At 48.1% G+C, this 144,179-nt stretch overlaps 2 protein-coding genes, 1 long non-coding RNA gene and 1 pseudogene across 3 annotated transcripts in view; 1 reads left to right on the top strand and 3 right to left on the bottom strand.

Moving 5' to 3' along the window:
- Positions 1 to 57,858: 57,858 nt before the first annotated feature.
- LOC123371948 (butyrophilin subfamily 1 member A1-like) lies at positions 57,859 to 115,723 on the bottom strand. Its single transcript, XM_045019863.1, has 15 exons — positions 115,658 to 115,723; positions 113,799 to 113,912; positions 113,420 to 113,512; positions 95,494 to 95,706; positions 93,133 to 93,355; positions 89,563 to 89,720; positions 85,990 to 86,337; positions 85,067 to 85,348; positions 83,348 to 83,464; positions 82,166 to 82,198; positions 60,945 to 60,977; positions 60,815 to 60,847; positions 60,017 to 60,037; positions 59,893 to 59,919; positions 57,859 to 58,549 (listed from the first exon to the last, which is right to left on the bottom strand). The coding sequence occupies exons 6-15, from the start codon at positions 89,660 to 89,662 to the stop codon at positions 58,047 to 58,049; spliced, it is 1,497 nt and encodes a 498-aa protein (XP_044875798.1). The 5' UTR covers positions 89,663 to 89,720; positions 93,133 to 93,355; positions 95,494 to 95,706; positions 113,420 to 113,512; positions 113,799 to 113,912; positions 115,658 to 115,723; the 3' UTR covers positions 57,859 to 58,046.
- Positions 115,724 to 116,690: 967 nt separating this feature from the next.
- Positions 116,691 to 128,207, bottom strand: LOC123371958. The gene is made up of 3 exons (XR_006580022.1): positions 127,344 to 128,207; positions 119,074 to 119,355; positions 116,691 to 117,105 (listed from the first exon to the last, which is right to left on the bottom strand). It is a non-coding gene; the product is annotated as an uncharacterized LOC123371958 (long non-coding RNA).
- Positions 128,208 to 128,629: 422 nt separating this feature from the next.
- On the top strand, positions 128,630 to 129,338 carry LOC123371947 (annotated as a pseudogene).
- Positions 129,339 to 143,681: 14,343 nt separating this feature from the next.
- LOC123371188 (deleted in malignant brain tumors 1 protein-like) overlaps positions 143,682 to 144,179 on the bottom strand; it is a 15,140-nt gene continuing 14,642 nt past the window's right edge. The window contains exon 4 of the mRNA XM_045018489.1: positions 143,682 to 143,690. Coding sequence (XP_044874424.1) covers positions 143,682 to 143,690 — 9 coding nt within the window. The remainder of the gene's footprint in view (positions 143,691 to 144,179) is intronic.

Raw genomic sequence — 144,179 nt, 5'->3', positions numbered from 1 at the left:
GCTGCTAGACCCGCTCAGCCCACTGCCGCTCAGGGGTTCCACCCGTCAGCGCCTGCCAGTCAGGATCCCGGCTACCGGACCCGCTCAGCCCGCTGCCAGTCTGGGGTCCCGGCCCTGCCCACATACAGTGGGTACCTACCTTCTCCCTGGTTCTGGCCCATTCTCTTCCTCTCTCTGCACTGAGCTGAGGGTGGGAGTGGACCGAGCACAGGGCTGGGGGTGAAGGGTCTGGCCAGGATCTAGAATGAGGGAGGGGGCTCAGGGTTGGGGCAGGAGGTTTGGGTGTGGGGGCACTTACCTGGGCAGCTCCCATTTGGTGTGAGGGGTGCAGGTGGGAATGCGAGTGGGGGTGCAGGAGCTCCCGTTTGGTGCTCAGGGTGAAGATGGGGATGTGCAGAGTGCATGGGATGGGGGGGGGCTGGAGATGTGGGGGGTGCAAGAGTCAGGGCAGAGGGCTAGGCACATGTGAGGGGGGTGCAGGTGTCAGGGTAGGGGGGCTGGGTATGTGTGGGGGTTCCAGAGTCAGGGCTGGGGTCATGGGGGGGGTGAAGGAGTCAACAGAGGGCTGGGTGGTACAGGGCTCAGGGCAGGGGCCTGGGGGTGTGTGGGGGTGCAGGGCTCAGGGCAGAGGGCTGGGTGTATGTGTGTGTGGGGGGGTCAGGGTTCAGGGCAGAGGGCTGGGTGACTGCCCCCCCAAAACCCCCAACCCCCCTCACTCCTTGTCCTGACTACCCCCTCCTGGGACCCCACCCCCTGTCTAAGCCTCCCTGCCCCTTGTCCCCTGACTGCCCCCCAGGACCCTACCCCCTACCTGTCCTCTGACTGCCCCAACCCTTATCCACACCCCTGCACCCAGACAGAACCCCCTGGACTCCCATGCCCATCTAACCGCTCCCCGCCCCCTGACAGGACCCCCAGAACTCTGGACCCATACAATGACCCCCTGCTCCCTGCTTGCCCAACCCCTCTCCACACCTCAACCTCCTGACAGCTCCCCCAAACTCCCAACCCCCCCAGCTCCTTGTCCCTTGACCATCCCCTCCAGAGACCCCCCCCCCTAACTGCCTCCCCAGGACCCTCCTTGCTTCCTGTCCCCTGACTGCCCTGACCCCTATCCACCCCCCACCCCCTAACATAACCCAGGGACTCCCATGCCCCATCCAACCCCCCCTGCTCCCTGACTGCCCCCTCCAGAGACTCCCGCCCCTAACCACCCCCCCGGGATCCCACCTTGCTCCCTGTCCCGACTGCCCCACCCCTTATCCAACCCAGCCCCCCGGACCCGGACCCCTTACCATAAGGTTCCCCGCTGATCCGGAGCCCCGCTGCCGGGCGCGCACCGCTCTGAGGGGCGGGGCAGGGCTGTGCAAGGCGGTGGGCCTCCGGATGAGCGGGGAGCGTCTTTCCCTCCCCATGGAGCCAAATGCTGCCCCATGGGAGTGCGCAGCCCCAGCCCCCAGAGCACTGTGCGCGGCGGCATGGCTCATGGGGAAGGTGGAGTGGTACCGGTGTGGTGCTCTGCTCTCTCCAGGCTTGGAGCACGGACCCTGCAGCTTGCCGCGTCGGCAGGATTTTTAATGGCACACGGGGGTCCCGGCAGGCCCCAGAGTGCTATTAAAAATTGGCTCGCGTGCCATCTTTGGCACGCGTGCCATAGGTTGCCGACCCCTGTTCTACATGATGCTGGTCCTGCCATGAGTGCAGGGAACTGGACTGGATGACGTCTAAAGGTCCTTTCCAGTTCTATGATTTTATGATCAGTGTCAGGAGCCAAGCTGAGGTCAGTAGTTGGGAATCTGTAATCAAGGGGATTTGCAGTGCAGAGCAGCAAGCAGGGTATAAGGCAGGGGTCTCAGACTCAATTTAGTGCCAGTGCCAGTCCTCAGATCCTCCCAGCGAGCCAATAATGTAATTCATGCTGGCCAGAACCCATCCCCCAAAACTCCACAGTGTGGACTTGAAGAAACACTAGCTGATCCTTGCGTCTTTACACTTTCCTTTTTCAGCCACTTATCCATTGTACTTGTGTACAAAAGTTCTAATAAAAACAACCTAGAGAGACTGCTAACAACCAACAACTAGAAAATGAGAAGATTCACTCAAGTCTCACTGAAGCAAAACAGCACTCCAGAGACAATGACAATGACTGGGGCACCTTAACACTGCTACACGGGCTACAACGTGCTTCTGGCTCGTTTAGCTCACAAACAGCTTTCCTTCCACCATGAGGTCTGTTCCTAGGAGGGTGTCCTGCGAGGGACAAATTAGCTTGTGTTGTCAGAGTGGTACCGGTGTGGTGCTCTGCTCTCTCCAATGTTGATATCACTCGGCTGCGTGCGTGTGTTCCCTCTGTGTGCTGCCCCAGCTCTGCAGATAGCTGACACTGCAGACCCGACGAGAACCCCCAATAACCACAGAGTCCAGTAAGATGCAAAGTCACGTCGACTAGGTTTATTGCGACCTCGGACACAATGGCAGTTCCCTGTAGATTACTTAGTCTACCGGGTGTACTGCGACTAAATGCCTCTTGGCAATGGACTCAGCTCAGTCAGTGGCGGGACTTTCCACTGCCCCCTAGGCTGGTCATAGACACCGCCCCAGGGATGCATTCTTATACACAGATACAAACAAGTTACACATCACACCTGATGTATTGAGGGGCCACCCCTCTACGTAGCAAGGTTCAACCTTTCTACGTATTTAGGTGCCGCCTTCTACCTTGTACATGTTGGTTCGATCAAAACAACTCTATCCATCTTTTTACCCTTTTGCCCCTGTCATTGGGATGGGTCGGCCTGTCCTTTTATTATCTATGGAATGTTTCAGTATAGTATATTCTAGTGCTGTGTTTATACTTTGGTATGCTAGGTGAATATATGTTTATGCAGCATCAGCCCTTTCTTGCCAATTTCTGTGAACTGAGCCGGCCTCCAGCTCACAGCCTCACTTTGCTTTTTAGCTAAGTCTTGTTCATTACTTTAGTTCAGGCCGCAGGCCTCATACTGGGCCTTTATCAGGGCCTGAACTTACTACATTACCCAGCTTTTTGTCTTGTTATGGGGAGGATGTTTACCCATCGTCCCGGAAAAGCATAATGTACAGACTAAAGATAACCCAGTGGGCTAAACACTGTTATGTGGTTAACTTATTTTACTATCTAAACACTCATGCCCCATCTGTCTTTATAGTCTGCACATTCCCTCGTACGACTTTTAGACGGACTTTATTATCCAATTATTTTAGTCCCTTATGTTGGGCCTGGGAATGTTAGGCCCGGGACCATGGATACATGGGGGTCAGTAGCCTCTCTGGTGTTTTATTAAGGGCCTCGTGAGAACATACAAATATAAATGCAAATGTAAAATATAAATGTAAAATATGGAATATACATATTGTGTATATGTATATGAATATGTATATTATATAAAATATATGTAGTATATACTAATCATTACACCTATATATATATATATATATATATATATAGGTATATAGCTTATAAATGATTGTTATTAATTTGTGAATTAGTATGTTTTAACTTTTTATTCCATAACATGGTTGTTTGGGTGTACTACAGCAGTGTTGATTGCCATTTCCATTCCCTTGTTCACTCTCCCTTAGAACATAAGAACATAAAAACATAAGAACGGCCGTACCGGGTCAGACCAAAGGTCCATCTAGCCCAGTATCTGTCTACCGACAGTGGCCAATGCCAGGTGCCCCAGAGGGAGTGAACCTAACAGGCAATGATCAAGTGATCTCTCTCCTGCCATCCATCTCCATCCTCTGATGAACAGAGGCTAGGGACACCATTCCTTACCCAGCCTGGCTAATAGCCATTTATGGACTTAGCCACCATGAATTTATCCAGTCTCCTTTTAAACATTGTTATAGTCCTAGCCTTCACAACCTCCTCAGGTAAGAAGTTCCACAAGTTGACTGTGTGCTGCGTGAAGAAGAACTTCCTTTTATTTGTTTTAAACCTGCTGCCTATTAATTTAATTTGGTGACCCCTAGTTCTTGTATTATGGGAATAAGTAAATAACTTTTCCTTATCCACTTTCTCCACATCACTCATGATTTTATATACCTCTATCATATCCCCCCTTAGTCTTCTCTTTTCCAAGCTGAAGAGTCCTAGCCTTTTTAATCTTTCCTCGTATGGGACCCTCTCTAAACCCCTAATCATTTTAGTTGCCCTTTTCTGAACCTTTTCTAGTGCTAGAATATCTTTTTTGAGGTGAGGAGACCACATCTGTACACAGTATTCAAGATGTGGGCGTACCATGGATTTATATAAGGGCAATAATATATTCTCAGTCTTATTCTCTATCCCCTTTTTAATGATTCCTAACATCCTGTTTGCTTTTTTGACAGCCTCTGCACACTGCGTGGACATCTTCAGAGAACTATCCATGATGACTCCAAGATCTTTTTCCTGGCTCGTTGTAGCTAAATTTGCCCCCATCATGTTCTATGTATAGTTGGGGTTATTTTTTCCAATGTGCATTACTTTACATTTATCCACATTAAATTTCATTTGCCATTTTGTTGCCCAATCACTTAGTTTTGTGAGATCTTTTTGAAGTTCTTCACAGTCTGCTTTGGTCTTAACTATCTTGAGTAGTTTAGTATCATCTGCAAACTTTGCCACCTCACTGTTTACCCCTTTCTCCAGATCATTTATGAATAAATTGAATAGGATTGGACCTAGGATTGACCCTTGGGGAACACCACCAGTTACCCCTCTCCATTCTGAGAATTTACCATTAATTCCTACCCTTTGTTCCCTGTCCTTTAACCAGTTCTCAATCCATGAAAGGACCTTCCCTTTTATTCCATGACAGCTTAATTTACGTAAGAGCCTTTGGTGAGGGACCTTGTCAAAGGCTTTCTGGAAATCTAAGTACACTATGTCCACCAGATCCCCCTTGTCCACATGTTTGTTGACCCCTTCAAAGAACTCTAATAGATTAGTAAGACACGATTTCCCTTTACAGAAACCATGTTGACTATTGCTCAACAGTTTATGTTTTTCTATGTGTCTGACAATTTAATTCTTAACTATTGTTTCGACTAATTTGCCCGGTACCGACATTAGACTTACCGGTCTGTAATTGCCGGGATCACCTCTAGAGCCCTTTTAAAATATTGGCGTTACATTAGCTAACTTCCAGTCATTGGGTACCGAAGCCGATTTAAATGACAGGTTACAAACCTTAGTTAATAGTTCCACAACTTCACATTTGAGTTCTTTCAGAACTCTTGGGTGAATGCCATCTGGTCCCGATGACTTGTTAATGTTGAGTTTATCAATTAATTCCAAAACCTCCTCTAGTGACACTTCAATCTGTGACAGTTCCTCAGATTTGTCACCTACAAAAGCCAGCTCAGGTTTGGGAATCTCCCTAACATCCTCAGCCGTGAAGACTGAAGCAAAGAATCCATTTAGTTTCTCCGCAATGACTTCATCGTCTTTAAGCACTCCTTTTGTATTTTGATCATCAAGGGGGCCCACTGGTTGTTTAGCAGGCTTCCTGCTTCTGACGTACTTAAAAACATTTTGTTATTACCTTTGGAGTTTTTGGCTAGCCGTTCTTCAAACTCCTCTTTGGCTTTTCTTATTACACTCTTGCACTTAAGTTGGCAGTGTTTGTGCTCCTTTCTATTTGCCTCACTAGGATTTGACTTCCACTTTTTAAAGGAAGTCTTTTTATCTCTCACTGCTTCTTTTACATGGTTGTTAATCCACAGTGGCTCTTTTTTAGTTCTTTTACTGTTTTTCTTAATTTGGGGTATACATTGAAGTTGGGCCTCTATTATGGTGTCTTTAAAAAGGGCCCATGCAGCTTGCAGGGATTTCACTTTATTCACTGTACCTTTTAACTTTTGTCTAACTAACCCCCTCATTTTTGTATAGTTCCCCCTTTTGAAATTAAATGCCACAGTGTTGGGCAGTTGAGATGTTCTTCCCACTACAGGGATGTTGAATGCTATTGTATTATGGTCACTATTTCCAAGCGGTCCTTCTATAGTTACCTCTTGGACCAGCTCCTGCGCTCCACTCAGGATTAAATCTAGAGTTGCCTCTCCCCTTGTGGGTTCCCGTACCAGCTGCTCCATGAAGCAGTCATTTAAAGTATCGAGAAATTTTATCTCTGCATTTTGTCCTGAAGTGAAATGTTCCCAGTAAATATGGAGATAATTGAAATCCCCCACTATAATTGGGTTCTTAATTTTGATAGCCTCTCTAATTTCCCTTAGCATTTCATCATCACTATTACTGTCCTGGTCAAGTGGTCGATAATAGATCCCTAATGTTATATTTTTACTAGAGCATGAAATTTCTATCCATAGAGATTCTATGGAACATGTGGATTCGGTTAAGATTTTTACTTCATTTGAATCTACACTTTCTTTCACATATAGTGCCACTCCTCCCCCTGCACGACCTGTTCTGTCCTGCCGATATATTTTGTACCCCGGAATTATTGTGTCCCATTGATTGCTCTCAGTCCACCAGGTTTCTGTGATGCCTATTATATCTATATCCTCCTTTATCACAAGGCATTCTAGTTCACCCATCTTATTATTTAGACTTCTGGCATTTGTGTACAAGCACTTTAATAACTTGTCCTTGTTTATTAGCCTGCCTTTTTCTGACGTGCCAGTTTCTTTTTTATGTGACTGTTTATCATCTGATCCGGCCCTTACATTATCCTCTTCAGTCCTCTGCTCCTGACTATAACCTGGAGATTCTCTATCAGACTCTCCCCTAAGAAAAGTCTGTGTCCGATCCACACGCTCCTCTACGGCAGTCGGCTTTCCCCCATCTCCTAGTTTAAAAACTGCTCTACAACCTTTTTAATGTTTAGTGCCAGCAGTCTGGTTCCACTTTGGTTTAGGTGGAGCCCATCTCTCCTATATAGGCTCCTCCCATCCCAGACGTTTCCCCAGTTCCTAATGAACGTGAACCCCTCCTCTCTACACCATCATCTCATCCACGCATTGAGACTTTGAAGCTCTGCCTGCCTACCTGGCCCTGTGCGTGGAACTGGGAGCATTTCTGAGAATGCCACCATAGAGGTCCTGGATTTCAGTCTCTTCGCTAGCAGCCTAAATTTGGCTTCCAAGACATCTCTCCTATCCTTCCCTATGTCATTGGTATCTACATGTACCACGACCACCGGCTCCTCCCCAGCACTACAGGCAGTCACTTACCCCACAGATGCTGTATTTGCTCCTCCTTCACCTGGAGAACTCCCTTGCGAAACTCCCTGTTCGCAAAGCTCCCCGGTCGCTTGTGCGCGGCTTTATAAAGCCCTGGCCTGAGTGAATGCCCCTCCCACTGATTAAGGCTCAGCCAATTACCAGAGGCTTCGAGCTTTCAAACCTGCCTCCAACTGCCAGTCAGAGCACACGGTCCCTCAAACAACCAAACAAACAAACAGACTGACAAACACAAGCTCAGCTCACAGCAAGTAACCCCCAAACACAAACAAACACACACTGCAGACAGTCACTTACCTCACAGATGCTGTATTTGCTCCTCCTTCACCTGGAGAACTCCCTTGTGAAACTCCCTGTTAGCAGCCCCTGCTCGCTTGTGCGCAGCTTTATAAAGCCCTGGCCTGAGTGAATGCCCCGCCCACTGATTAAGGCTCAGCCAATTACCAGAGGCTTCGAGCTTTCAAACCTGCCTCCAACTGCCAGCCAGAGCACACAGTCCTACAAACAAACACACAGACTGACAAACACAAGCTCAGTTCACAGCAAGTAACCCCCAAACACAAACAAACACACACTACAGACAGTCACTTACCCCACAGATGCTGTATTTGCTCCTTCTTCACCTGGAGAACTCCTTTCCGAAACTCCCTGTTAGCAGCCACTGTTGCAACTTGGCTTTCTTTGTTTGATGGAACCTATAGCAGCACATGCCTATTGACACCACCACCGTTAGGGCCTGGATCCGCATTAGAAATATTTTTTAGAGTGCGAACTACTGGATGTAAAGTCACATCCTCGGGGATTGCCCACCAGGGTGTTTCCACCGCTTGTTGAACCTCATCCACTTCACGCATTTGCTGCTGGATTAAGTGGGCTATTGGTATGAGGGATTCCTTAGTCCTTGTTACTAATTCATGTATATCTAAATGTAAGAATTTTACAGGTAGAAACAAATCCACCAATAAGTTTTGCAAATGTTCATGAATAATGACCGTTTCAGTGACTATCTCTTTCATTATTAGTAGTAGGCTGAGTGTTTTAAAATACTGGGATAGGGATTGTGATAGTATGTCCCACACTGCTATGTATATGAGAAGTAAAACAAAAATTTGGAATAGTGACACTACCACTGAGGCCTTTATATATAAATATATTGTAATTAGTTACTACATGTACTGTCCATTCATGTTATAGGTTATCCTTAAGGCTGGTTGTCACCCTCTGGTCAGCTTTACTGGGCAGGAAACAGAAGTGGGTAGCTTCTCTGTTTCATTGGTTGATGTAGATCCAGTTGTTTCTTATGGATGCTGTCTTCCAGATAACCTACTGAATGGACAGTAACCAATTTATCAAATATTGCTGTGTCAGGATTTAATATTGGTACCCAGACACTGACCAAGATTGTTTTGAATAACATGTGCCTCAGTTAGGATGCAGTGTTACTGACCCAAATTATGACTGGTACTAACAGGCAATTTGTTTACCCAATTTGTAGTTACTATGTAACTTAGTTTCTTTACCAATTTGTTTTTTCCTTGTCTTCATGTTGTTTGCTGCCATTCGTTTGTTGATTTGTACCTGTGTGTTGGTTAAACAATTTAGCAAGATTAAACACATTGTACAGCAATAATACAATACAACAATACAGCAGTACAATAATAATACAGTAGTACAATCATACAATACAGCAATAATATAGCAATACAACGATAATACAGTAGTACAGCAATAATACAATTGTTTTTACAACCAAGTTGAAATTAAATGACAGTTTTCCTGATCCAGCTAGTGATTTTTAGCTGATTGTTAAATTAATTGTCCATATATGGTAGATAGAGGTGTATTTGACCAGTCTCTTATTTATAAAGCACTTCATTTTTCTTTTCTTGATGCTTGGAGGTTTCTTCACTGTATACTGATATGAACTGGTATCTTCAGGGTGTGATATTTTCTGGCATCTTTGGTCTGTGGGATGCAACTTAAACAACTTTTGTTACTTAACAGTAAAGTTTTCTTTTTTTTTTTTTGCTTGTTTGTTTTCAGTAGCCCAAACTTAATACACAGTTTTAACTTAGTTTGCTTACAATGTAATAAGAACAATGTAATAGGGACCGAGCCTTTTATAACATCAGCTATACTTTTGCAGGTGTTGTATAGACATTCATTTTCATTCAGGGTGCATTACTAATATTTAATACTAAATGTAATGCTTAACGGCTAAAATAAATGTTTAAAATCTTCCATGAGAAGGTATATTGCTTTCCCTTGCTGAACACTTTGTTTCAGCAAAAGAGTTAGTAACATAATTTTAACTAGCTTTTTTACAGTTAATTTGCTTGTGATACCAACTTCATTCTTGTTAACTGTTTAGAAGCACAAACCTTAACAACCATTGCTTCCCATTAACATAACATAACATAACGAAAGAAAAGCATATAAAATTAAACCAACTATAAAATTAAACCAAAATAAATTTTAAATACAGATACATGCAAATACTTTGAGGGTATTTGAGGGCATACTTTTATGATGTTTTGTTATGTTTGGGAGCCAAAGGTGGAAACCTGTTGAAAATGTTAAAACCTGTTAAAATTGTTTGGTTAGCTTCATGCATAAATTGTTATTTCAAAACATTTTGATTATGACATTCTTATAACTATATTTATAAGTGCAAACAAGTTTATAAAAAGCCCAAACAAGAAATTGACATTTTGTTAATATTATCTTTACCTTAATGTTGAGGTTTTCCTTTACATTTTTTCTTTGAATAACAAATTAAAAAAAACACTTAAAAAACAAAACTGTGATTGATAAAAGAGAATTCTTTTTGTTTGCAATTGCATTATTTGTTGAGGCAGAAATATATGTACATATATTTGTAACTGAAACCTTTTTGAACTTTGCACAAAAAATTGGTGCTAATAATACTATGATTACACCCCAACCATGATTTTAAAATAGTGTGGTACCACATCTTATATATATTTTTAAAAGGGTATAAAATTGACTTTTGTTGCAACAAAATAAAAATAATTTTAAAAAATAGTTACGTGACACACACAACATAGACACAAGACACACACATGACATACAGGACAAACTTACAATCAAAAACAAATGGCGCCAAAATTCTATTCATAACTATACAAAATAACACAACCAAAAATAAAAAGTAAAAAGGGTTAAACATTTGAATAAACAAGTTATTACCTTATTTAAAACTTGTAGCATAAATTTGATAAAAATATATTAATATTTGCTAAATGTATTGTATTAATTTGGTAACCAGGAATTTTGCATTACTTTATATTTAACATTATTTTAAAACACTGCTATATGGAAATAAAAAAAGCGCATGTTTCAAATATTATTTAGTGGTTAGGATTAGAAGCAGAGAGTGCATTTCTGTTGCTTGGCAACCATATCTTCAAGAAAGTTAGGAATAATTCCAGCTGTTGCATTCCTGAAGGGTTAAAATAATTAATTTACTGGATTTAAAGTTTTTACCTTGTTTTCTTTTTCTTTCTTGTTTTGTTCTGTTTTCAATTGCTTTATTTTTTAGAGGTTTCTGTAAAAACTATAACTTTTAACTTTTAAAACAAAAAGAGAGCCAAAGTGAGGAGAGGCGGAGGGGGGGAAGGGGGGGAAGGAGGGGGGTGAAGAGCAACCTAGGAAGGTAGCGAGACCTGAGCCAAGAGAGATTAACTCCATCAAGGTATTTGAAAGTACAGGCAGCAGCAGCAAGTTTAGCAAACTGAGAAAACATATAAAGGACAAAACTTAACTGGTATGTAAAAATATATGACAAAGAAGGTTCTATTTTCAGATATGAGCGTGGAGTGTGGTTCCGTGGGTCAAAGCAATTGGGAACCTGCACAGTTGGGAATTGCGCCCCTGGTTTTTAACCTGGCTCTGAGAGGAGATTGGGGGTAGTTACCTGCTCTTGTAAAACCTGAATTTGTTCCCCCAGTGTCTGTTGCTTTTGTGTGCATGCCAAATGGATAGTGGAAGTGCCCTTTTTTGCTGCAATTAACTGTTTCTGGGCAGCTCCATGTGTTAATGCATCAATTCTAGGTGTTAACCCGCTTAATTTCAGTTTTTTACTTTGAAATTCTTTTTTATTTACTCCCCTGCGATCGAGTCGCAGCTCCTGTCTCCTAATGTGCTCTGGGAACTGTTCCATTTTTTCCTTCATTTGATTTACCAATTCAGTGAGAGTATTGTTTGCTACTCTTTCCTTCTGTGCACTTACTTGTCCCATTCTGACAGGCACCAGTCTAGGTTCCGGTTTAAGTTTAACTAGAACCCGGCTTTTATCTCATAAGCTGATGGTTGCAATGCAGTGGACCCTGTTTTATCTTTTAATTTTACTAGGGCCACCTTTTTCCATTTCTGTCCCCATTCTTCAGGCAGAGAGTAGCTACCTGAAGCCTGCTGTTTACCACCAATATTTATATTTATAACAGGGGACGGCACATGTATTTTTTGTAGGTTCCTTACAGCTGTTTCCAGTGTTTCACGCTGTTCCTGTACTGGTTGTCTCTGGGCTGCTTGCCACCCTGCAAGGGGGGTGGGAGCATTCCAGGGCAAGGTAGAAGGCGGCACCTAAATACGTAGAAAGGTTGAACCTTGCTACGTAGAGGGGTGGCCCCTCAATACGTCAGGTGTGATGTGTAACTTGTTTGTACCTGTGTATAAGAATGCATCCCTGGGGCGGTGTCTTTGACCAGCCTAGGGGGCAGTGGAAAGTCCCGCCACTGACTGAGCTGAGTCCATTGCCAAGAGGCACTCTCTCGCAGTACACCCGGTAGACTAAGTAATCTACGGGGACCCTGCCAGGGTGTCCGAGGTCGCAATAAACCTAGTCGACGTGACTTTGCATCTTACTGGACTCTGTGGTTATTGGGGGTTCTCGTCGGGTCTGCTGTGTCAGCTATCTGCAGAGCTGAGGCAGCACACAGAGGGAACACGCGCACGCAGCCAAGTGATATCAACAAGGAGAAAGCAGAGCACCACACCGGTACCACTCTGACAACACTGGTGACCCCGACCGCTGATCTGGTGAGTAAGCGAACCTGCCGTGGTAAGAATCGCAATCCAACATGGCAGCAAACCTCAAGCTAGGGAACCCCCTGATCCCCTCCCTTTTGAGCCCCACGGAGTTTGATAACTCCTGGACCCGCCGGATTGCCAGTAAAGGGGGTCCATATGCATTTTAAAAAGAGAGTGGGGAAACATGGACTGGCATATGTAGAGCGACGGTACAGACCGAGGCTCTGAGAAATAGTAATAAAAGTAAAAAAGCAAAACTTTTGCAACTCCTGTCTATGGCAGTGAAATGGCTTAAACAGCATGCTGGCATGCTGGCCAAACAAGTAACAGTAACAAAGAAAGAGTTAAAAGAATCAAAAGAAGCTACACAGTACATGTTGGTTCGATCAAAACAACTCTATCCATCTTTTTACCCTTTTGCCCCTGTCACTGGGATGGGTCGGCCTGTCCTTTTATTATCTATGGAATGTTTCAGTATAGTATATTCTAGTGCTGTGTTTATACTTTGGTATGCTAGGTGAATATATGTTTATGCAGCATCAGCCCTTTCTTGCCAATTTCTGTGAACTGAGCCGGCCTCCAGCTCACAGCCTCACTTTGCTTTTTAGCTAAGTCTTGTTCATTATTTCAGTTCAGGCCTCAGGCCTCATACTGGGCCTTTATCAGGGCCTGCACTTACTACAGCTTGGACCACCTCCCACGTACAGCATGGCCCCTGCTCACTCTGCCCTCATAAAATCTTAGGGTTGGAAGGGGCCTCAGGAGGTATCTAGTCCAACCCCCTGCTCAAAGCAGGACCAACCCAACTAAATCATCCCAGCCAGGGCTTTGTCAAGCCTGACCTTAAAAACTCTCCATAACAACTTCCCCTGTCTGACAAGAACAGGGGTCCGGGCTGCCACCTGCGTGCCTAGGGTTTCAGCTGCCACCCTGCCCACCACAGGGCTCAGGCTACTGGCCCCATGCCGGGGTCTGGTCTGCCGGGTACGCACCCCGTGGGGCTCCTGCTGCTGGACCCCATTGACTGCCCCAGTCAACTGAGCTCCACTGAGCTAGTGCTGCAGGTCCCGCTGACCGCTGGAGCTTGGGCTGCCAGCCCCAACTGCCCGGCCCTGCTCTCCCTGGGGCTCGGGCTGCCAGCCCTGCAACCAGGTCCCACCTGCTGCCTCCAATGCCCGGGGTCCTCTGGCTGCCATTAGTGAAATTTTTCTTGCAAACCCCATGTAACTTTCTGCAAACCCCCAGGGGTTATTGAACCCCAGTTTGGGAACCACTGCCCTAGAGTAATATCTCCTTCCTCAGAACTTCCCAACTCCCTAAAAAGCAGATTAAAAAAAGAAGCTTGGCCTTGATTGGGGGTATATGTATTAGCTAAGGAAAGAAGTTTACCTTTCAAGGACCCCTTAATTAAAGCTCGGAAAAAAAGATTTCATTGGAAGAAACAGATTTCAGCCAAAATGATCAATTTTGTGATAAGAAACATCAACAATCTGTTTTGGAACAAGAATTCATCTTTTCCAGACAAAAGTTGATTTTTCCTAGTAAAATGTTTTCAACAATACTATTTCTCTTTGCAAAAGCATTTTTTAACAAAAAGAACTATGTTTTGATAAGCTTCACCAGCCAAAGGAGGACTGAGTTTAGGACTACTGTTGACACCTGATGAGTGTGGGAACCTTACCTCTCAGATTTCCCAAATCCATTCTGTTTTCTTCTCCTTCCATCCCCACTCCTCTCCCTCAATAAAGTTCTCTTTGTTGTAACCTCTGGACTCAGGGCTTGTCTACACTACCAAGTTTTGTCGATGAAATTAATGTTGACACCAAAAAAATTAACAAAAGCAAAGTCACCAAAGTGTGTCGACATTTGCTCCCTCTAGCCACAAATTGTGTCCACATTTGGGGCACCATCATCGGCAGCATGAGCAATGCACTGTGGGTATTTATCCAACAGTGCCTGGTGACACCATCTGTCGCTAGGTGTTGTGGGAAGGCGGAATGGAGCGCAGTGCATCTTGGGATGTGCAAAATGTCCCATCATGCACTGCTTTGTGTCCCAGCCCGCCAATGGTTTCTGGCTTCCTTTTGCACTGTTTTTCCAACTGTTAGTCTTTGCCGTGCACACCAGCATCTGCAGTGAGAAAGGGTGGATCCTGCAATTCTCTCCTATTTGCTGTTAAGTGTCATGAGGACATCGTGCATGGCAGCACAGTTACTCGCGAAGTTGTTACTGACAGAGGAAGACTCGCAGGCACCCAACATTCTGCGTGTTAGGGACAGCAGCAACATAGTGCTTTTGGCATTCACAGAGCAGCTGCATACGGTAGACTAAAAACGTTAAAATGTATTACTGGCATGCAGAAGCTTAAATTAGAATGAATAAATGAAAACTCGGCATACCGCTTCTGAAAGGTTGCCGACCCCTGTTCTAGATAATACTTAGTCCTGCCTTGAGTGCAGGGGACTGGACTTGATGACCTCTCGAGGTCCCTTCCAGTCCTATGATTCTATGACTGTTCCATATCTTTTTCACACTGAGGGGAGAGTGCACTATTTATGAGCTTACATTGTGCAGTGCAAGGTGGTGCAATTTCAGGTTTATAATCTAGCAGGAGGTGCAAGCCTGGGGAGGTGGGAAATTGGCAGGTATTTGCTGTTTGTACTTGGGGTGGCTTAGGTACTGAATTCAGGTAGCTCAGTTTGGGTGAGTGGTGCCACCTTCTGTTGTGTTGGATGAAAGCAGGGCCTGGTGCATCTGACTGTGTCTCCAACCAGGCAGTGTGAGAAAAAGGTCAGCAGAGATAAGAGATTTGAGGGGCAGAGCTCCCAGATGCACCCCTCGGATGACAACCCATCACAGAAGTGAAACTACTTTTTTCCTTGTTCTGGCCCTGATGGAGGGAGTTCATCTCTTATGTTCTGTGGCACCTTGAAGACTAATAGATGTATTGGAGCATAAGCTTTTGTGGGTGAAAAGCTTATGCTTCAATACATCTGTTAGTCTTCAAGGTGCCACAGGACTCTCTGTTGCTTTTTACAGATCCAGACTAGCAGGGCTACCCCTCTGATGCATGTCTTATGTTGATAAATTGCTTTACACTGTGGCTTCTGAATCTGGAATCCAAACTTTGAGTTGATTTAATCACATGATCACAACATGAAGATACTGTTTGAGACTTCATTTTTAAATGCCTTCAGCAATATCTCTGGATGTGTGTGTTTGATTTCAACTGTGTCATTTCATAGCCTCCAGTCTGTGTAAATAAAGGTGTCTTTACAATCATCCCTACTGATAGACATGGGCAGGTATTAACCTATGCATTTATTTTTTTCCCCAGAGGTATAAAATGTTTTTATTGCCCAGGCTCCAGGTACAGGAGAAGAAATTAACACAGACATAATTTATTAACAAATGATAACACAATGAGATTATCGCTATAAAATAGAGTCTCTTCAGGTTCCATTATCAGTATATGGCCAAGTCTTATTCTTTGCCCTGCTGGTCAGCAAACTTTGGCTCTGTCTGACATATAGGGGAAACATCCACACTCTATGGGTGAAATCCCAGCCCCATGGAAATCAATGAAAAAGCTCCTACTGACTTCAAAGGGGCCAGGTTTTCACCCTAGGTCTCTCCAGAAGAGAAGCCCCACCGCCCACCAAAATTAATTTAAATTGAGAATGTGTAAGCAAAAGTCTCTCTGCTAATTTCAGTGGTCATGAAGGCAACACAGGGAAGGAGCTAATATCTAGCTATCGGGGGTCAAAAAGAAACTTTCCCTGGGGCCAGGTTATCTGCAAGGAGTTCTTGCACCTGCCCCTAAATCAGCTGGTACTGGCCACTGGATGGACCCCTGCTCTGATCCATCTTGCTATTCTTAGGTCCCTGTGACCCTTATCTATTCTTCTAAATTCTTCTGTGTCCCTAATTACTGTAGTTTCTGAGAACTTCCAATGTCCTCACAAAACCTAAACGAGACAGGGAAGCGCTGGTATCTTCATTTTACAGGTGCGGAACTGAGATGCAGAAAGTAAGTGACTTGCTCAGGGTCATAGAGGATGTTAGCGGCAGAGCGGGAATTGAACAGGAGTCTCTCAAAAGATAAAGCTCTAACCACTGGGCAATCTTTTCTCTCGTCAGACTCCTCCTAGTTCTCAGGTTTTGAGAGCTACTTACATTATTTTATATGCAAAACTAATTCAACTTTCAGCAAATGTAAGATAAATTTCTGACACTCAGATGTAGACAGACACTTTCAAAAATATCATTAGGTACAAGAGCCTACTCAGAGATTCTGGCTACTGTGCACAGGAGTTTTAAAAATATAACCCTGATTATCAGTGAAATAGTAAACTATTAAAAACAATTACTTTCTTTCTCAAACTGCACCAAGAGAGCTGGTTCCCTTCCATTCATTAAATCAACAACATAAATCTGAGCAGATGTAAACTAAATTAAGATTCCAGTGCTATAGTTGTGCTGATGTCAACAGATGCCATACTGAGTGTCCCTGTATTAATGAGCCTGTGCAAAGGTGAATCTAAATTCCCAAGGGGTAATCAGAGTATGTTATTTTATGGACTGTATAGCAGGGTGACTCCTGCAGAAAGCCATCACACCTCTGGAATTCTCTTAAAACTACCACTTTCTTTGGAGAACCAGACTGTCTCCAGAAATCTGGTGGCACAGTCCAAATAAATAATCTGACAGTCTTGAAATAAAGTTCAAATAAAAACAAATAACTCTTCCCTCGGGTTTCTGCCTCCCAGCATTCCTGCTGGAGTTACACACTATACCCAGAGACCTGATGGATAAAGTAAAAATTAAGCAACTGGGTTTCCCATCTGCACAAGAGACTGTTAGCAGCTCCAGCTCCTGATCCTTCTGTAGTGTCCTCCATTATGAAGAAGGAAGCTGCTTAATTTGCTCCCTTCTCAGCATGCCTGGCTGTGGACTCATCTAGATCCCAGCGGCCCCTGACAATACATTTGCCAGGTTTCCTTCATCCTTAAAGAAGAGGGTCGCCTTTACCCACTGTAACAGGCGGGTCCAGGGCTCAACCCTCTGAGGGGAGGAGGGGAGCCACACTGGCCCGCTGGTCTCACGGGGGCTCTGTCCTGTCCCTTGAAGGCTAGGTGACAAAGACAGAGTCAGTTGGGGCTCAGGCCTTTTCGGCAAGGCTGAGCTGCAAACAGTACCAATAGTCTAGGAAAGGCCCAGGCCCTCTGGTGCAGGGGCTGGGCGGCAGACAGTCTAGATAAGGTCCAGGCCCTCTGGTGCAGGGACTGGGCGGCAAACAGTACAGGAGCTCAGGCCTCTTGCAGCAGGCTGAGCCAGGAACAGTACAGGGGCTCAGGCCTCTTGTGGCAGGCTGAGCCAGGAACAGTAGAGGGGCTCAGGCCTCTTGTGGCAGGCTGAGCCAGGAACAGTAGAGGGGCTCAGGCCTCTTGTGGCAGGCTGAGCCAGGAACAGTACAGGGGCTCAGGCCTCTTGTGGCAGGCTGAGCCAGGAACAGTAGAGGGGCTCAGGCCTCTTGTGGCAGGCTGAGCCATAGGGTGAGGGGGATAACTGCCACCCGTGAGTGGGGTGGCAGGGGGGACACAGGCCCACCCACTCCACTGTGTCCCGGCCCGGGGCCCTAGGCAGCGGTCGTCACCGCTGCCGGTCAGTGGGGATCCTGACCGCAACACACTGACATGGGCTCAGTCTGGTCAGCAGCCTGACTGAGGTCGGCTGCCCCCGGGCCACTTCCAATATCCCCCTCTGGTCCTACCTGGTCCATGGCGTCTGGTCCCGGGAAGTCCCACTGCATGGGTTCCTCACAACCCGGGCTGGGGGGTAGATCAGGTAGTTCCCCGGGGAAGTCCGGCCAACCGTGCTCCGGGGGTTCCTCGGGGTAACAGCACGGTAGCGGAGCAGCTCCCTCTGGCTCCTCGTCGTAGGTGGCGCGGGGAAGCTCCAGCAGGTCTTCCCAGGAGCGGGGTAAGGTGCTCTCCGGCCAGTCCAGGCAGCTGTCCGGGGCTCCAGCGGTTCCTCCGTCAGGAGCTCCCTCAGACAGGTCTGCTCTCCCCGGTGGCTGGGCACTGACTGGGCTGGAAGGCCCGGCTTTTATCCTTCCGGGTCGCCGTCTGACCCTCTGAGGGGCGGGCTCACCACGCTGTAGCCCCGCCCCTTCCTGTGTCCGGGGCTCAACCCTCTCCGGGGAGGAGGGAAGCCACACCGGCCCGCTACATTCCCCCCCCCTCAAGCCTGGCTCCCATACCTTGGGGCCAGGTCCTTCCATCTCCCCAAGGCGGGACAGGAAGTCGGCATTTGCGTGGTCCTTGCCCGCCCGATGCCGGACGTTAAAGGCATAGGGCTGTAGGGCTAGGTACCACCGCATGATCCGGGGGTTGTTATCCTTCATCCTCATCAACCATTGGAGGGGTGCATGGTCCGTGACGAGAGTGAAGGGGGCACCTAGGAGGAAGAATCGGAGGGCATCACAGGCCCACTTCACAGTGTCGAAGAAAAACTTAGTTCTCGCTTTTTGTTTGGGTGCAGCAAAATTAAATACTTTATTATTTCTCCAGTAATTACCATGGAGGGAGAGAGTGCCATAGGACACAGGGTCCTGGACAGGTCTCTCAACTGGTAAACAATTACATCAAGCCTTTATACCTTATTACAGACAAACTTAGACAATCATGGAGACAGTAAAAAGCAACAAATACATTTTGTTTATACATAAGCTTTTCTGCTATCTTACTAGAAAAAGCAAGACTGCACATTGCAAGGTCGTAATACTTTCACACAGTTCACTCTGTCTTACATTATCTTGCTTCTACAAATCTCACGTCATAAGGGTCACAGTATGGCCTGACTCTTGCTAACTGACTAACATGCATTAAAATCCCCTTCAAATCCTTATTAATTCTTTCCTTGCTTCCACACTCCCCCCTTTTGTACTTCTAGTACAACAAACAATTTCAAATCTCAATGCGCATTAGATTCTACAGCAGATATGTCAACCTGAGGGGTTGCCAAGGGATGTAATGACAATGCATGATTAGCATGATCAGAAAAGGTATTATAACTATAATTATGTTTTTCTTCAAAAACAACAACAATAACATAATCCTAAACTAACCAACAACACGACAAACAATAACAGTCCCAGAGGAATAATACAATGGGGCTGTTGTACAATTTCGATCACAAAGCATAAAACAACATACCTAGTACATAAAGTAAACACTCTATAAGCTGTATGAAAGGTATCCTTTTCAGCTTAAAATATATTCTAAAGCATGTGAATTTGCCCTTGCAATTCAGAGATTCTTTGAACCTTAGGTAACAATGAAAGCAAATTTATGAAACCGATCAGGCACTACCCTAGTCCAATCAAAATATACCTGAAATCTAAGAGCTACTCACAACATTCTATCTGCATGCTATCTGCAGGCCAGTAAATGATAGGATTGCCTGCAGCAGTGGTAAGATTAATATGTACATCTTGTAAAGTGGTGGCATTAACGCACACACAGCTATCATCAGCTCGAAAAAAGTGGGTGTCCTGGCAGGGTAGTTCCTCGATCTCCACCCTCCCAGCAAATAGTGTCATAAACAGTGACAACTTCCCTGGCTTCAGTTCCTGTACACACTGAAGCTGTGGTGGCTCTAAGGGCCAAAATGTCCATAGAGTTCCTAACCCCATCCAAATATCAGCTGTAATCCCAGGAGCACTAACTAAAAATCGATTAGGAGTATCAGGCGGTCTCACTTCCCAGATATCTCGGTGAACCACCCAATCCCACATGCATGCTCCCGATGGACCCAGCAGGATTCGGTATGTGGGAGCCCACACCCACCCTAACCGGTCCATATGCTTAGAAGGAGCACCGTGAACGTCCACACTGCCATCCAGAAAGTGTCCAAGTATGTCTGCATGACCACAGATCAGATGGCACTCCTGATGTGACAGTAAGGGCAGTGGGCCAAGTCTGTTCTAGATCCCACTGCAATGCCTTCCCAGCCTCAGTGATATTCAATACCATCTCTGTCAGTAACTTCTGGGTCATAGAACTAAGGGTGGAAATGACATGTAACTCACCAACTCCAGCCTGGATTTAAGATAGCTGAGTTTCAAGAATAAGGCTAGTAGCCTTTTCTAGTTGGCCCAATTTCTTATCATGTTCTTTGCTTTTAAGATATTGGCCCTAGCCCACAGGGAGCTGCCCAATGTCCTCTCATTCCAGGTTCTCCATTGTGCTAATCCAATGGCAGCCCCTTGTGAGTAATCTGGGTATGTAAAAGTGACGTGAAAACTGGATAAGGGCAATGTCATTTAAAATCCAATCAGGGAGGGCAATACATACTGAAGGATTTATCCAAAACACAGGGCACAGCCTGTAGATTAAACCCCAAAATCCAATTAATACCACATTCCCAATCATGGGTCCCATAAATTTCTTCCTTGCCAGTGTACAATTCTTTGTTTCTTCACCAGGGTCAGTTCTCAATGTCCTTTTAGTCAGGAATTCCTGGACTTTGGCAATGTCAGTGGAGTGAGTGTTCCTTCTTCTTTCCCAAAACAATTGTGGTTTAGCATCCTACAGGGGAGAGGTTTCCAGCACATATCACCCTGTAATGGCTTTGCCTTTCTAGAAAAGTCTAAAGGCACAGTTGGTCTGTCAGTGGACAAGGGAGAGGTTGCCAGTTTGGCACCTTGCCCTTTTTCCTGCTGTCCAGAAGCACAGTGGAACTAGAAGAAAGAATAGGGTAATTCTGTGTAGAATAGGGTAATCATCAGTAGGAAAATTCTCCCGATGCGGAGGGGTCTTTTATTGCAGTGAGAATCCTGGGTCCAAGCAGTCAGTCTGCGGCACTGCACAATGGTGTTGGTAGTCAGCAGCACTTGGAAAGGGCCTTTCCAGCGTGGAGCCAAGGCAGTCCTTCGTTGATGGATCTTTATGTAGACCCAGGCTCCTGGTCCCAACGAGTGGCAAGGTTGCACAGGATCCTTCGGTAGTGCTTCCTTCACCTGTGTATAAAAAGACTTAACACATTGCATTAGTGCCTGACAATACTTAAGCATTATGTTATCCAGCAAATGAATGTCCATCTGAGCTGGGGTTAGTGGGGATGCAGTTGGTAGTCGCATTGGGTGTCTTGTCAAAATTCCATGAGGGCCGAGTCCAGTCTATCGATTGGGAATGGCTCTCATACACATCAGTGCCAAAGGAAGGGCATCTGGCCACTTCAAGTGTGTCTCAGCACAAATCTTGGCCAGTTTATATTTTTGTAAGTCCCGTTCTGGCGTTCCACTGTCCCAACTGTGGGTGGTGAGGGCAGTGAGTTGCACATAATACCCCTTTACAATCTGTCCAGTAAAATGAGTTCCAGGATCACTGTTGATAGTCACAGGGATGCCAAAACGTGGTACAAAATCTGTAAGCAAAGACATCTACTGTCCTGCAGGGAAAAGCTTCAACCCAAGTGGTAAATACATCAACTAAAACTAATACATATTCATAACCACAACATTTAGACATTCAAATAAAATCAATCTGAATATTTACAAAAGGTCCCCAAGGAGGAGAGTGGGCTGGCCGCTGCACACCAAACTCGTGTAACTGCAGCAACCATTCCCCCCCCCCTTCCCTTGGTAGGCAGCCAAGCGGTGTCCTTGACTGGGGCCAGCGCATGTTAGCCATTCTCTGGTTGTTTTTTCCATTTAACCTACAAAGGAAACTTTTACTCTTCAATTATACACCTGTGTCATACCATGAACACATAAACATTACTGTTATACAGTACATTAGTCTTATTATTCAATGTATGCCACATATACCCTTTCACTAAAATAACCTTATTACAGAACTGTGGAAGGACAAGCCAGGACAAGCACACCCACTTTGAGAAGTCCACTTAATATAACTTCTAGTCCAATAGCTATCCACCATCCCCAGCCCTCTGGCTAAAAGTCTGAGGTAGCCAGAAGGATCCCTTGTACAATATGGGGAGTGGGTTAACTTTCCATGTCCTTGCTACCAAAGACTGTCAGTATGATTTTAACAACAATTCGCAATTAAAAAATTTGGCCAATGTAGTTTCTTTCTCTTACTAAAGAAAATGTATTAGACTTTAGTAGATCACATTTTTCTGATGTAACCAAACACTTTGTATTCTAAGTTGAACAAAACAAGTATCTGCATTTCAATCCAACACTTCCGCTTGATTTCAAATCAGACCATCTCATGAAAATATGAAACACAACAATTCTGGCCACTAGACAAAACGACAAGACAGAACATAGAACACACAACATAATTTTTACTGTGCCAGTAAATCAAGGTACGTTGAATGTTGTGCAGCTGGCATTAGTTTTCTTTGATTATCTGAAAGACAAAAACAGAGGTCCACCCCTTCCGGGCAGTTAAATACTTAAAATATACAAATACTCTTGTTGATTCTAGGCAAAACAGAGGAATTACCCCATATTTCTCGTATGTGTTTCTTAGACAGCTCTGGTTTCAGCGGCCTCTACCTTATCAGTTAGTTAATTTGCATTATCACAGATGCTTTCCGGCTTGCTTTTCTATTGTTAACTCCTGCTTTTAAACACTGAAAGAAAACATCACCACTTATAGTGCTTGTAGAGCCTAATAAAATTTTCATTACATAGCACTGTATACAGTCTTCAACTGATTTAACAAAATTGGTCACAGCCATATTATTACAATCCAATAAATTTATTTGCCTGAATTTATTTACAAACATTTCAAAGACACCAAAAACTGTTCTCTTAAAAATCACTTGCTTTTCCCTTCCAACAGCCACTTTACCAATTCAAATCACCATTCCAAATATACTTCTGAGTATTTGAAATTCTCATGCTTATATTCACTTACTCCTTTATTCCACTACACCCTCAAAAGTTTCCAACCTGTTGTCCAATCACTCTGTCTGTTGCCTGCTCGCCTGGGCCCGATCCTTTTTTTTCTTGCTGAGCCGTCCCTTCCATTTTGCACCAATTTGCTCCACTACCAGTTTAGCTAGGATGGTGAGCTTCACAACTAGCCCTCACCCTTCTGGTCTTGTCCCCAAAACATTTCTACTCACAAGACTACCCGAGTCCTCCCTAGTAAGGCTTGCCACCTGGGCAAAAATACATGGCCATTTACTTAACACATAATCCAAACCCCTTTGGGGTCTACCCAGAGACCCACCCATTTGTCTGCTGACACTTAAACAGAAAAGAAAATTACACAGAGAGCAAAGAAAATTACAGTCTAAGCCAGATTTTTCCACTTCTATTACATTGTCCGTTACAGGGGGGCAGGACAGTAAAATCGCAGGACAACCTCAGAGCTTCATCGCACACATGGCTTCCACCCTGAGGAATTACGAACGAGAAGTTCAGTTCCGCTCACACACCTAACGGCCAAATGAACAGAGCAGAAAAACAACAGTAACCGGTCAAACAAACAGAGCCAAAGCTAAATAATGCACCAAAACCAAATAGTGTTTCCTTATTCTATATCAAGTTTTAAAGCTTCATTAAAAATAATAAAACAACAATGGAGAGTGTTGGGAATGCTCCCACATCACTCAGGAAAAACATGAATGCCCCAAGCCTTAAACCACTTTAATACTCACACATGTCTCACTGGGAAGTTAAGCTTTGCAAATATAATTCCAATTCCGCAATCTGTACTGCCTTTGGTTTGCCTGTCTCTATTTTCCACAAGTGCAAAGCAGTTTTCCTTTGCACTTAGCATAGTCCGCACTGATTTTCGACCTTGAACACAAAACAACTTCTCCTATCTCTGGGTGAAGCCGAATTTCAAATTAACCCGTTCCTAGACAAATTGCTCACACCGTGTCAGAGGCTTTTCTTTGGTGATTAAAAGCTCCTCTTAGATATATGATCTTATCTCGATTGAAGGTGCCTTCTAATGGGCATTGGTTAAATGAATTTTTCACGCGTGTACAGATTCCAATCATTTAAATACCTGCAGGTTTTAGGACCATAATGTACGTACATGTAATATGCTGGGGTACCCTTAGGGGGTAAGGTGGAATATTTAGACAGTCCCTTACCCATTTTCCACTCACACAGGAGAGACTCACAAGGAAAGGGGAGGGAAGATGGGTTCACACACTCCTAGACCCTGGTAGCTTCCTCACCGGACTATGCCAGGCTGAGTCAGCCCACCGTGGGTCGGATCTCCTAAAGATCCACTAGTTACCGGGCTAGCCCGGTAACAGCCACTCACACTGGTGTACACACACACACAGCAAGGCCTCTTTTTCTTCCTTTTTCCTTTATTTTAACCTTTTTATCTTTTTTATCTCTTTTTTTTTTATTAACCACGATGCATCTTTACCTGGTCCGGACCAATACCATGAGGCGGTATGACAACCCCTCTTGAGGCGGTAAAAACCCCTCAGCACCGGTGCATTCTAATGCATTACCTATGCATTACCTTATGCATTACCTTATGCATTTACCTTGGCCAACTCAGCAGTTCCCAGTACTGCTATAAACTAACCTTATTGGGGCCTCTCCCCAATACCACTTTGCATCTGATCCTGCTGCACAGTCAATAAGTTCAGATGGCGTGAGCCCAACAGAGAGACAGACGTCCTCAGGGACAGTCCTCCTCCGATACCCCAATAGAGATTTCAAAAGGTCTCATACCTCTCATGTGGCGCCATAGGGTTCGAAGGGGAATGATCCGTAGTAGCCGTCTGTGGGTCCGTGGGCGTTGCCATCCCGGACAAGCCCCCAAATTGTCGAAGAAAAACTTAGTTCTCGCTTTTTGTTTGGGTGCAGCAAAATTAAATACTTTATTATTTCTCCAGTAATTACCATGGAGGGAGAGAGTGCCATAGGACACAGGGTCCTGGACAGGTCTCTCAACTGGTAAACAATTACATCAAGCCTTTATACCTTATTACAGACAAGCTTAGACAATCATGGAGACAGTAAAAAGCAACAAATACATTTTGTTTATACATAAGCTTTTCTGCTATCTTACTAGAAAAAGCAAGACTGCACATCGCAAGGTCGTAATACTTTCACACAGTTCACTCTGTCTTACATTATCTTGCTTCTACAAATCTCACGTCATAAGGGTCACAGTATGGCCTGACTCTTGCTAACTGACTAACATGCATTAAAATCCCCTTCAAATCCTTATTAATTCTTTCCTTGCTTCCACAACAGCTAGGGCTTCTTTCTCGATCACAGAATAGTTTCGCTCGCGGGGGAATAGTTTCCGGCTGAGGTATATTACTGGATGGTCTCCCCCCTCCGCTTCTTGCGACAGGACCGCCCCTACGCCGGTCTCAGACGCGTCTGTCTGGAGGATAAACGGCTTGTCAAAGTCCGGGCTGTACAAGACTGGTTCCTGGCACAGGCGGTCCTTCAGGGTCTGGAAGGCCACCTCGCACTCGGCCGTCCAGCGCACTTGCCAGGGGCTATTTTTCGTGAGGAGCTCAGTTAGGAGCGAAGCAATTGAGGCGAATTGCGGAATAAACCACCGATAGTACCCAGCGAGGCCTAGGAACTGCCGCACTTGGCGTTTCGTCGTGGGTGTAGGACAGTCCGCCAGGGCTTGTACCTTGCCCACCAGGGGCCTTATTCGTCCTCCACCCACTGTGTAGCCAAGGTAGGTGGTCTCCTGCCAAGCGATCCTACATTTCTTCGGGTTGGCGGTCAACCCTGCCTCTCGCAAGGTTCGTAGGACCGCGGCGACCCGATTGAGATGATCTTCCCAGCGGCGGCTGTAGATTACTACGTCATCCAAGTAGGCGGCCGCATACTCCTGGTGGTCCATCAGCCGCTGGAAGGTCGCAGGGGCCCCATGGAGGCCGAACGGCATTCAATTAAATTGATAAAGGCCTGAGGGGGTAGCAAAGGCAGTTTTCTCTTTGGACGCCTCGTCGAGTGGGATCTGCCAATATCCTTTGCTCAGGTCCAGGGTGGTAATAAATTGGGCTTCCCCCAGGCGGCCCAGGAGTTCGTCCACCCTGGGCATCGGATAGGCGTCAAACCGTGATATGGCGTTTACCTGACGGAAGTCTATACAAAACCGGCGGGTACCGTCCGGTTTGGGGACCAGCACCACCGGGCTGCGCCATTCACTGCAGGAAGGCTCGATGACGCCCAAGGCCAACATGGCTCGGACCTCTTCTTCTACCTCCTGCCGCATCCGGTATGGCAACGGCCGGGTGGTTTCCCTGATCGTTTTCCCTGGCTCGGTCAGAATCGTGTGACAGGCCCGGGTTGTATACCCGGGGACGGCCGTGAAGGTTTTTTGGAAAGCCTGCAGGAGACACGTAGCCTGCTTATGCTGCTCTGCCGTGAGCGAGGGGCCTATCGGGGGTTCCTCCACACCCCTCGTCTCGGCCGCGTCCGGGCCCAGTTCTGGCTCAGACGGGCAAGGGTCGATCAGTAGGCCCTCTCGGTCACACCATGGCTTTAGCAGGTTGACGTGGTAGACCTGGAGCTTCTTCCGTCAGTCGGGTTGGCGGATTTCGTACGTCACGGGTCCCACTTGCCGCACCACCTCATAGGGCCCCTGCCAGCGGGCCAACAGCTTCGACTCGCTGGAGGGTAGAAGCAGTAGGACCCGGTCCCCAGGAGCCAACCTCCGAGCCCGTGCCTCCTGGTTATAGTTCCGCTCCTGTTTCGCCTGGGCTGCCCGTAAATTCTCCCGGGCTAACGTCCCGGCCTGAGTTAAGTACTCCCGTAATTGGAGGACGTACTGGAGGAGGCCCTGGGTTGGGGAGGCCGACTCCTCCCATGTTTCCCGCATCAAATCTAGAAGTCCACGGGGCCTCCGCCCATACAACAGTTCAAAGGGGGAGAACTTGGTCGAGGCTTGCGGAACCTCCCGGATGGCCAGCAGCAGGGGCGGTAGGAACTGGTCCCAGTGTCGCAGTTCCCCGGGGGGGAATTTTTTTAGCATGTCCTTAAGGGTGCGGTTAAACCGCTCAACCAACCCGTCGGTCTGCGGGTGGTATACCGACGTATGCAGCTGTTTCACCCCCAGGAGTTTGCAGACCTGTTGGAGCAGCCGGGACGTGAAATTAGTGCCCTGATCCGTTAGGATCTCCCTAGGCAACCCTACTCGGGCAAAAATCTTCATCAGTTCCCCCGCAATGGTCCGGGCGGTGATGCTCCGCAGGGGAACGGCCTCGGGGAAGTGGGAGGCGTAGTCCACAAGGACGAGGACATACTGGAAGCCGGCCGCGCTTCGGGGAAGCGGACCTATCAGGTCCACGGCGACCCGCTCAAAGGGGGTCTCGACGACGGGCATAGGGACTAAGGGGGCCTTGGGTACCCGAGGCGGTGCGGCTAGCTGACACTCGGGACAGGAGGTACAATATTGCTTCACCTCTTGATGGATACCGGGCCAAAAAAACCGCGCCAGGATTCGGGCGAGGGTCTTTTCTCGCCCCAGATGCCCGGCAGCGGGCACATCGTGGGGCAACTGCATCACGGCCCTGCGGTGACAACGGGGTACCAGCAATTGCGTCAAGGGTTCCCGGGTGCGCGGGTCTCGGTCGATGCGGTAGAGCCGATCCCGTCGCAGCTCGAAATGGGGCCACTGCGTGGCCCGATGAGGATCCACTACGGAGCCGTCGATGGCCGCAAGTTGTTCGTAGGCCCGGCTAAGCATCGGGTCCGACTGCTGGTCGCGGCAAAAGTCCGTGTCGAAGCGAGGTTCTGTGGGAGTTGGCCCCGGCGGCCCCTGACCTTCTTGGTCTCCTCCCTCGCTCTCCTCACCAGCCTGCCCCGCCTCGGGCGGAGGTCCCCGGGGTTCGGCAACCAGCCCCGGCGTTGACCGGAGGACCTCTTCGAAGGTGGGCCAATCTCGTCCCAGAATCACGGGATAGGCCAGGCCAGGCGCCAGGCCGACGACTATTCGCCGGGTAATGCCCCCCACCATTAGCCGGGCCCAGGCACTCGGGTAAGGTCGGACATCTCCATGGATGCACTGTAATTGTATCGGCGTCAGACAGGGGTCGGCCGGTGGTCCCAGAGTTTGGCGCACCAGGGTCTGGCCGCACCCTGAGTCGACCAGGGCCTGGGTGGTCTGGTTCTCCACCGTCACCGGGACTGTCAGCTTGGGGGCCTCCGCCCTTTGGGCCCGGCCGGCCCCTACATAAACCTGCCCGAAACTGCAATCCATTTCAGGGCAGTCCCGTTGTACATGTCCTGCTTTCCCACATCTAAAGCAGGGACCGAGCTCAGGGCGTCCACTCCGGGGGAGGCTCATTCGGGTACTTCGGGGGGGACTCCGCCGGACCTTGGGCACTCCCTGGGTGAAGGCTGGGGTAGTCAGCCGGGGAGCTGCTTCCCGGCGTGGAGTCGGGGTTCCCTGTCGGGGTTCGGGCCCATGGCTTGGGCTTCGTGGGTGGGGTATGTTCGACGTCTTCTTCTCGTCCCGGGGTCGTTCGGGCCCCGAGGTAGGTGGCCGGAAGGTGGGCCCGATCGAGGCCTCAGCGGCCAGGAAGCCCTCCATGAGCGTGACGGCGTCCGCTAAGGTCGTCGGTCGGTGGCGGAGTACCCAGGCCCTGCCCTTGGCCGGCAGGGTGTGAACAAACTGCTCCAACACCACCTACTCGGTGACCTCCTCCGCCGTCCTGACGTCCGGCTGCAGCCACCGGCGGCAGGCCTCCTTCAGGGTCTGGGCCACCATCCGAGGACGGGCCCCCGCCGGGTAGGTATGTCGCCTGAATCGCTGACTAAACATCTCTGGGCTAATGTCCAAAGCGTCTAGGACTGCCGCCTTCACGCGGTTGTAGTCCCGGGCTTCTTCGGTCGCCAGCCCCCGGTAGGCTGCTTGGGCCGTCCCGGTCAAATAGGGGGCCAGCAAGGTGGCCCACTGGTCTCTTGCCCACCCCGCCACGAGGGCCACCCGCTCAAAAGTGACCAAGAAGGCCTCTGGGTCGTCATCCGGGCCCATCTTGGTCAGACGCAGGGGGGTCGCCAGACGCGGACCCCCCCCCGTGCCCTCCCCCACAGGCCATTCAGTGGGGCGGGGGGCGGGCCCGAGGAGGTGCTGCAGCTGGGTCCCAAGCTGCTGCACCAGCTGCTGTTGCTGCTCCAGCTGAGCTACCTGCTGCTGTTGCTGCTGCTGGAGCTGGGCCGCGTCTCGCTGCCGCTGCTGTTCCAGCTGGGCGGCATGCTGTTGCTGCTGCTGTAGGAGCTGAGCCGTCTGTTGCCGCTCCTGGCTTTCCACCAGCAGCTGGAACAGCCGGTCTGCCTCCATCGTCCTGGCTAAGAGGGGCGGTCCGCCGCCCTCTCACCGGCCCCTTCTCACAGGGGCAAGGGATCACAGTCCCTAGTCAGGTGCCACTTGTAACAGGTGGGTCCGGGGCTCAACCCTCTGAGGGGAGGAGGGGAGCCACACCGGCCCGCTGGTCTCACGGGGGCTCTGTCCTGTCCCTTGAAGGCTAGGTGACAAAGACAGAGTCAGTTGGGGCTCAGGCCTTTTCGGCAAGGCTGAGCTGCAAACAGTACCAATAGTCTAGGAAAGGCCCAGGCCCTCTGGTGCAGGGACTGGGCGGCAGACAGTCTAGATAAGGCCCAGGCCCTCTGGTGCAGGGGCTGGGCGGCAAACAGTACAGGAGCTCAGGCCTCTTGTGGCAGGCTGAGCCGTAAACAGTACAGGAGCTCAGGCCTCTTGTGGCAGGCTGAGCCAGGAACAGTAGAGGGGCTCAGGCCTCTTGTGGCAGGCTGAGCCAGGAACAGTACAGGAGCTCAGGCCTCTTGTGGCAGGCTGAGCCGTAAACAGTACAGGAGCTCAGGCCTCTTGTGGCAGGCTGAGCCAGGAACAGTAGAGGGGCTCAGGCCTCTTGTGGCAGGCTGAGCCAGGAACAGTCCAGGGGCTCAGGCCTCTTGTGGCAGGCTGAGCCATAGGGTGAGGGGGATAACTGCCACCCATGAGTGGGGTGGCAGGGGGGACACAGGCCCACCCACTCCACTGTGTCCCGGCCCGGGGCCCTAGGCAGCGGTCGTCACCGCTGACGGTCAGTGGGGATCCTGACCGCAACACACTGACATGGGCTCGGTCTGGTCAGCAGCCTGACTGAGGTCGGCTGCCCCCGGGCCACTTCCAATATCCCCCTCTGGTCCTACCTGGTCCACGGCGTCTGGTCCCGGGAAGTCCCACTGCATGGGTTCCTCACAACCCGGGCTGGGGGGTAGATCAGGTAGTTCCCCGGGGAAGTCCGGCCAGTCGTGCTCCGGGGGTTCCTCGGGGTAACAGCACGGTAGCGGGGCAGCTCCCTCTGGCTCCTCGTCGTAGGTGGCGCGGGGAAGCTCTGGCAGGTCTTCCCAGTAGCGGGGTAAGGTGCTCTCCGGCCAGTCCAGGCAGCTGTCCGGGGCTCCAGCGGTTCCTCCGTCAGGAGCTCCCTCAGACAGGTCTGCTCTCCCCGGTGGCTGGGCACTGACTGGGCTGGAAGGCCCGGCTTTTATCCTTCCGGGTCGCCATCTGACCCTCTGAGGGGCGGGCTCACCACGCTGTATCCCCGCCCCTTCCTGTGTCCGGGGCTCAACCCTCTCCGGGGAGGCGGGGAGCCACACCGGCCCACTACACCACTCACACTTGAAGGCTGTAATCCTAGACCTTAGGCAGAGTCAGGAGAATGGGTTGCTGCCAAAACACAAACGTCCATCTTGTAACCTATTCCTCTCTCTGAATGGTTGATTTCTTTGTCCCCAGATCTGTCTTGAGCTTGCAACACCTCAGAAAGGTTAGCATGATGACAGCAACTTCCATCCTTAGTCTCTGAGGGTCAGTACACCCTGTTACAGGCCTCTGTACTGACTTTATTTTTCTCCTCTCAAAAATACATTATTTTATTTCTAATATATCTTCATATGAGTCCTTACGCTGTTGCTTCCAATAATCAATATTCACCTTCTCCAAACATTTTCTATTTCCATTTTATTATTTAGAGATGAAGTGACCAAAACAGAATGCAGCATTTGTGTGCAGCATTTCATAGTAAAGACCTTTCTGTGAAATAGTGATGTACTCTGCTTACATTCTTGCATTAATTTCACGGAGGATTCATCTAGTGAACATTCCTGACTTCTCCACTGATCAATACTCACACTATAGAAATGCCTGTTTTGTCTATGCATCAGGTAAGCCCATCATGCCAGAAGAAGCATTTCTGAAAGAAAGAGGCAAAGATCTTACATCATCACAAGATTATTTGATCTCATCAACTTGTTCTGATACTGATTATGACTCTGAGGGGAGTCACCATGTCCTACATCATCATAACCTGTGTCTCCAGAAGGTAGGAATGGGCTTTCCTTCTTCATCCCATAGACACCTTCTCTCTTTAGTGAGTACAGCCTTCAACATGAAAATACCTACGGAGATGCACACAGTCAATAGATCCATTCTATGGGTAAGCGCAGTCACATAGCAAGGGTGGCATGAATGCTACAGTTTGGATTAGGTAATGTTCCCTCTTGAACTGCTTGAAGGTGAGCCCTTGGGCATCTGTGCTCCTTGGTGCATTAGGAGTACAATTGCCACTGCTGCCACCTTTGAAGTTCCAGAAGCAAGCTGGAGGTGATGGGGAGGGGCTCCCCTGGGCAGGCACTGAGTCACTGACCAAGAGGAAACAGGACTCTAGCACCTCCTGGCCTGGGAGACATCAGAGATGAGCCCCAGAAAGAGGTACTCCCCACCCAGGCTGAACTGCCCCAGCCCCGCCCCCCAGCTGGCCCCTTCCTGGTTGGCTCGTCTTTCTGGGGTCCTCAAGCCTGCCTGCCCCTTCCCTTTCTGTGAGAGGAAAAGTCCATTAAGTCAAATGTAGACAGAGTTGGGTGTCAGGGCCGATGAGGGGTGCGACCATGAGGGTCTATTGCGTTCCTTAATGGGCCATTCAGCCCCATTATTTGACTTGTCCCTTGCCTTCATGTGCTGGCTAAATACCTTGTGGGCATTACTACAAGAGCAAACATAAACACACAGCACAAAGCTGGAAAATGAGGCATTTGTTTTCTTTGTTGTGCTGCTCCACTGTGGGGCTCCCCTGTCATTGGGGGTCCCGCAGAATCATAGAATCATAGAAGAGTAGGGTTGGAAGAGACCCCAGAAGGTCATCTAGTCCAACCCCCTGCTCAAAGCAGGACCAGCGCCAACTAAATCATCCCAGCCAGGACTTTGTCAAGCTGGGCCTTAAAAACCTCTAAGGAAGGAGATTCCACCACCTCCCTAGGTAACCCATTCCAGTTCTTCACCACCCTCCTAGTGAAAAAGTTTTTCCTAATGTCCAACCTAAACCTCCCCCTCCGCAACTTGAGACCATTACTCCTTGTTCTGTCATCTTCTACCACTGAGAACAGTCTAGATCCATCCTCTTTGGAACCCCCTTTCAGGTAGTTGAAAGCAGCTATCAAATCCCTCCTCATTCTTCTCTTCTGGAGGCTAAACAATCTCAGTTCCCTCAGCCTCTCCTCATAAGTCATGTGCTCCAGCCCCCTAATCATTTTTGTTGCCCTCCGCTGGACTCTCTCCAATTTATCCACATCCTTCTTGTAGTGTGGGGCCCAAAACTGGACACAGTACTCCAAATGAGGCCTCACCAGTGCTGAATAGAGGGGAATGATCACGTCCCTCGATCTGCTGGAAATGCCTCTACTTGCCTCTACAACCCAAAATGCCATTAGCCTTCTTGGCAACAAGGGCACACTGTTGACTCATATTCAGCTTTTCGTCCACCGTAACCCCTAGGTCCTTTTCTGCAGAACTGCTGCCCAGCCATTCGGTCCCTAGTCTGTAGCAGTGCATGGGACTCTTCCGTCCTAAGTGCAGTTGAAGGCGGCTATTAAATCCTGCCTCACTCTTCTCTTCTGCAGACTAAACAATCCCAGTAGAATTATATCCCAGTCACTGTTGTAGATTTTTAAGAATCAAGTTTGTGTACTTTTTCAGTTGTCTTAACAAACACTTCTTGTCCTCTTCACTTAAAGATTCAATATAAATGCCTTCATTAGTCAGCTTCTGGACTGAAGTCTTTGCTTCTTTCAGTATATTTTCAATAGATAGCTCTCTGATTGATCCAAATATAGCTTCTGTTGCTGGACAAAGATCTACTACTGTTGTAGCAGATGCCTGGATGACATTGTTTAATGACCCAAGTGGTTTCAACAGTAGACTTACAAGAGAGAGAATGGCAATAGTCTTCTCTGAACGTAAGAGCAAAAGTAATCCACCAGTCTCACTACTTAGATCCATCCCATCTTGGTAGATACTTTCCAAAGTCAGTAATAACAGCTGGAGCAATTTTAAGACAAAAGCCAAGGATTGCTCATGAGAAAGCAAGAGGGTTTTCCCAGGTTGGACTAATTTGAACTTCAGTCCCAGTGTATCTTCTATATTTTCCAAGATATTCAGTCTTTTTGGACACTTGCTGACAAAAGAATATAACAAAGACATTAAATGTATAGCTTTTAAAAAGTCTTTTGAAGAGTCTGCAGCATGTACTAGTGCTAGTTGGAGTGGATGGCCTCTGCAGTTTGTATAGGAGAGATTAGAGTTACACTTTTCTCTGAGAAAAGCTTTTACTCCACCATGTCTTCCAGAGAAGTTTGCAGCTCCATCAAATGCACAAGCAGCCAACTGTTTGGGGTCCAATTGACAAGCATTTAACTCTTCTAAGATGTGGGTTGTCACAGATGCAGCCAATTTGTCTTTTATAACTTGAATATCTGGAAATGCATCTACTGGCCTACCACTGACATCATAAGAACATAAGAACATAAGAATGGCTGTACCGGGTCAGACCAAAGGTCCATCTAGCCCAGTATCCTGCCTACCGACAGTGGCCAATGCCAGGTGCCCCAGAGGGAGTGAACCTAACAGGCAATGATCAAGTGATCTCTCTCCTGCCATCCATTGCCATCCTCTGACAAACAGAGGCTAGGGACACCATTCCTTACCCATCCTGGCTAATAGCCATTTATGGACTTAACCATCATGAATTTATCCAGTTCTCTTTTAAACCCTTTTATAGTCTTAGCCTTCACAACCTCCTCAGGTAAGGAGTTCCACAAGTTGACTGTGCGCTGCGTGAAGAAGAACTTCCTTTTATTTGTTTTAAACCTGCTGCCTATTGATTTCATTTGGTGACCCCTAGTTCTTTTATTGTGGGAATAAGTAAATAGTTTTTCCTTATCCACTTTCTCCACATCACTCGTGATTTTATATATCTCTATCATATCCCCGCTTAGTCTCCTCTTTTCCAAACTGAAAAGTCCTAGCCTCTTTAATCTTTCCTCATATGGGACCCTCTCCAAACCCCTAATCATTTTAGTTGCCCTTTTCTGAACCTTTTCTAGTGCCAGTATATTTTTTTGAGGTTAGGAGACCACATCTGTATGCAGTATTTGAGATGTGGGCGTACCATGGATTTATATAAGGGCAATAATATATTCTCAGTCTTATTCTCTATCCCCTTTTTAATGATTCCTAACATCCTGTTTGCTTTTTTGACAGCCTCTGCACACTGCGTGGACAACTTCAGAGAATTATCCATGATGATGCCAAGATCTTTTTCCTGACTTGTTGTAGCTAAATTAGCCCCCATCATGTTGTATGTATAGTTGGGGTTATTTTTTCCAATGTGCATTACTTTACATTTATCCACATTAAATTTCATTTGCCATTTTGTTGCCCAATCACTTAGTTTTGTGAGATCTTTTTGAAGTTCTTCACAGTCTGCTTTGGTCTTAACTATCTTGAGTAGTTTAGTATCATCTGCAAACTTTGCCACCTCACTGTTTACCCCTTTCTCCAGATCATTTATGAATAAATTGAATAGGATTGGACCTAGGATTGACCCTTGGGGAACACCACCAGTTACCCCTCTCCGTTCTGAGAATTTACCACTAATTCCTACCCTTTGTTCTCTGTCTTTTAACCAGTTCTCAGTCCATGGAAGAACCTTCCCTTTTATCCCATAACAGCTTAATTTACGTAAGAGCCTTTGGTGACGGATCTTGTCAAAGGCTTTCTGGAAATCTAAGTACACTATGTCCACTGGATCCCCCTTGTCCATATGTTTGTGAAGGCAGGGGCCTGGACTTGATGACCTTTCAAGGTCCCTTCCAGTTCTAGGAGATTGGTATATCTCCAATTATTACCTTTATTACCTATTACCCCTTCAAAGAACTCTAATAGATTAGCGAGACATGATTTCCCTTTACAAAAACCATGTTGACTATTGCTCAACAGTATATGTTTTTCTATGTGTCTGACAATTTTATTCTTAACTATTGTTTCAACTAATTTTCCCAGCACTGATGTTAGATTTACCGGTCTGTAATTGCCAGGATCACCTCTAGAGCCCTTTTTAAATATTGGCGTTACATTAGCTAACTTCCAGTCATTGGATACAGAAGCCAATTTAAAGAACAGGTTACAAACCTTAGTTAATAGTTCCGCAACTTCACATTTGAGTTCTTTCAGAACTCTTGGGTGAATTACATCTGGTCCCGGTGACTTGTTAATGTTGAGTTTATCAATTAATTCTAAAACCTCCTCTAGTGACACTTCAATCTGTGACAGTTCCTCAGATTTGTCACCTACAAAAACCAGCTCAGGTTTGGGAATCTCCCTAACATCCTCAGCCGTGAAGACTGAAGCAAAGAATCCTTTTAGTTTCTCCACAATGACTTTATCGTCTTTAAGCGCTCCTTTTGTATCTCAATCATCAAGGGGCCCCACTGGTTGTTTAGCAGGCTTCCTGCTTCTGATGTACTTAAAAAAACATTTTGTTATTACCTTTGGAGTTTTTGGGTTTCTCAAACTCCTCTTTGGCTTTTCTTATTACACTCTTGGACTTAATTTGGCAGTGTTTATGATCCTTTCTATTTGCCTTACTGGGATTTGACTTCCCCTTTTTAAAGGAACTCTTTTTTATCTCTCTCTGCTTCTTTTACATGGCTGTTACGCCACGGTGGCTCTTTTTTAGTTCTTTTACTGTGTTTCTTAATTTGGGGTATACATTGAAGTTGGGACTCCATTATGGTGTCTTTAAAAAGGGCCCATGCAACTTGCAGGGATTTCACTTTAGTCACTGTACCTTTCAACTTCTGTTTAACTAACCCCCTCATTTTTGCATAGATCCCCCTTTTGAAATTAAATGCCACAGTGTTGGGCAGTTGAGATGTTCTTCCCACCACAAGGATGTTGAATGCTATTGTATTATGGTCACTATTTCCAAGCGGTCCTTCTATAGTTACCTCTTGGACAGGCTCCTGTGCTCCACTCAGGATTAAATCTAGAGTTGCCTCTCCCCTTGTGGGTTCCTGTACCAGCTGCTCCATGAAGCAGTCATTTAAAGTATTGAGAAATTTTATCTCTGCATTTCATCTTGAAGTGAAATGTTCCCAGTCCATATGGGGATAATTGAAATCCCCCACTATTATTGGGTTCTTAATTTTGATAGCCTCTCTAATTTCCCTTAGCATTTCATCATCACTATTACTGTCCTGGTCAGGTGGTCGATAATAGATCCCTAATGTTATATTCTTATTAGAGCATGAAATTTCTATCCATAGAGATTCTATGGAACATGTGGATTCGCTTAAGATTTTTATTTCATTTGATTCTACATTTTCTTTCACATATAGTGCCACTCCCCGCCCCACCCCTCGCACGACCTGTTCTGTCCTTCCGATATATTTTGTGCCCCAGAATGACTGCGTCTCATTTCTTGCTCTCAGTCCACCCAAGTTTCTGTGATGCCTGTTATATCAATATCCTCCTTTATCACAAGGCACTCTAGTTCACCCATCTTATTATTTAGACTTCTAGCATTTGTGTAAAAGCACTTTAAAAACTTGTCCCTGTTTATTTGTCTGCCCTTTCTGATGTGTCAGATTCTTTTTTATGTTACTGTTTATCATCTGATCTTGTCCTTACGTTATCCTCTTCCATCCTCTGCTCCTGACTATAACCTGGAGATTCTCTATCATTAGACTCTCCTCTAAGAGAAGTCTGTGTCCGATCCACATGCTCCTCTGCAGCAGTCGGCTTTCCCCCATCTCCTAGATTAAAAACTGCTCTACAACCTTTTTAATGTTTAGTGCCAGCAGTCTGGTTTCACTTTGGTTTAGGTGGAACCCATATCTCCTGTATAAGCTCCTCCATCCCAAAAGTTTCCCCAGTTCCTAATGAATCTAAACCCCTCCTCTCTACACCATGGTCTCATCCACGCATTGAGACTCTGAAGCTCTGCCTGCCTACCTGGCCCTGTGCATGGAACTGGGAGCATTTCTGAGAATGCCACCATAGAGATAACGTACACATGACGTTGATGCTTGATGCTCATTTGCATCGGTGCATTCATCAGCCATGTATGCAAATTTTTTGAATGTGGTGAGAAAGTTCTTCACTTTTTCAACTGTTGAGTCTTTCACTGTTTCACCACATGCTTCTTGCCAGTCAGTTGAGATTCTTGCAGAAAAATAGTGAGCATTTGCTGGTCTTGTTTGGGACCAGTGTTCAACTTCAGGATGAGTAAGTGACAATGCACTTAACATTGGCCTCCCGTCTGTAGTGTGTGGTATCTGTTGCCTAAATAGAAAGTATGATGCCACAGCCATGTTTGTTCTCATGAACTGTGTTGTGTCTCCAGCATTCTTAACAGCCTCATTAACACTCACCAGTGTTGTCCTTGGTCATGGAGACTCAGAGCTCAGAGGTGCTTTCACATGAGTTCACCTCCCAGGTGGGGGGCAAGAAGGCACCCTGCTTGTTCCTCCAGCTGCTCAGTGTTCGCTCTGGCCACTGTAGTTCATCATGACACCGTTCACTCCATCGCTCTGTTGCCAATGGCCCTGCGCCGTCACCATCTGCTGCCACCTGCCACTGTGACCTCTGCAAGTTGGTCTCTTCAGGTTCCAACCAGCTCTCAGTGATTTCAGCTGAGCTCTCAGTGGGGGAACCTCGCTGCTAGTGCAGACTGGGCTGTCTCTTCCACAGAAACACTGTCCCACAGCAGGACTAAGCACTTAGACTTGATTATCAGTGATTGCAGCTGCAATCAAACAAAACAAAAGACTGTCTATGGAGACTAATCAGCTTTGTCTTTAAACAGTGGAGAGGGGCAGGTCAAATAGTACTTGTGACTCAGGCAGACCATCAAGCAAAACACCTGTCCCCTCCCTCTCTCGATGCCCTCCATCAGCACAGCCTAAGTACAGTTCTACTGCCCTTTACTCATACAATAAGAATAGCAACATTTCATTCCCCCCCCCCCACACACACACATTCAGGTGATTGTAACCCAATCCCAGACAACACAGCTCTGTTTGCTGGATACCTAGGTAGATTAGATACAAATAATAATTTGGAATTATTAGGTTGGCCAGCGTCACCGAAATGAATGCACTGACATTGTCATAAAAAACAACAGCTGTATAAAGAAGCTAGTCTATGTTCATACTTTTCGAATCTATTATACTTTTTCAAGTATCAGAGGGGTAGCTATGTTAGTCTGGATCTGTAAAAACAGCAAAGAGTCCTGTGGCACCTTATGGACTAACAGACATATTGGATGCATCCGACGAAGTGGGTATTCACCCACGAAAGCTCATGCTCCAATACGTCAGTTAGTCTACAAGGTGCCACAGGACTCTTTGTTGCTTATACTTTTTCAAATACACATATTTTATCATATGCTTTTAAAGTGTGTATTAATGTTTCAATTTCAATTCAAATTTCCAAACAATCACTAAACTGGCAACTCTGCATGTAACTAGTTCACAAAACTGGGGTGGGGGAAGTGTTGGGGAAATTCAGGGGGGGTGTACGGAAATCCCTGTGGCTGTCATTCCATCTCCAGACTCAGCAGATTCTATGGTTTCTGCACTGATCGAAAAGGTCTCTTCAGACACAGAGATCTGCAGCATCTGTCTCAGCTCTGGTCCCATTAGATTCCCTGCCCCCGTCCTTTCAGTGCCAGGTAGTTACACAGACATTGCAATCAGATGAACAGGCCTTAATAAATCTAGAGACTAAAGTGAATGCAGTGATACAGTCTCACAGGGGCAGGCTCCTTTCTTTATTTTCACGACCCTGTAACTCAGGCTGTGCGGCCACATTTCCTTCAGGAGAGGCTCCATCCTTCCTTCTCCATCCAGAGTCCACTGATCGCTTTGGAGACTCTGGGTATTGGTGGGTAGCGGCCAATCTATTGGGGGTCGATTTATCGCATCTAGTCTAGACATGATAAATGGATCCCCGAACGCTCTCCCGTTGACTCCAGTACTCCACTGCCGCTAGAGGCGCAGGCAGAGTCGATGGAGGAGCGCCAGCAGGCGACTCACCACCGTGAAGACGCCGTGATAAGTCAATCTAAGTACATCGACTTCAGCTACGCTATTCTCATAGGTGAAGTTGCCTAACTTAGATTGATCCCCTCCCACCCAGTGTAGACCAGGGCTCTAAACACAGTATTTGGTATCATCCCTCGCTGCCTTCTTCACACCAACCCCAAAAATCAACAGGGGGAAGGAAAGGACCTTTTGAACTCCTGGGCCAGTGATTATGTGGGGACATAAGAGTTAAGATGCAGCATACCCAGATGGTTAAAGAGGGACAGTCATCCCTGTTCTACACTACACAATTACTTTGGTATAACTACATCATTCAGGGGTGTGAATAATCCACACCCCTGAGTGACATAGATATATTGACTTGAGCACTGGTGTACACAGTGCTATGTTGGGGGTGGGGAGCTTCTGACCCCACCATGCTTGGCATGGATGGAGGAGCGGGGCCTTATTAGCCCATAGCTGTTCCTTAGCCCCTTCTGTCCAATGAGGGGTTTATATACCCTGTCAGACACCCTCTCCCTTCATTTTAGGGTCAGGCTGCTGCTCTGCAGTTCTTGTGCCTCCATCTCTCTCTCTCGCAAAAAAAAAAATCTGCACTCTTATGGTCCTTCTTGGCCCAGTGAAGAATTTCAAAACTATATGGCTGTAATGAGAGGTACCGTGGCATGATATTGGGATTGGTGTCCTTCATGGTGTTCAGCCACTGTAATGGGGCATGATCCATCAGTGCATCTATGACTCATTTCACTGCTAGGGCCTCCTTCTCGATGACTGAGTAAGATGCTTCCTGTGGGAACAACTTCCTACCAAAGTATACTATGGGGTGTTCCTCTCCATCAATACAGCACCTAGACCCACTTCTGAGGCATTTGTCTGAACTGAAAACTTCTTGGTGAAGTCTGTGTGGATGAGCATGGGTTCTTGACTCAACCCTTCTTTTAGCTCCCAGAAGGCTTTCTTGCATGCCACTGACCACGGGATCTTCCTTGGGCTGGCATTCTTTACCAGGTTGGTTAAGGGTTCTGAACTGGTGGCAAAATCCAGGATGAAACTTCAGTGGTACCTGGTGAGGCCAAGGAAGAGGTGCACCTGACATTTGGTAGTATGGACTGTGCATTGCACCAGAGGCTGTGCTTTGTCATTGAGTGACTTTTTTTCCCCCCAACGGCATCACATTACTGACTCATGTTGATGTTATGATCCACCACAACTCCCAGATCCTTCTCAACAGTGCTGCTGCTGAGCCAGTTATCCCTATTCTGTAGTTGTGCCTTTGTTTTTTCTTCCCTAAGTGTAGCACCTTACATTTTTCTTTGCTGAATTTCATTTTGTTGCTTATAGCTCAGTTCTCCAATTTATCAAGATCCCCATGAATTTTAGCTCTATCCTCCAAAATGTTGACAACCCCCACAGTTTAGTGTCATCTGCAAATTCGATCAGTATGCGCTCTATTTATATATCCAAGCCATTAATAAAGATGCAAAACAACACCAAACCCAGAACAGATCCCTGTTGAAACTCACTTGAGATCTCCCTCCAATCTGACATCATTCCATTAATAGTTACTCTTTGTTAGCAATAGTTTAACCAATTTTGTATCCACTTAATGGTAGTTCTGCCAAGCCCACATTTCTGCAGCTTACTTATCAGAATGTCATGTAGGAAAGTAGCAAAAAACTTGCTGAGGTCCAGGTATATTATGTCCACTGCATTCCCCTTATCCACCAACCCAGTTACCCTGTTCAAGAAAGAAATTAAGATGGTTTTGCATGGTTTGTTCTTAATAAATCCATGTTAGCTACTAGTGATTACCCCTTCATCCTCCAGATATTCGCAAAGTGAATGTTTTATACATTACTGTAATGGGGTTCACGCTCTTCTCTCAAGTGCCCCCTGGCCAAGTGTGCCTGCCTGCTCTCTCTCTCTCTCTCTCTCTCTCTCTCTTTCTTACTGCTCTGGGACAGAGCAGTGTTCCAGCGCTTCCTCCTCATACAATGTCATTGCCCTCTTGGGGCTTCCTTGCCTAACTCTCTAGCTGGGCCATTATGCTTCCGTTTTTTCCTCTGGGGTGCCTCAATGTCCAGGCTGTGATGTTTCATTCCATATGTTTTATGGAAACGTGTATGAATGTGACTATGACATAACTGGAATAGGTTTTATGCTAAATATGCCATATAACATATCTTTGCAAAGGTTATGATCTAATTAATATATTCATCCAATTAATATGCATGTATCACTTTTATATCAAGTAATTGGAAGTACTTAACTAACAATGGACTTTGGGAGATGCCAATCCATATAGGCTGAGCTAACATGTAAACAAAGGCATCGGCCTGCAAAAAGCTGAGTCGTTCATGGACATGTGACTGGCCCATGTGGCTACAAACTCCATCTTGCTGCTATGATTTTGGCAGAGAAGAACAAAAGGGTTTCCACCTACAAGACAGAGGACATAAAAGGCCCTGGAAGCCCCTCCATTTTGTCTTCAGCTGGCTCAAGAGGCTGCCAGTCAGGAGAACACCCCGTTTATCACCTGAGATATAAGCTGGAACTAACAAGGACTGTACCAGGGGAAAGGATTGGGCTGTGGCTAGGAAAGAATTCAGTCTCTGAAGTGTGCTTATTGGAACATATTTGCGGGTGAGACATTACCTGTGATCAGATGCTTAATGTATTAGGCTTAGGTCTGGTCTACACTACGAGTCTACACTACACTAGGTCGAATTTAGCAGCGTTAAATCGAATTAACCCTGCACCTGTCCACACAATGAAGCCATTTGCTTCGACATAAAGGGCTCTTAACATTGATTTCTGTACTCCTCCGTGATGAGGGGAGTAGCGCTGAAATTGACATGCAAGTTTGAATTAGGGTTAGTATGGAAGCAATTTGACGGTATTGGCCTCCGGGAGCTATCCCACAGTGCACTGGACAGCAATCTGAACTCAGTTGCACTGGCCAGGTAGACAGGAAAAGCCCTGAGAACTTTTGAATTTCATTTTCTGTTTACCTAGTGTGGAGAGCACAGGTGACCATGAAGTCCGAGAATCAAAAAAGAGCTCCAGCATGGACTGTACAGGAGGTACTGGATCTGATCGCTGTATGGGGAGATAATTCCATGCTAGCAGAACTACATTCCAAAAGACGAAATGCCAAAACATTTGAAAAAATCTCCAAGGCCATGATGGAGAGAGGTCACAATAGGGACTCACTACAGTGCCGCGTGAAAGTTAAGGAGCTCAGACAAGCCTACCAGAAAACCAAAGAAGCAAATGGAAGGTCCAGGGCAGAGCCGCAAACATGCCGCTTCTACCCTGAGCGCCATGCAATTCTAGGGGGGTCCGCTACCACTACTCCACCCCTGACCGTGGATTCCGAGGTGGGGGTAATCTCAGCCATGCCTGAGGAGTTTGCGGATGGGGAAGATGATGATGAGGAGGAGGACGCTGAGCTTGCGGAGAGCACACAGCACTCCGTTCTCCCCAACAGCCAGGATCTTTTTCTCACCCTGACTGAAATAGCCTCCCAACCCTCCTAAGGTGGTATCCTGGACCATGAAGCCGGAGAAGGGACCTCTGGTGTACCTTTGTAAATATAAAACATGGTTTAAAAGCAAGCGTTTTTTAATGATTAATTTGCCCTGACGACTTGGGATGCATTTGCAGCCAGTACAGCTATTGGAAAAGACTGTTAACGTGTCTGGGGAAGAAGCAGAAATCCTCCAGGGACATCTCCATGAAGCTCTCCTGGAGGTACTCCAAAAGCCTTTCCAGAAGGTTTCTGGGCAGTGCAACCTTATGCCATCCTCCATGGTAGGACACTTGACCACGCCATGCTAGTAGCAAGTCATCTGGTATCATTGCATGACAAAGCCTGGCAGCGTATGATCCTGGTGTTTGCTGGCATTCAAGCAACATCCGTTCTTTATCTCGCTGTGTTATCCTCAGGAGAGTGATATCGTTCATGGTAACCTGGTTGAAATATGGGAATTTAATTTAAGGGGCCATTCAGAGGTGGCCATTCCTACTGGGCTGTTTGCCTGTGCCTGAAAAGAAATCCTTCCTTGCAGTTAGCCAAGCGGTGAGGCCGAGGGGAGCCCACTGGCACTGAGCTGTTTGCATTTGGCTAGCAGGGATCTTCCCTGATACCAGCCATGCAGTGTGGGAAGGGGTAAAGCGATCATCCCAGAGAATTGGAGGTGGGGGGTTAGTTTGGTTTCTGCTGCTGCTGCTGCACGTTAACATGAAAACCGCAGCACTCAATGGGCTTTGCTTGGTATGGGAAAGGAGGGCGCTGCTTTTATGAAGGTTGCAGAAGCCGAAAGACAATGGCTTACCATGCCGCATGCAAGCCGAATTCTGTTGCCCGGCCCTGCGTCTGTGATCTCTAACACCAAAGCCGCAGGCACTGAATATTAAGATGCAAAATGCGACTTTGTACTGAAATCACATGTGCTATGTAATGTGAATAGTGTTGTTCACCGTGAAAGAGTATAAGCATTGTTCTGTAAAATTTATCTTTTTAAATATTTCTCTCCCTTTTTTTCCTCCTGCAGCTGCAAATTTTTCAAGCATCCCTCCTCTGTCCCAAAGGCTATCTCAGATAAGGTGGCGAAAAAAATGCACGTGAGATGACATGGTCTCTGAGATCATGCAGTCAACCTGCAATGAAAGAGCTCATTTGAATGAGTGGAAGGACATAGTATCAAAATACAGGAAAGCTGCCAGTGAACGTGAGGCCAGGAGAGATGCACCTGAGGCCAGGAGGGACGAACATGAGGAGAGGTGGCGGGATGCAATGCTGGGGCTGCTGCGTGAGCAAACGGACATGCTCAGGCATCTGGTGGAGATTTAGGAACGGCAGCAGGATCACACAGTGCCGCTGCAGCCCCTGTATACCCTCCCTCCCACCTCCCCAAGTTCCATAGCCTCCTCACCCAGATGCTCAAGAACATGGGAGGGAGGGAGGCTCCGTGCACCCTCTCACTCCACCCCAGTGGACACCCCAAGCAAAAGGCTGTCATTATTTTGAACTTTTGAAGTGGCCTTTTCCTTCCCTCCTCCTCTCCTTCCAGCCCTGCAGGGGCTACCTTGGCAGTTCTCTCCCTATGTTTATAATCAATTAATAAAGAATACATGATTTTTAAACAATAGTGACTTTATTTCCTTTGAAAGCAAGCTGTGATCAAAGGGGGGAGGGTGGGTGGCTTACAGGGAATGAGTCAGTCAAGGGGGCGGGTTTTCATCAAGGAGAAACAAACAGAACTTTCACACTGTAGCCCGGCCAGTCATGAAACTGGTTTTCAAAGCTTCTCTGATGTGCAGGGCTTCCTGCTGTGCTCTTCTAATCGCCCTGGTGTCTGGCTGCATGTAATCAGCGGCCAGGCAATTTGCCTCAGCCTCCCACCCCACCATAAACGTCTCTCCCTTACTCTCACAGAGATTGTGGAGCACACAGCAAGCAGCAATAACGAGTATATTGGTTTGGCTGAGGTCTGAGCGAGTCAGTAATGTGCACCAGCGTCCCTGTAAATGACCAAATGCACATTCTACCACCATTCTGCACTTGCTCAGTCTGTAGTTGAATAGCTCCTGAGTACTGTCCAGGCTGCTTGTGTATGGCTTCATGAGCCATGGCATTAAGGGGTAGGCTGGGTCCCCAAGGATAACTATAGGCATGTCATCATCCCCAATAGTTATTTTCCGGTCTGGGAAGTAAATCCCTTGCTGCAGCCGTTTAACAGAGTAGTGTTCCTGAAGACACAAGCGTCATGAACCCTTCAGCCATTCCACGTTGATGTTGGTGAAACGTCCCTTGTGATCCACCAGTGCTTGCAGCACCATGGAAAAGTACCCCTTGTAGTTTATGTACTGGCTGCCCTGGTGCTCCGGTGCCAAGATAGGGATATAGGTTCCATCTATCGCCCCACCACAGTTAGGGAATCCCATTGCAGCAAAGCCATCTACTATGACCTGCACATTTCCCAGAGTCACTACCTTTGGTAGCAGCAGCTCAGTGATTGCTTTGGCTACTTGCATCACAGCAGCCCCCACAGTAGATTTGCCCACTTCAAATTGATTCCCAACTGACAAGTAGGTATCTGGAATTTCAAGCTTCCACAGGGTTATTGCCACTCGCTTGTGAACTGTGAGGGCTGCTCTCATCTTGGTATTCTTGCGCTTCAGGGCAGGGGAAAGCAAGTCACAAAGTTCCATGAAAGTGCCCTTAAACATGTGAAAGTTTTGCAGCCACTGGGAATCGTCCCACACCCTGCAACACTATGCAGTCACACCAGTGTGTGCTTGTTTCCCGGGCCCAGAATCGGCATTCCACAGCTAGCACCTGCCCCATTTACAACATGATCTCCAAAGTTCCGGGGCCCGTGGTTTGAGAGAATTCTGTTTCCATGTCCTCATCGCTCTCATTGCTGCACTGCCGTCGCTGCCCCCTCCTCGCCTGGTTTTTCAGGTTCTGGTTCAGCATAAACTGCATGATAATGCACGAGGTGTTTACAATGTTCCTGACTGCTGTCTTGAGCTGAGTGGGCTCCATACTTGCCATGGTATGGCGTCTGCACAGTTCACCCTGGAAAAAAGGCATGAAACGGTTGTCTGCTGTTGCTTTCATGGAGGGAGGAAGGGAGAGGGGGGCCTGATGACATGTACCCAGAACCACCCACAACAATGTTTTTTGCCCCATTGGGCATTGGGATCTCAACCCATAATTCCAATGAGTGGGGGAGACTGTGGGAATTATGGGATAGCTATGGGATAGCTACCAACAGTGCAATGCTCCAGAAGTTGGCGCTAGCTTCGGTACATTGAATCATAGAATAATAGAATCATAGAATATCAGGGTTGGAAGGGACCTCAGGAGGTATCTAGTCCAACCCCCTGCTCAAAGCAGGACCAAACCCAACTAAATCATCCCAGCCAGGGCTTTGTCAAGCCTGACCTTAAAAACTTCTAAGGAAGGAGATTCCACTACCTCCCTAAGCAACCCATTCCAGTGCTTCACCACTCTCTGAGTGAAAAAGTTTTTCCTAATATCCAACCTAAACCTCCCGCACTGCAACTTGAGACCATTACTCCTTGTTCTGTCATCTGTGCTTAGGGTGGCTGCATGCACTCGACTTTATACAATCTGTTGCCAAAAATCTATTTCTGTAAAATCGGAGTAATCCCGTAGTATAGACATACCCTTAGACTTGCGTTTTACTTTATTTTGTTTTTGTGACCTTCTTTGATCTGTCTGTTAATACTTGAAACCACTTAAATCCTACTTTTAATACTTAATCAAATCACTTTTGTTTATTAATAAACCCAGAGTAAGTGATTAATACCTGGGGGAGCAAACAGCTGTGCATACCTCTCTATCATGTTGTAGAGGGTGGACAATTTACTAATTTACCCTGTATAAAGCTTTCTTCAGAGTAAAACGGATTTATTTAGGGTTTGGATCCCATTGAGAGCTGGGTGTCTGAGTGCTGGGCTGTTTTTAGTGAAGCCTGCAGCTTTGGGGGCATGGCCCAGACCCTGAGTCTGTGTTGGGTAGGCTAGTGTGTCTGGCTCAACAAGACAGGGTTCTGGGGGGCCCAGGCTGGCAGGGAAAACTGGCTCAGAGGTAATTCCAGCACATTGGGTGACAGTCCCAAGGGGATCTCTGTGACCAAACCTGTCACACAGGCCTCTTCCCCTCAGTGGCTAATGGAGGGGACAGGACCCAGGCCTACCCACTACGCTGAGTCCCAGCCCAGGGACCCTGTAGATAGCAGCTGTCTGCTGTGTCCATTCATTCAAGTTCCACTGCTATTCTAATTCCCTGGGCCACTTCCCAGTGGCCCTGCACCATCTTTGCCCTTACCTCAGGGCTTTGTCCCAGTAAAGTCACAGCACAAATTTAGGGCTTCTTCTTATTTTCTCTGGCTCTTGGCAATGACATGCTGTCTGGGGCGCTGAAGGTCTGCCTGCCAGCCAGCCACACCAACCATGTTCCTACAGCTCCAGTGAAGAACTGACTGGTTCTGACCCAGCAGCTCTCTTTATACTAGCTTGCTGGGCCCTGATTGGCTGCTTCACATGCAGCCACTTCAGAGAGCTTGGAGGACTTTTCTACTGCTCTTTCCTGGGGTGAGGAGGGCTGTGGCAGGGCCTCAAAGCCTCCAGCAGGGGTCCTCGGGGCTTAGTCCACCCCATCACAATTACTCAAGTAGCTTCCCAGCTATCGAAGTCAGGCTGACTGGTCTATAGTTGCCAGCGCCTCCTTTCCCCCATTTTTTACGGATGGACAGTTTCTGAGGACTGCTCCTGTCATCCTTGAGTTTGCAAATATTATTGCCAGTGGCTTCAAGATTTCTTCTGCTAATTCCTTCAGTATCCTTGGGTGATCCTTGGGTGATCAGCCCTGCTGATTTGAATCCATTCAAGTTTGTCAGAAGATCTGTGTTCTTTACTTGTTCCTATCTGCATCCCTTCCCCTTTGCCTTCTATGGTAACCTTCCAAAAGTCTATACAAAAATTCATTAACCCATTGTGTTCCGGCACCAAAAGGATGGGGCTCCAGCACTCACTTTGTGATTCTTCTATGATCCCAAACTTCAACATCAGCAGCAGCTCCTGTTGGACCATTCTCCACATCTTCTGCAACAGTGGACAGGATGCTCCCGGACCTTCCTCCCTGACTCATTGACTATCTGGTACTGTGCTACATGAATGTGCCTGTTCGCCCCAAGATCATAGGGAAGGCTTCCACCGGCCACCAAAGCTGGCACCTTTGCAGAGGCAGGAGCTCTCCACTAATGGGCACCAGTTGTGAGCAATCCCTTGGGGACCCAACTCTGGATCTGTCGGGTCCAGTGTTTTTGGGAGGTCTTCTTACTCACCCCAGGCCTTGAGCAGGTTAACGTGATATATCTGAGATTCTTTCTGCTTCCAGGGCTGATGTATTTCCTAATCCACAGCCCCTACCTTTCTTATTACTTTGAATGGGCCCTTCCACTGCACCATCAGCTTCGATTTGGATGTCCGAAGGAGTAGTAGGACGCTGTCCCTGGATGCGAACTCCCTCATCTGAGCCCCATTATTACTGGTACATTTGGGCCTCTGCTGAGCTTTCTGCAAGTTTTCCCAGGTGAACACCCCTCGCTTCCCCAAGTTTTCCTGCAGGCAGATCACATACTAGTCTACACTGGGCTTTAGGGATTGTTGTTCCTCCCAGGCCTTGTATAGAATGTACAGCATGCCCTGGGGCTGTTGTCCACAGGGGAGCTTGAAAAGAGAACCCCACTGAGGCTTGTGGCACTTCATAGATGGTGAATAGGAGTGGTGAGAGCCACCGGTTGCAATGTTGCTGGTCCTCTGTAGCCTTTTATTTTATTTAAAATGAATTTAATAATGCATTACTCCACGGTGGGTTCAGCTGGTTTTCCTATCCCTGTTCTGACCCTTCCTGCAGGCTCTGAGTCTTCCTGGGAAGGGGATCTAGTAGTTAAAAGAGAAAAAGCCTCCAGCCTGCCAGAGCTATTAGCACAACCAGGGCCGGCTCTAGGCACCAGCGTTCCAAGCATATGCTTGGGGCAGCACTTTTCAAGGGGTGGCATTCTGGCCTTTTGGGGTGGCACTTCAGTGGTAGCACTCTGTTTTTTTTTCTTTTGCTTCGGTGGCAGCACTTGGCACTCCCGCTGTTTTTTTGTTTTTTTTTTGCTTGGGGCGGCAAAAAACCTGGAGCCGGCCCTGAGCACAACACTGAAACTGTTAAAGAGCCATTCAAGGGGTAATGAAGCCATTTCACAGGCATGTGCCAACACCCAGGTATCTACTGTCAGTGTCTGAATGTCCTGACAAAACCAGCTGTGCGTCACTGTCATAGTTACTCAGAACAGGTTACTCTACAGGACCTTAGTTTAAAATTTGCTTTTAAAAATGTTTCATTAGTGAGTGGGTGAAGATTATAAAATCACATCTCTAAAAAATCCTTGCACAGATTTTTAGATGCACGATCATCTTTAGCCTTAAATGCTTGGATTTTGAGACATATGTTTTTTTTAAATAAATTCTTCAAAAGACGACCCTTATCTAAAATACATATTTTAATGACTATAGTAAAAAAGACTTACTCCCAAAGTCTTCTTGTCCTTTCTGTCCATCCATTTCTCCCTTCACCACACCACCCCTCATTGAAGAGAGCCCTTAAAGGGACAACAGCCCTTTGCTACCAGGTAACTGGACAAAGAGTTTCCCTTTCTTTACTTCTGACTATCTGATGAACTAGTTTTAAGAGAACCCACTAGCAAAATCAGTACCTTAGTAAGATATAAAATCCTTTTTTATGCCTAAAATCTTTGGAAACATATTTTTTAAAGTTGGTGGAATTTCATAAACATGTCTGTTGTTATGGAGATCACACAGTAAATTAGTGCTCCCTTTTTCTAAAAGCAGTGAACATTGTTATGAACACACTATACCTCTGTGACTGAGTAATTTAAAATAATGTCTGTTTCAGTGAGTTACATATGTATTAATCTGGAATGAGTACTTTATGAAGGCTTAAGAGTACATTTAAAATATAAAATAAGCTTAGAAATACTGATTAAGAAAATGTAAAACAGAGAAGAGCTGCATCATGTATTCCATAATATTTAATGCTGTATTCAGCAAGACAGCTGACTCACCCTCACTACAAAGGTTTTGCAAATAAATGTCTAACAAACTTCAGGGTATATCAAAAAACCTGTGACTGACATTTTTTATTCTCAAGTTTAGTACTTTTAATTAGGTACTTTCTGCACGTCCATTCTGTGTGAGGGAGAGGGTACAGGGGTCTCTGCGGGGAACTGTGACTCTCAGCCATGGAGGAGCCGGCACGGCACACGGGGACAGCAGCCCTGCAAAGGCAGCGGTGCCACTAGCAGGAAGCAGTCTCACCCCCCATCTCTCCTGCCAAGGCTGGGGCCTGGCATACCCCCTGGGGGCTCCAGCAGGCTGCAGCAGATGCATGCAAGCACCAGTCCCCGTGCACCCCTCAGCTCCCCACTCTCTGTGCTCGGACTCTGCGGCTCCCAGGCATGTGAACTGCCACCGGGGTGCAGGGCCCTGAGCCTGCTCCGGGAAGGGCAGCGGCGATGGCAGCTCACACTCCCGGGAGCCACAGAGCCCGAGCACGGAGAGAGGGGAACCGGGGGGCACACAGAAGCCTCTGCCCACATGCATCTGCTGGAGGAACACACAGGAGGGGTGGCGCCAGGCCGCAGCCTGGGCAGGAAGGGCCGGGGGCCATGGCTGCTCCCCACTAGCGGTGTTGCCATCTTTGCAGAGCTGCTGCCCCCCTGCACCGTGCCGGCTCCTCCATGGCTGGGGCTCACTGCCCCCACAAGCGGGTCACTCTGGATCTCCAGTGCCTCCAGAAGGCAGCTCCTCCCTGCTGAGCTGCTGCAGCAGCCCAAGCCCAGCAAAGCCAGTGAGTGGACTCGGGGCTGTAGACAATGGATCTTGTGGTGTGTCCGGGATGCCTACCCTATACCGACCGCTATGCCTACCTTCATGCCTCCAGCTTCCATCCCGGGCACACCACAAGATCCATTGTCTACAGCCAAGCACTGAGGTACAACCGTATCTGCTCTAACCCCGCAGACAGAGACCAACACCTACAAAATCTCCACCAAGCATTCTCAAGACTACAGTACCCGCACGAGGAAATAAGGAAACAGATCAACAGAGCCAGACGTGTACCCAGAAGCCTCCTACTGCAAGACAAACCCAAGAAAGAAACCAACAGGACTCCACTGGCCATCACATACAGTCCCCAGCTCAAACCCCTGCAACGCATCATCAGGGAGCTACAACCCATCCTGGACAATGATCCCACACTTTCACAGGCCTTGGGTGGCAGGCCAGTCCTTGCCCACAGACAACCTGCCAACCTGAAGCATATTCTCACCAGTAACTACACACCGCACCATAGTAACTCTAGCTCAGGAACCAATCCATGTGGAGGTGAGTGGGGGCCATTCCTCTGCCCCATTCAGATCCAGGTGTCTGGTTACAGACAGAAAGGTGCCCTGAGCTTAACAGCCTTGCCTGTGTGTTGCAAGCAAGGGGGAAAAACACCTCCTTCTCCCTGCCAGCTGAGCTACCTGCATTTTCATCCACACCTCCTTTCTGAGCTTTCTGGCTCACTTGATTCGAATCTTCGGCTGGTACAGAAACAGGGGCTAAATTTTGTCTCAGAATGATACAGTCATTCCCCAGACTGATATCCTGGAGACCCCCAGCTACTAGCCCCTCCCCCCAATCCTTCCTGGGTCTGCACAGGGACCTGAGCCATAGGTAGGGTGAACGGCTCCATATTTAGGACCTTAATCCAGGTTGCACAGCCCTTCAAGCTAGCACTTGATGGGGTTGCACCACCCAGGGTGTGACAAGGGGTCTCTCTGTCCCAGAATCTTTCCACTCCTGAATGTCTTTCCATTATCCACCACTCCCACTGGAGGTCAGGTGTGCCTGAGCCCAGGAGAGTACAATAGCACATGTATATCAGTGCCTTGTCTGGGAGTCCATCCGTCACCATCCCGAGGAGTTGGCTGGGTGACTGCTTCCCTCCAAATGTTCAGTCCCATAATTCACACGCTGAGGTTGAGCTACAGGTTGCCTGTCAGCCCCATAGTCACAAGGAGGTGGCATTCCCTCTGGCTGGGTTTTCACCAAGTTAACCCTTTGAGCATTTTGCCCACTTATGCCCTGTTTTTCTGCAGACATTACATGTCAGGTCTCTTACCGTGTTATAGGTGAAACCATGTTATATCAAACTTGGTTTGATCCACGGGAGTGCACAGCCCTGCCCCCCTGGAGCACTGCTTTACCGCATTATATCTGAATTCTTGTTATATTGGGTCACATTATATCGGGGTAGAGGTGTACCTATCATTCTGGGTTTAGGATAAGCCTTCCTGGATGCTGTGAACCCCCAATCAACACTCATCCAGAGAACCGGAGCTCCCTCCATTCCCCTGACTCTGTTCCTTTCACCAATAGTGTCACAGAACATGTTTACTGGTTAGGAATCAGCTTTCTTGGAGCCTTTATCCAGTTTGGACAATGTGATGTTTTGGAACAGGGTTTGACACGTGTTCTTATCTCTTCCACTCCTCAGTAAATTACATTACTAAGAACCAGGAAACATTCATTGATTATATGCAATTACAGATGTTAATTAGAGCTGAACAAAAGTTTTCATTCAAAAAATATCTTGAGGAGATTTGGCCCATTTACAAAAAGATTTTTTTTTGTGAAAATATTTGGATTTTCCTGAGATTTTTTTTATTACAAAATTTTCAACGTAAACCTTTTATTTGGGGGGAGCGGTCCTATGATGTATTGTTTATTGGGTTCTATTCTATTCTATGTAGCTTCTTACACCACACTCATCACCATAATATCAGGATTTCTTCTGCTTTGCCAATTTTGAGACCTCAGCTTAGTCAAATGGTAGGATTTTCAAAGCTGAAAATATTCACTTTGGAAAATTCCAAGTTTTGAGAAGAATAAAAAAAGTAGAGAATTTTTAGTATAAAAGAGACCTATGAGTTTTCATCAGCTTCCCTTTAAAAATGCCCTGTATCCAAAAACTTCTTGCAGAATTATGAAAAATAAATTGGAAAACATTTCACAGGAATTTTTTTTGGGAAAAAAAAAGTAAGTCATTAGTTTTGTCCAGTGCTACTCATTGACAAAGAAACACTTTATGTGGGTGATAGCCATCTGAAAAAGACCAGTTTGCAACTTGTATTGTGTAGGATTTTTTGAAGCAATTTTGTTAAAATTAAGCATTCATTAAATAATTAAACAGCCCTAAGTATTCTTCCTCTTTTGGAATTGTGACCGTGCCTTGTGGGGGTCACAGCTGAAAGTGCCAAATTCAGGACATACTGATGATAAAAACAGGGCAAACACACCCCAAACTGGTGGTTATTTTAACATTGGAGTTCAACAAGTCAGTAACAAAAGTGAATTGTATGACCACACTGGTTAACAAGAAGCTAAAGCATGTTTCCCTTAGGCATGCCAGCCCCATCACCACCCAGACATTTGGTCTTTATGAGGAGAGGTTACTGAAAACCAGATATATCATACATAAGGTTCTTCTAATCCCAAAGGATCAGCCATTCCCCAAGTCAATATATATGCTTTAGGTCTTATCAAATACGACACTTGTAGTCAATCCTTTAGTAACGAAACACTAAAAATTTATTAATAAAAAGAAAAGAGTTGTTAAATGGTTAAAGGAATCATATACATTACAATTTATTTCAGAGTCTATAGATCAGGTTCACAGTGATAGTAAATCTGATAGTTTTGTAACATGTCTCTTTGGTACACCCATTACACTGCAGGTCATCAGTCCTTTGTTCAAAGCTCTCCTTTGTTCTAAATCATATCCAGAGATGTGAGGCAGGAATGCAAATAAAGTGATGTCAGTCTCCTTTTAGACTTTTAACCCAAGTGCATGGAAAGTTACTGGCAAGAGATGGGGTCTTAGATCACATGTCCTTACATGACTTGCTGAATCATGAGGCAGCCATTGCTTCAGTGCTCTCTGACACCTCTCCAGAAGGGGCTCACTGGGTGAGCAGATTGTCCTTAATGAGTCATCAACCAGGCTGGCTAGCTTTGCTGCAAATCTCTCTTTGGGTGTCACTCAAGAAAACGTTTGAGATACAAACACATGGCACATATTCATAACTTCATATGCATAGATGATACATGGATTTAAACAGGATAATGCTTAGAGGTTTAACTTTTCCTTTGATACCTTGCATGACATACTTTGTACAAGGTTTATTGCACATTTGTAACAGTGGTGACCATATTAGTGTAACTAGTTATCTTCCTTTTTATGCAGTGTCACAGGAATTATTATTTTAACTTCTTTTTCTGCTTTGCTGTTTACCTTTGAGGGGATATTGTCAAAACTGGTTGGCATAATAATTGACTGAGCTTGTATTGTTAAGGTAATAATTGGAGATATACCAATCTCCTAGAGCTGGAAGGGACCTAGAAAGGTCATTGAGTCCAGCCCCCTACCTTTGCTAGCAGGACCAATTTTTACCCCATATCCCTAAGTGGCCTCCTCAAGGATTGAACTCACAACCCTGGGTTTAGCAGGCCAATGCTCAAACCACTGAGCTATCCCTCCCCCTCCATTTTAATGTTTTCACCTTGAGGGACTTCATGATTATTTATTTATTATTTGTTTAAATGTGATCAGTCCTTGAAGCAGTGCTATTGGGGGAGGAGTCTTGGCTAGCCTTCTTGGAGGGTTTGAGTCTGTTGAGCATAAACTACTTTATATAAGTAAATTAAAAGTTAAAATTAGGGCTGTCAATTGTAGTTAACTCAAAAAAATTGTGATAAAAAATCTATCACCCTTAATTGTAGCTTTAATCGCACTGTTAAAAAACAGACTACCAATTGAAAATTATTAAATATTTTTATGTTTTTCTACATTTTCATATATATTGTATTCTGTGTTGTAATTGAAATCAAAGTGTATATTTTTTATTACAGATATTTGCATTGTAGAAATGATAAATAGGAGAGATGATGTTTTTCAGTTCACCTTGTGGAAGTGCTGCAGTGCACTGTCTTTGCTGGGGGGGTGCAGCTTACAAGTGTAGATTGTTCTGTCTTTGAGTGGGGAAAAAATGTGGAACTTTAAAGCCCTGCAGGTCCACATGGTCCTATTTATTGTTCAGCCAGTTGCTAAGATGGGCGGGTTTGTTTGTACTTGCGGGAGGTGGTACTGCCCTCTTCTCACTTTCTGGTGACATTGTAAGTGGGAACAGGCATATGCATGGCACTTTTGTAGCTGACGTTGTGGGGTATTTATGTGCTGGACATTTGTATGCCCCTTCATGAGTCAGCCAACATTCTGGGGGACGTGCTTCCATGCTGATGATGCTTGTTAAAAAAAATAAATGTGTTAATTAAATTTGTAACTGAACTCTTTGGGGGAGATTGTATGTCCCCTGCTCTGTTTTACCCAAATTCTGCCATATATTTAATGTTACAGTAGTATCAGATGATAACTCAGCACATGTTGTTCATTTTAAGAACACTTTCACAGCAGATTTGACAAAATGCAAAGAAGGTAACAGTGTGAGATTTCTAAAGATAGCAACAGCACTCAAGCCGATGTTTAAGAATCTGAAGTGCCTTCCAAAATCTGACAGGGATGAGAGAGACCTCAGGAGGTCATCTAGTCCAATCCCCTGCTCAAAGCAGGCCCAACCCCTACTAAATCATCCCAGCCAGGACTTCATCAACTTGGGCCTTAAAAACCTTCAAGAATGGGGATTCCACCACCTCCCTAGGTAACCCATTCCAGTGTTTCACCACTCTCCTAAAGAAAAACTTTTTCCTAATATCCAACCTAGACCTCCCCCACTGCAACTTGAGACCATTGATCCTTGTTCTGTCATGTGCCACCACTCAGAACAGCCAGTGCTCCATCCTCTTTGGACCTCTCCTTCAGGTAGTTGAAGGCTGCTGTCAAATCCCCCCTCACTCGTCTCTTCTGCAGACTTAATAAGCCCGGATCCCTCAGCCTCTCCTCATAAGTCATGTGCCCCAGCCCCTTAGTTCAGCAGAGGGCAACAAAAATGATTATCTCCGATTTGTCCACATCCTTCTTGTAGTGTGGGGCCCAAAACTGGACACAGTACTCCAGATGTGGCCTCACCAGTGCTGAATAGAGGGGAATGATCACATCCCTCGATCTGCTGGCAATGCCCCTACTTATACAGCCCAAAATGCCATTAGCCTTCTTGGCAACAAGGTTCACACTGTTGACTCATATCCAGCTTCTCGTCCACTGTAACCCCTAGGTCCTTTTCTGCAGAACTGCTGCTTAGTCAGTTGATTCTCAGCATGTAGCAGGGCAAAAGAGTAATGCTCTGATGCAGAAACTACGTAACCCAAACTACCAAAAAAGAAAATCAGCCCTCTGCTGGTGGCATCTTACTCAGATAATGAAAATGAACATGCATCAATTAACACTACTTTGGACTGTTATCAAGCAAAACTATCATCAGAATGGACGCATGTCCCCTGGTGTGGTGGTTGAGACATGAGACAACATGCGAGTCTTTGGTGCAGCTGACACATAGGTATCTTGCAACACTGGCTGCAACAGTGCCATAGGAACGCTTTTTCTCACTTTCAGGTGACATTGTGAACAAGAGATGGGCAGCACTGTCTCCTGCAGGTGTGACCAGGCAGGTTTGTCTGGGCGATTGGCTGGGCCAGGTAGGACTGAGTGGACTTGCAGGCTCTGTAGTTTTGCATTGCTTTGTTTTTAAATGCAGGGTTTTTTTATACATATTCTACATTTGTGGGTTCAACTTTCATGATAAGGAGACTGAACTGCGGTACTTGTATTGGGTAAGTTGGGAAGTACTGTTTCTTTTGGGTTTTTTGCAGTGCAAATACATATCAAAAATAAAGTGAGCACTGTACACTTTATTCTGTGTTGTAATTGAAATCAATATATTTGAAAATATAAACATTTAAATAAATGGTATTCTATTATCATTTAGCAGTGCTATTAATCAGGATTTTTTTTTAATTGCTTGACAGCCCTAATTCATATATGATCTGGAAAAAGGGATAAACAGTGAGGTGTCAGAATTTGCAGATAAGAAATTACTCAAGATAGTTAAGTACAAAGTACACTGAAAAGAGTTACAAAAAGATTTCACAAAAGTGAGTGACTGGGTAACAAAATGGCAGATGAAATTCAGGGCTGATAAATGCAAAGTACTGTTATACACACTGGGAAAACGTAATCATGAGTGGTGTGGAGAAAGTGAATAAGGAAAAATTATTTACTTGTTCCCATAATATAAAAACTCGGGGCAACCAAATGAAATTAATAGGCAGCAGGTTTAAAACAAATAAAGGGAAGTTCTTCTTCACATAGCGCCCAGTCAACTCGTGAAACTCCTTGCCTGAGGAGGTTGTGAAGGCTAGGACTATAACAGGGTTTAAAAGAGAACTGGATAAACTCATGGAGGTTAAGTCCATTAATGGCTATTAGCCAGGATGGGTAAGGAATGGTGTCCCTAGCCTCTGTTTGTCAGAGGGTGGAGATGGATGGCAGGAGAGAGATCACTTGATCATTGCCTGTTAGGTTCACTCCCTCTGGGGCACCTGGCATTGGCCACTGTTGATAGACAGGATACTGGGCTGGATGGACCTTTGGTCTGACCCAGTGCGGCCATTCTTATGTTCTTATATTTAATGGAAAACATTTAAAAATGAAAAGTTAGTCCATTTCAGAAAAACAACAGAACAAAAAAGTCTTTGACCAATGAGAGGTGCTATCCCCCCATGCCATATCTCAGGAACACAGCGTGATTGGGGAGTAGACCCAGAAGAAAGGATGGAGCTGCCCAGTGAAAGAAGTGGTGAAAATGTAGATTGGGGCCTCCATACCAGGGTGATAAAATGACACCAGGCCCTGCTCATAGTCCAGAAACACCCCAATCCTCCTGGGGCTCCCAGTCAGGGGCAGGAGAGTCTCTGGGGAGGTACGAGCCCGGTAATGGCTCCCACACTGATCCACAGCCCAGATCATCTCCTCAGGAGAAAATTTGATCCAGCCCTTTCTCCTGACAGACTCTCTGGCCACCCCCACAGCCCAGGTCCTACCACCCCCGACCTCTACCTCCCAGTAGTGTTGCCCCGAGGTGAACCCTTCCAAGCCCAGCACGCAGGTTTCACTGTCAAATCTCTCAGGGTTGTCAGGCACATCCTGCTGCAGGCCCCTCCATTTCACAGATCGCCGATTCTCAGAGACCAGGAGGCTGGGGTGAGCCGTGTCCGGATCCAGAATCACCATCGCTGCAGAGATGGGGCAGAGCATCAGGGGCAGAGCTCAGCCCATAGACATAGGCTCTGATTCCATGGGTGCTCCGGGACTGGATCATCCACGGAGAAAAAGTAATGGGTGCTTTGCACCCACCAGCAGCCAAGCTCCCTGCCCCTCTGCCCCAGCTCGCCTCCACTTCACCTCCTCCCCTGAGCGCGCCGCATCCCCGCTTCTCCCCCAACTCACAGTGCTGGCTGCTGCGAAACAGCTGTTTCGTTGCGTAACAAGCTCCGGGAGGGAGGAGGGAGGTGGGGGAACGCGGCGCACTGGGGGAAGAGGCAGGGCCGGGGTGGGGATTTGGGGAAGGGGTTGGAATGGGGGCGGGGCAGGGGTGGGGTCAAGCACCCACCAGCACCAGCAGAAGTTGGTGCCTATGCTCATTGGGGCTGTTTCCCATCCTCCCCCCAGCTCTGTCTTAGCTAGGATCCTCTCTGATATCCAGCCTCTACCTCCCGGGGACCTGCTTCTCTGCATTTCACTGCAGCTCTCCTCCCAGGCACTAGGGGCAGATAGTCCCAATGGGAGCTAGAGGCATCTCCAGCTCTTTCAGGGGAACCGTCTGTAACTTCTACAGAGACCACTGTGAGGAGTGAGCTCAGGTGTTACACACACGGTCATCATTTCAACCATAAAAAGAACTCAGTAGTCACCTACCACAAAATCTGTGCTATGGGGCCGCTACCACGTCTCCACAGCTAAGACCACAGCCGAGTCTCCAATCTACACCTGAGTTGGGAGCCCTCTAGTCTAACATCCACAGAGTTGCATCAAATCTACCAAATTTGAGTCTGGTCTGGGTCTGAGGAAGAATTTTTCTACCAAATTTGAACTGAATTGGCCAAAGGGCTACTGATTGACAGCTCCGTAAAAACAGAGTCCAAAAAGCATTAAGACAATTACCCGCTGCAGTTAAGGTAATTTAAAGTTTCCTAGAACCATTCTAGTTCATGAAGTCAAACAACAACAACACAACGCATGAGAATTCACCGTGTGTGTCCAGTAAAATGACAACTCTGAACCATAAATTACCAACCTCTGTGAGCACCTACCCAACTGACAGTGGGTAAGTTCCCGGCTGTAGGCTCACTCTGAGGTAGATCATAGATCACAGTTACACTGGAGCACTCGTGACTCCATAGTTAAGTGTGAGCATTTGTTTCGTGCAAGGAAACTGGGGATGAATCTGGCATTTTCATTGACCATACTGCTCTTTCCCCGTGACTTCTGGCATGTGTGCAACTGCTGGGCAGCAGAGTGGTGCGTGTGTGTATGTGCGCGCGCGTGTGTCTGTCATTAAAATACCAGCTTTGCTTACCTGAATTTTTGCTGACTTTACTCCAGCCTGAAATCAAACACACAAGAGGTGAGCAGTCCCCGGAGCATGCCTGCTGGCATAGGACACAATGTCATATGCGGGAAAGGAGGCACATGGCACTTACCAAGTTCAGCCAGGGATTTCCCTGCAAACAGAGAGACATGAATATGCAGTGAGTTCTACAACACCTCCTGGGTTAGGGAATGTGCCTTTAAAGGGCCACTTTGCCCTCTCCACTGTGCTCTCTGCTGGCCTCTTTCTGCCCAGGTCTCCTGGCCTGAGCTCCATCCTCATAGATCTCTCCATGGATCACACCCCCCTTCTTGGCATCTGACTCTCGCTGGGCTCCCACGGCCCTGCCCTAGCCGGGCTCACCTGTGGTGTAGTGTCCACACTCCCCATGTGCCAGGCAGCTTGGCGAGGGGCTAAGCCCTGATAACATGGAAGTGAGGGTTTAATGAGCTAACCCTTGTCTCACTGGATCTCAGCTCAGGGACCCAGCAACATTAGTTGGCTCCTTCTCACTGAATTTGTGCCTCAAAGGGTCAGAGAGTGCTAGGAGACTTTGAGACTGTGCTGAGCCAGCCTGTTTCGAGGGCATCAGGATCCCCGCCCCCACCCCACCATTCCTTCAAATTCAGTAGCAAAAAGGTACATTGGCCCAGGCAGACCCACCAGTTTTGGATACGGACACTCCCCTGTGTGCAGATTTGAAAGGAGGGGGCTAAAATCAGGTTTATGATGGAAACTGAGCAGCAACCTTATCTACGGAGCAGTTACCCCACTCTGTGATTAGTCAGAGCTCCCCGTCCATTTGATTCCCAGAGCCTCTCCTAACAGATAGTGCAGAGACAGAAGCCAAAGTCTGACTATGTACAGCGAGAGAAAATCGTCCAAGCCTCCTGAGAGCCCAGACATTTACCTCTCTCGTTCTCCAGCTCAGAGCGCAGAATCTCTGGAGGAGAAAAGGAAAAAAGAGGTGAGGTTTCATGTTGTTACATTAACTGGGTTATTCCTATTGTTATTTCAGGGAACTTATCTCAGGAACTTACCTCTCTCTTTCTCCAGTTCAGATTGCAGATTTTCTAAAGAAAGAAGAGTGAAAGAGGTGAGATTCCGGAGGGCAATGGTCCCCTCTAATACTAGGAAAGAGGTGCTATTTTACAGAAAATCATAGATTCACAGAGTTTAAGGCCAGAAGGGACGTAGTCTGACCTCCAGTATATCATAGACCTTAGACCTTCACTCAGTCACCCCTGTACCATGCATGAGGCTACGATTTAGTCACGGGTATTTTTAGAGAAAGTTGTGGACAGGTCACGGGCAATAAACAAAAAAATTCACCATGACCAGTTCATGACTTATAGTATAAGTACCCCTAAGTAAATCTTAGGGAGCATGCTTCTGGAGGGGGGGCAGGGCCAGTGGCACCAGCTGCTCCAGCCACCTGAGGGACCCCTGCTCAGGCGGTCTCTGGGGCCAGCCCCACCAGCTGCTGCTCAAGTGGTCCCCGGGACCAGCTGCCCTGGGCCACTCCAGCAGTGGCTGGCAGCCAGTGCATCTGGCTGTGGGGCTGCCTGAACTACTGGTGACCTCATTTGAAAAAAGATGTTGAAAAACTGGAAAGGATGCAGAAGAGCCACAAAAATTATTTGAGGGCTGGAAAAAATGCCTGACAGTGAGAAAGTGACTTGTAATAATGGGATTATTCACACACTTAAAGTTAAGCCTGATTCTAGCTGATCTGATTCTAGCTGATCTGATCTCTAGCTGATCTAGAGCCTGATTCTAGCTGATCTGATCTCTCTGGGACTCAATTCCCTGAGTGTAAAATGGGATAAGAAAGGGTTACTCACCTTGTGCAGTAACTGCAGATCCTCGAGATGTGTCCCTCTGTGTACTCCACTCTGTGTATTCATACCCTTGGGCCTCACATCAGAGATTTTAGGTAGCAGTTTCTGTATGGCCCACACATACACTCTCCCCATCTTGTGCTCTGCATTAGGTCAATGTAGTGCTGTGCAAACAAACTGCCCCCGGTTCCTTCTCTACCACAGAGCTCACAGGTAAGAGCGCCAAAACAGAGGGGAAGGAGGCACGTAGTGGAGCACCCACAGGTACACACCTCTCAAAGAACCACAGTTACGGCACAAGGTGAGTAACCCTTTCGTCTTCTTTCAGTGGTGTCTCTATGGTTGCTCTGCTCTCAGCAACGCTGCAGCAGTACCCTTAATGGAGGGGTGGGGTTTCAGAGTCGAGTCTAGTGCTGAGCATCAGACATTGGAATAAAATATAGCACCGGATGCAGGGGTGCCGGAACAGGGGGGGGATCAAGGGGTTAGGCCCTCCCCCAGCTGTAAGGTCAAGTGACGGGGGGGCGCGGGAAGAGGAGTGAGCCGCAGGCAGGGTCTTGTGGGGAAGGGTGGTTGATTTGGGGTTTTGGAGGAAGGGATGGTGCAAGGTCAGGGGCTTGGGGAGAAGAGGTAGTGCGAGGACAGGGCCTTGGGTGTGTGTATGTGGGTGGGGGGGGGGAACAGGTGGCATGAACACAGGGAGAAGTGGCAGGGGCAGGGCCTCAGGGGGCATGGCACATGGGGTGGAGCCACAGTTCAGGTGCCTGTGGATCCCCCCCACACTTTTAAGGTGCTTCTGCTGAGTTGTGGGTGACTACATGATGTTCAGCAAATGTGTGAGCAGATGTCCAAGTTTCTGCTCTGCACATGTCTGTGACTGGAACATTCTTGAGTAAGGCAGTGTAAGTAGAGAAAGATCTCCTGGAGTGAGTTTGACCCGTACTGGAAGGTTGAATGCCATAAGTGCGATAGCAATGGGTAATGCAGTCCGATATCCATCTAGAGAGTCTTTGTTCCGAGATTGAGGATCCCTTAGATTGATCTTCAATGGAGAAAAGTAGCCTGCGAGATTTCCTGAAGGGCTTAAACTTCACCAAATAAAAGGACTCTCCTGACATTGAGAATGTGTAGTGTCACTTCCCACTTTCTTTGCAAAACTGCACCAGGATAGAAGGGAAGATGGATAAACTGGTTTATATGGAAGTGTGAAGATATTTTCAGTAGGAACATGGGGTACAGCCATAATGTAACCTTATTTTTTAAAACAATTGTAAACGGGGGGTATACCAATAGAGCCCCTATCTCTCCCACTCTCCGTGCAGACATAATGGCCACTAGGATTGTAGTTTTCATAGAGAAGTGTAGAAGACAGCAGGAGGTCATGGGTTCAAAGGGAAGGCTTGTAAGAAACCTAAGGACATGGTTGAGGTCCCATGACAGTGTAGAACATCTGTTTGTGAAGACTGAAGATCTACAAAAGGGTCTCACAAAACTGGGTGACTAAGCAACAAAATGGCAGATGATATTTAATGTTGATAAATGCAAAGTAATGCACATTGGAAAACATAATCCCAACTATACATATAAAATGTTGGGGCCTAAATTAGCTGTTACCACTCAAGAAAGATCTTTGAGTTATTGTGGATAGTTCTTGGAAAATATCTACTCAATGTGCAGCAGCAGTAAAAAAAGTGAACAGAATTCTGGGAATAATCAAGAAAGGGATAGACAATAGGACAGAAAAATATCGTCTTGCCTCTATATAAGTCCATGGTATGCCCAAACCTTGAATAGTGCGTGCATATGTGGTCGCCCCATCTCAAAAGAGAGATATCAGAATTGGAAAATGTTCAGAAAAGGGCAACAAAAATTAGTGGTATAGAACGGCTTCCGTATGAGGAGAGATTAATAAGACTGGGACTTTTCAGCTTGGAAAAGAGGCAACTAAGGGGGAATACGATAGAGGTCTATAAAATCATGACTGGTTTGGGAAAGTAAATAAGGAAGTGTTATTTACTCCTTCTCATAACACAAGAACAAGGGGAACAAATGAAATTAATAGGTTTAAACAAAACACAAAAGTATTTTTTCATGCAACACACTGTCAACCTCTGGAACTCCTTGCCAGAGGGTGTTGTGAAGGCCAATACTATAACCGGGTTCAAAAGGGAGCTAGATAGATTCATGGAAGATAGCCATTGATGGACCTATTAGCCAGGATGGGCAGGGATGGTGTCCCTAGCCTCTGTTTGCCAGAAGCTGGGATTGGGTGACAGGGGATGGATCACTTGATGATAACCTGTCTGTTGATTCCCTTTGGGGCACCTGCCATTGGCCACTGTCAGGGGACAGGATACTGGGCTTGATGGACCTTTGGTCTGACCCAGTATGGCCGTTCTTATTTGTGGAAACCTCTCCAGCGCATCATCAAGGATCAACAACCTATCCTGAAGGACAATCCATCACTCTCACAGATCTTGGTAGACAGGCCAGTCCTCGCTTACAGACAGCCATCCAACCTGAAGCAAATACTCACCAGCAACCACTCAAACAAGAACAACACTAACCCAGGAATCTATCCTTGCAACAAAACCCATTGCCAACTCTGTCTACATATCTATTCAAGGGACACCGTCATAGGACCTAATCACATCAGCCACGCCATCAGCCACGCCATCGTTCGCCTGCACATCTACCAATGTAATATATGCCATCATGTGCCAGCAACGCCCCTCTGCCATGTACATTGGCCAAACTGGACAGTTTCTATGCAAAATAAATGGACAAATCAAACATCAAGAATTATAACATTCAAAAACCAGTCGGAGAACACTTCAACCTCCCTGGTCACTCAATTACAGACCTAAAAGTCGCAATACTCCAACAAAAAACAAAAACAAACCACCTTCAAAAACAGACTCCAACTAGAAACTGCAGAACTAGAATTAATTTGCAAATTGGACACCATTAAATAAGGCTTGAATAAGGACTGGGAGTGGATGGGTCATTACAAAAAGGTAAAAACTATTTCTCCATGCTAATTTTTCTCCCGACTGTTACTCACACCTTCTTGTCAACTATTTGAAATGGGCCATCCTGATTATCACTACAAAAGTTTTTTTTTCCTCCTGCTGATGATAGCTCATCATAATTGATTAGTCTCATTGTAGTTGGTATGGCAACCCCCATTTTTTCATGTTCTGTGTGTGTGTGTGTGTGTGTGTGTGTCTCTCTCTCTCTCTATATATATATATCTTCCTACTGTATTTTCCACTGCATGCATCCGATTAAGCGGGTTTTAGCCCATGAAAGCTTATGCCCAAATAAATTTGTTAGTCTCTAAGGTGCCACAAGTACTCCTCATTCTTTTTGCTACCACTTTGAAATTTGTGGGAAGGGTTACTCATGCCCTGAGACATCTTCTTGTTGTAGTCTTATGATGGAAGGTAGTGATGGCTGTGAGATGCACCTCTATGGAGCGTAGAGATAACCCTGACATGTTTAGTTCTAGGATGCAATCTACCACAAGTGGTAGTGGAAAGGATATAGGGGTAACATGTCTCCAGTCACACCAGAGATGGAATCTCTTTCACTATTGAGTATACCTGCTCTGAGTATGTTAAGACCATGTCATTTTTAAGCTTTGGAACCATTGAGTTGGAGAGCCTGTAGATTGGGGTGATGGACCTTGCCCGAGAGAGGAGATGAGGAACAGGCATGCAAATCACCAGCTGAGTACATTATAGGAATCATGTTGGTCATGACCACAAGAGTCTGTAAGTATAAACCTGACTCTCTCTTTTCTTATCTCAAGCAAGACTTTTGATATTTGAGGAAATGGAGGACAAGCATAGAGGAGACCTGTGTTCCAGTGTAGGAGAAAGGCATCTCCAAGAGAGTGATAACTCAGGACAGCTCCAGGAGCACTTCTTGTTTCTGGCTGTGGTGAATAAGTCTATCTTGGGACTCCCCGATGTAGAAGTATGCGGTGGAGCATGGAAAGATCTATTTCTCATTTGTGATCTTGGGAAAAGTTCCTGCTGAGAGTGTCCACAGGAGTGCTCTGTGTGCCCAAGAGGTGAGCTGCTGAGATGTTGATGTGAACATAAGAATGGCAAAGGTCCATCAAGCCCAGTATCCTGTCCTCTGACGGTAGCCAATGGCAGGTGTTCCAAAGGGGACTATTTAGGAAAGCTGGACGAGCACAAGTCCATGGGGCCGGATGCGCTGCATCCGAGGGTGCTAAAGGAGTTGGCCGATGAGATTGCAGAGCCATTGGCCATTATCTTTGAAAAATCATGGCGATCGGGGGAGGTCCCGGACGACTGGACAAAAGTTAATGTAGTGCCCATCTTTAAAAAAGGGAAGAAGGAAGATCCAGGGAACTACAGGCCAGTCAGTCTCACCTCAGTCCCTGGAAAAATAATGGAACAGGTCCTCAAGGAATCAATCCTGAACCACTTAAAGGAGAGGAAAGTGATCAGGAATAGTCAGCATGGATTCACCAAGGGCAAGTCATGTCTGACTAACCTAATTGCCTTCTATGAGGAGATAACCGGCTCTGTGGATGAGGGGAAAGCAGTGGATGTGCTATTTCTGGACTTTAGCAAAGCTTTTGATACAGTCTCCCACAGTATTCTTGCCAGCAAGTTAAAGAAGTATGGGCTGGATGAATGGACGGTAAGGTGGATAGTAAACTGGCTAGATGGTCGGGCTCAACGGGTAGTGATCAATGGTTCCATGTCTAGTTGGCAGCCGGTATCAAGTGGAGTGCCCCAAGGGTCGGTGCTGGGGCCGGTTTTATTCAATATCTTCATTAACGATCTGGAAGATGGTGTGGACTGCACCCTTAGCAAGTTTGCAGATGACACTAAACTGGGAGGAGTGGTTGATATGCTGGAGGGTAGGGATAGTATACAGAGGGACCTAGACAAATTAGAGGATTGGGCCAAAAGAAATATGATGAGGTTCAACAAGGACAAGTGCAGAGTCCTGAACTTAGAACGGAAGAATCCCATGCACTGCTACAGACTAGGGACCGAATGGCTGGGCAGCAGTTCTGCAGAAAAGGACCTAGGGGTTACGGTGGACGAAAAGCTGAATATGAGTCAACAGTGTGCCCTTGTTACCAAGAAGGCTAATGGCATTTTGGGTTGTATAAGTAGGGGCATTTCCAGCAGATCGAGGGATGTGATCATTCCCCTCTATTCAGCACTGGTGAGGCCTCATCTGGAGTACTGTGTCCAGTTTTGGGCCCCACACTACAAGAAGGATGTGGATAAATTGGAGAGAGTCCAGCGGAGGGCAACAAAAATGATTAGGGGGCTGGAGCACATGACTTATGAGGAGAGGCTGAGGGAACTGGGATTGTTTAGTCTGCAGAAGAGAAGAATGAGGGGGGATTTGATAGCTGCTTTCAACTACCTGAAAGGGGGTTCCAAAGAGGATGGATCTAGACTGTTCTCAGTGGTAGAAGATGACAGAACAAGGAGTAATGGTCTCAAGTTGCAGAGGGGGAGGTTTAGGTTGGACATTAGGAAAAACTGTTTCACTAGGAGGGTGGTGAAGCACTGGAATGGGTTCCCTAGGGAGGTAGTGGAATCTCCTTCCCTAGAGGTTTTTAAGGTCAGGCTTGACAAAGCCCTGGCTGGGATGATTTATTTGGGTTTGGTCCTGCTTTGAGCAGGGGGTTGGACTAGATGACCTCCTGAGGTCCCTTCCAACCCTGAGATTCTATGATTCTATGAATCAACAGACAGATTATCATCAAATGATCCATGCCTTGTCACCCAATCCCAGCTTCTGGCAAACAGAGGCTAGGGATACAATTCCTGTCCATCCTGGCTAATAGCCATTGATGGACCTGTCCTCCATGAATCTACCTCCCTTTTGAACCCGGTTATAGTATTGGCCTTCACAACACCCTCTGGCAAGGAGTTCCACAGGTTAACAGTGTGTTGAGTGAAAAAATGCTTTCTTGTTTGTTTTAAACCTGCTAGCTATTAATTTCATTTGGTGGCCCCTTGTGCTTGTATTATGAGAAGGAGTAAATAACACTTCGTATTTACTTTCTCTACACCACTCATGATTTTATAGATATCTATCATATTACCCCTTAGTCGCCTCTTTTCCAAGCTGAAAAGTCCCAGTCTTATTAATCTCTCTTCATATGGAAGCCATTCTATGTGGTGGTGAAGGCACCAGTTCGAGTTTCACTGCCTTAGTACAAAGGTAAGGTGAGCTTGCTCTTCCTTAGTGATTCATGTAAAACATACATGCAATGTTGTCTATCACAATGTTTATATGCTTGCCCCAATCAGTGGTAGGAAATGCGAACAAGCTTTCCTGACTGCTCTGTGTTCCAGTAAGTAGATATGCAATGTGGATTTGAAGGGGAACCATTTGCCTTGACTAGTGTTGGTGTCCAGGAGGGCTCCCCATCCCAAAAGGTATACGTCTGTTGTCATTATTACTATTGGGGGTGGTTGAGTGAAGGGAACTCCTGAGCAGACATTGTGAGGGTCTTCCCACCAGTTGAGGGAGTTTTTGACTGTTGAGGGCATCAATAAAAGTTTGTTTATACCGGGTGTGCTTGCTATGTATATTGTGCTGAATCACCACTGAAGGCAGTAGATGTAGAGTCTCACATGATTTATTACAAAAGGTGCCTGCCACCATGTGTCCCAGTAGTTGAAAGCCATTTCTGACCAAGGTCTGAGGGTGGCCTGTCCTGTCGAGATTAAGTTGTCTAAAGTGTTGAACCTGCATAAGGGGAGGAAGGCTTTGGACTCTACATCTAGGTAGGCCCCTATGAATTCCAGATGTTATACTGGAGTTAATATAGTCTTTTGGATGTCTACTTTTAGAGACAGTTGGAGGAACAGGTCCATAGTCGGGGGGGGGCCTCAAGGCATCATCAAAGGAGCATGCCTTGAGCAGACAATCATGTAGATACAGGAATATTATCACTCTTTGTTTGCAAAAGAGCACCACAACCACAGAAAGGACCTTTGAGACCTGAGTCCAGAGAATGAAAGTGGTCTTGTCCCAGAGTGAATACTAGAAACCTTCTGTGGATCGTGATATGGAAGTAAGCATCTTGTAGGTCAAGGGTCGAGAACCAGTCCCCATGGTCCAGTAACCTTCCTGACGCATTGTATTTTTACAGACCTATTGAGTGATCTTAGATCCAGAATGTGTCTCCAATCACCATTCTTTTTCAGTATCTGGAAGTACTTGGGGTTGAAGCCCTTCCCTCTGTGTTAAGTAGGAACTGGTTCTATAGCACCTAGGTTCACAGGACAGCTTCTTTCCTGATGTAAAAACTGCTCATGAGAAGGGTTCCTGAAGAAGGTTAGCAGGGGAGGGGTAGGCAGGAGTAGGGGAGGTAAAATGGATGGAATATCCTGTGGAGATGATCTCCAAAATCCACTTGGTCCCAGTTTTGATGAAAAAGAGTAAGGCAGTTGCCAAAGTAGTGGTGATGTTTGGGTTTTTGCAGCAAATTAAAATGGGGGTGGTAACTCAGGGCCTCAAACAACACATCAAAATTCATACATAGATGTAGATGGCTGTAATGTTGATGATTGTGGGGCAGTTGATCTTCGCTTTATTCATTGTGTTTTCTGTTGGGGTTCATAATGCCTCTGGGGAGGAGAAAATAGATCAGGCTGGGATCTCTGTCATCTGAGATTTATTATATCTCCTTTTTTGCGCAGGTGCATCAATTCTCAGGGAATGCAAAGTAGCTCGAGAGTCTTTTAGTATGTCAGGGATTCATCCATTTTCTCCGCAAAAGATTTGGATCCTTCAAATGGAAGGTCCTCCACAGTAGACTGGACTTTCCTTGAAAAGCCAGAGAGGTGAAGCCAGGAAGCCCTCCACATGCCCACTGCTGTTGAGATGAAGCAGGCAGCTGTGCCAGTGGTGTTATTTTATGTATAATAAATATTAATATTTATTATTAATAATAAATGGACACAAATCGGACATCAGGAATGGTAACATACAAAAGCCAGTAGTGAATACTTCAACCTCCCTGGACATTCTATAACGAAAAAAAAACACCCTTCAAAAACAGACTTCAAAGAGAAACAGCAGAACTAAAATTCATTTGCAAATTTAACACTATTAATTTGGGCTTGAATAGAGACTGGGAGTGGCTGGCTCATTACAAAAGCAGCTTTGCCTCTCCTGTAATTGACACCTCCTCATTGATTATTGGGAGGGGACTACATCCACCCAGATTGAATTGGCCCTGTCAGCACTGGTTCTCCACTTGTGAGGTAACTCCCTTCTCTTCATGTGTCATTATATAATGCCTGCATCTGTAACTTTCACTCCATGCATCTGAAGAAGTTAAATTTTTTACCCAGAAAAGCTTATGCCCAAATAAATCTGTTAGTCTTTAAGGTGCCACTGGACTCTTGATCCACAAAAACAACAAGGCTACCCCCTGATACTTGACACCATGCAAGGCACTAAATTTATCCGTATGGAGTGGAAATCCGTCAACATCAACAAAAAACTCGCACAGATACAGACAGACATCATCTTCTTCTCCAAGTGCAAACAGATGGACAGAAGGCAAAAAATCCATTGCAACTGACATACAGTACTACACTGACTATGTGAGAGACTGTGCCATACACTCTCAAAGAAACTGAGGAACCACCTGATTTGCATCCTGTACAGCAGACAGGAGAAGATCAAAAATGAGCTCTCAGAACTGGAGACTCTCATACAAAACCAACCTTCCACACAAACTTCCATGTGGCTGGACTTTACAAAAACGAGACAAGCCATTTACAACACACTCTTCACTTCTCTACAGTGGAAAAAGGACAGTAAGCTATCTAAACTCCTATATGCCACAGGGGGCTACAACAGTGGTACCCTTAACTCACCCAACAATATTGTTAATCTATCCAACCACACACTTAACCTGGCGGAAGAGTCTGTCCTATCTCAGGGACTCTTTCTGCTCCACCATCCCCACGAACATGGTACAGTTCTGCGGTGATCTGGAAGCTACTTTCACCATCTCTGACTCAAGGAATATTTCCAACACACCACTGAACAGTGCACTGACCCAAGGAACCCTCCTACCAACACTACAAGAAGAATTCTGCGTGGACTCCTCCTGACGGTCGAAGTGACAGACTGGACTTCTACGTAGAGTGCTTCTGCAGACGTGCACAGGCTGAAATTGTGAACAAACAGCATCACTTGCCCCATAACCTCAGCTGTACAGAACGCAATGCCATCCAGTCTCAGAAACAACTCTGACATTATAATCAAAGGGGCTGACAAAGGAGGTGCTGTAGTCATAATGAACAGGTTGGATTATGAACAGGAGGCTGCCAGGCAACTATCCAACACCACATTCTACAGGCCACTATCCTCTGATCCCACTGGAGTACGAAAAGAAACTACACCATCTGCTCAAGAAACTCCCTGCTACAGCACGGGAACAAATCTACATGGACACACCCCCAGAGCCCCAACCAGTGGTGTTCTATCTGCTGCTCAAGGTCCATAAACCTGTAAACCCTGGACACCCCACCATCTCAGGCACTGACACTCTTACAGCAGAATTATCTGGCTATTTGGACTCTCGCCTTAGACCCTACGCTACCAGCACTCCTAGCCATCTTCGAGACCCCACCCACTTCCTGAGGAAACTACAGTCCATTAGTGAGCTTCCTGAAAACACCATCCTGGCCACCATGGAAGTAGAAGTTCTTTACACTAATATTCCAGATAAGGATGGATTACGAGCGGTCAGGAACAGTATCCCTGATAAGGCCATGGCACACCTGGTGGCTGAGCTTTGTGACTTTGTCCTCTCCCACAACCACTTCAGATTTGGTGACAACTTATACCTTCAAGTCAGTGGCACTGCTATGGGTACCAGCATGGCCCCACAGTATACCAACATTTTTTATGGCTGACTTAGAACAACGCTTCCTCAGCTCTCGTCCCCTAGCGCCCCTCCTCTACTTGCGCTACATTGATAACATCATCATATGGACCCATGGAAAGGAGGCTCTTGAAGAATTCCATCTGGATTTCAACAATTCCCACCCCACCATCAACCTCAGCCTGGACCAGCCCACACAAGAGATCCAGTTCCTGGACACTACAGTGCTAATAAGCGATGGTCACATAAACACCACCCTATACCGGAAACCTGCTGACCGCTATACTTACCTACATGCCTCCAGCTTCCATCCAGAACACAATCATACGATCCATTATCTTCAGCCAAGCCCTAAGATACAACTGAATTTGCTCCAATCCCTCTGACAGAGACAAACACCTACAAGATCTTTATCAAGCATTCCTAAAACTACAATACCCACCTGGGGAAGTGAGGAAACAGACTGACAGAGTGAGACAGATACCCAGAAATCACCTACTACAAGACAGGCCCAACAAGGAAAATAACAGAACACCACTGGCTATCATGTACAGCCCCCAGCTAAAACCCCTCCAGCACATCATCAACGATCTATAACCTATCCTGGAAAATGATCCCTCACTCTCACAGACCTTGGGAGGCAGGCCAGTCCTTGCTTACAGACAACCCCCCAACCTGAAGCAAATACTACACCACAGAAACACCAACCCAAGAACCAAGCCCTGTAGCAAAGCCCATTGCCTACTCTGTCCCCATATCTACTCTGGTGACACCATCAGAGGACGCAACCGCATCAGCCACATCATCAAGGGCTCATTCACCTGTACGTCTACTAATGTTATATGTACTGGCATTTGATGGCAATGCCCCTCTGCCATGTACATTGGCCAAACCAGACAGTCCCTACGTAAAAGAATAAATGGACACAAATCAGACATCAGGAATTACTTTAGCAAAGCGTATTCCTTGACTTTAGCAAAGCTTTTGATACAGTCTCCCACAGTATTCTTGCCAGCAAGTTAAAGAAGTATGGGCTGGATGATTGGACTATAAGGTGGATAGAAAGCTGGCTAGATCATCGGGCTCAACGGGTAGTGATCAACGGCTCCATGTCTAGTTGGCAGCCGGTTTCAAGTGGAGTGCCCCAAGGGTCGGTCCTGGGGCTGGTTTTGTTCAATATCTTCATTAATGTTCTGGAGGACGGCGTGGACTGCACTCTCAGCAAGTTTGCTGATGTCACTAAACTTGGAGGAGTGGTAGATACCTTGGAGGGTAGGGATAGGATACAGAGGGACCTAGACGAATTAGAGGACTGGGCCATGCATCTGAAGAAGTGAGGGTTTTTTTTAACCCACCAAAGCTTATACCCAAATAAATCTGTTAGTCTTTAAGTTGTTTTAAGTTCTTGTCAGAGCGTGTTAATTTGGCATGGTGCTGTCTGCCACGTTCATTTACAGCATCGATGACAAGGGAGTTTGGGAATTGGTGTGAAAATAAAAATCCAAGTCTTTAGAGGGAACATAATATTTTTATCTGCTCTCTTGCATATGGGATATACTCTGCCACATAGTCTTTGTTGGGTCCAGCAATGCCTCCTTAATAGTGAGTGCAATACAGGCTGATGATGAAGTATGTAGGATGTCGAGCAGCTTGTGTTGCAACACCTTGACTTCTTCCAGTGGAATTTGTAGAGAATCTGCTTCTCTCTGGATGAATTCTTGAAATGGTTTGAAGTCATTTGCCAAAGTTGGTGAGGGAGGCATAACAGCTTCATCAGGAGAGGATGAAGTGATGTTAGTCAGTGGAATAATCCCTTTGTCTAATCTCACTAGCTGTTCTTCTCTTGTGGATCAGGAGATCTAGACAGAGAAGCAGTAGATTTCCTTCTCCTATCCTGATGAGCAACAGTAGTGGCCCTCAAGAATTGGAGTCTATAGGCCACCCACGGGTCCCAGTGTGGCCACTGAACATGTTGAAATAGATTTGATTCTCTGCAACTGGACGTGTAACCCACTGACGATGTTAGTTAAAAGTCCCCTTGTGGTTCAGTTAACAGAGAATACAAGTTGTTACAGCCCCTAGCAGTGGTTAACTGCACCTTTCAGAGGCTCTGGCCTGAGCCAGTTGTTGTTACACATAGGCTCATGTCAGGCAGCGCTGACTGTGGGGTACTGGAGACTGTGTTAAAATGACAAGTTCTCGTAAGTGTGAGGGGGCTCCTGGTCCTGCTTGAAGGCTAGGGGGCTCTGTAGGGAAGTGTTAGTGTGTGATCTGGGGCTTAAGAACATAGGAATGGTCAGACCAGTGGTCCAGCTAGTCCAGTGTCCTGTCTTCCAACAGTGGTCAGTGCCAGAGGCTTTAGAGGGAATGAACAGAACAGGTCAATTATCAAGTGATCCATCCCCTGTCCTGTTCCAGCTTCTGGCAGCCAGAGGTTTAGGGATACCCTGAGCATGGGGTTGAATCCCTGATTATCTTGACCATTGATGAACCTGTCCTCCAGGAACTTATCTTTTTTGAACCCAGTTATATGTTTGGTCTTCATAATATCCATGGCAAGAAGTTTCACAGGTTGACTCTGTATTGTTTGAAGAACTTCCTTTTGTTTAGGTTAAACCTGCGGCCTAATAATTTTACCTGGTAACCCTTGGTTCTTGTGTTGTATGAAAGGGTAAATAACATTTTCCTAATCACTGTCTCTAAACCACTCATGATTTTATAGAATACCTCCACTTACTTGTCTCTTTTCTAAACTGACCAGTCCCAGTTTTTTAAATCTCTCCTCATATGAAAGCTGTTCCATACCCTTAATCATTTTTGTTGTCCTTTTCTGTACTTTCTCCAATCTAATATATTTTTTGAGAGGGGATGACCAGAACTGCACACAGTAGTCAAGATGTGGGCATACCAGAGATGTATATAGTAGCAGTCTAATATTTTCTCTTATCTATCACTTTCCTAAGGGTTCCTAACACTCTGTTTGCTTTTTTGACTGCTTCCGCACATTGAGTGGATGTTTTCAGAGAACTATCCACAATGACTGTGATGGAGCAGGGACTGTCTGTGTGGGGGATGGGAGAGCTGGGGAGGACTTTAGGTGAGGGACAGGACCTGAGCCTGTAACCTGAGCTAGGCAGGGGGGAGGGGAGGTCAACACCTTTGCCCGGGAAGCTAGATAAAGGCAGAGAGCCGAGTGGAGAGGGGTGGGTCAGTTTCAGTTTGGGGCTGGGTGGTGCAGTGCAGGGAATCCCAAAGTGGGAACGAAGCTCCCTGCACCCCCAGAAGGACCAGTTTGAGGGGTCCTGGCTGTATTTCCAAGCTCTGCTGTAGCCTGCATTCCTGTGTCCAATAAATCTTCTGTTTTACTGGCTGGCTGAGAGTCACTGTGGGTCCCAGGAAGAGGGGTGCAGGACCGGACTCCCCCACACTCCGTGACAACTGGTGGCAGTGGTGGGATCTACTGCACCCCGTGGACGGCGCTTCCTGCAGTAAGTAACTGGGGAGCAGTAAAACGAAGGGGCGATTGTAGGGGTCATTAACCCCTGGGAGTCTGTGACCAGAGAGAAGGATTTTGCAGTAACAGGGTCCCCCGGGGGATTGCAGTGAGCGGTCCCAGGGGCGGAGGAGTCTGTGGCTCGACCCTGGCAGAGAGGGGGTGACCTCAAGGACTGGCTCACTAGGGGTCTCCCTGGAAACCGTGGGGAGCGGCGAGCACCCCGGCCTGCGAGTGGCCAGCAGGAAGATGTATGCCAAGCGGCGCAAGTGAGACCTGGTGGAGCTGTGCAAGCAGAGGGGGCTGCGCAGTGGGAGGCTCACCAAGGACCAGCTGATTGCCCAGCTGGAGGGGGGAGATCGCTTGAATGAACTGATCCCTGTCTCTGAGGGAAGCAGCCTGGCAGATGCAGCGCAGGCACCAGTGTCTGTCCCAGCTGGGAGTGGTCAGCCGGCTGCTGAGGGCTTCCCGAGACCCCCCTTCCTATGCCTAGGGGGAGGAACCCAGCAACTGTTGAGGGCACCATGACCCCCCTGGCCAGCAGGGGATCCTCCCGGCGACGCTCGGCATCCGTGGAGCGCAAGCGGCTGGAATGGGAGGGAGAGATAAAACTAAGAGAGCTGGAGAATCGTGAGAAACAGAGGGAACATAACCGGGAGGAGAAAGAGCGACAGAGGGAACATGACCGGGAGGAGAAAGAGCGACAGCATCATCATGAGCTGGACCTGGCGAGGTTGGGGGGCAGCAGGCCCCCGGCTGCAATGAGTGGGGGGGGGCCAGGACTGCGCGGAGCTTTGATAAGTCCATCCTGGCCCCGCGCAAAGAGGGGGAGGACATGGATGACTTCCTGGGTGCCTTTGAGACGGCCTGCGAGCTGCACCAGGTAGATCCTGTGGACAGGCTCCGGGTTCTCACCCCCTTACTGGACCCCAAAGCCGTGGCATTGTACGGCCAGCTGGGAGAGGAGGAGAAAGGGAACTACGAACCATTCAAGCAGGCCCTGCTGCGCGAGTTTGGGCTGACCCCTGAGATGTACCGGGAGAGGTTCCGGAGTCAGGATAAAACCCCTGAGGTCTCCTATCTGCAACTAGCCGTCCGCATGGAGGGGTACGCCAGCAAGTGGGCAGATGGGGCCCAGACGCCAGGGGATGTGATTAAACTGCTGGTACTGGAGCAGCTGTATGAGCGGTGCCCATCCGACCTGAGGCTGTGGTTGAGGGACCAAAAGCCAGAGAACCCGCGACATGCAGGCGGCTGGCCGATGACTTTGTGAAGAGCCGGTTGGGGGGTGGCCGGGAGGAGCCCCAAAGGAACAGGCCCGTCGCGATGCAGAGAGAGAGTCATCCTGGGACCCCCCAAAGGGGGAATCGGGAGAACCCCCTCCCAAAGGGAACGCCCAGCGTCAGGGCCAACCGACTGGTTTGAGGGGACCAACGGGACATGAGCTGCTATCAATGTGGCCAGAGGGGCCACATATAGTCCCAGTGCCCCAGGCTCACGGACAAACTGAGCAGACCGACCCCGCACCAGGTTAACTTGGTAGAGACCCAGCCGGATGAGGGGCAGCGTTCGCAGGAAAGGGGGGCTGACCGCGTACCACCTGCGAAGGAGGAAGGAGGGCCCCAGGTCAGCTCCTCTGGGGGGCTGGATGCTCCAGGTTTTTGGTTTACAGGGTGGGCACGGGGATACCCCTCCAGAAAGAGTGCCTTGTTTCCATGGAGGTAGATGGGAGGAAGGTCACTGGGTACTGGGACACGGGCGCAGAGGTGACGCTGGCCCAGCCCGACGTGGTGGCCCCAGAGCGGATGGTGCCCAACACCTACTTGACCCTGATGGGTGTAAGCGGGACCCCATTCAAGGTACCCATTTCCCACCTGAAATGGGTGGCCAAGGAGGGCCCCAAGGACGTGGGGGTACACCCACATTTGCCCATGGAGGAGTTAATGGGGGGGGACCTCGAGGACTGGCCAAGTAACACCCGGGGTGCCTTGGTCGTGACCCATAGTCAAAGTCATCGAGGGGCACTGCGCCCCGACAACGGGGAAGGTACTCTGCCCGAGGTGCAGGACCCTAACCTGGTGGGGAGGAATGGCCAGAGACACAGCTCAGAGAGGCTGCGGCCTCAGACCCAGCCAGTGGAAGAGAGCAGGTCCCCATCCCTGTCCCAGCTGCTGAGTTCCAGGCCGAGTTGCAGAAAGATCCCTCCTTGCGGAGGCCCAGGGATCTGGCCGACCTCAGTGCGGTACAGACCATGAGGAGAGGTTGCCAGGAGAGGTTCCTGTGGGAGAAGGGGTTCCTGAACTGAGAATGGGCTCCCCCCGGGGAAGTGGAGTCATGGGGGATCAGGAGGCAGCTGGTGGTTCCCCAGAAGTTTCGCCACAAGCTCCTGTACCTGGCCCATGACATTCCCCTCCCAGGGCACCAGGGAATCCGGCGCACCAGGCAGAGGCTGCTACAGAACTTTTACTGGCCTGGGGTCTTTACCCATGTCCAACAGCACTGCCAATCCTGTAACCCCTGCCAGAGGGTGGGGAAGGCCCGGGACAAGGGGAAAGCAGCTTTGAGGCCTTTGCCCATCATAGAAGAACCTTTCCAGAAGGTAGCCATGGACATAATGGGACCTCTCAGCAAGACGACTCGGGCGGGAAAAAAATACATTCTGGTGGTGGTAGATTTCGCCACTCGCTACCCCGAGGCGGTGGCCTTGTCCTCTATTGAAGCAGACACCGTGGCATATGTGCTGCTGACCATTTTCAGCCGGGTGGAGTTCCCCAAGAAAGTCTTAACGGACCAGGGGTCCAACTTCATGTCGACCCTGCTCCAGTCCCTGTGGGAGAAATGTGGGGTCCGGCCCAACTGGGCCTCAGAGTATCACCCCCAGTCCAACGGGCTGGTGGAGAGGTTCAACGGGACCCTAAAGATGATGCTAAAACATTTATGCACCAGCACCCACAGGACTGGGACAAGTACTTACCTCACCTGCTGTTCGCGTACAGGGAGGTACCCCAGGAATCTATCGGGTTCTCGCCTTTCGAACTGTTATATGGAAGGCGGGTAAGGGGGCCCCTGGACCTGATGAGAGACGAATGGGAGGGGAAGGCCGCTCACGATGGAGAGTCAGTGGTGGAGTATGTCCTGACCTTCCGGGAAAGACTTACCGAGCTCATGGGCCTGGCCAGGGAGAATCTGGCCCGAGCCCAAAAGAAGCAGAAGGTCTGGTATGACCGCACGGCACGGGCCCGCGCCTTCGCCACCGGGGATCAAGTGATGGTTCTCATCCCCGTGAGGAAAAACAAACTCCAGGCCGCCTGGGAAGGGCCCTTCAAGGTTATTAAGCAACTAAATAAGGTAAAGTATGTGGTGGAGCTGTCAAACCGGGCGCACCACCGCCGGGTGTACCATGTGAATATGATGAAGCCATACTATGACAGGGGGAATGTGGTTTTGGCCGTGTGTGCACACTGGGAGGAACAGGAAAATGACCCTTTAGTGGATCTATTTGCAGGGACAAAAATTGGTTCCCCCCTGGAGGCAATTCCCATCTCTGATCAGCTGACCCCGACCCAGCACGCTGAAATCAGAGGGGTGCTGCATCTGTACCGACAGCTGTTTTCCAATCAGCCGGGTCACCGGGAAAACTGCCCAGGACCTTAAAAGAGAGGTCAGGGACATGCTGGCCTTGGGGGTGATCCAGCCGTCCGCCAGCCCTTGGGCCTCGCCGGTGGTGCTGGTCCCCAAGAAGGACGGGTCGATCCGGTTCTGTGTGGACTATCAAAAGCTCAATGCCATCACTGAGCCTACCCCATGCCTAGGCCTGACGAGCTCCTAGACAAGCTGGGAGGCGCTCGGTACCTCACCACCATGGATCTTACAAAGGGCTACTGGCAAGTGCCGCTGGATGCAGATGCCAGGCTGAAATCGGCCTTTATCACCCCTCTGGGGCTCTACAAGTTTCTGACCCTGCCCTTCGGCCTCAAGGGAGCGCCGGCCACCTTCCAGCGCCTGGTGGATCAGCTACTGAGGGGGATGGAAAGTTTTGCCGTGGCGTATATTGACGACATCTGCGTCTTCAGCCAGACCTGGGAGGACCACGTGTCCCAGGTTAGACGAGTGCTGGACCGACTCCGAGAGGCTGGGTTAACCGTAAAGGCTGAGAAATGCAAGATGGGGATGGCAGAAGTACCTTACCTGGGCCATTGGGTGGGGAGCAGCTGCCTAAAGCTGGAACCAGCCAAGGTGAAGGTGATCAAAGACTGGCCTGCTCCCCAAACCAAAAAGCAGGTCCAGGCCTTTATTGGGATGGCGGGGTACCGAAGGTTCGTGCCCCACTTTAGCGCCATAGCCGCCCCCATCACTGAGCTGTGCAAGAAGGGGAAGTTAGACAAGGTAGTCTGGACCAAGCAGTGCCAGAAGGCTCTCCGGGCACTGAAGAAGGCTCTGGCAAACCCAGACTTTGACAAGCCCTTTATGGTGTTCACTGACGCCTCAGACACGGAACTGGGGGCAGTGTTAATGCAGGAAAATGAAAAGGGGGAGAGACACCCCATCGTGTACCTAAGCAAGCAGTTGCTACCCCGGGAGCAGAACTACGCGGCCATCAAGAAGAAATGCCTGGCCATGGTGTGGGCCCTTAAAAAACTAGAGCCATATCTCTTCGGACGACACTTCACCGTGTACACCGACCACTCTCCCCTGACCTGGCTGCACCAGATGAAAGGAGCCAACGCCAAGCTCCTGAGGTGGAGCCTGCTCCTGCAGGACTATAACATGGACGTGGTCCATGTGAAGGGACGTGCCAACCTGATAGCGGACGCGCTGTCCCGGAGAGGGGGCCCTGAACTTCCCCAGGTCACTGGGCAGAGTGACCCTGCTCAGTTCAGTCTCCAAGGAGGGAGAGATGTGATGGAGCAGGGACTGTTTGTGTGGGGGATGGGAGAGCCGGGGAGGACTTTAGGTGAGGGACAGGACCTGAGCCTGTAACCTGAGCTAGGCAGGGGGGGAGGGGAGGTCAACACCTTTGCCCGGGAAGCTAGATAAAGGCAGAGAGCCAAGTGGAGAGGGGTGGGTCAGTTTTGGTTTGGGGCTGGGGGGTGCAGTGCAGGGAATCCCAAGGTGGGAACGAAGCTCACTGCACCCCCAGAAGGACCAGATTGAGGGGTCCTGGCCGTATTTCCAAGCTCTGCTGTAGCCTGCATTCCTGTGTCCAATAAATCTTCTGTTTTACTGGCTGGCTGAGAGTCACTGTGGGTCCCAGGAAGAGGGGTGCAGGACCGGACTCTCCCACACTCCGTGACAATGACTCCAAGATCTCTTTCTTGAGGGGTAACAGCTAAATACAAACTCCAATAGTTTGTATGTATAGTTGGGATTACACTTTCCAATGTGCATTAATCAACACTGAATTTCATCAGACATTTTGTTGCCCAGTCGGCCCATTTTGTGATATCTTTGTAATTCCTTGCAGGGAGCTTTGGACTTAACTCTCTTGAGTAATTTAGTATCATCTGAAAACTTTGTCACTTCACTGATTACCACATCTCCAGCAGCCAGCGTGCAAAAAGCCAGCCTAGACAAGGAGGCGAAGAGTTGTGCTGCTCTGCCTTAAACTCACAGACTTTAGATGATCATGATGGTCCTTTCAGGCCTTAGTCTGACCTCCTGCACATTGCAGGCCACAGAACCTCACCCACCCACTCCTGTAATAGACCCAAAAATGCTGGCTGAGTTACTGAAGCCCTCAAATTGTGGTTTTAAAGATTGCAGGTCACAGAGACGCCACCATTTACACTAGTTTAAAACCTGCAAAGGAAAGCCAAAAACAAAAAGGCAGTAACTCGACTGCCAAATGAGATATGCTGGCGAGACTCGTCAGCATGTTCCCCAGCAGTTTGGGCTCCATTCCCGCAGACTGAAAGGGAAGACAAAGCGCAGACACCATTGAAAGATGGCGCCAGATGTGGACAGAACACAGGGACTGCTGGGATGTCAAGTGATGCCTCACAGAGTGTTGAGACAGGATTCAGAATGCCCTGCACCCCACAGCCCCTTCCCACAAGCCACAGCACCAGAATGGGAAGAAGTGCTCTGTGGGATAGCGGCCCATAATGCTCCACTCCAAATGCTGCTTCAAGTGCCATGAATGTGGCCACGCCAGTGTGCTTGCAGCTGTCCGTGTGGACAGACTGCAGAGCTTTCCCTACTGCTCTCTATGAAGGCTGTTTTAACCCAAAGCGCTCTACATTGGCAAGTGTAGTCATGCCCTAAGAGGCTGTCAGCCATGGGTGGGAGTTCCTTCTAAAGTCTTTTACTAAAGACAAAGGAAACAGGGGATGTCATTAAAACAAAAGTCTTATGTAATACTTTACATTTCAAATGCTTTACCTCTTTTTCCTTCTTTTCTGTATTTTTAATGAAAGGTTAAAAGATTTTTAATGTTTTTTGCGCCATGGCACAAAGCAGGTTGAGATCTCTGGATACCAAATCCCAAAGGGGTTTAAGTCTGTTTCATGTTGGACAGTGACATGGTTGTGCTGTCATCTTTAACTGTTTATTCCATCTAAATTACTACAGCAGTGCTGGGGTTCTGGAATCCATGCAATGTTGTCGTGTTACGTTAAAACCATACATGCACTTGCTGGAAGCATGCATCTAACTTCTCTGTTTATGTGCTAGGAGCGTAACACTCATCAGCAGGAACTCAGACACAGAAACTCTCACTTCAGTCCCCAGTGTGTTGGACAAAAGGGCAGTTATCACATTCATGGGGGCTTATCCAGTGTTCGTATTGATTGGGACAGAGAAAGTACACAATCAACTGGTGCACGGGTCACGGGTTCCCTGTCCCATTCCACAGAGGAGAGGAGCTGTTACAGCCCCAGCTAAAGAGCCTGGCTCTGTGAACTGGCTCACAGGGGGCCTGTAACACACTCACAGTGGGTCACATTCACAAGCCTGTTTTTTAATTTATCGTTATTAACAACAATAGTAGCAGTAATAGACACTCACGTATCTTTTCCTTCAGTTCAGCTTGCTGAGCGTCTAGAGGGGGAGAAGATGACATGTAAGATTGCAGTGTCACATTTACAGTGATATCACTCCTGTTAATGAATGTCACTGGGCTGTAATTACTAAGGCCCGGTGCACAGATAGCATATCTAGCTATGGTGGTTAGGGGTGTGATGTTTTACCCAAATAGTTATAGTGATACAACCCCTAGTGTGGATGCAATTACACTGGGACAAAGGTGCCTCATAGCATTATAGCTTCTCCCCTGTCCCAGTGGCAATAGCTCTACTGGGGTAAGCGTCTTCATCCCTATCTAACAGCATCCACACCAGCCACCTGTGCTGCTTTCCATATCCTGGTAGGGTTACAGCGACACAGTGGTTGGATGTAGACAAGGACCACGTTTAAGGGGGTGGATGGTGCCATCCCCCATCGCCCTACATGTTGTCAATGCCCTTTGGGTCTAAACTAGCCTCACCAACCACCAGGGAGCCCCTTTAGTCTTGCTGGATGTGGGAGGGACCTTGATGAATAGCTCCTGCTCCTGGTTGCCTGCAAGCAGGTCTGTTCAGTACAGGGACATTAGCAGGTAGCTTGGGCAGTGGATGGGGCGCTGAGCTGGGTCTCAGGAGACTTGGGCTCTATTCCCAGCCCTGCCACTGACTTGCAGGGTATCCTTGGGCAAGTCCTTTTCCTGCTTTGTGCCTCAGTTTCCCCCCTGCCCTTCACGTGCCTGCCCTAATTAGATTATAAACTCATTGGGGCCAGGACTGTCTCCCAATAGGTGTGTTTGGTGCTCACAGATGCTAGTGTGATACAAGTGACAATGCAGATCCACGCCCAGTTTTCCCGGTCTCATACCTGCTTCAGACTGAGCAACCCTGACACCCACTGAGCACCTAGTGTCAGGTATATTATATTCTACAATGAGACCCAAAGGGGTGACTTTGGGCACTTCTCAGTTCTCACGCAGAGTCGTGGCTCATCCAGGACACCCCCATGCCCTCAGGGTGAGTTCAGCTCCTCTCTTCCATTGCTCATTCCCTCTCCCTCCGGCCCTCTCACTGGACTTCACTCAAATCTCTCTTCATGGCACGGGACTGAAGCCCCCTGACAAACTTCTCTGAATTCAGGAGACCCTCTCTCCGGTCCCACAGCATTCCTTCCCCTCTGTCACCCTACCTTTTCCTCTGTGCTGCTTCCAGAAGCAGTAACTGGCCAAGAGAATGAGAAGAAACACACCAGCCAGGGTCACGGACAGAGCCACCTGGTAGGGATTGGTCCTTGGGAGGAACACATCTGCAAGGCAAAGTTGCATTGATTTGAACCCAGACAGAATTGATGTGGCAGCAGCAGGAGTTAAGGGGAGTCTGCAGCATCCTGCGGTGGTCTGGGAGGATCTCACAGGCATGTTTGGTCTGGCTTTTGAGAGCGGAGAAGTGGATCATCCCATGAGGCTGAGGGAAGCCCAAGCTTTAGCCTGGTCACTGAACTTGGCTAGGCCCTGGCTACATTGCTGATAGGCCGTCTGCTGTGAGAGACTTTGTTCTGCTGGTGCCGAGCACTCTGGCTGTGCTGGGCTCTGACCTGCTCATGTCTGGCCTTAGGGATGGGCACTTGGGAGACTGCCCTGGGCACTGTCAGAGGAGCTCGCTGCCAGCCAGCACAGGAGTGCAGCAAACTCCCAGAGGCACCATGTGAGGGGGCACCCAGATTTCTCCTGCTTCCTCCTGGTGGAGGAACATGGTGGGGGAGCCGCAATGCACAGATACAGCTTGTCCCCCCAATGTTCTTCTGTGCCCCCTAGGGAGGGGGTAGGGCAAGGAACAATGCCAGGGCTCCCTGCATCCAGGTCACTTGCCCCATCTGGGCTGTGCTGGGAGGCATCAGGAGCTGCTGCTCTCTGCCCCACCCCCCTTACCCAGCCCAGGGGAGCAGTGACCTGGATGCATGGAGCCATGATGCTGCTCCTCGCTCCCCCCTCACAGCCCCCTAGGGGGCACAGAGGAAGGGGGGAACGAGGAGCAATGCGAGAGAGGAGTTGGAGGGGAGAGGGAGCAGCAATGCCAGCTGCCCCTAGCATCCAGGTCACTTTCCCCACCTGGGTGCAGGAAGGGAGTGCAGGAGCTAAGAAAGAAGGGGTGCAAAGGGGGCTGGGGAGAAGGAGGTGGAGGGGTGGAGCACAGGAGTGTTGCTGAGATTAGGGGTGAATGGGGGTGCAGTGCAGGGGATGGGGCACAGGATGGGAGTGCAGGGCTTTGCTGCGAAGGGGGTGCAGAAAGGTTTAGGGGGGATGGGGAATAGGAGAGGAGAAGGGAGTGCAGAAGGTGGTTGGGGACGAGGGGTGCAAGAGAGTTAGTGGAGAAGGCAGCACAGTGCAGGGGTTGGGGTGCAGGGGGGTGTTGGGCAGAAGGGCTGCAGAGATTGAGGCATAGGATGGGAATGCAGGGGTTAAAAGAAAAGGGGGTGCAGAAAGGTTTAGGGGAGAAGGGGCACAAGGCGCTGGGGAGAAGGGGGAGTTGAAGGGGTTAGGGAAGAAGGGGTTTTTCCATTATTATTACTGTTACTGTGTCTTTTACAAATAGTTTCACACATACATCTCAGATTAGAAGTGTGAAATCCCACTCAGTTTTATCAGTGAGCACCACCTCTCAGCTTCCCTGCACTAGCACAAGATGGGTCCATCTCCTCCTCTGTCTGCCTGCTTCCCTCCTTCCCTTACTCTATTCTTGGGAAGAGGCAATGGGACCCTGGGGCTGTGGGGAGCCGGTGGAAGCCTGGGGCAATGGGAGGGCACCCACAGGGGTCGGGGCAATAGGGGGGCACTGCATCCATAGGGGCCAAGGTGCCAAAATACAAAGGTCACCCAGGGTGCCATTTTCCCGAAGGCCGGCCCTGGACCTGCTATGTGCATCTTTGCTGTTTTCTCTTGGCCGAGACGGGGGTTGAGGACAGAGCAGGACAGGTTCTGGTTCGAAGCGTCTGTTATAACAGTAGCAATGTGAGTATCAAACAGCCTGTCAGTTCGCTGGGATATTTTCTCCATCACTGGGGCTAGTCGCTGCCCCCTGAGGTCTCTCCACAGCACTTGGGGCTCCGGATACCATCCAGCCGATTCACACACCACGTGGATCCCTCCATGCTGATAGCCATCGACAGAAAGGTGAGGGGTGGAGCCCAGACCTGGAGGGAAATGGAGTGAACCTGTGTCACTGCTACACCCTGGACCCACTAGAGAACTGCACTGGTGCAGAATGGAGTGGTGGGACTGTGGCAGTGTGAGCCCAGTGGTGTAGCAGTGTCCTCACTCGCCATGATGTTACACATACAAATCTACCACCTGTCCACACACAGAGCTCCAATCATCCCCTGTGGCTGCATGGACCCTCAGGGTATCTATCCCACAGTTCATAGACACACCTCACTACTAGAGATCTATCAGCTCCCGGAAGCAGAGGCTTCTGGGAGATTTCCACAAACTTTCTCAGTGCCCAAGGAAATTGTGGGAGAAGGGGTCATGCTCCCTGGGATGAGCAGCCACGTCTGGGGCATGTCCCCAGAACGGAGGTCAGGGAAACAGGCAGGGCCTGATCCTTGCTCAGACAGATGCCCCAGCATGGAGGAGCTGGTTACTCTGGGGGTTGTGAGGAGTTGGCAGGCAGGTGTATCAATGCCATTAACAGCCAACCTCATTCCCTAGCTCTCCGGTGCTTTTCCTGTGAGAGTTTACTAGTGTGAACAGACCAGAACCATGGTGGTGAGACACACCATTGACCAGTGCTCACTGGTGCTGGGAAGGGCAAACAACAGCCTGTGCTACTGACCAGCCACCTCCAGTTCCAAGGCAGCTTCTTCGTAAAAGGTGGGTGATTGGAAGAGGCAGCCGTAAGTCCCTTCATCAGAGGGGGTGATGTTGTGTATCCTCAAGGAGACAGTCCCATTAGCAATACTGTCCTTCAGTAGCTTCGTCCTGCTTCGATACGGTGCGATCTGCTGGCCAACCTGATCTCTCCCATCCCGATAGAGATGGACAATTGCAGAGAACGTGGATCGGAACCAGCGCACCTCCATGCTCTCAGCGCTCATCCTGGGGGAGAGGTGACAGGCTAACAGAGCATCTTCTCCCACAAGGGCCCTGATGGGGCGATCGGGTCCAATCACCTTGAAACTCACTGTAGATGGAACCAGGACAAATTAAACTGTAGCTAACGTGGAACTAGGAATATGTCATGGCGATGGAAATGGGAATTTACTGTAATATTTTTATCAGCAATGTGTGTCTCCCCACCAGACTCTGTATTGTTCCTCCAAAATGCACAAGGGTTAAAATGCTTCTCCAGACAGATAGAAGACATGAGATATGGGAAATATGTTACCACCTGGTTCCATACCAGAATAATTAAAGTGAACTGAATACAACCTGCACCTGTGAACGCAGGATCCAGTCTGGAAGAGAAAAAGAAAGAGACGGGACTGGGACATTATCACATAGTGGCTGGGGAGCCAATGCAGGTTGGACATTGGAACTCAGCATGGTTTGGCAGCCGGAGAACAGGGCATGAGGGGCGTCAGGGAGCCTGTGTTAAGAACACTGTTCACAGACACACAGGACCTTTCGTTCAGCACTCAGAGGCAAAGGGACAGAGGAGAGGGACAGAGAAAGCGAGCTCAGAGGGATCCTACAGCAGCTTGGCTTCAGCCACTCTGAGCCGTGTTTTAACCTCTGCCCCCCTGTGCTAACCCCAGGATTTCCCAGCACTGTGTTCCAGCTGAGTAATACACCCTATCCTGTAGTCACTGGGCAGAGCTCACCATGAGAAACAAGAGAACTGGAGCCCAGAGGCTCATCTCAGAAGCACTGAGGCCAGGTGGCTACCCTCTTGAAAAAATGTGGGACATCATCACATAGTGGCTGGGGACCCCTTGAGGGTTGGCATGCTGAAGGGTTACTCCCAAGAGACTTTTAAAGGCAGGGCAGAGCACAGACATAGCGACAGCCATATAAATGGAAGCAATGTGATGCTGTGAGCCCCGAGCGGCTGGGGGCTGAGTGTGGGACTAGAAGCCACGAACACCTGCATCCTGTTCCCAGCTCTGCCACTGACTCTGAGTGGCCTTGGCCCATCATATACAGATGGATTCTGGCCTTTTCACCTTCCTCTGGCAGGAGTGGCTCAGGGCTGCCATACTTGATCATATCCTCAGAGCACCAAAGTGTGTCACATGGTGTGGCTGGAGCACTTGGCGTTCTGCCAATACCAGGGCTGCAGAGCAGCTGTGGAGGCTGCTGCAAGCTAGAGCAACCCTAGGGGTGCTCTAATTGACACTGGGGGCTGTTGCAGTCCCTGGAACAGCCTAGGATCCTGGAGATGCAAAGATGGCTAAAAGCCAGGCTCTATCCTGGGCTGCACCTCCTGAGAAGCAGAATTTTATCTTTAGATTTGGCACAATATCTCCTTAAAGGCAAATTACATCTCCTAGGTGATCTTCTTACTGAGACCTTTACTACACTCTTAGGAAAAGATTTTAAAATGCTCCTCCTTGAAGTCAACTCCTCTTTTCTTGTCATTTTTTTCTGGCTTCCTATAACATATAAAGTGTATGTCATTATTGTGCTTTACATTCCACCTGCTTTCAGCCATGTCTCAGAGTTAGGCAGAACACTCTCAGAGACTGTAACTGATCACTTTATCAAATTTACTGCTGATTGAAATGGTCTCATCAGAACATTTTTTGAACAAGTGTGGCTTTTTGAGCAAAATGAAAATTTTCAATTTCAGTCATTTTTTCTTGTTGAAAAAACAAATAAAATGTTGTATTTTTAATGAGAAGTTTTCAGACATTCTCAGTAAGTATTTTTGGTTTACTTCCCAGTTTTTGGACAAAAACAAAACTAAAAACAATTGGTAGGAAATTTTGAAGAATAGCTTAACAAATTCTCACTAATAGTTGGCCTTTTCAAACCACTTCTAATCAAACCTGATTCAGTTTTCCCTTTAATTTTTGCCATTTGAAAATCATCTTTGTAATTACGTAAATTCTCCCAGAGTTTGGAAGAGTGTGACCAAAGCCCTGCTGTGCCTGGGAGCTACTCCTTGTTTTCCCACCCTTCCCACTTAGCCCCCATGCTCCCTGAAAGCCAGTCTGCCCTTTGATTCTTGGCACCAAAGCTGAAATCCTGTCCCCACTGGCAGGATTATTACCACCATGTGTTACCCAGTATCTCCACTACCCAGCTCTCCCTCGTGTTGTGAACACTTAGGGCACAGCTACACTTGCAGATAAAGTGCTTTGAGCTAAACCCACCTTCGTAGAGCACAGTAGGAAAAGCGCTGCAGTCTGTCCACACTGACAGCTGCCAACACACTGGCCTGGCCACATTTGTGGCATTTGCAGCAGTGCATTATGGGCAGCTATCCCAGCATGCAAGTGACTGCAACGTGCTTTTCAAATGGGTGTAGAGTTGGGGTAGAGCGTGACAGGGAGTGTGTGGTGTGTATGTGGGGGGAGAGACAGAGTGAGCTTTTGGGGGGCTGTCTTGTAAGTTCAGACAGCAGCAGACCTCCCCCTCCCCCCGCCTCTCTCTCTCACACACACACACACACAGCATTCCACAGTAACAGCTTGCTTGTCGGCTGTCAGAAACGGAGCTTTGAAAGGGCATTTCCGCATTCCTACAGGAGTTCAAAACAATGACCAGACTGGCCACTTGACTTAAGGGATTATTTGATGTTTGTGGAGGCCAATCAGAGGGCAGGAATGCAACACCTCGTTCACACTGGTGCCGCAGCACTCCAGCGGGGGTGCAGCAAACATTATTCCTCTCGCCAAGGTGGAGTACCAGCAGCGCTCTAGCTGTGGAGTCAGAGCGCAATACGTGTCTTGCCAGTGCAGACAGGTAGTGAGCTAGTGCGCCCGGGACTCCTCTATTGCGCTGTAACTTGCAAGTGTATCCAAGCCCTCAGATGCATCCCTGGCCCCCGAAACTCTCCATTGCGTTTCTGGACAGAGGTTTCTAGTTGCTAAGGGCAGGACCAGGCTAAGGGCACAGTCTCTAGTTGCTGGAGGACATTTTGGGGAAATGACGGTCCCTGCAAGCAGGACCCAGCTATACATCCCCACTGCCCCTAGGGGCAGGACACGTCCCCCTGAACCAGAAATCAATCAGCTTCATGGAGACATTATTGGGCACAGCCACCACATGCTGCCAGCTGGGAACTTGCTGTCGGGGCCTCTTGTAGGCCACAAGACAATTATTGCCCAACGCTCCCCTGGTCCTCTACCCACCAGCCACCACCTGCTCATAATCCCCGAGTTATCTCAGACAGAGCCTTCCCCAGCACAGCCGCTGGCTTCTGTGGGAGCCAGACTAGGCCCTAAAGCCCCAGGAATCCTACCTGAGTCCAGCCGGGGAACGTGGAGAGAAATGAGGGAAATGGTGAAGCCAAGCAGCGGCAGTGACCTCACAGAGCCGGGGCACATCGAGGAATCCTCCATCTCCCTGATGTCCAGACGACCACACAAGCCCTGGGTGAGCGAGTCAGTGAGCGTGACCCTGTGATCCAGGACATAGGAGTGGTAAATAGGCAGAGCTGGTGCGACTACGCTGACTCCACTGGGCACTGGAGTGTGACAACCCCACATTCAGGCCAGACCTTTCAGAGGTGCCCAGCACCTGCAGCTGAGACCAGATTTTCCAAAGGGCTCAGCACGTTGGGCGCCCAGAAAGTGGTGAGTTCTGCTGACAGTCTGGCCCAAACTCAGGCCAGCTCCAGCACAGGCACAGGAATAAACCCACTCTGAAAAGAACGATTTCTAGATAAGTTCCAGAACTACTGGCTGAAAGCTCCTGACCCCCGGCCTGCACGTGCCCTCAGCCCAGGGAGCTCTGTGCTGGTTCAAAACTGCAGCCCTGTGCTACAAAGAGGGCATGTGTGTGGTGGTGGGGGGGGGTCTTTCTTAAAGACAGCACCCTGAAGCAGGACTGTGATCCCACAGGACTCAACAAAAGCCTCAGGCAGAGAAAGTCCCTTCTGGCGAATCAGGTTTCTGGCACCAAGAAGATCAAACATATCAGAGCCCTGGGGAATTCTCTCTGTATGCAGCTCAGTAATAGAACAGAGGTCAGCTGCACCTCTCAAAGGATTATACTCAGGGGCATCAGCAACATCAGTCAACTGGGGAAACTGAGACATGGCTTTTCTGCAAAGAAAATTCATACCTCATTAGTCGGTTAGAATTCTTTGAACGTGCCAAAAGGGATAGTAAATATAATTTACTTGGACTTTCTAAAAGCCTTTGGCGCAGTCCCTCTCAAGAGGCTACTAAAGAAATCAGGTCATGGGGGAGAGGCAAAATATTGTCATGGATCAGAAACCTGCTTGGCGACAGTGGGAATAAATGGTCAGTTTTCATCATGGCCAGAGATTAACAGCAGGGCCTCAAAGTTCTGTACTAGGCCCTGTGTTCTTTCAGAGACTTATTCATGAGCTGGAATGGGGGTGGGCTGGGTGGGGAGGTAGTGATAGATGAAGATGACATCCAACCCCTCCTCATTTCTGATGTGCCCCCCCTTCTTCCTGACTGCCCCCCCGGGACCTCTGCCACCCCCAACTGCCCCAACCCCTGCCCACCACCCCAAACTCCCCTGTCCTCTATCCAACCCCCCCTGCTCCCTACTCCCCTGTAGCCGGGCCACGCCGTCACCACCACCACCACAAAGCACAGAGACCGGGTCAGGACAGTCTCCCAGGAGCTCACAGCCCCGCCTCCCAGAGCATTGCACTGGTGGCGGAGTGAGCTGAGGCTGCAGGGGAGGGGCCAGGGGCTAGCCTCCCAGGCCAGGAGCTCGGGGGGCAGGCAGGATGGTCCCATGGGCCAGATATGGCCTGCGGGCCATAGTTTGCCCACCTCAGGCTTAGATTAGCCACAAAGTCAAAGTTTGTTTTTAAAAAAGTCAAATACATGAAGTACATAATCAATCAGCAATAACCCAAGTTTAGGGGATTAAAATTTAACAATACAGTTTAGATATTAGAATCCAAATACAGAGGTACATCACTCATGAAAAGTTGTACAGAGAGTTGGTTGTGGAAAGCAAATACATCAATCAGTGAGTGAAAATTGTCCCTCAGCAATTGAGAATTTGGGGCAGGTTGTCCATTGGGATTTCACTGGGAACTGAGCCAATCAGGCTCTTTCTCTGCCATCCCTGGGTATTTGGTACTGGCCACACTTTGCTTTGTGCAGCATCATTATTTGTGTAGTCAAATGCCAAAGAAGGTGGGTGGGGGCAGTCGGAGGCCACATGGAACTCGGAGCTCATCACCCTGCAGCTACCAATTCTCGCTGCCCTCTCCAGCCTTCAGCAGCAGTTTGCATGGAGTGTTTGCAGATCAAAGGCAGACAGCACCAGGTGAGCATGAGCAGGGACCCTCCGTAGGGAAGCCCCATCTCCTGGGCCAACTGGCTGAGTCATGGGACACTGCTGCTGGGGAGGGTGGGGGAGAAGAGATGAGGCAGGAGTTAAAATAACTGGTGTCCCCAGGCAACTCTGACACCTCCCCTAGAGGAAAATGTGTCAAGGTTCCTTCCCCACTCTGAACTTTAGGGTACAGATGTGGGGACCTGCATGAGAACCCCTAAGCTTAAATTACCATATTAGATCTGGTTGCTGCCACCACCCAAATTGTTAATGAGTCATTTGGGAAACTCTGTCTACCTCCCCCCAAGAATATCTCCCTCCCAAGTACTATAACACTCCCTTGGGTAGCCTTGAGAGACTCCTCCACCAATTCCCTGGTGAACACCAATCCAAACCCTTGGATCTTAAAATAAGGAGAAATTAACCATTCCCCCTTCTTCCCCCCACCCCCACCAATTCCTGGTGAGTCCAGATCCAAACCCCTGGGATCTTAAAAACAAGGGGGAAAAAAATCAATCAGGTTCTTAAAAAGAAGGCTTTTAATTAAAGAAAGGTAAAAATCCCATCCTGATTTTACAGAGATGAAATAACTTTACAGGGTAATCAGATTCATAGAGCCCAGAGGAACCCCCTCTAGCCTTAGGTTCAAAGTTGCAGCAAACAGAGGTAAACCCTTTAGCAAAAGGAACATTTACAAGTTGAGAAAACAAAGACAAAACTAACAGGCCTTGCCTGGCTGTTACTTACAAGTTTGAAATATGAGAGACTGATTCAGAAAGATTTGGAGAGCCTGGATTGATGTCTGGTACCTCTTAGTCCCAAGAGCGAACAACCCCCAAAACAAAGAGCACACAAACAAAGCCTCCCCCAAGATCTAAAAGTATCTTGTCCTCTTATTGGTCCTTTGGGTCAGGTGTCAGCCAGATTTCCTGAGCTTCTTAACCCTTTACAGGCAAAAGGATTTTGGTGTCTCTGGCCAGGAGGGATTTTATAGTATTGTACACAGGAGGGCTGTTACCCTTCCCTTTATAGTTATGACAACATGCAAGACCAGTTCTGTTATTTACTACTAGCCTTTCTGTAGAGTGAAATACCAGTCAAAATACCCCTGCAAAGAGCTCCAGATGCCTGAACAATTGTCAAAACGGCTGGTGCCCACCCAGCAGAAAAACATTATCCCACACACAGAATGGATGAACTCAGCCAGCCAATAAATCAAAGCTGCAAAACAGCCCTGTTAGCCACCCAGGAACAACAGTCAACCCTCTCCCATAACTCTATCCAGTAAAGAAGGGACTGTCAGGCTCTGGTGAAGGGGCTGGTCCCTTGTGATGTATCCTGGAGCCAGACAGGGTCTTTCTGATTGGAAGCCAGAGCAGGGAGCTCTAGGGGTACGAGGATATTGGTTGGGTAAAGCACATGCAGTGGGAGCATGCCAGCTGCCGCACCCCTTGATAGGGCTGCACTGCACTACCCTTCCCCTGCTGACCCAGGACAAGGGATTTAAAAACAAGATAGAGGACGAAAACTTTCTGCCACCTACCTTATGAAACCAGGAGAAACTTCTCAGCCATTACAGAATTGCTGCCCTCCAGCTTCTCTACAGTCACACAGACCCTTAGTCCAGGAGGTGCCTCACAATTAATGAATTAAAGTGAGGCTACAAAGCAAAATCATTTTGGAAAAGAGAATCAGTTGGGTATCAGTCTGGTCTTGTGCAGTTTTCTGTTAATGCTTGTTCAACTTTTCTCCTGCACGTAGCAAGGCTAAAATAGAAAGTGAAAGTAAAGCAGAGCAAGGGGGTTTGCCAAAGGTCAAAAATCATTTTTACTGCTTTTTAGCAAAACTGACAATCACAACCACGACTTTTCCCACAGCTGCTGGCCTACAGCTCCTCACAGCCTGGAGAATAGGGTCAGGGCCTCCCTCACTTATCCAGCTCTGACTTAGATCCAGCCCTCCTACCAATACCCCCTACTCCAAATATCCCAGGTTAAGTGACTTGTCCAACATCCTGGCTCTTCCTGCAGCCTCCTCCTCATTCCCTATGCAGATGTTCTATCACATTACAGGAAGTGCTAGGTAAATTGGTCTGTGTGTCTCACAGCACTTAGCAGAGGTGAGTGGCAGAGCCAAGTACACAGATATGGCTCCATCAGTCTGAGAGACACTGTGGCCACGTGGGAGAGACCTGCCCTGATCCTAACGCTACTAGAACTGAGATTGTGCAATATCTCATTTTCAGGTCCCCCTTCTAACAGGTGAGGTAACAGCAGACAAGGATACTTGATGGTCTCCTCAGGTAGGGACATGACTCCTTGATCAATAATACTGTGAAGCGCAGAGAACAGTTAACACCAGTGAGTGGAAGAGGAGAGACTAGACCTCATGGTCTCCTGGATCCCAGCTCAGTGCACCTCCCTCTAGCCCAGTGGTGTTAAACTCATTCTGTGCAGGGGGCCAAATTCCATTTTATTATGATCTCTGGGCCAGAGCATCCATTTAGGGCTCACCACTCTCCTCATTCCAAAGTGATGCCCTCACTAACCTCCATGGGAGGTTAAGAGCAGTAATAGAATAAATTCCTTGTTCATTATCATCACCGTGTTACTTCTCCAGGGCCTTGTTATCGTGCTCAGCATCACTCAGTGGGGAAAACGCTCACCACTGTGACCACCATTCTCTGTCCTTTGTTCCTCTTCCTTCCCCATCCTCTTGTTTCCCTGCTTTCCTTTTTCTCCCCTGCCTCTTCCTGTCTTCCCTTGGTAATTCCTTCCCCTCAGCTACTCCCACTTCACTCGCAAGGTTGCCCTCCCACCCTCTACCCTCTACCCTAGCCCAGCTACTAAAATGGACAGCAGTGAAATAGTTCATGCTCAGGTTTAAACATCAGTGTTGGGAGGGGGGAGCTGAAGTTCTGCAGAATTTAATGTTAGCGCTGGGCCTTTTCATTCTGTGGTTCAAGAAATGAGATCTAATAGCTTCATATTATCAATTCTGGCCCTTGGTTCAGGTCCCACACAGAAGATCTCAGCAGTGGAAGTCCATTGCTGTGAGTTTGTGTGTCTCCTGTCCTTCATTGTGTCACCCATTTGCCAGACTAATCCAATGGGAACATGAGACAATATTGACCAGCATGCCTCCAGACACCAGAGGGGGAGACATGTGCAAAGAGCTCAGTGCTCATTGGCCCTAGGTTGTCACTGAATTCCTGAGGCAGGAGGAATAAAGGGCTCTCCCTCCCTTAGGGATCAGAGGAGTCCCACTAGAGGATTATTGTTTTTCATTCAGTGTAGAGAGGGGGAAAAAAAACCCAGCTGACAATCAAGGTGCCCTAGCTCAGCAATGCCTTGTTCAAATAACTCCAAGTTTCCCCAGTAACTTGATCTCACCCCTGACAATCAGGCTGAGCTGACTTATCTTTTGGAATTTAGAGAGGATGAAAAAAGTTGGTTTTAAATAAAAATCTTAGTTGCAGACTTAACTCCCCCCAAGGACAGGTCTGCTCTGTGGGCTGCTTCCAGGACTTTGCTCCCAGCTCTGGCCTGCTTCCTGGGCTGCTTTTCTGCCCCCCAACCCCAGCTGGCACAACTCTGCTCCCCAGCTCAGCTCTGGCCCCTGCTCTCTCCTCAGCTCAGCCCCACTCTGTCTGACCCAGGCAATTCCAGCTCACATGGAGGACGGGACCCAACCTGGCCTCCTCACTCCCTGATTAGCCTGCCCGCCCTGTCAATCAGGCTAACCTGGAGCACTGGCCTCTCCCCATTTTTTTAGTGCTGGGAGCTAGCCAGCCAAAACACCCCCACTGAATGTTAATAAGGGGACAACATCCCCTTACACATAGGCACAGCTCCCATGAAGAACAACAGAGCCTCACCCAGAGCAATCGAGGGCTGACACTCACCTGCCTGCTGGATCCTACAGGGAAGGGCAGAGGCTGGTGGCAGAGGAAGGGCTCTCAGCTTCAGAACTACCAGGTCTGCGTTGCAAGTGAACGTCTCAGTATTTACGGTAGCATTGCACGTCTGACTCCAGTCTGTTCAGACAGCTATTGCTGGTTAACTTACAGCAATTTTATCTGAACAGAAATATTCTCTGTGCATCCAGCAGCTTCCAACTGAAAGTGAAACCATCGCTGGTAAATTACAGGAATCTCATTTATGGTACACAGAGATGAGAGACTTAAAGAAACACACAGACAGTCCAAGGGTGGTGACAGCTTTAGTTTTTAAGGCATTTCCTTGCCCACTCAGAGTCACTGTCACAACAGTCAATTGTTATTTCCGTTGTACACACACGCCAAGGCTTTCTGCCCCCACGAGCACCAGGGGCGGCTCTACAAATTTGGCCACCCCAAGCAGTCATGCCCGGGAGGCGCCCCCGAGCCGCGGGAGCAGCGGACCTCCCGCGGGCATGACTGCGGAGGGTCCGCTGGTCGCGCGGCTCGGCTGGACCTCCCGCAGCTGCAGGCGGTTCGCTGGTCCGGCGGCTCCGGTTGAGCTGCCGTAGTCATGCCTGCGGGAGGTCCAGCCGAGCCGCGGGACCAGCGAACCGTCCGCAGTCATACCTGCGGCAGGTCCGCTGCTCCCGGGACTCCGGTGGACCTGCCGCAGGCATGACTGCGGCAGGTTCGCCGGCCCAGCCTGCCGCCCCCCCGGGAAAGGGCCGCCCCACGCGGGTGCTTGCCCCGCTGGGCTCTGGAGCCGGCCCTGACGAGCACTACACTTTCCTGACTGAAGCAGTGTGCCAGAAGGAGGCAGAACTAATCAGATCTCAGCAGTAGTCCTTGACCAAGGCAGGAGAGGCCTCACTGCAGTTCCAGGTAATTCACAAGTTTTCAGGTGCAAAGTAGGACAAACTCTCTGAGAGGCCACATTCTCCTTCCACAGTGGGGAACAAACAACAAGAGCCATACTCTGCCCGGCCTTCACACAGGTGGGCAGTGTGAGCTCAGAGAGGTTTTCCCTCCCTCCTTGCATGGCCTACATAAAGTCCCCCCCATCCTGTGCCAGTAGGACTAGAGCAGGGCAGACAGGGCAGGGCAGCCCTATGAAATGGTGCAACAGCTGACATGCTCCCCCTCCATGTGCTCTAACCCAACCAATATCCACCTACCTCCAGAGCTTCCTGCCCTGGCTGGCTCCCAGGTACAGGAGATGGGACCAGCCCCTTCAGAGCCTAATGGTCCCTTCTTTACTGGATAGAGTTATGGGAGAGGGTTGACTGTTGTTCCTGGGTGGCTAACAAGGCTGTTCTGCAATTTTGATTTATTGGCTGGCTGAATTAATTCATTCTGTGTGTAGTATAATGTTTTTCTACTCGTGGAATGTCGTTAGCTCTTGAGAGTCTAACGAATTGGTCAGGCACCCAGAGCATTTCACAGCGGTATTTTGGTTGCATTTCACTCAACAGAAAGTCTATTAGCAAATAGAGCTGCTCTTACAGAGGAAGAGATAGTTCAGTGGTTTGAGCATTGCCCTGCTAAACCTATGGGTTGTGAATTCAAGCCTGAGGGGGCCACTTAGGAATTTGGGGGGAAAAGTCTGTCTGGTGATTGGTCCTGCTTTGAGCAGGGGGTTGGACTAGATGATCTCCTGAAGTTCCTTCCACCCCTGATATTTTATGTTTTCCTCTATGGGAGGTGTCAGAGTTACACCAGTTATTTTAATTCCTGCCTCATCTCCTCTCCCCCATCCTCCCCAGCAGCAGTGTCCCATGACCCAGCCAGTTGGCCCAGGAGATGGGGCTTCCCTACGGAGGGTCCCTGCTCATGCTCACCCGGTGCTGTCCGCCTTTGATCTGCAAACACTCCATGCAAACTGCTGCTGGGAAGGGAGCGGGGGTCCTGTGTCAGTTCTACCTGTGCCCCTCTATCCCCCATAAAACCTATAAACCAAACCACACTCAAAACTTCTTGCTTTAAACAAGGATCACATTAAACTGATAAGATCTGCATTTTAATTTAATTTTAAATCTTCTGAAACATTTTGAAAACTTTGTTTACTTTACATATAACAGTAGTTTGGTTATATATTATAGACTAGGTTTTTAGACCTTCTAAAAACGTTAAAATGCTTTACCGGCATGCTAAGCCTTAAATTAGAATGTATAAATGAAGACTCGGCACACCACTGCTGAAAGGTTGCCGACCTCTGCTTTAGCCTAATGCATCTCAGGGAAATCCCAGGCCAGATGCCCTGGATCTCACCCCCCCCTTCCAGTCGCCAATGCAGACTGACCAGCCTCCAGCTACTGGCCCTCCGAAATGCCTGTTGCTCCTCCCCCACTCTTTGTCTGCTTGCCGGGGAAAGAGTCACCTGGTTGCACCCCTCTCCTGGGACCCAGGTTACAAAGAGCATCGGCCATTGTTTATGTGTAGGCAGCTGGGCAGCCTGACCTGTCCCAGAGCCTCAGTAAAAGTCACACACCCAATTCCCATCACCATCTGGGCATTGGTGCAGTACCCAGGGAAACTGAGGTAGACCCAGTGTTAGTAAAGGACAGTAAGACTCACATGCAACATCACAAGGTGCATAAAACCCCAGTTCATCACATCCTGTACTGCTGACAGCTATTTTGAAATAATTACCAAAATAAGTGAAAATGGTGTGATTCTATTGTGTTGCTTTGACAAATGAAATATGCAGCATTTTACAATATTGTGCACTGAATTTTCATTTTGTTTGGCCCAGAATTCCATCGGGGTAGCATATGTATGTTAACACTGTGCTCTATGCTACAAATGGTAATGATATGGTAGTAAGGTTTGGTTTTCTCTCTCTTTTGTAGTGCGGGCTTTACCCTTCTATTACTTTCATTCTTCTTTCTGACAAGGTTAGTGCTGCTTGTTCTGCAAAGTTAATAAAGATTTTTAAAAATTAAAGCTTTCATTACTTATTTGCATTGATCTCGCAAAATAATTGTATTTTCTGAGATCAATGCAATCTTGCAGGTTTTTAAAACATGTGCTGATAATCAGTTGGTGACAGGGTGGACCCCCCGTCCACGCTGCCACTGGATGTACTGGGGTTTCACTGCTCCACCAGCCTGGATCTCCTCTCTCTGTTTTGCTGAATTAGGCTCTCTGGCCTCTTGCAGCACACACTGAAGTCAGCTCTGTGTGCGAGGACTCACCCAGCACTCCCATGCACACCTCTTCTGGGGGCTAAACCCAAAACAATGCTGTCTCACACTGTATAGAAATATCTGTACAGCACAAGCTCATAAAATGTCGCCCTCTTCCTCAATGTGAAGAGAGATATGAACAATTTCTTTCCCCCCCCGTTATAAATTACATAAACTGGGTTTAATAATAAACAAAACAAATTTTATTAGCTATAAAAGGCAGATTTCAGTGGTTAAACAGATAAACAGAACAAAGCAGACGACTAAGCAAATAAAACAAAACATGCAAACTAAGCTTGATTCACTAAAGAAACTCACTACAAATAGTAAATTTTCCCCCTAAATATTGTCACAGGCAGATTACAGAAAGTCTTGAAAGCCAGCGGCATCATCTGCAGCTTGAGACTTCAGGTATTACTACTCACAGGCTAGACGCCCTTCCAGCCTGGGCTCAACCCTTCTCCCCCCAGTTCAGTTCTTGCTTCCAAGTGCTTTTCAGTGTCTTTTTGGGTGGGAAGGCAGAGGAGAACCACGATGCCGTCACTCCCCTGCCTTATATCACTCTTGTGTATGGCAGGAACCCTTTGTCATCCAGTGGAAAAACACTGGCATTCGAAAGCGGGGGGAGAGCCCAGTGCCAGGTGTCTCAGACCCAGGTCTCTGCAGGGCTGTGGCAGCCATTACTAGCAAGCTGTCAGGAGCATCCACAGGACTAAGCCCTTTCACAATCCATTGTCCATCCTAGTCACCATGGATGTGGGGGCTCTCTACACAAACATCCCACACGCTGATGGAATACAAGCTGTCAGGAACAGTATCACTGATGATGCCACAGCACAACTGGTTGCTGAGCTCTGTGCCTTTATCCTCACACACAACTATTTCAAATTTGATGACAATATATATCTCCAGATCAGTGGCACCGCTATGGGCACCCGCATGGCCCCACAATATGCCAATACTTTTATGGCTGACCTGGAACAACGCTTCCTCAGCTCCCGTCCACTCACGCCCCTTCTCTACCTACGCTACATTGATGACATCTTCATCATCTGGACCCATGGGAAGGAGACTCTGGAAAAATTCCACCACGATTTCAACAGCTTCCACCCCACCATCAACCTCAGCCTGGACCAATCTACACGGGAGGTCCACTGCCTAGACACCACGGTGCAAATAAGTGATGGTCACATTAACACCACCCTATACCGAAAACCTACCGACCGCTATGCCTACCTTCATGCCTCCAGCTTCCATCCCGGGCACACCACAAGATCCATTGTCTACAGCCAAGCACTGAGGTACAACCGCATCTGCTCTAACCCCGCAGACAGAGACCAACACCTACAAAATCTCCACCAAGCATTCTCAAAACTACAGTACCCGCATGAGGAAATAAGGAAACAGATCAACAGAGCCAGACGTGTACCCAGAAGCCTCCTACTGCAAGACAAACCCAAGAAAGAAATCAACAGGACTCCACTGGCCATCACATACAGTCCCCAGCTAAAACCCCTCCAACGCATCATCAGGGATCTACAACCCATCCTGGACAATGATCCCACACTTTCACAGGTCTTGGGTGGCAGGCCAGTCCTTGCCCACAGACAACCTGCCAACCTGAAGCATATTCTCACCAGCAACTGCACACCGCACCATAGTAACTCTAGCTCAGGAACCAATCCATGCAACAAACCTCGATGCCAACTCTGCCCACATATCTACACCAGCAACACCATCACAGGACCTAACCTGATCAGCCACACCATCACCGGTTCATTCACCTGCACGTCCACCAATGTAATATATGCCGTCATATGCCAGCAATGCCCCTCTGCTATGTACATCGGCCAAACTGGACAGTCCCTATGGAAAAGGATAAATGGACACAAATCAGATATTAGGAATGGCAATATACAAAAATCTGTAGGAGAACACTTCAACCTCCCTGGCCACACAATAGCAGATCTTAAGGTGGCCATCCTGCAGCAAAAAAACTTCAGGACCAGACTTCAAAGAGAAACTGCTGAGCTCCAGTTCATCTGCAAATTTGACACCATCAGCTCAGGATTAAACAAAGACTGTGAATGGCTTGCCAACTACAGAACCAGTTTCTCCTCTCTTGGTTTTCACACCTCAACTGCTAGAACAGGGCCTCATCCTCCCTGATTGAACTAACCTCGTTATCTCTAGCTTGCTTCTTGCTTGCTTATATATACACACCTGTCCCTGGAAATTTCCACTGCTTGCATCCGAAGAAGTGGGTATTCACCCACGAAAGCTCATGCTGCAAAACTTCTGTTAGTCTATAAGGTGCCACAGGATTCTTTGCTGTCTTTGCTAATGGGCCATCAGCCTGTCTGGCTTGTCACTGCTGTACCTGAAGGAGTAGTTGTGGGTGACACCCAAAGTAGCACATTTGAAATACGGACACATGGTCAATATTCCTAACTTCAGCTACAGAAATGATACAGGTACACAGACTGGATATTCACACTCAGTAAATCACAACCTTTCCAGTGATATTTTCCATGCGCCATCTTGCATGAAGTACATCTCAGTTATGCCATATCATATCATAAGCATATTTCCATAAAGAATCAATCAATCAGTCCGGTTTCCCCAGTATGGAACATTGGCTATTGGCATTCATTCTATTCAATCAATAACATATATATTAATTAATATATTAATAATCTCTATATAATATTAGATATATAATATAAATAATAACTTTACTTCCTGGCTCTCCCATAACCCCAACCCAGTGTCCACCCGTCTCCCATCCTCTCTCCTTCACCTTGTCACTCTGCAGATACCCTGGGATTCAAAATCGGGAGCTGCAGTCACTCTCCTGTCCAGGAAGGAGGGTCTGGGTAAGAGCCAGGGGGGGTTCCAGCCCCTACCTGGAGAAAGTCCCCCAGGCCGGGCACAGAAGGGCGCTAGGAAAGGGCGCTCCCCGCACACACCCCACTGGAGAGCTGCAGCGGCTCAGCCCAGGTTCCTGGCTCACATTAAAGCAGAGGTTCTCGACCTGCGGCCCGAGGGCTGCTTGTGGCCCAGTCTGCACATGACTGCGACCCATGTGACATCCCCAGAGCCATACAGGTAATACTGCATGCATCCCACAATGGTACCTAGGTCGAAAACCATGTCAAGAAAGGCAGCAGCAGTGGTGGCGTCTGACCCAGGAAGTTCAATGTCTCATCTGCTGAGCAGAACTAGGGATGGGCTCCTATGAAACGTGTCCCAAGACTGTTCCCTTGCACAATTTGCTGCCAGTAGCAGATACTGACACCCAGCTATTCCTTTTTGCTACACTGTCAGAATTTGCTACATCCCATCCCCCTTCCCCATCTCCTGGACTTTAGATAGCAAATTCTCACAGACCAGGGGCTGCCCTTTACCTTTGTCCATCTCCTGGCCCTCATGATGTCATGAATTAAATTTCCCTTAGCTGTGGTGCCAGGGGCTGGCAATAGCCACTGGGGGCCATGACAGTGATGCTGCAATACGCAGACACACAGAGGGACTAAGAGACAGTGCCATCATGTGTGTGGTGGGTGCCATAGATTTGAATTCCACATGCATCTGCAGGGCCTCCAGCTGCCATTAACTGCGTTCAGTGTAGCTGTACTGAATGGAGGAATTAGCTGGATCAGCTTGGCAAAGAAGGGGGTTGGACATGGATCTGCCACCTCCCATGAACAACAGACCTCCATCCGCTGGACAAGACAGCAGCACCTTGCAGGTTAAACATACAACACCTGGCCTAGCTGGCACGTTTATTGTAACAGCAGATAGGGAAAGAGGAAAAGCAACAGAGGACGTCCTTTGGCTCCCAGCATGAGCTGTGCCCTTCACAGCTTCAAGCCATCACTATAATGGGAGGTACATAGCCCAAAGGAGGCACAGAGTCATTCCATGATGCACAGAGATAAGGCATTTGTGGCTACATTGTTAACCTCTTGGCTTCATACCAGATATAGCAAAAGTCCATTAATTTTGCAGTGCTGTTTGTGGCAATCTTCAGGTGTTAAATTCTCTTCTCTAAGGGGCAGACAGTACTCTGTTTTAGCATGACGCACACTGCAAAGGCTGGCAGGATAGGGGGTGTTTTCCCTCCACTCCTGCACCAGCTGTGGGGCACCATCTTCACTACAGATCTCGCTTATTTACCCATTGCCTTTTTTGAACAAGACCCTTCTCTGCCTCTCTGGAACATACCTCACGGTAAAAATCCTCCAACATAAGAACAGGCTGCAGAAGTGTACCTGCAAATATTAACCTATCCCTTGCTTCCCCACACCCAGTAGTTGTACAGGCATCCTATTCGAGGGTGAAGTAAGGTGGAAAATGTCTTAGCATCTCTAAGAGCAGCCCAGTCTACAAAAGCACATGGGAGTGGCATTTAAAAAGTGAAACCGAAGCAATCTGTTAACATGGCTGTCTCGGAAATGAGTGTTGGCACAAGAACGATTTCTGATATCTTAGCGTTCCCCTAGCACCTGCAATGAACAGTCCATGCACAGAGGGGCCTTATAAGCCACTGAACGCCTGGCAAATCTTCAAGGGAACGGAAAGAAAATGAGAAAAGTCATGGCTGTTGAAACTGTGGTTTCCTTCCAGCAGAGGGCCTTGTAGGGCAGAAGTGTGGAGAAAAGGTTTCCTGAAGTGATGTGAAAGTCTCATAAGTGAACAGAAAGAGAAGGAAAGGGAGCACCTGGCCCAGGAAAGTGAGTGATGCATCTGGTGCAGATGCAAACAGCTGTGCGGGAGAACATTCCGTTGCCAAAATCATGACTAGCCGCCCAATAGAGCCATGTCCTGCACCCAGAGGAGAACACAAGATTGTGCAATCCCCATTGACACCACCCCCTCCCAAGTAGCAGGGCTTTGCCCCCGCTATTCCACCCCCAGGAAAAGCAAAGGGTGAGCTGATGGTCCCTCTGTGACCAGCTCCTAGCACCCAACTTTCATGAGTGTTGGAACCCAGCAGCACACACAGAGGTGCACTGAGCACTGGAGCTATGCTCAGCCTCCGCTCCATTGCTCCTACCTTTGCACCATGTTATTGGGTAACTTGTTTTAATCAATTTTAGCTACTTTATTTTTATAAAGCCCAACTCTACTAAAAAAACCAGTCTGGAATATTCCCACCAATATGTAACATTCCCTGGAGCAATTCCTAATAAAATCAAAGCTGCAACATATTTCAGTCATTTCTTTGCTTTCAGCACCTTCATTTCCCACCCTTCCACCTTGCTAGGATCACCGCACCTTCATGCCCCTATTTCCTTTACTATTTGGGGCATTACACTGCGGCATCTTCTCTGCCAGTTCCACACGTTCCAGAAAATCTCTCCCCATCCGCCACCCACCCAGCAGCGCGGCTCTCCCCCAAAGCACCTGGTACAGAGCTGTCAATCTGCAGCTACCCAACATATAGTCCAATGGCTGCTCTCTCCTCTCCAGTGAAAGGTTCCTACATCAGAGAAGCAGCGGGTAAGGTGGGTCTCTCAGAACCACAGGAGGAACCACAAACACCTGTGTGTCCACACTCGCCTTGAGAGCAAAGGTTCCCATTTTCATTGGAGAAAAGAAAGCAGAAGCTCCTGTCACCACCGACCTGGCCAGATCACTCCACATGAATATCGAGGACCTGGCCAGGGCGACCCACCAGGCCTTGCTGCACCATGAAGGAATAGCCCAGGCCTTTGATAAGCTGTAAGACCTGGAGCGGGGGACAATGATTAGGCACGAGTCCCAGCAATTGCACTCAGGAACCTCAACCATGCAAAGCCACCAATAACTTCCTGTGCATGGCCAAGCTTCACGCCCCAGCCCAGCAGCACCCCCTCTATAGCAGCACACGAGTCCCTAACCATCGATCCAGCTGCACTACTCTGGTTAGCTACCCCCTGTGCCTGTCAGATGTGGGGAGCTCCCGGCTGGCGATGGCCACACGCAGGGCCATCCTTAGGGAAAACACCACCCTGGGCAAACCTGTACTTTGGCACCCCCAGCCGCAGATGCCTTCGAGGCTCTTCCCCACCTTCCCCCCACCCCAGCCCATACTTCCCCCCTTCATTGCCCCAAACTCCCTTCCATGACCTGGCACTCCAGGCTCACTCTGCTTCTTAACCACAGCACCCCCGACCGCATCACCCACCCGGAGCGCCAGTCTTGCCCCGCAGTGACCCACATCCAGATGCCACAGTGATGGGCACCATAGGAAACCCCACAGCAGTCACTTTGACTGCCCCAGCCTGTGCCACGGGGACCCTGATCTGGACGCTGAGCAGGACAGCAAGACGATGTAGTAGGCGGCCCGCCGCACTCTGACAGGGTGAGCGGGCTCTGGGGCAGAGTCGTACCTGCCAACCTCTCCCACTCAGCACGGCACCCAGCTCCTCTGCCAGAGCCCCAGAGGGTCGGCCGCCCAAGGGGAGCCGCAGTGACAGGAGGGCACCAGGGGGCTGTGGTGGCAGGGGCACATGGTGACCTGAGAGACGGAAAGGAACCAGAGGTGTCTAGATAGAATCACACTGGTGTGGGGATACCAGGAGGGGGGAAGTGAGATGCAGGCTCCAGGACAGATTTCTCCCACCCCCATACTGAGCATCTCCAGTGTTCAAGTGCCCCTCCCCAGGCCCAGAGCAGGGGGCTATTGGGGGTAAAGAGGTTAAAATGCTCCAGCACGTTGGAGGTAGCGAGGGTGGGGGGTGAGGGTGGAAGGTTGGCTCCCGAAATATCCCCGACTTCCTGCACTAGCACCTCCCTTTGGGCTGAGTAAGAAAAAGGGGGAGCCCCTGAGAGCTGGGGAGCATGGGGACCTGTAGGGTCAGAGTGTGGCATGCAGGAGGGGGACCCTGGAAACCGGGGAGAATGGCAGCAGGGGGCTGAGAACTGGGAGGCTTGGAGCTGTGGGGGGCTCCTGGGAGCTGTGTGGACATGGAAGCGGGTGGGAGCCCTGGGCATAGGGAGGAGTCTCCCAGGCTCTGGGGAACAGAGAGGGGCCTCCTGGGAGTTGGGTGGGATAGGACCTAGAGGCACAGGGAGGGCCCCTGGGAGCTGGGTGGGTGTGAGCTGGGAGCACAGGGAGGGGTCCCCTGGAGCTGGGGGTGGGGCGATGGGAGACTGGATTGGGACCCCCTAAGACTTACTGATCTCTCTGCTCTGCAGCTTTAGTTCCCAGTCCCCTCCCCTCCCCCCTGGAAGAGTCTGGCAACTTCCAGCTCCCATTGGCTGGCCACATTCCTCTTCCATTGGGCCCACGGAAAGAGGAACGGCAGGGCTGGGACAATCTGGGGGGCGGGGGGAGTGTGGCGGGTTCACTTGTAGAGCCCCCCTTGGGACTGTCACTTGATGTGCTGAGATACCACTGAGCCTAACCCTTCCCCCAGACTGGGCCCCCCTTGCCTCTGTCTGCTGAGCCAGGCCCTGCCGGCCTCCTCCAGCACTGACCCTGAGACAGGGCCACACCCTCTGCAGAACACAGACACGGAGATTCACTCAGCCCTGGGGCAGCTCAGTTAAAAGGGACTTGCCCCAGCACCCTGTGCACAACCTCTCTGGGAACCTGAACCCGATGAATTCGTCTCACACTCTATAAAGTTCTGGGCTGTGTGGGTTCATATTATTCGCCCTCTTCCCCGTTGTAGAGAGAGATGCACAGACTGTTTGCCCCCCAGGTAACAATTACCGTATTTTCCGCACTATAAGGCGCACCTAAGAGCCTTAAATTTTCTCAAAAATTGGCCGTGCGTCTTATAATCCGGTACGCCTTATGTGTGCACTGAGTTCCAAAATCTGTAAAAATGTTGTTGTGCGACTTTGGTAAGCGCTTTGCTTGATTGACTGTCAGACCATTTTTCGCTGACACAGGGACGTAATACGTAAACTACGTATGCTGGCAGCGATAAACCAATCAGAGAACATTACGTAATACGTACAGTACGTACGTTTACCTTCTCCACTCCTCCGGTAGGTATACTACCGGTATGCTACAAAACAACATTTGTTTGTCTAAGGACCCCCGAAAATGGCACCAGTGAAGAGACATGCTTACGAGGCACAATTCAAACTACAGGCTATCAGTTACGCGGCTGTAAATGGGAATAGAGCAGCTGCGAAAGAATTCAACATCAATGACTTTGATGGATTTGTGGGAGAAGATTATTTTTTAATCAATGTGAGTGTATTGTTAAATAGTAGAATAAAGTTCAACTAAACTCACTGTTTTGCTTCCGTTACCTTTTTACTACACTATGAACACCGTTACCTTTTTTTGTAGACCGTATGTTTTAGCATGCGCCTTATAATACGGTGCGCCTTATGTATGGGTTAAGTACAGAAATAGATCCCGTAATTGAGACTGCGCCTTATAATCCGGTGCGCCTTATAGTGCGGAAAATACGGTACTTACAGTGGGTTTACTAATATACAAAAGTGATTTTATTAAGTATAAAAGGTAGGATTTACGTGATTAGAAGAGATAACGGACAGAACAAAGTAAGTTGCTAAGCAAAATAAAACACACATGCAAGGCTAAGCTTAATAGACTAAGAAACTGGTTACATGTAATATCTCACCCTCAGAGATGTTCCAATAAGCTTTTTTTACAGACTAGACTCATTTCTAGTCCGGGCCCGCTCCTCCCCCGTTTAGTTTATGTTAGTTCCAGCAGACGTCCTGGATGATAAGCAGGGGCTTCCTCACGACTGGCCGCAGCTTCTGTCCTGTTTCATCCCCTTCTATAGGTTTGGCAAAAGGCAGGAGCCCTTGATTTCAGCTTGACCCTCCCAGTTCCTTTGGGAAAGTACCTGGTTTCAGATGGATTCCAGTATCAGGTGACATGGTCACATGTCCCTGTGAGACCCCAGGCTCCATACTTTATGGGCTAGCCCACACCCCCCCAGGAAGACTTACAGGAAAACAAAACCATTCACAACTAGTTCTAGTTCAATGGAGCCATCCAGTTCCTGAAATACCATTAATGTAGTATGACTACATTAGCAAAACAAATGTATACCTCATATTTCTAACTTCAGACACAGAAATGATACATGCATACAAATAGGGTTAACACATTCAGTAGACTGCTGCTCTCCTAGCTCCAACCCCAGAGCTGCCACAGCTGGGGAGAGGCACCTCTCCCTTGGCCCCGGGCTGCTGCACAGAGAGAGGGCTGCCGCAGCCTGTACCCCCTCATCCCTGGACCCACCCCAGAGCCTGCACCCCCAACAGGAGCCCTCTCTCCCCACACCCCTACCCTCTGCCCCAGTCCTGAGGCTCCTCCTGCAGCCCAAACCCCTTAGCCCCGACCTCACCCCAGAGCCCGCACCCCCTGCTGGAGCCCTCAGCCCCAACACTCCAGCCCTCTGCCTCAGCCCTGAGCCCCCTCCCATACTCTGAACACCTCGGCCCCTCCCCTATCACATATCACCTCCTTATTGGTGCACGTAACAAAATTCATTCTGCATATGGATATAAAAAATTAGAGGGAACATTGCTTCAGCAACTCAGTCATCTAGCTAAACCAGTGGTTCTCAAGCTATTTACCGTTGTGGGCCACAATGCAGCTCTCTCTGTGTTATGTGGGCTGCATCCACCCAACATATGTACCACCTGAATGTCCCGGGGATGTCACATGAGCCACAGCTGCATGCTGATTGGGCTGCAAGTGGCCCACGGGCCGTGGGTTCAGAACCAATGAGCTAAACCTTCTAGATCTATGAATTCATGGTAACTTTGGGGAATAAACAGCAGAGCCCTGCTAGACTCTGTAATTTAAATGAAACACATCAAGAGACTTTCCTGAAGGTCCCATCTCACCCCACGAAGGCCCATTCTCACAGTCTTCTCCTTTGCAGATGAATGAATCTGAGAAACTCAGACCCATGTTATTTCTCCTCCTGCACAGCAGGAAAGTCGCAAATAAATCGTCATCCTAAGGCCAAGGTCAAGACATTGCATTTCCAACCTCATGGAGACCATTATTGCTCCTGAATGTATCCATTTTATTAAATAACGTTCTATCAAGTAGAAATGAAAAGTTGGACCCTATCGCTGTACTGGAAGATAGGGATAGGGTCCAGAGCAACCTAGACAAATTGGAGGATTGAGTCAAAAGAAATCAGATGAGGTTCAACAAGGACAAGTGCAGAGTCCTGCACTTAGGATGGAAAAATCCCATTCACTGTTACAGGCTGGGGACCGACTGGCTAAGCAGCAGTTCTGCAGAAAGGGACCTGGGGATTACAGGGGACGAGAAGCTGGATATGAGTCAGCAGTGTGCCCTTGTTGCCAAGAAGGCTAATAACATGTTGGGCTTCATTAGTAGGAGCATTGCCAGCAGATCAAGGGAAGTGATTACTCCCTCTATTCGGCACTAGTGAGGCCACATCTGGAATATTGCATCCAGTTTTGGTCCCCCCACTACAGAAGGGATGTGGAAAAATTGGAAAGAGTCCAGCAGAGGGCAACGAAAATGATTAAGGAGCTGGGGCACATGATTTATGAGGAGAGGCTGAGGGATCTGGGCTTATTTAGTCTTCAGAGGAGAAGAATGAGGGAGGATTTGATAGCAGCCTTCGACTACCTGAAGAGGATGGAGCTCAGCTGTTTTTAGTGGCAGCAGATGACAGAACGAGGAGTAATGCTTTCAAGTTGCACTGGGGGAGGCCTAGGTTGGATATTAGGAAACACTATTTCACTAGGAGGATGGTGAAGCAATGGAATGGGTTCCCTAGGGAGGTGGTGGAATCTCCCATAGAGGTTTTTAAGCCCCAGCTTGACAAAGCCCTGGCTGGGATGATTTCGTTGGGGTTGGTCCTGCTTCAAGCAGGGGATTGGAGTCTTAAGTTCTCTTAGCTGCGCAGTCGCACAGCAGCTATAAAGGGCCCATGTAGCAAGGGCCTGGAGAGCGGAGAGGTAGGTGGGAGGGGAGTCAGTTGCGGCATGATGGGCTGCTGCAGGCCTCTCTCCCAGCCCCGGAGCTCACTGCTGTCAGCGGGGGGAGAGAGATCCCTTCCCCCAGAGCTCCATGTTGCCAGTGCCTGGCAGGGAGAGAGAGGCCCCTTCCCCTGGAGCACCGTGCTGCTGGTGGGGAGACAGCTTGGTGGAGTCCTCTGGCCTGAGTCCCGGCGCAGCCTGTCTCCACCCAGGGCCAGAGTAGCTCTTCTGGGGGTCCAGAGCTATTAGATTGTGTGGACCCCCTAGGCTCCAGGGTGTGGCGAAAAATGCAGGGTTCAGAGTGCGGGGGGGTCGAGGGGGCTGCAGGTTGAGGCAAGGGAGTGGGTGCAGAAGGTGGTGAGGGTGCTGACTGAGGGTGCAGGCTCTGGAGTAGGGCCGGGGATGAGGGGTTTGGAATGCGGGAGGGGGCTCAGGGCAGGAGGCTGGGATGTGATTAACACTTAGGAAACTAAAAAACCAAACAAATAGAAAACATCACTTTGACAATTTAAGACCATAAAATGGAACAGAAGAACTAGCAATATGTAAATAAGACATTTGATTTAAATTAAAACAAAACAAAACTATATTTAAATGTCATAATTTAAATAAACATTTTAGTTGTGATTTTTAGCCACCCTAATCAGAGGAGCCCCCAAAGGGCGCTGATGAAAATCTGGGCAGGTAGGAGAAACACCAAAACAAAATCAAGACCTGTTGCTTGAAAACACAAGGCAAAGGAGAAAGTGACAACACTCAAGGCAACCAAATTAAGAAGAGAAAATTACTCTTGCCTTTTGTTGAAAGCAACCGGAGCAGAAAGAGTAGGTGAAAGACAGACTGCAAGGGATAGAGGAGAGTTGGGAAAGTGAGAGGTAAAGGCCATGTGGTCCCAATACAACAGTCTCTTTGATCCTATATAAAAACATACATGAATTGAAAATTATACATCTGTGCTTTAATGGAATTTCTATACAGATATGATCTGAAAGCAAGTCAATTTAACACACATTCTGAAACTGGGGCTGAATAGATTTACCAGAAACTATAAGCTGATGTGGTTGGTGTATTTATATATTTTTATCGTCAGTCAACACCCTCATTCGCCCTTGCCCCGCACCCCAATCCTCTGCCCCAGTCCTGAGCCTCCTCCTGCCCCCTGAATCCCTCATCCCCAGCCGCACCCCAGAGCCCTGAGCCCCACACCCCAACCCTCTGCCATAGCCTGGAACCCTCTCCCACACATTGAACAAACCCCTCAGCCCCACCCCACTAATTTTGACATACACCCCAATATGGAGGTGATCTGTCACACAGCACCTCCATGTTGGTGTCACATAACAAGATTCATTCCGCACACGAGTGGGAAAAATTAGAGGGACACTGGAACTTGGACTAGACACTTCCTGAGGTCTTTTCAACCCTAATCCTCAATGAGTCTGTGACGCTAAATTGCAAAGAGTAAGAAAATCAGACTGTAGCTACACGGCAGCCGAATTCTATTCTGTGTTGATGCTTACACCAGGCTCATCCCCACAGTATGTGAGCATCTTTTAGTGGTGCTGTAAGCAACCTTCTGTCACATGTCTGTTCTCTCATCATTTCCTGGGGGAGAAGTGTGTGCAGGGAAGAGTTCTATTATGGTAGCTTTTGTTTGTGGCGACAAGTACATGTGTCGATATGTATTTATACTACAGAAGGCAAAGTCTAAGAAATGTGGCTTACATCTGGAGCAGAAGGTGGTCAGGTTGGTGATGGTCTTTAGCTCCTGGGGGAGTTCATTCCATTGTCTGAGTCTGGCCACCAAGGCAGTTTTGTCTCCGCACAAATAAACTTTACCCTTATTGTGGCCAGTTTCAATGTGCCAGAGTTGCAAAGTTGCTGTCCATGGTCTTCTTCACAGAGCTTTAGGAAGTGTTTTAAATAACCCGGGCCCAAGCCATGCAGCACCTTGAAGACAAGGACCAAGATCTTGAACATAATTTGATATTCTGAGGCAGGCCATGTAGGGAGTGGAGGACAGGCATATGCTCACAGGAGCTTGTGCTGCAGAGAAGATGCACTGCAGCGTTCTGTACTAGCTGAAGGTCCCTCGGCACTGATGGTTACATGGCCAGGCAGATCACATTGCTGCAGCCCGCTGAAAGGTGACAAAGCTGTAAGTAACTGAGGCCGGATTTTTGTCTGCCTGGAGGGAACAGCATCTCCTAGCCAAGGGGAGATGATAGAGAACATTACTTGCAGATGCTGCTATGTGAGAGCTTAGTGGTCAACGAGGAATCCAACATGCTCCTTGACTATGGCCTGAACTGACAAATGTGGGGAATTAACTTAAATGTAGGCGTTGATCAGAAGCTGTTCAGAGCTTCTTGAAAGATCATAAACCAATCCCATCCCAGCCTCTTGTTCTGCACGACTCTGTCCCCAGAATGTGGTTTTATTCTCTGCTTTAGAACCATTGCATATCCCCATTACACAGCCACTCCAGCCTGGCCTGATGCTCTGAGATTCACAGGAATTGGCAGAGACATTATTCATTTGGCCCTTCCCTAGTCAGGGCACTTTAAAGATTTCTTGCCTGTGTGGCTTCTCTGATGTTTAGAAAGGTGTGAGCTACATCGGTATGTTTTCCCACAGGTCAGGCATTTATAGGGTTTCTCTCCTGTGTGTGTTCTCTGATGTACATTAAGGTCTGGGCGCCTCCTGAAGCTTTTCCCACAATCACAGCATTTGAAGGGCTTCTCTCCTGTGTGTATCTTCCGATGACCGTTAAAGGTTGTGATGCTACTGAAGCTTTTCCCGCACTCAGGGCATTTATAAGGTTTCTCTCCAGTGTGTTTTCTCTGATGTGTGGTAAAAGCTGAACTGTATCGGAAGCTTTTCCCACAGGTCGTACATGTATAGGGTTTTTCTCCTGTGTGGATCCTCTGGTGTTGATTTAAAAGTGATTTATCACTGAAGCTTTTCCCACAGGTCAGGCATTTATAGGGCTTTTCTCCTGTGTGGATTCTCTGGTGTCTAACAAGTTGTGAGGGCTGGACAAAGCTGATCCCACACTTGGGGCACATATAGGGCTTCTCTCCTGTGTGGATTCTCTGATGGATAATGAGCCCAGCAGTGTCAGAGAAGTGTTTCCCACAGTCAGGGCATCCGTAGGGTCTCTCTCCCGTGTGCATTCTCTGATGTGAAACAAGGTGGTAGCCCTCCCTGAAGCTTTTCCCACACTCAGTGCATTTGAAGGGCTTCTCTCCTGTGTGCATCTTCTGATGCCTGTTAAAGTTTCCACTGCCACTGAATGTTTTTTGACACTCAGGACATTTATAAGGTTGCTCTCCAGTGTGTTTTCTCTGATGTGTAGCAAGGACTGAACTGTATCGGAAGCTTTTCCCACAGATCAAACATGTATAGGGTGTTTCTCCTGTGTGGATTCTCTGATGGTTAATGAGCGTAGTACTCTGAGAGAAGCTTTTCCCACACTCAGCACATCTATATGGTTTTTTCCCCAAGTGGATTGTCTGCTGAGTAATATGGGCTGAACTCCCAGGTAAGCTTTTCCCAGAGTCACCAAACATATTGGGTCTCTCTCCAGTGGGGATTGTGAGCTGAGCAGTTTCTTTGATTTTTCCAACCCCTCTGCTCCGGTGACAGGTGGAACCCTGTCTCTGCCCTGGCTCTTTTCCCTGTTGCCCCTGTGGCCTGGGCTGGGTCTTACAAGTTTTTCCCATCCCCGATCACTGGGAAATAGTCACCTTGGATCTTCCCAAACTGTCCTATGTGGTTCCACCTGCTCCGGACTCCTAGCTGAGGGTTCTCCTCCTCGGTCTCACTCACCGTCCCATCACCTGCTGGGACAGAGAGATAATCCAGTTTGGAGTCACCCACTGAGATGCAGAAAAAAGGGGACATCACAAAGCGGAGTGGGAAAGGAGAAACAAACCGAACAATTGCCCCCAAATCCTTTCCCCAAGGAGAGAAAGAAGGGAACAATTCTGCTACCTCATTCCCATCTGAATATGGAGGAGAGTGTTTGTTTCTACATGGGCACACGGGACTGGTGAAAACTCAGGAGTGGCATTTCCCATGAGGGTGTAAAAAACAGTTTCGGAGCCACTTTTGCCAATTCCTTACCTCTGTGGGCACATCTCAGTATCTCTCTTTCCTCCCCTCCCTGGAGACTGGGGCCCCACAGCTCCTCCTTTCACTCCAGCCAGGAGATCACGTCAGGTCTGGAAACTGGAACTTCTACTTGGGGTCAAGAAAACAAACGAGCAACATCAAGTTAGGGCCCAGTCAGTTATCTCAATAAGTGGCCTGAGTTTCAAAAACGCTGAGCCTGCAACAGTGGGGTTTGGTTCTGAGTGTCCAGAGCTATTGATACCAGGCCACTTATTCCACTGCCTGAATATGGACTTGGAAATGTACTTTTAGGGTCCCGTAATTAAAGTTCCAGGCCTTGGTCATTTGATTATAGCACAGGCTCTGTCCCTGCCACCAGGAATAAATCTGAGAGACATTTTCAAACCTGACCAGAAACAGTGATTTAAGAGTCAATGAGACCGCTCAGATGGCTAAAGACAAGCATGTGTGGAAGTGTTGGCAAAATCAGATCCTAAGTTAATAAACAAAACTTACCAAATGAAAGAAGAAATCAGCGTGTGCGCAGAACGGAGAGTTATTCAACCCTCAGAAAACACACACATCACAGAAGGGCAACTAAAATGATTAGGGGTTTGGAACGGGTCCCATCTGAGGAGAGATAAAAGAGGCTAGGACTTTTCAGCATGGAAAAGAGGAGACTTAGGGGGGTATGATAGAGGTGTATAAAATCATGAGTGATGTGGGAAAGTGAATAAGGAAAAGTTATTTACTTGTTCCCATAATATAAGAACTAGGGGCCACCAAATGAAATTAATGGGCAGCAGGTTTAAAACAAATAAAAAGTTCTTCACACAGCCAACCTGTGGAACTCCTTGCCTGAGGAGGTTGTGAAGGCTAGGACTATGACAGGGTTTAAAAGAGAACTAGATAAATTCATGGAGGTTAAGTCCATTAATGGCTACTAGCCAGGATGGGTAAGGAATGGTGTCCCTAGCCTCTGTTTGTCAAAGGATGGAGATGGATGGCAGGAGAGAGATCACTTAATCATTACCTGTTGGGTTCACTCCCTCTGGGGCACCTGGCATTGGCCACTGTTGGTAGACAGGATACTGGGCTGGATGGACCTTTGGTCTGACCAATCTTATTTTCTTATAAAAGCAGCAAAGGATCCTGTGGCACCTTATAGACTAACAGACGTTTTGCAGCATGAGCTTCCACCCACGAAAGCTCATGCTGCAAAAAGGTGCCACAGGATTCTTTGCTGCTTTTACAGAACCAGGCTAACACGGCTACCCCTCTGATACTTATTTTCTTATGTCATTTTTAACTAGAGCGGAGAGAGAAGCATGTCTGACCTAGGAATTCTCTCTGTCTCATGTATAAACTTACCAGCCTAAATCCTTCTGCTACCGAATTAGTTCAAAAGTTGATCACACTTTTTCATTCTGGAGAGAGACTTTCTACCCTGAAGATGAACAAAGGCGCAGCCAGACTAGCTCGGACCCAAGCTCCCTCTAGTCATTTCAGCACTTTGTAAGCAACTGAAAAGGGTAAAATTGTGCAGCCGAAGAGCAGAGTCAAAGATGCCTCTTTGGGGGGGGGGGATCCCCTGGCCTGTCCCCAGGGCTGCGCGTCCCCCCAGCGGCGCGGGCACCAGGCAGGACCCGGCGGTTCCTCTCCCTGCCCCCCCCCGTTCTCCCCAGGCCAGGCACTGCCCGGGGCGGGGGGCGGGAGCCCCCCCCCTTGCTCTGCCCCTCGGGCGGGGGGGGGGGACTCGGGCCCCGGCCCGGCTCCTGCAGGCGCTGGGGGGCAGAGCCGGGGGGCGGGGAGCTCTGGGGCGGGGAGGGGCCGTGGGGGCAGAGTCACTTCCCGGCCCGGCCCCCCCTCACCTGCAGGCTCGGCTCCCAATGGGGGCGGGGGCGGGGGCGGCGGCCTGTGCCCCGGGAAGTCCAGCCCCGGCTCCGCGGAGCCGAGAGAGGGAGCCCGGCACCTGGGAGCTCCCCGCGAGCGGCTAGTCGGGGCGGGGCATGCGCAGTAACCGCTGCTGAAGCCGCTGCCCTCAGCTGCCACCACAGGACGGGGGCGGGGCATGCGCAGTAACCGCTGCTGAAGCCACTGCCCTCAGCTGCCACCACAGGGCGGGGGCGGTGCATGCGCAGTCACCGCTGCTGAAGCCACTGCCCTCAGCTGCCACCACAGGGCGGGGGCGGGGCATGCGCAGTCACCGCTGCTGAAGCCACTGCCCTCAGCTGCCACCACAGGGCGGGGGCGGGGCATGCGCAGTGACCGCTGCTGAAGCCGCTGCCGCCCCCCCCCCCGCGCTGCCCTCACTTGCCAGCCCCTCCCGCTCCCCGCAGCCACCGCAGGGCGGCGCGAGGGGATGGGCGGGGCCCGGGCCCCGGCCCGAGGCGGATCAAACGGGGCGGCCGGCGGGGCCCGGGGGGCTCCGGGGCGGGGCGGGGCGCGGCTCTGGGAGCAGCCGGGCCCCGGTGGAAGCTGCGGGGCGCGGGTGCCTCCTGCGGCGGGAGACGGGCTGGGGCGGCGGCGGCTGCGCGAGCTGCTCCCGGGGCGGTTTGTAACCGTCGCCGCGTCCCGCCCGGGAGAGACGGAGCTTGGAGTTTGTAACCGTCTCCACTTTCAACAATCACACATCACCCCTGTCTGCATTGCCTAGCTGACTAATCAGTTATTTCTCTTTACACAATGTATTCCATGGCGCATGAACAATGCCGTAATACTCACATTGCATAAGCATCAACATAAAAAATCTCACTGCTTTGCAACAGCAAATCAGATGTGACGTCCGTTTTGACTGCAACGTGTTTGGCAGGTGGAAATGGAATATATTTTTACAGTGTGTGAGCAAGTTATATTGAAAATGAGTAAGGTTTTTAAAACAACCTTATACTAGTCCTGCTAACAGTAACACTAAATGGCAGAATTAAGACTGTTTGGATGGTCTTACCGTGTGCTTCCAGACCTTAGCTTGTTGGGGATTTTTTATGCTGAATTAGTCAGGCTTGTGATGTTTGCTTCTGGGATACATAAAACATGCACCTTTGAGTTACAGATACATACTCCCAACCTGACTTTCAGTTTAATGTAGTTTTTATCTGACACTAAAAATAGGTTTGAATTCATTAGTGAGATGTAAAGAATAGCTCCATTTGCTGCATTTCTCTCAACTGAAACAGTTTCACCCAAGGAATCTCCCACTATTACTTTACCTTTCTCTCTGTGCTGCATCCAACAATAGTAAATGGCTGGGGAAATGAGAAAACCCAGGACACTACAGCCAGAGCCACAATCCAGAGGGAAGTCCTTGGGAAAAACGGGTCTGGAAGAGAAAGCCTAATTAAGCTGGAAATAGTGACAGAATCATGCCACCAGCAGGACTTCTGCACACAAAAGTAACATAATGTGATTGGGCGGGAAAAACTTTCTTGAGACTCCAGATAAATTCCCTACTGAGATAAGGTTCCTTCAGATTTCACTCTGAAGCCAATGGAAGTGCAAGCTTTGACCTGTTACAGAACACAGTTAGGGCCTACCTACACGGTGAGAAGGAATTCCATGGTAACCAAGGCAGGGGTCAACCATATTGTAGGCAAGTCCCTGGCATTTCTGTCTTTGCTGGGTAGATTGGCCCTACATAGACAGAAACTAGTCACTCAAAAAACCAAATACACTTTGTTGATTTGCTTCTTCACTTGCAACATAGCCTTAATGCTGCTTCACACATGATATAATGCAATGCTTATAGAATCATAGGGGTTCACTGGAACACTACAAGTAACAACTCCAGCATCACAGCCAGGACCGAACTTCCTGATAGACCCTGCAGATCAAATACAACATAATAATGTACAATATACCTACTTAACGCTATGATAAAGATACAGCTTCATCTATTGGTGGAAGTGCTGTCTACACCCATCACCACAACATTCCTCTTTCTAGTGCAACAAGAATTTAATACATTATTTCCTAATAGTTCAGGTAGTTTGCCATCTCTGGAGGTTTCCATGTTTGTCTGCCTTCCCAAGTTATATATATTTAGTCAGGGAGACACTGCCCACCGTTGGATTTAGATTATCAGCGAGTGCAAAGTTCATGTTTTCTAGGTTAGGCCTATTTGTTATGGCCAGACTGTCTGTTGAGACTACAGTATGATGGGGCCCTGAGGACACCCTGGCAATTGCTCCTCCACAACCAATCTCCCATCACAGGGACCTGTTGGGGTACCTCCATATCCACCTCTGCATCCCTTGGGAACACAGACATGAGCATCCTTCGAATTTGCCTTCCCCTTTCTGTCAATGAATCTGTACCCAGTTCTCATAAGAACAGCCAGACTGGGTCAGACCAATGATCAATCTAGCCCAGTATCCAGTCTGCTAACAGTGGCAAGTACCAGAGTTTCAGGCAGAGTGTGCAGAACAGGGTCATTTTGGAGACATCCACCCTTGCCTTTCCCTCCTTGCCTCTGATAGTGAGCGATTAAGGGTCACCTTCAGGATGGGATTACATCATAGCACTGTGGACAGCTCACAACCTGATAGATGTTAAGGTCTTCTTCGAAAACGATGGACGAACATCACATCACATCCATAACATCCTGGCCAGCAGTCATTGATGGACATGTCTGCCATGAATTTATCTAGTTCTTTTTTGAACCCAGTTATATTTTTGGTCATCACAACTCCCTATGGCAATGAGTTCCACAGGTTAATTGTGTTGTATGAAGAAGTATTGCCTGTTGTTTGTATTAAACCTGTGGCCTATTAATTTCATCGAGTGTTTTCTGGTTCTTCTGGTATGTGAAGGGGTAAATAACACTTCTCTATTACTTTTTCAACATTATTAATGATGTTATAGACCTCTATCATACCTGCCTGAGTCGTCTCTTTACTAAATTGAACAGCCATAATCTTTTTAGCCTGTCCACATATGGAAGCTGGTCCATACCCCTTGATCATCTTTGCTGCCCTTCTCTAAACCTTTTCCAGTTACACTATATCCTTTCTGAGATGGTGAGACCAGAACTACACACAAAAACAACAGGGCACTTCCTCCAGTGGCTGTACTGCCCCCAGCCCCACCCAATGGGGTGGGCACCAGGCTCACCAGCAGATGTCCCTGGTCACGCTAGTGTGTACAAGCAGTTTGCACACCCCTTGTCAGGAGATGCACATGGAATACTCTTTGAGCAGCCCTGGGCGCATATACAGTATAACTTTAATATAGTCTTATCATTAGTAATGTTTGTTGGCAATTACTTGCTCTGGCTGTGATGGGAACTGACCTGCTATGTAAATTGTTGACTCTTTTTCTTTGTTGAGGCGGGGATTCCTTATGTAACAATTCAAACCAGGATGTGTCCTTTCTTTTATAACAAAAGAAATCTGAGCTTCAAACAGGCCATTTGCCTGTTGGGATTTCGTTTGGGACAGTGATGGTACAAGCTGCCCACTAGAATCTCTCCACAGCATTTCAGGCTCTGGGTACCACCCACCCAACGTACACACCACACGGATCCCACCGGCCTCGTAGTCAGCAATAGAGATGTGGGGCCCAGAGCCCAAACCTGGAAGAGAATAGAAGAAACATCTATTAATCCTCCATCTTCATGTCTGTAAATATTCAGCAGAGAGTGAGAGTTTGCACCTGAAGTAGAATAATAATAGTATCAGAGGGGTAGCTGTGTTAGTCTGGTTCTGTAGAAGCAGCAAAGAATCCTGTGGCACCTTATAGACTAACAGACGTTTTGCAGCATGAGCTTTCGTGGGTGAATACCCACTTCTTCGGATGCAAGATATAATATGAGCAGAGTGATGGGCTCCAAATGGGGGGATAACACCATGACTTTTAGGTGGAGGGATGGGATTTCTTTTTAATTTTTGGTTGGTTTTTGAGAGGAGGGGAGGAGCTGAACCAGGAGACAAAGGAAAGAAGAGGGTTGTAGAAGGCAGAGGAGAGGCACTCAGGGCAGGGAAGAAGAGGGAGGGGAGGATGGTGGGAGAACATGGAGGCAGATGGAGTGAGGTTGAGGTAAGAAGACTGATGCTGGGCTGCAGCAAACAGCCAATGAGAGCAGGGGAGATAATGTCCAGAGTGAATACTGTAGTCAGCACCCTGATGACATCATCACTACCCATCAGTCCCTGCTGCAGAACTTGCCCTGGCTGCTTCTGTGTCTGCTTTTCTGGCTGGAGAACTTCGCTGTCCCCTGCTGTAATATATTTCTTTCCCGTTCAGTAATGAGGGGGAGTGCCAAATTGGTTCCTATTGCCCCACAAGGGAACTTAATTTTTTCTACATTTCCAATATTCATTGCCGTATTTTACATTACTGGGGAACAAGAAGATAAACTCTTCATCCTCATTAATGATGGAGTCCATCAAGCCTATGTAGATCTTGTAGCAGGCCTTGCCAAAAAAACAAAACAAAAAAAACAAACAACCCAAAGCACAGGACTGACTGCCCCTTATTTTGTTACTTCTGTGCAGAAGTAACATTCCATGGGGCACCAAAAATGCCTTCTGACGGTTCTTTAACAAAAAAGCTAATATAATGGGAAATGAAGATGTGCAGGTTGTCTGGTCAGAGGATAAGACGACTCCAGGAGAGGAATGAATGATATTATCATGATGTGCACAGAATCCAAGGTGAGAAGGGACCATTGTGATCATCTAGTCTGACCTCTTGTATAATGCAGGACACTGAACTACTTCAAAATAATTCCTACATCAGATCTTTTAGAAAAACATCCAGTCTCGATTTAAAAATTGTCAGTAGTGGAGAATCCACCATGACCCTTGGTAGATCATTTCAATGATTAATTACCCTCACTGTTAAAATGTACCCCTTATTTCCAGTCTGAATTTGTCTAGCTTCAACTTCCAGGCACTAGGTCACCTTATACCTCTATCTGCTAGACTCAAATATCAAATATCTATCAAATATTTGTTCCCCCTACAGATACTTTTAGACTGTAATAAAGTCAGCCATTAACCTTATCTTTGTGAAGCTAAATTGACTGAGCTTTTTTAATCTAGGTGTGTTTTCTAATCATTTAATCATTCTCATAATTCTTCCCTGAATCCTCTCCAATTTATCAACATCCTTCTTTCATTGTGGGCATCAGAACTGGGCACACTATTCCAGCAGCACTTGCACCACTGCCAGATAGTCTCTCTCCTCCTACTTGAGATCGCCCTGTTTATGCATCCCAGGGTCACATGAGGTCTTTGGGGAACAACTTACATTTAGCTGATTATCCACCATGACCCCCAAATCTTCTTTTAGAGTCACTGCTTCCCAGGATAGAGTCCCCCTCCTGTAAGCATGGCCTGCATTCTTTGCTCCTAGACCTCTACATTTAGCCTATTGTCCACTTCTGTCCAGTTTACCAAGCAATCCAGATCACTCTGAATCAGTGACCTGTTCTCTTCATTATTGACCACTCCTCCATTTTTTGTGTCATTTGCAAAATTTATCAGTGGTGATTTTGTTTTCTTCCAGGTCACTGATAAAAATGTTAGATGGCACAGGGCCAAACACTGATCCCTGCAGGGCTCCACTGGAAATACACATTTGATGATGATTCCCCATTTATAATTATATTGTGAGACTTATCAGTTAGCCAGTTTTTAATTTATTTAATGTGTGTCATGTTAATTTTATATAATCATTTTTTAGTCAAAATGTTGTGTGGTACAAAGTCAAACACCTTACCGACGTCTAAGTATATTATGTCAACATTATTACCATAGAATCATAGAATCTCAGGGTTGGAAGGGACCTCAGGAGGTCATCTAGTCCAACCCCCTGCTCAAAGCAGGACCAATCCCCAACTAAATCATCCCAGCCAGGGCTTTGTCAAGCCTGACCTTAAAAACCTCTAAGGAAGGAGATTCCACCACCTCCCTAGGTAACCCATTCCAGTGCTTCACCACTCTGTGAGTGAAAAAGTTTTTTCCTGATATCCAACCTCAACCTCCCACTGCTACTTGAGACCATTACTCCTTGGTCTGTCATCTACCACCACTGAGAACAGTCTAGATCCATCCTCTTTGGAACCCCCTTTCAGGTAGCTGAAAGCAGCTATCAAATCCTCCCTCATTCTTCTCTTCTGCGGACTAAATAACCCCAGTTCCCTCAGCCTCTCCTCACAAATCATGTGCTCCAGCCCCCTAATCATTTTTGTTGCCCTCCGCTGGACTCTCTCCAATTTATCCACATCCTTCTTGTAGTGTGGGGCCCAAAACTGGACACAGTACTCCAGATGAGGCCTCACCAATGCCGAATAGAACGGAATGATCATGTCCCTCGATCTGCTGGCAATGCCCCTACTTATACAGCCCAAAATGCTGTTAGCCTTCTTGGCAACAAGGGCACACTGTTGACTCATATTCAGCTTCTCATCCACTGTAACCCTTAGGTCCTTTTCTGCAGAACTGCTGCCTAGCTACTCGGTCCCTAGTCTGTAGCAGTGCATGGGATTCTTCCGTCCTAAGTGCAGGACTCTGCACTTGTCCTTGTTGAATCTCATCAGGTTTCTTCTGGCCCAGTCCTCTAATTTGTCTAGGTCCCTCTGTATCCTATCCCTACCCTCCAGCATATCTACCACTCCTCCAAGTTTAGTGTCATCTGCAAACTTGCTGAGGGTGCAGTCCACGCCATCCTCCAGATCATTAATGAAGATATTGAACAAAACCGGTCCCAGGACCAACCCTTGGGGTACTCCACTTTGATACCAGCTGCCAACTAGACATAGAGCCATTTTTTTTCTATCCATCTTAGAGTCCATTCATCTTCTCAACCAAACTTCTTATCGTGTCAACGAAGATATTGTTAGTTTGACAGGATCTATTTTCCATAAACCTATGTTGATTTGTACTAATTACATAATTATCTTTAAAAAGAACGAGGAGTACTTGTGGCACCTTAGCACAAGTAGAGTAGGGGCATTAGGGGATGAGAGCTGAGGAAGCGTTGTTCTAAGTTAGGCATAAAGATGTTGGCATATTGTGGGGCCATGCGGGTACCCATAGCTGTGCCGCTGATTTGAAGGTACACATTGTCCCCAAATGTTAAATAGTTGTGGGTGAGGACAAAGTTACAAAGTTCTGCCACCAGGTTTGCCATGACATTATCGGGGATACTGTTCCTGACAGCCTGTAGTCCATCTCTGTGTGGAATGTTGGTGTAGAGGGCTTCCACATCCATACTGGCCAGGATGGTGTTTTCAGGAAGATCACTGATGGATTGTAGTTTCCTCAGGAAGTCAGTGGTGTCTCGAAGATAGCTAGGTTTGCTGGTAGCGTAGGGCCTGCTGTCAGGGTGCCAATGCCTGAGATGATGGGGCATCCAGGATTTCCAGGTTTATGTATCTTGGGTAGCAGATAGAATACTCCTGCTTGGGGCTCTAGGGGTGTCTGTGCAGATTTGTTCTTGTGCTTTTTCAAGGAATTTCTTGAGTAGATGGAGTAGTTTCTTTTCGTAACCCTCAGTGGGATCAGAGGGTAATGGCTTGTAGAATGGGGTGTTAGAGAGCTGCCTAGCAGCCTCTCATTCATATTCTGACCTATTCATGACGACAGCACCTCCTTTGTCAGCCTTTTTTATTATGATGTCAGAGTTGTTTCTGAGACTGTGGATGGCATTGTGTTCTGCACGGCTGAGGTTATGGGGCAAGTGATGCTGCTTTTCCACAATTTCAGCCCGTGCACATTGGCAGAAGCACTCTATGTAGAAGTCCAGTCTGTTGTTTCGACCTTCAGGGGGAGTCCACCCAGAATCTTTCTTTTTGTAGTGTTGGTAGGAAGGTTTCTGTGGGTTAGTATGTTGTTCAGAGGTGTGTTGGAAATATTCCTTGAGTCGGAGACATCAAAAGTAGGATTCTAGGTCACCACAGAACTGAATTATGTTCGTGGGGATGGAGGGGCAGAAGGAGAGGCCCCGAGATAGGACAGATTCTTCTGCTGGGCTAAGAGTATAATTGGATAGATTAACAATATTGTTGGGTGGGTAAAGGGTGTTAGGGGGCTTATTCCTGCACCCTCTCACTTCCCTGGTCCTTCTCACATGAATGGAGAGCAACAACACCCGAAGTCCAAAGGCGCAAACAATTCGATGTTTATTGGGGTGAACTTCCAGCAAGCATGATTCCAGTTTCCTTCCTTAGTGTCCCCCTTCCCAGCTCTGATACCACAGAGCCTGTGTCCCTGTTTCTGTTCCTGTTCCCATCCCCTGTTCCCATTTCCCCCTTTAGCAAAACATGATCCCAATTCCCCCATCCCCAGTCCCTGTTCCCATCCCCCCCCCACACTTCCTGATTGACTGCAGACAATATAGTAAAACTTGAATTCTGCTTAGCTATACCTTAACCATCATTTTACTGAAATTTAACTAACCAATCCTAACCCACCACCTTAATTAGTTTACACCCAGCAAAATTAATTATACAGCAGCCAGAAACAATCACAGAACCAGAGACCATGCAAATAAACATACAAAACAATACAGAAGTGAGGATTTCACAACTACAGCTATGCAAACATAAGGGTTTTCCAGCTGTGTCTATTGATAAGTGAGTTCTTGCCAGACAGGATGCTATCAGACTAAGTTTCCTTTTACATCTTCTAGGCTCTTCCCTTTCTCTGGAGGTGATAGATCCGATCATCTTCCTAACAGCCCCAGATTGCCTGATTTCAGTGTGACTAAACAGGGCCTCAGACTGTCACAGGAAGAGAAGGCCATTACACAGACAGACAGTGATTTTTGAGTCTTTCCTTTATACCTCTATAACTAGCTAAGTGATAAGAATACACCTACATTCTTAAAGTCTAGGCCTTTGCACACAGGCCTGAATATCTATATCCTAACAAAGGGAGCCACTGTTGTGGCCCCTTGTGGCATGTAGTAGTTTAGATAGTTTAGGGTCCTTTTTCCTTTGTAGAGAAGCAAAGTGTGTGTTGTAAATGGCTTGTCTAGTTTTGTAAAGTCCAGCCACTAGGACGTTTGTGTGGAAGGTTGATTTTTTATGAGAGTATCCAGTTTTAACAGCTCATTGTACATAGAGTAGCAAAGAATCCTGTGGCACCTTATAGACTAACAGACGTTTTGCAGCATGAGCTTTCGTGGGTGAATACCCACTTCTTCAGATGCAAGACTTCAGATGACTTGCATCTGAAGAAGTGGGTATTCACCCACGAAAGCTCATGCTGCAAAACGTCTGTTAGTCTATAAGGTGCCACAGGATTCTTTGCTGCTTCTACAGAACCAGACTAACACGGCTACCCCTCTGATACTGTACATAGAGTGTTTTCCCTGTTTGCTGTTTAGGATGTTGATCAGGTGGTTCTAACAGCCCACCTTAACTGATTACTCCTGTTACAGTTGGCATGGCAACACCCATTTTTTCATGTTCTCTGTGTGTATATATATATATCTTCCTACTGTATTTTCCACTGCATGCATCCGATGAAGTGGGCTTTAGCCCACAAAAGCTTATCCTCAAATAAATTTGTTAGTCTCTAAGGTCCACAAGTACTCCTGTTCTTTTTGCTGATACGGACTAACACGGCTACCACTCTGATAATTATCTTTAATTCTTTGTTAATCAAGTTCCATATCAGCTGCTCCATTCTCTTGTTGAGGGTTGGTATTAGGTTGACAGGCCTATAAATACCCAGGACAACCACATTTATACTTTTAAAAAAATGGTACACCACTAGCATTCTTCCAGTCTTGTGAAACTTCCATAATGTTCCAAGACTTGTTAAAAAATTAACATTAATGTTTCAGAGAACTCCTCATGGAGCTCTTTTACAACTCTTGGATGCAAAGGAATCAATTTTGAAGCACTTAGAGCAGAGGAAAGTGATCAGGGACACTCAGCATGGATTCACCAAGGGCAAATCATGCCTGACTAACCTACTTGCTTTCTATGATGAGATAACTGGCTCTGTGGATGAGAAGAAAGCAGTGGACATGTTATTCCTTGACTTTACCACACTATTCTTGCCAACAAGTTAAAGAAGTATGGGCTGGATGAATGGACTATAAGGTGGATAGAAAGCTGGCTAGATCATCGGGCTCAATGGGTAGTGATAAACGGCTCCATGTCTAGTTGGCAGCTGGTATCAAGCGGAGTGCCCTATGGGTCAGTCCTGGGACTGGTTTTGTTCAATATCTTCATTAATGATCTGGAGGATGGCATGGACTGCACTCTCAGCAAGTTTGCAGATGACACTAAACTGGGAGGAGTGGGTAGATACGCTGGAGGGTAGGGATAGGACACAGAGGGACCTAGACAAATTAGAGGATTGGGCCAAAAGAAACCTGATGAGGTTCAGCAAGGACAAGTGCAGAGTCCTGCACTTAGGACGGAAGAATCCCATTCACTTCTACAGCCTAGGGACCGCATGGCTAGGCAGCAGTTCTGCAGAAAAGGATCTAGGGGTTACAGTGGACAAGAAGCTGGATATGAGTCAACAGTGTGAACCTTGTTGCCAAGAAGGCTAACGGTATTTTGGGCTGTATAAATTGCGTGCAGATCAAGGGATGTGATCATTCCCCTCTATTTGGCATTGGTGAGGCCTCATCTGGAGTACTGTGTCCAGTTTTGGGCCCCACACTACAAGAAGGATGTGGAAAAATTGGAAAGAGCCCAGCGGGGGTGGGGCAACAAAAATGATTAGGGGGCTGGAGCACATGACTTATGAGGAGAGGCTGAGGGAACTGGTGTTATTTAGTCTGCAGAAGAGAAGAAGGAGGGGGGATTTGATAGCTGCTTTCAACTACCTGAAAGGGGGTTCCAAAGAGGATGGATCTAGACTGTTCTCAGTGTTGGTAGATGACAGAACAAGGAGTAACAGTCTCAAGTAGCAGTGGGGGAGGTTTAGGTTGGATATTAGAAAAAACTTTTTCACTAGGAGGGTGGTGAAGCAGTGGAATGTGTTACCTAGGAAGGTGGTGGAATCTCCTTCCTTAGAGGTTTTTAAGGTCAGGCTTGACAAAGCCCTGGCTGGGATGATTTAGTTGGGGATTGGTCCTGCTTTGAGCAGGGGGTTGGACTAGATACCTCCTGAGGTCCCTTCCAACCCTGAGATTCTATGATTCTAGGAGGCACAGAAAGGACAGCTGCTGCTGGTATCCTGTAGGTGCCCAGAGTGCTGTGCTGTTAGCTTGTTTGCTGTAATGGTGTCTGCTGAAGTCATCATGGACTGGTGTGGGAAAGCGTCCTACCATGGAGGAAAAATTAAGGCTGCCACCCTAGAAGCCTTCAGAACAGAATTACAGAGTAACTCCTTTGAAAGTTTCTTTGAGCTATCCTCGCACAAATACAATTCCTCTGTACATAAATGATCCGCTCCTCATGCCCTCCCCACCTCCCCACATAACTGTCCATACAAGAGCCTGGAAAGTAGATACCACTCAATCTCTAGCTGTATGACTAGGAAAAGAAAGAAACAATTAAAAGTCAATACTTCTGTCCTTCAGACTTGGGATTGGGGCAGGTGGCAATGGCTCCATTTACAAATTGTAGTGAAAAAAATGCAGTCTTACCTGATGTTCCTTCATGTGCTCCTGCATGCTCATCTGAGGAGACTGGCTATACTTCGGCAGAGTCTCAAAAAGATCCTGGCTCACAGCGTAGCTGGGTCCCCCTGCCACAGATCTCCCAATCTCTTCCTCTTCTTGGTCCTCCACTGTTCACAGTTGGGGGCTGTGTTTCAGGATCCTTGGAGGTATCTATGGTGTTCAGCGGGGTCTCTGCCACATATGGCATGTAGCTTGTTGCAGAAGTGGCAGGTCTGCTACTTGGCTCCAGACTGCCAGTTGGCCTCCTTGACTCTGTTATGCTTGCGGCAGTTCCCTCACTTTCACGCGGCACTGCTGCTGATCTCTATCATACTCCTTCTCCTGAAACCCCCAGGCAATCTGGTTGTCAATGTCCACATTTCTATGATTGCTCCGTAGCTGTGCCTGCATAGCTTCTTCTCCCAATAGGCCCAGGAGATCCAACGCCTCCAGTTTACTCCAGGCAGGCGTGTGTCCAGATCATGTAACTGGCCTAGTTGGTTGGGCAGTTGCACACAAGAAGGGACATTTGGTGTGCTTGCCAAGCTGAGAAATCAGGAAAAGACATTTCAAAAATGCCTTTTAAAGGGGCGTGGTTCCCAGTCTTTGTGAGCCCTAGGCACTGGAGTTCACAACTGTGGATAGAGCGGCCACTGTCGGCATTGTGAGAAGGTTCCTGGAGGACTTTGAGGGTTGATGTAGGCCATGTGGTATCTGCACTTGCACTTCATCTACCTTAGTAGATTGCTCCTGGCTCCTTTTGGGGAGGTGGTGTTACTATGTTGACGTAATGGACTGTTTACATCAGAAGGAGACCATCGTAAATGTAGACACATGCACTACTAGGCTGATGCAAGACAATTTTTATCAATTTAACTTTCTAGTCTAGACCTGGCCTTAGGAAACCCACTGTGAAATCCAGAAACAGAACTGGAATACACCTGCCATAATATCTTGAATGGAAACTGTGGGATTGAATGTGAGATGCTGAAGGCTTCTGGATTGAGAATTGTGTGTGAAGGGCTGGCTTTGGGCTTGTTCTCATTGGCCAGCTAATTGTGAATAGGTAGACAGGTGTGTAGAATGATAATTACCCTATGAGTTACAGCTGCGGCTGTGTGGGTTTAATTAACTAATTAGCAATTGTGATTGCTTATCATGTTGTATATAAGAGCATGCTGGGAATGAATAAAGATGGCGGCATACACACACACTCTCTCTCTGCTTGGACTTCGTTCCTACTCTTAAGATGCAACAAATGGTGACCCCGATGTGATACAGACTTACAGTGCAGTGAACTAGTCAGAACAAGCTGGATCATCATTGAAATAAAACACAGTGAGAGAAGTACAGCTGTGGATGCTTCTCTTTTGAAGGTAATCATCAAAAATGAATTTAAGGAGCGTTACTCGCTGAATCCAGAGTATATAACTGATGTTGTGTATGAAAAACCTTATATCACTATTGAACTGAAACAAAATGTTTCCCAGAAGTCTGCCAAGAGTGTGGATATATCTGACGTGGCTTACTACTTTGAAAAAGATGTCAAAGGTGACTCACACTACAGATAAACATCAGTGAAGAACCTCTAAAATTTGATCAAGCTCTAATCTACTATGTTGATGAAAAGCCCCCAGAGTTTTCCATGAAACGTCTGACTGCTGGTATTATTGCAGTCATTGTAGTGGTGGTACTAGCAATTGTTGCTGGAATTATTGTACTGGTTATCACTAGGAGAAGGAGAGGAAAGTATGAGAAGGCTGAGGCAAAGGAAATGAATGAAATGCAAAAAGAACTAAACCCATAACTGAAGTCACTAGAAGACAAATCGTGAACTATCAAGAAGGCAAACAGAACTAAAACAAGACCACTGTTGCCAATCTTGAATGAAGATAGTGTTGGTGGCCTGAATTGATAAAAAGAAAAAGAAGGACGCGCCTGAAGTCCCAGCGTTGAGCGGCCGGAGGAGAGAGAGAGAGAGAGAGAGAGAAAGAAGAAAAAAAAAAAAACAAAAAAAAAAACGCACGGCGTCCGAGCGAGCAGCTGAGAGCTGCAGGGCGTCCGAGAGAGGAGGCGTGCCTGACAAGCAGCTGGGAGCCGCAGGGAATCCGAACGAGCGGCTGGGAAGCCGCGGGACGTTCGAATCAGGGAGACGTACCTGACAAACGGCTGGGAGCCGCAGGGTGTCCAAGTGAGCGGCTGGGAAGCCGCGGGGCGTCCGAAGAAAGGAGGCGTACCTGACAAGTGGCTGGGAGCCGCAGGGTGTTCGAGTAAGCGGCTGGGAGCCGCAGGGCATCTGACAAGGGAGGCACACTCGAACCAAGAAGTGAACAGCTAATATGGGAACTGCTGCGTCAGCAGATTTGATACGCATTACGGAGCGGTGGGGAGAAAAGTTCCCCTCTGATGCGTTATCCCGCCTGTTGCGGTGGGGACGAAGAGGGGGACTTTCCGTTCAATCAAGTAGTAATACTGTTTGGGAGCGGTTGGGCTGTGAGCTCTGGAAATCAGTGGCTCAGGGCGATAAGGTTTTCTCCCTGAGTCCAGTATGGCTCACCGCGCAGAGACGATTGAAGGAGCAGTTCTTACAGCAAAAGTTAATGGTGGAAGCTTATCAAAGAGATGCAAGTTCACAGGACCAGCTGATTAGTGAATTAAAATCTACAAAGAAACGGCTGGATTTGGAAGTGAAAGAATTAAAACGGGAGTTACTGAAACTTCGAAGTGAAAAGCAGTCCATTGATGTTGAATGCTCAAGACTTCAGAAGGAAGTATCCCAGGTTCACCAGCAGATAGTGGAGTTAGAAAGCCACCTCCAGTCAGTGCAAAAAGAACGGGATGCACAAATCGCTGATGGAGGAAATAACCAGGTTTCCCATGAACGGATTCAAGCTTTGGAGATAGAGCTGCAGGCTGTTAGCCACAGTAAGATGATGTCCGAGAAAGAGCTGCAAGAAGTAATTTCACTTACCAGCCAGGAGCTTCGAGAATCTAGGAGAAAGATAAAACTTTTGGAAGAAATAAACAAGAAGTTGGCCCTCGAACTGGAACATGAACGGGGGAAGCTCACTGGTTTTGGTCAGTCTAACATTGCTTTGCGAGAGCACAGCACCATCCTCGAAACAGTACTAGCAGAGAGAGAGGCAGACCTGGTGCAGCTGAATCTCCGGGTTCAAGCAGTCCTAAATATTCAAGCTTTACAGACTGCCTTCGAAAGAGAAAAGTCAAACGTTAATAACCTTCAAAAGCAGGTTGCGGCAGCCAAAGTAGATGCAGCACATAACCGTCGTCATTATAGAGCTGCGGTTCTTGAGCTGAGTGAAATTAAGAAGGAGCTACAAGCCAAAGAACTACTTGTCCAAACCCTTCAGGCTGAAGCAGACAAACTACACGCTATTATTGAATGTGCTCATGCCTCTTTTAAGGCGCTCCTTTTAAGACAAAAAGGGGGGATTTGCAGTGAGCGGGCAGACGCCTTGGATAAGACGCCTGCCACTCGGTTGCTGCAAGCTCTTAATTGGTTACATCTTGGTAAAAACAGCCAGGTGCCCCCTGCGATTAAACATGTCAACGGGATGACTGGGGAAGAGCAGGGTGCGGCCCCCCGACCCTCGGTCAAATGGTTTGATTATCAACAGCAAATATGGAAAGGACCAGTTGACTTGCTAACGTGGGGCAGGGGTTATGTGTGTGTTGCCACTGATGCGGGTCCCAGGTGGATGCCAGCGAGGTGGGTCCGGCCTTGGTTGCGTCCTCCGGAGTGACGGCAGGCAGATGCGGAGGAGCCTCACGAGACGCGCTCAGATGCCGCGAAACCAGAGCCCCCGGAGGAGAGCTGTTTGTTAGCTCTGCCAGGACTTTTTCTGTCTGATCCTCCATGAATGAATTACTCACTTGAGATGATTTTTTGTGTTTGAAAGAAAATCTGTGTGGTACCATGCAATTATTATTTAGAACTAAGATTTATGTTTTATGTTCCTTGTTATGTTTTGTGTTGTCTGTTTTCTGGCCAGAATTGTTGTTGTATTGTCATGTGGTTTGATGTTTTTTCCTTAAGACCCCCCACCACCCTCAGTGTCAGTTTGATCACCTGACAGCTGAGGGATGAGTCAAAAAAAAAAAAAAAAAAAAAAAAAAGGGGGGGGGGGGCCTGCAGAGGTTACATCATTTGTTTATTGTGTTTTGTTTTGTTCGTTTGATTGAATGGTCATATAGGTTGATCTTATAAAGTTTTGTTTATGATAGGTTATAATGTTATGCTGTTATGAGTTGCAAATGTTTAATAACATAATATTTGATTAAGATAGATTGTGGTGTTATGCTGTTATAAGTTGAAAATGTTTGGTGAATGTTTTTATCTTGTTTTCCTTTTCCCTTTTCTTTTGATTGTAAATAAAGGGGGGAGATGTGGGATTGAATGTGAGATGCTGAAGGCTTCTGGATTGAGAATTGTGTGTGAAGGGCTGGCTTTGGGCTTGTTCTCATTGGCCAGCTAATTGTGAATAGGTAGACAGGTGTGTAGAATGATAATTACCCTATGAGTTACAGCTGCGGCTGTGTGGGTTTAATTAACTAATTAGCAATTGTGATTGCTTATCATGTTGTATATAAGAGCATGCTGGGAATGAATAAAGATGGCTGCATACACACACACTCTCTCTCTGCTTGGACTTCGTTCCTACTCTTAAGATGCAACAGGAAACGACCTGCATTTTCTAGCTCAAGAAACCAGTCATTACAGCTACCAAATTGAGACTGAGGCCAGGTCTACACTACGACTTTAGGTTGAATTTAGCAGCGTTACCTCGATTTAACCCTGGACCCGTCCACATGACAAAGCCCTTTTTTCGACTTAAAGGGCTCTTTAAATCGATTTCTTTACTCCACCTCCAACGAGGGGATTAGTGCTGAAATCGGCCTTGCCGAGTCGAATTTGGGATAGTGTGGACGCAATTTGACTGTATTGGCCTCCGGGAACTATCCCAGAGTGCTCCATTGTGACCGCTCTGGACAGCGCTCTCAACTCAGATGCACTGGCCAAGTAGACAGGAAAAGGCCCATGAACTTTTGAATTTCATTTCCTGTTTGGCCAGCATGGCGAGCTGATCAGCACAGGTGACCATGCAGAGCTCATCAGCATGATGTGCACATTGTCGGGGCACATTGCCCAGCCCGTACTTTGAGAGAAGTCTATGACCATGTCTATGTCCTCATCACTCTCGTCGCCACGCTACCATCGCCTCCTCAACTGATTTTGCGCGAAACAATTGTCTGCTGTTGCTCTGACGGAGAAAGGGGTGACTGATGACATGTCTTACAGGGAATTAAAATCAACAAAGGGGATGGCTTTGCATCAAGGAGAAACACAAACAACTGTCACACAGAATGGCCCCCTTAAGGATTGAACTCAAAACCCTGGGTTTAGCAGGCCGTTGATTTCACAAAACAAATTGGGTCAATTTCTTGTTTTGATCCATCTATCTTTTACATCTTAGGCTGGCAGCAGACAGTGCAGTACGACTGCTAGCCATCGTCATCTCCTGGGTGCTCGGCAGAAGATGGGAATGACCTGGCTGAGTCACTCCCATGTCTGCCCAGGCGCCCCTGACCGACCTCACTGAGGTCGACTAAAAGAGCACCCAGGAATACGACGACGATGGCTACCAATTGTAATGCACCGTCTGCTGCCAAAAGGCAATGAGCTGCTGCTGTGTAGCAATGCAGGCCCACGTCTGCCAGCACCCAGGAGACGTACGGTGATGGTGAGCTAAGCGGGCTCCATGCTTGCCGTGGTATGGCATCTGCTCAGGTAACCCAGGAAAAAAGGTGTGAAACAATTGTCTGCTGTTGCTTTCATGGAGGGAGGGAGGGAGGGAAGGGGGGCCTGACAACATGTACCCAGGACCACCCGCGACACTGTTTTTGCCCCATCAGGCATTGGGATCTCAACCCAGAATTCCAGTGGGCAGCGGAGACTGTGGGAACTGTGGGATAGCTACCCACAGCGCAATGCTCCGGAAGTCGACGCTAGCCTCGGTACTGTGGATGCAGTCCGCCGACTTAATGCACTTAGAGCATTTTGTGTGGGGACACACAATCGACTGTATAAAAACAATTTCTAAAAAAACGATTTCTATAAATTCCACCTAATTTTGTAGTGTAGACATACCCTGAGAGCCCACCTGCACACCAGTTCCAAATGATAATTAGCAAATATAATAGAAAATAAAAGTATGTCTTTTACTCAAGTAACAACATGGCTCTTTTAAGCTAAATATTTTTTTCTGAAAACTTTTACTGGAGTTAAAACCTTATAAATACCTTTCAAGGTATAACGTACACTTGTGTTTCACTAACAAGGCTAACCTTGGTTCTCTAAAAATACTAAGTCAATAGAGCTGAGGCTGCAAGAACTCATAAATCAGGCTGACACTATCTGTAACAGGAAACTTTCTGTGCTATAAGCAAGCAAAGCTGAGAGAAACCAGCTTCATACTTATCAGCCTAGAAGTAATACACATTTTGTAGTTAAAAGAAGTTGACATCTCCTTACAAAAAGAGGGGAAAGAAAGTTTAAATTTGTTTTTATACTAAAGATTTCTACAACTGTTTCAACCTTTGGTTAATGTGGCATAAGTACCAATGTACTTATTAGCTTCCAGAGTGATGAAAATAGCTTTAAACCATTATTTGAATATTATATTTGGAGTTTAACGTGTGTGTGTTCCTTCTAGGCGGATTACTTTGAAACATTCCAATAAATGCTAAGGAGACTTAGGCAAAACCATAACATAAGAATGACATAATATAAAACATGAAATGGTTAAATAACTTTAATAAATTATCTGTACCAGCTTTCTCATGGTTTTTTTTAATATCGCTTAACTTTAGCTAAAGTATTAGAGTATAAGGTATAAGCTTTATTAGACTCAGATTTTAAGGCCAGAGAAGACGATCATGACCATCTAGTCTGATCTCTTGCACATCACAGGCCACAGAACCTCATCCACCCCTCCTGTAATAGACCCACAGTCAAAGTAGATTTTTAAAAGAATACGAAATTACTGAAATCAGAATAAAGATGGTTATGTGACAACCTTCATAAAACTTAAGTCAGTGTTCAGTAAGGTCCCATGGGAATCAAGACTAAGGGGAAAAACAACTGAGGAGAGTTGGCAATTTTTTAAAGGGACACTAATAAGGGCCCAAAAGCAAGCAATGGAGGGCAGGGGATGGAGAATGGGGACAGCTGGGGAAGGAGGATCAGGCCAAAGTATGGGGATTGAGAGCCCAGCCCCAGGGCTGTGTGAGCGGTGGGCTCAGGCTGCGTGAATGGGACCTGCTCATGGGAAGGAGCCCAGGAACTTTTGTCCTTCTTCCTCAACGAGTTTGCGCCAATCGGCCACATAGCCCCACTGCCACACTCTTCTCTTCTGCATGGAACCTGCTTCAGTGCCTCAACCTTCCCTGTCCCTCTTCAAAACCCTCTTCCCAGGGAGTCCTGAAACCACCCCCTGTCCCAGCAGGGAACACTGAAACATGGGTCAGTGTCTTGGGTCTGTGCAGAATGTGAGCTTCCTGAGCAGGGGCCAGGTCTGGGAGGGTTCAGAAGTGAAAGTGAGCCGGTACGGTCCAGTACGGCGTACCGGCAAGCAGGGGCGGCGAGTTGTATGGGCCCGTGGGGCCCAGGCCCCACCAATAATCCAGGAGCTGGGCTCAGCCCCACCAATGTTGGGGCCCCAGGCCCTGTGCTGGGGGTCCCCACTTTGCAACACCCGGCGCTCTCACTCACCGCAGCAGCAGCGGCAGCTCCCGGGAGGGGCCTCAGGAGCGACTGGACTCCCAGCCCATTGGCTGGGAACCCCAGCCAATGGGAGCTGCTGGGGGCGGTGCCGGAGCTGCCTGGCCGCGCCTCCACAGCAGGGAGGGGGAGCGAGCCACAGGCAGCGGCTGAGCCCTGGGCATTGTGAGCAGCAGACAGTCACAGACGGTGAGCTGTGGGGGCAGCCAGACACACACAGCCGGGGAGGGGGGGTTGGTGGGGACAAACACACACAGCCAGGGGGTTGTGGGACAGACACACACGGGGGGGACAGACAGACAGACAGACACAGACAGTGAGCTGTGGGGGCAGCCAGACACACACACACACACAGCCGGGGAGGGGGGGTTGGTGGGGACAAACACACACAGCCAGGGGGTTGTGGGACAGACACACACAGAGGGGGGGGGACGGACAGACAGACAGACACAGCCTGTGAGCTGTGGGGGCAGCCAGACACACACACACAGCCGGGGCTTGTGGGACAGACACACACAGCGGGGAGCAGACAGAAAGACAGACACAGCCGGAGGGGGGTTGGTGTGGACAAACAGACACAGCCAGGGGGTTGTGGGACAGACACACACAGTGGGGGGCAGCCAGACAGACAGACACAGCCTGGGGTTGTGGGACAGACAGACACAAGGACACAGCCAGGGGGTTGTGGGACAGACACACACAGCCGGGAGTGGTGGGGGCAGCCAGACACACACAGCCGGGGGTTGTGGGACAGACAGACACCAGGACACAGCTAGGGGGGTTGTGGGGACAGACAGACGGACACAGCCGGGGGAGTTGTGGGGACAGACAGATGGAGCTGTGAGTGGGGAAAGGAGCAGCAATGGGCACCCCGGGGCTGGTATAAAATACACAGGATGGGGGGGGGCTTCCTGAGGGGACTATAGCAACACCCCCCGCAGAGCAGACCCAGGTTGCAGCTGGCTCCGCCCATCACAGCCCCCTGCCCCACAGAGACCCACACAACCCTCTGCCCCTCGAGAGACTCCCAATGACCCCTGTGCCCCTGTCACTCCTCTCCAGAGAGCCCTCCCCTTTGTGCCAGCCCACTCCCCTCCCCCACTGCCTCCCCTCCTCCAAAGCTCCCTACAATCTCCCCCTTTGCCTTCCGCCCCCCAGCCCAGCCCATTCCATTGGCCGGGAGGCTCCCAGTCTAGTGGCTATCAGGGCCCACGGGAGCTGCACCTGAGGCAGGGTGCCTGCCTGCAGATGCAGACCTGCCTGGCTGTGCCTCCACAGCACAGGGAGCGGGAGCCACAGGTGAGCAAGCCCTGGTCATCATCATCACAGGCCCAGTAATTCTCTGAATATTTAATTTCACTGAGGCAAAATGTGTGCAATTTTATGGGTTGAATGATTGAATGACATAATACCCACCTGCCCGCATTGTCCGTCACTAAGTCCAGTAATTTTGTCAAGTGTTTGTTGCACAACATGGTGGTGCCTACCCCTACCTTGTGCTTCAGGGGGTGATGGGGTCAGGGCAGCCTGTTATAGAACTACCTGATTAGTAATTGGATATGTTGGCTGGCATCTTTTTTAGTAATTGGATATGTTTGCTCCCCCTGATGTTAGAACCTGGCTACACCACTGGGGAGGGGAGCTTCCTAGACCTGTGCAGCTGGGGCTTGGGTGAATTTTGTGATACTGTGCCCCTCCCCAGCTACCACCCTGCAGTCCCCACTCCTGCACCATGCTGGGCAAGGGGCAGCCCCATCCCCAGTGAGGCTATGGTGAGGGGTGGCAGCAGGGGAGGCCATACGTGATGGCAACCTCCCCCCTCGGTACCCACCATAGGGGAGGTGAGTGGGCTTTCTGGACCTGAGAGGGACCATAGGAGCATGTGCAGTGAACTGCGGGGGAGAGGAGGGGTCCCTCCCCTGGAGCTTGCTGCTGCCAGGGAGGGTGGAGGGGAGTCCTCTTTGGCCCTAGCCCTGGGGCAGCCTGTCTGCACCCCAAGTTCCTTATCCCCAGCCCTGCCCCAGAGTCCTCAGCTGACCGGAAAAACACGCAACTTAAATTTGGTGGTCAGTTTAGAGTATCATAGAATATCAAGGTTGGAAGGGGCCTCAGGAGGTCATTTAGTCCAACCTCATGCTCAAAGCAGGACCAATTCCCAACTAAATCATCCCAGCCAGGGCTTTGTCAAGCCGGGCCTTAAAAACCTCTAAGGAAGGAGATTCCACCACCTCCCTAGGGAACCCATTCCAGTGTTTCACCACCCTCCTAGTGAAAATGTTTTTCTTAATGTCCAACCTAAACCTCCCCCACTGCAACTTGAGACCATTACTCCTTGTTCTGTCCTCTGCTACCACTGAGAACAGTCTAGATCCATCCTCTTTGTAACCCCCTATCAGGTAGTTGAAAGCAGCTATCAAATCCCCCCCTCATTCTTCTCTTATGCAGACTAAACCATCCCAGTTCCCTCAGCCTCTCCTCAGAAGTCATGTGCTCCAGCCCCCTAATCATTTTTGTTGCCCTCCACTGGATTTTCCAATTTTTCCACATCCTTCTTGCAATGTGGGGCCCAAAACTGCACGTAGTACTCTAGATGAGGCCTCACCAATGTTGAATAGAGGAGAATGATCATGTCCCTCGATCTGCTGGCAATGCCCCTACTTATACAGCCCAAAATGCTGTTAGCCTTCTTGACAAAGGCCAGAGGAGGGAGTGTTAGTGCCTGTGTGGACTTCTGGGAAGTGCATGGGGTGGAAGGGGATGCTGGGATGCTCTGGAACCACTCCTTCAAAGCCAGTCAGGACTCTGGGGGAGCCTCCTCTCTGAGCAGACTGTCTCCAGGGCAAGAAGCTTACACCTTCCTGGGTCTGACCTCAGAGCATTCAGCATGCCCTTCCACACCATGCACTTTCCGCAGTGAGTCCGCCCAGGCGGGGTCCTGGGGCAGCCAGAGGTCCCTGCACCCCAACTCCGCAGTCAGATGTGACTCTCAGCCAGACTGTAAAACAGAAGGTTTATTAGATGACGGGAACACAGTTTAAACAGAGCTTGTTGGTACAGAAAACAGAACTCCTCGGTCAGGTCCATCTTGCGGGGTGGGGAGACCAGAACCAAGTTCTGGGTCTCTCCCCATTTCCCCAGCCAGCTCCAAACTGACACTCCCTCCTCTGGCCTCTGTGTCTCTTCCGGACAAGGAGGCCACCTGATCTCTTTGTCCCCAACACCTTCAGTTGGCATCTTGCAGGGGAAACTGAGGCACCCACACAGTATTCAGAGAAAATATTAAGAACATTCCCACTTCATCACAACAGGTGCAACAAAATATAATACTGTATATTGAAGTAGGCAAGTGCTGCTTCTGACTTTCCACTTTTGATTGACCCTTGTAATCTTGTGGCACTGACGCGTTGTAGCTTCATTTTATATCGGCTTACAGGGCGGGAGCACCACCATTTTGGGCCCCACCAAAAATTATACAAACCTGCCGCCTATGCCCTTGAGTCATGGAGCTATATTGATCTAAATTTTGTGTGTAGATCAGGCCTGAGTTCCCAAAAGTGGGTGCCTAAATCTTCAATAGAGTATCCAAAGGAGGGCCTGTGAAAATTCCCCTCTAAATTGCTGTAATGGGCCTGTCTAAAGAGGAAATCCACTTAGCAGAGTGTGTGTGGACAGGTTCGGGTAGGTACAGGAGGAAAATGATGTCTGGGAACAATTTAAAAGGAATCTGTCCACCAGATAGTTTTTGTGTAATTAAATACAGAGGTAAATCTTTTTTAAAAAAAAGTTCTATGTTTACCACTTGCATCCTGAACTTGACATCATTTTTAAAAGTTTTAATTTCAGTACATTTCCCTGAAAAAGCATGGCCAATAAACGACACTCAGTCTGCACCATACTAACATCATTGGGAGATGAACCTACTATTCAGGGAAGGATATGCCTGTTACAATGGCGTCTGAAAGAGCAGCTAGAGGAAACCGAATTTGGCACACAGTAAAGGCTCATAAGGGGCATTATGACAGAAAAGAGGACTGTGCTTAGCATTCTTATTATTTTGTAAATTTGTAAAACTTTGTAAAATCAACACACTGGACCAGATTTTTAACAGAGCTCATTTAGGCTCAGTACTAAAGGGCCAATTTTCAAAAGAGCTCTGCCTGCTACAACCCTCTGCTGTTCCAGCTATTCACCTTTCTTGAGCAGAGATTGCCATTCATGCAGAATTGTGTGGTGAGATTTGTGGTATACTCAATGGAGACTAAGGTGAAAAACACCAAACTACTCACTTCTGACTGAAAAATGGATTTGAACTCTGCCCTCAGGAATTGAATGGTTAGTTATTGTTCCAAAAAGTGCCAGAAACAATCATGTGACAAGCAGAGTGTTTCTCTTGTGTCACATACAGCTATCTTCTCATTCTACCACTTCTCTCTTAGGCCTGGTCCACACTAGGACTTTAATTTGAATTTAGCAGCGTTAATTCGAATTAACCGTGCACCCGTCCACACCAGGAAGCCATTTAATTCGACATAGAGGGCTCTTTAGTTCGAATTCTGTACTGGTAACCATGCAGACTAGCATCGGTGAGGTCTATCAAGGGCACCTGGTCCTAATTTTTCCTGGTAGATGGTGCAGTATGGTTGGTAACCATCCTCATCATAGCAACAGGGGGCTGAGCTCCATCAGCCCCCACCCTTCAAGTGTAAAGAAAAGATTCAATTGCCCCTGGACTAGCAGAGGGATGCTGGGCTCCTCTCCTCCACACTGCTTAATGTCCTGTCTGGACTATCATAGCAGCTGGAGGCTGCCTTCCACTCATTTCTCACTAACAAGTCACTGTGTCTTATTCCTGCATTCTTTATTACTTCATCACACAAGTGGGGGGACAATGCTATGGTAGCCCAGGAAGGCTGGGGGAAGAACGGAATGAACAGGTGGGGTTGTTGCAGGAGCACCCCCTGCGAATAGCATACAGCTCATAATTTCTGCAGGATCTGACACAGAGCAGCTGTGCTCTCTGGTTCTATGATACAGTGGTTCTCTAGTACACTTGCCATATTCTAGGCAGGACTGATTCTATTTTTAGATACCAAAAAGGAGGGATTGACTCTGGGAGTCATTCCCAATTTTGGCTTTTGTGCCTCTGGCTGATCTCAGCCAGGGGCACTTATGACAGCAGCAAATGGTGCAGTGCAAAAGGACTGGTAACCATGATCATCTTATTACCAATTTATGGTATGGTAGATGGTACAGTATGGCTGGTAACCATCTCTGCTGTCATGCAAAAGCAAAAGCATGCTGCTGTGTAGCGCTGCTGAATCGCCTCTGTCAGCGGCATCTAGTACACATACGGTGACAGTCACAAAGGGCAAAACAGGCTCCATGGTTGCCATGCTGTGGCATCTGCCAGGGCAATCCAGGAAAAACGGGCTTGAAATGATTGTCTGGCGTTGCTTTCCCGGAGGAAGGAATGACTGACTACTTTACCCAGAACCACCCGCGACAATGAAATTTGCACCATCAGGCACTGGGATCTCAACCCAGAAGTGCAAGGGTCGGGGGACACTGCGATGGGGTAGAACAGGGGCAGAGTTTATGCTTTCAGGATTGCCCGCTGCAGGAGTGTGGACGAGATAGGTGCTGTGCATGGTGTTGTTCACAGACACAGACTAGACTGTGTTCATTGTTCGCAAAAATGTATCTTTGCAAGGAATTCACTCCCTTTTTCCCATCACGCAGTTTCGACAGTCTCCAGACCTGCCACAGCATCCCCCTCACAGAGGCTGGCAAAGATTAGGCGGCGAAAGAAAAAGACACGGGACGAGATGATCGCTGAAGTTATGGGGTGCTCCCGAGCCGGGGCGGACCAACAGAGCCAGTGAAGGGAGACCCTCTCTCTGTACCAGCGCTCACACAGCGAACGGGAGGAGAGGTCACATGAGGAAGACAAGCAGGCGACTCAAACGCTGCTTGGACTAATGAGGGAGCAAACGGACATGCTCCGGCACCTTGTGCATGTTCTGCAGGACCGCAGGCAGGAGGACAGAGCCCCCTCACAGTGTATCTGCAACCGCCCTCCCCCGCCACAAAGTCCCATACCTCCCGTCACCCAAAGTAACCAGAAGGAGGGGCGCCAGGGGTCGTGAAAACTGTCACTGCACCCCAGCAGAGTGCTCAAGTACCCAAAAGCTCTCATCCCCTAATTTTTGAGAAGTCCTTCCCTTCCTGACTCACCCAAGCCCAATCCCAGTTTCATCCCCTGACTGTCTGGTTAATTGTTAAAAATACTTTGCTGTTAATTACTGTTTCTGTCATGCTTTTTTACACAATGCTGTGTTTGAAGGGGTGGGTGGGTGGGGAAGCGGGTAGGGTGTTGCATAGGACAGTCACCTTTAGCAGGGTACAGAGATGGGGGCAGGTTCAGCAGCAGGTCACACACACAGTGCAGTCTCTAGGCACCCTGGTCAGTCTGGGAGGTGGTTTCCGGGTTCTGTGTGGGTGGGGGGGATGTGACTTTGTAGCAGGGGAAGGGGGTTACAGATCTCATGCAACGGTCCCTGTCCTGGACCACAGAGCCACGCAGCAGAGGAATCTGTATCCGTCCTCCCCCGCCACAAGGTCACATAGCCCCCGCACACAGAGTCCCAAAAAGGAGGGATGGCAGGCTCCGTTGAAACAACCAGTCCGGCACTGCAGACCGCTCTGGGAGCAGGAGCCTGTCATTCCTCGAGTTTAGAGGCGGTTTTTACATCACCGCACACCCTACCCAGCACAGTCTGCGTGCCAGTTTCAACCCTTTAACGCAAAGTCATCAATAAAGAAACCTTTGTGTGGAAAGGGATGGGGATGGTGGATAGCTATTGGACTAGAAGTTATATTAAGTGGACTTCTCAAAGTGGGTGTGCTTGTCCTGGCTTGTCCTTCCAAAGTTCTGTAATAAGGTTATTTTAGTGAAAGGGTATATGTGGCATACATTGAATGATAATACTTCTGTACTGTATAACAGTACTGTTTATGTGTTCATGGTATGAAAAAGATGTATAATTGAAGAGTACAAGTTTCCTTTGTAGGTTAAATGAAAAAAAAAAAAAAAGAAAAAGCCAAGAAGAGAATGGCTAACATGCGCTGGCCCCAGTCAAGGACACCCCTTGGCTGCCTACCAAGAGAAGGGGGGGGGGGAATGCTTGCTGCAGTTACACGAGATTGGTGTGCACCGGCCAGCCCACTCTCCTCCTTGGGACCTTTTGTAAATATTCAGATTGATTTTATTTAAATGTCTAAATGTTGTGGTTATGAATATGTATTAGTTTTAATTGATGTATTTACCACTTGGGTTGAAGCTTTTCCCTGCAGAACAGTAGATGTCTTTGCTTACAGATTTTGTACCACGTTTTGGCATCCCTGTGACTATCAACAGTGGTCATGGAACTCACTTTACTGGACAGATTGTAAAGGAGTTATGTGCAACTCACTGCCCTCACCACCCACAGTCTGCTGGGACAGTGGAACGCCGGAACGGGACTTACAAAAAAATGAACTGGCCAAGATTTGTGCTGAGACACACTTAAAGTGGCCAGATGCCCTTCCTTTGGCACTGATGTGTATGAGAGCCATTCCCAATCGAACGACTGGACTCAGCCCTCATGAAATTTGACAGAATACCCAATGCTGACTACCAACTGCACCCCCACTAACCCCAGCTCAGATGGACATTCATTTGCTGGATAACATAATGCTTAAATATTGTCAGGCACTAATGAAATGTGTTAAGTCTTTTTATACACAGGTGATGGAAGCACTACCAAAGGATCCTGTGCAACCTTGCCACTCGTTGGAACCAGGAGCCTGGGTCTACATAAAGATCCATCAGCGAAAGACTGCCTTGGCTCCATGCTGGAAAGGCCCTTTCCAAGTCCTGCTGACTACCGACACCGCTGTGAAGTGCCACAGACTGACTGCTTGGACCCAGGATTCTCACTGCAAAAAGACCCCTCCACATCAGAAGAATTTTCCTATTGATGATTAGCCTATTCTTTCTTCTAGTTCTACTGTGCTTCTGGACAGCAGGGAAAAAGCTCCCTTGTCCACTGACAGACCAACTGTGCCTTTAGACTTTTCTAGAAAAAGCACAGCTATTACAGGGTGATATGTGCTGGAAACCTCTCCCCTGTAAGATGCTGAACCTTGATTGTTTTGGGAAAGAAGAAGAAGCACTCACTCCACTGACATTGCCAAAGTCCAGGAATTCCTGACTGAAAAGGACACTGAGAACTGACCCTGGTGAAGGAACAAAGAATTACCTACTGGCAGGAAGAAATTTGTGGGACCCATGCTTGGGACTGTGGTATTAATTGGATTTTGGGGTTTATTCTACAGGCTGCGCCCTGTGTTCTGGATAAATCCTTCAGTATGTATTGCCCTCCCTAATTGGATTTTAACTGACATTGCCCTTATCCAGTTTTCTACATACCCAGATTGCTCACAAGGGGCTGCCATTAGATTAACACAACGAAAGGCATGGGTTATTTCCTCTGGACAAAAAGGGAATTGACCAGATCCCTGTGGGCTGGAGCCAATGGTGTAGTAGCCATTTGGACTATTCTTAAAGGCCAAGAACATTATAAGAAATTGGGGCAACTAGAAAAGGCCACTAGTCTTATTTTTGAAGCTCAGCTATCTTGAGTACAGGCTGAAGTTGGTGAGTTACATGTCATTTCCACCCTTAGTTCTATGACCCAGAAGGAGACTGACAGAGATGGTATTGAATATCACTGAGGCTGGGAAGGCATTGCAGTGGGATCTGGACCAGACTTGGCCCACTGCCCTTACAGACACGTCAGGAGTACCATCTGATCTGTGGTCATGAAGACATACTTGGACACTTTCTGGATGGAAGTGTGGACATTCACAGTGCTCCTTCCAAGCATATGGACCGGTTAGGGGGTGTGGGCTCCCACATACCGAATCCTACCGGGTCCATGGGGAGGATGCATGTGGAACTGAATTATTTACCGAGACAT

Source organism: Mauremys mutica, chromosome 5 (genome assembly GCF_020497125.1).
Source record: "Mauremys mutica isolate MM-2020 ecotype Southern chromosome 5, ASM2049712v1, whole genome shotgun sequence".
Taxonomy (NCBI): Eukaryota; Metazoa; Chordata; order Testudines; family Geoemydidae; genus Mauremys; species Mauremys mutica.
This window is presented reverse-complemented; position numbering and strand designations above follow the sequence as displayed.

What these genes read in the sequence shown, in the direction of transcription:
- LOC123371948 (XM_045019863.1), bottom strand. Translation starts at nt 89,662, where the DNA reads ATGGAGGATTCCTCGATGTGCCCCGGCTCTGTGAGGTCACTGCCGCTG. An exon ending in CTTGGAACTGGAGGTGGCTG is followed by an intron (nt 85,349 to 85,989) that starts GTCAGTAGCACA and finishes ATTTCCCTCCAG; the next exon opens with GTCTGGGCTCCACCCCTCAC. An exon ending in GAAGCAGCACAGAGGAAAAG is followed by an intron (nt 82,199 to 83,347) that starts GTAGGGTGACAG and finishes CTCCCCCTCTAG; the next exon opens with ACGCTCAGCAAGCTGAACTG.